This window comes from Littorina saxatilis, linkage group LG10 (assembly GCF_037325665.1).
Source record: "Littorina saxatilis isolate snail1 linkage group LG10, US_GU_Lsax_2.0, whole genome shotgun sequence".
NCBI lineage: Eukaryota > Metazoa > Mollusca > Gastropoda > Littorinimorpha > Littorinidae > Littorina > Littorina saxatilis.
In genome coordinates, this window is record NC_090254.1 from 2,421,066 (window position 1) to 2,538,565 (window position 117,500).

General features: G+C 41.9%; 1 protein-coding gene and 3 long non-coding RNA genes across 4 annotated transcripts; 2 read left to right on the plus strand and 2 right to left on the minus strand.

Annotated features, from left to right (window-relative positions):
- Window positions 1–16,610: 16,610 nt before the first annotated feature.
- On the minus strand, window positions 16,611–19,526 carry LOC138977953 (uncharacterized). Its single transcript, XR_011459533.1, has 3 exons — window positions 19,305–19,526; window positions 18,633–18,725; window positions 16,611–17,981 (listed from the first exon to the last, which is right to left on the minus strand). It is a non-coding gene; the product is annotated as an uncharacterized lncRNA (long non-coding RNA).
- A 41-nt stretch (window positions 19,527–19,567) lies between these two features.
- On the plus strand, window positions 19,568–25,998 carry LOC138977951 (uncharacterized). The gene is made up of 5 exons (XR_011459531.1): window positions 19,568–19,748; window positions 20,035–20,196; window positions 20,563–20,700; window positions 21,262–21,419; window positions 24,824–25,998. It is a non-coding gene; the product is annotated as an uncharacterized lncRNA (long non-coding RNA).
- Window positions 25,999–27,416: 1,418 nt separating this feature from the next.
- LOC138977952 (uncharacterized) lies at window positions 27,417–69,213 on the minus strand. Its single transcript, XR_011459532.1, has 4 exons — window positions 68,973–69,213; window positions 50,313–50,503; window positions 31,938–32,089; window positions 27,417–27,610 (listed from the first exon to the last, which is right to left on the minus strand). It is a non-coding gene; the product is annotated as an uncharacterized lncRNA (long non-coding RNA).
- Window positions 69,214–81,971: 12,758 nt separating this feature from the next.
- On the plus strand, window positions 81,972–117,117 carry LOC138977941 (E3 ubiquitin-protein ligase MIB2-like). Its single transcript, XM_070350548.1, has 17 exons — window positions 81,972–82,193; window positions 93,403–93,618; window positions 93,844–94,015; window positions 95,917–96,218; window positions 97,413–98,056; window positions 98,376–98,480; window positions 99,387–99,488; window positions 99,824–100,034; window positions 100,629–100,804; window positions 100,943–101,091; window positions 101,636–101,798; window positions 103,133–103,287; window positions 107,542–107,665; window positions 111,590–111,683; window positions 114,350–114,432; window positions 114,903–115,063; window positions 115,691–117,117. Exons 1-17 carry the CDS (start codon window positions 82,001–82,003, stop codon window positions 115,734–115,736), a joined length of 3,096 nt encoding a protein of 1,031 aa, XP_070206649.1. The 5' UTR covers window positions 81,972–82,000; the 3' UTR covers window positions 115,737–117,117.
- Window positions 117,118–117,500: the final 383 nt, after the last annotated feature.

Genomic DNA, 117,500 nt, shown 5'->3' on the forward strand with positions numbered 1-117,500 from the left:
ACGGCTGTTATGAATACCGGAATTCACGCCCGGACAATAAGCCTCCCCTAAACCATCACAGATACTGTCAGGCTTTTACACACAGTACAAACACCCTTCCATTTGAACGCTCACCAAACGGGAACATCCTAGGTGCCCCACGTAAAGAGCGAGCAATTTTTTAAAGAATTAATTTTGCAGATTGTCTCGAACACTTTTTGGACCCATCCTGAACTCAGGTCAAACATGAGTTACTTCCCTTCGGGTCTCATTCTATCGATGTAAACTGGCGATAGCCGTGAATCGATGATTATCAAAATGTTTTTGGACCGTGGTGCGTTTTTGCGCTAGACCTAACCTTTAAAATCTAAATAATAAATTGACAGCTTGTTACACAAACATTCTTTAATCATAAAAGAATTCTTTTTTCATCAGACAAGATCAGTACATATCGAAGTTGTGAAAGTTGGAAAAAAGAAAAGCCCGGAAGCAGGGTCACGCAAGGGTCGTAGCAGACGACGCCGATTTATCAGTGCATATCGCCGTTCCTCTCAACAGTCAAAAGCCATGCTAGAGTTCTTGTGAACCACAGCCGTTTGTTTCGTGTATAAAAACGTGCTATTGTAAATAGTCGCATTCAAATAACTAACTGACGACTACATTGTGAAAAAGGGAAACTGGATCACACGGGTTCACGATGGCTCAGGGGTAAGATAAACCACGTGTCACAAGCGGCTTTAATATTAGCATACTTTTATGCTGTGGTGTTAAAGGTATTGTATTGGAGCGCATGTGTTCCTCTATTTCGCCTGTCACAGGTAGACGCTGGTTAACTGCAAGTCAGTGTCTCGTGGAGCTCGTGCTCAGGTATTTCACGTGTATTTTACTTGTATTTTGTAAGGTGAACTCAGAGCTAAATTCGAGCTCGTATACGTAGATACTCCTTTTTATCCCCGAGTACGCAGTACTAGGGTCCTGCAGACTTTAATTGTGTGTCTGTTCGTCTCGACTTAACAGCTTATTGCTGGGAAACTACTGGGCGCAGTTCGTTCAAAAGTTGATACACTAACTTGATAATAGGTCCGATTGATCGTATTAAAACTTCATAATGTTACCTGGGACCTAAATGCCCCAAAAAAACACAAAAGCCACTCTTAACGGCGGGCGCGATTCGCGGTGGGATAGAACAGCCGTTCGGCTGATAAACCGCCCAGCCAGCGACACCACACCAGGCTTTTTGCGTGCTTTGCGTGCGTGTACCACTGCGCGAGGACAAAAGGCATTTGAGTTCACTGGCGATTGTTGGCTTGGAGGAAAACGTTTCCGACTATGGCCAAAGAGATCCGGGTTCTATTCCCGGCATGGGCGGTCTATTTTTTTTTTTTTAATTCTTGTTTACTATTGTTTATTATGAACGTTTTAATGTTTTATTTTACTGTAATAGTTTTTTTTAATTGTGTAAAATAAATAAATAATATATATATATATTTTTTTTTAATGCAAGTGATCCGGGTTCGATTCCCGGCATGGGCGGTCTATTTTTATTTTTTAATTTTTTTTAATTCTTGTTTTACTCTAATAATTTTTTTAATTGTGTAAAATAAATAAATATTTTTTTTTTAATCCACGTGCACAAGACAAAAACGTTCATACTGGGGGAGCGTACTCGGGTCCAGCGCCAGCGTTTTTTATTCATTCGTTCTTTGCCTTTAGCCGAGGAAAGATAGCTTGCGTTCCAAGCGAATCCGTTCTTCGTTGAACGTAGGGTCTGTTTACGTCGAGCAGACGCCGGAAAACTGCTATCAATGGCAGGAAATATTGTTATGGCTACTTCAATGCAACCAGGAACCATTAAATATTATGTTGTGCGTGTTACAGTTAAATTATTCTCAGGTTTAGATTTGTTTATTGACTGATGAAAACCGGTCAGTCCAAGATGGCGGAATGTACAGTGTGCACGTGCGTGTTTGTAACTTTGTACTTGAACGGTATGAATTTGTGAGTTTGTTTTGGAAAATGGTTTGGTATATTATTGGATGAACATGTTTTGGTTGAAAGGAGAGTGGTTGACAGTTTTGTTTATAGAATGAATTTGGTATTATTCGTTGGACTTCATACTTAGCAGAATTGAATGTATAAGTCGGATGGTATGTGTGTGCGAGATGCACTGATGAGAGTGAGAGTAAAGAGCTATGTCCATTTAATCCTGCACTTGGTTGTTAAATTATAAGGACGGGTGGGCGATGTTGCTGTTACTGTGAACTAAGTCTTGCGTTCACCATTCCAGGTTGTTGTGTTTCACCATGCTAGGGAGGCCCACAGAGAAAATCCAAAATGGCGGCCACAGCCGTGAATTTCTTTTACTTTTCTCTGAAGATTTAAAAGGCTAAATAAATATTTCGAAAACGTCAAACACCTTGCAAGGGTTTCTCCAGGTGTTGTTCTTTTGAATGATTGTTGGTATGTGAACGTCCTGTTTTTGTTTCATGAGTAAAACAAGTCCCGAACTTGCCCCAAAACGCTATCTTCCGCTTCGGACTTAGCCGCAGACGCGGTGTACAGGAAAAAAGCTATTTGACGTCGCGGCAAGCGGAACACTCGAAATCGTCACCCAAGTTCCAAGAGCGCGCGAAGGAAAACTATTTAAAGTACAATACTAAAATTTAGTGTGGCATAAGATCAATCCTTTGTTATTATGTATGTGGAAGAGCGACTTATCAACATTTCATTAACGTCTTGAAAAAGGGTGGGTTCTGAACACAGTGTTTTATTTTTTTCACAGATGTTTCTGGAAATCGCTCTTTTCTGTCAATAATTTCAAAAGGCCAATCTACCAGGTAAATGTCTTATCTAATCAATAAGTGCATTACTTTAACCGGGCCAATCAATTGAAGTGAAGCAATGTTTCAACTTTTGCGCCGTCCAAGGCCGAATCGCCTATGTTCTGAGATCTCGCAAGGAAAAAGTATTTGACGCAGTTTAATGACATTTTGCATACCATCAGATCACTCCTTTGTAATTATGTATTCCGCAGAGCGACTCATAATTATTATTAACATGTTGTGAATATAGTTGATTCTGAACACAGTGCTTTTGTTTTGACACAGGTGTTTTTGGAAATCGCTCTTTTCTCTCATTAATCTTAAAAGGCTAATCTACAAGAAGAACATCATTTCTCATCAGTACGGGCTATACTTTGACCGGGCCAATCGATTGAAGTGAAGCAATTATCCAACGGCTGCGCCGCCGAAGGCTGAATCTAGTCATTTACAGAGTGATACAGCTATTAGCATGACGTCGCGGCAAAGCTGAAACACTCCAAATTTATCTCCCCAGTTCCAAAGACTCGCAAAAGAAAGATATGCTAACCAGATTCATGAAATTTTGCGTGCGATACAATCAACTTTCTGTTATTATATGTTCAAAAGAGCAACTTACAAAATATATCATTACGTCGTTGAAAGGGTTTATTCTGAACACAGTGTTTTCTTTTAAACACATGGCGTTTTAGGAAGTCGCTCGAGCTTTCTTCTCAGTGATCTCAGTGGTTCAAATTGGTGGATTGTAATAATAGTAATAAGTTTTCAAATGTATTGTACCGCTTTTTGCATCGCCTCTATGTAAATAACATATATGAAGCACCCTATTTAAAACATGTTGAAACAACTTTAAATGCTCTTGGCCTTAGTGGTTTTTGGCATGACCAGTTTAATTTACGATGTTCTGAAAAATGGTTTAAATTGAAAACGTTGCAATGCCTAAAAGATCAATATATACAATCGTGGTTTTCAGAATTAAATGAAAAAGAAACTTGTTTGAATTATAGATTGTTTAAAGATACATTTATATTTGAAAATTATTTGAACATTTTACCCAATAACCTAGCACTCTCTTTTTTACGTTTTAGAACATTAAATCATAAATTACCAATACAGAAAGGCCGAATGTTAAATATACCACATAACGAAAGAATATGTGTTAAATGCCAGTCTGGAGAACTCGGGGATGAATTTCATTATATATTTCAGTGTCATTTTTTTGAAAATGTGAGGAAAAGGTTTTTACCATTGTATTTTCGTAGAAATTCAAATGCAGTCAAATTTAAACATTTATTTGAATTAACAAAGAAACGAAAGTTATTGAATTTAATATATTTTATTAAGAGTATTTTGAAAGAGTTCTGATTATTTGATCACTTTTTTTTATTAAAACAAAAACAAACAGAGAAACATATACATTCCTGTAAAAAAAATGTATGATTACAATTATTTTGTTATGAATTAAGCTTGATTCATTTTCGGTTAATTAGAAGTGTTGTGTCTCATTAATACATATATCTTTTTTGTCGTGTTTATTGCAATTTTTATTTTATTCATGTAACCCTAGGGGTTTTTGAAATAAATATTGACTTGACTCAAGAGATACATCTACCAGTAAGTTTAGTACATTTTTTCTCATCAGTATGTGCTTTGGCTTGACCTTGACAAGCGATTGAAGTGAGAGAAAAAAACCCAAAGCTGATCAACTCTCGCAGTCATACAAAAGCTGATTCAGTTTGTTACGCAGTAACTACAGTGTTCAGTATGATATCAGAGTATGCACAGTGAAAAACTTGACGTCGCGACAAGCCGAAATTCGAAATTATCGCCTATTTTCCACGAGCTCGCAAAGAAAACTTATTTTAAACAGAAAATATATTGTATAGTGAAAGATCTCTGCAAAAGATCTATCCAGAAGTCTGTTCTCATCCTGATGTAAATTTATTGGACTTCGCCTAGCGATTAAATTAAACGCTTTTCAACTGTTTCACCGCCGAAGGCTGAATCAAGGCATGCTGTGAAATGTCAAAGGAAAATATGTTATAATTTTAGGTTTGTCAACTCCCCACCAAAGTTAGATCAACGAATTAGCAACATCTTTAAAAAGAATAACAGAGCCTTCCAGCTGTGGTAATGATTTTCTTTCTCCGCGACTGCGCGGCCTTGAATAGATCCATCAGTTCATAGATGTGTATTGACAAGGATATATATGATCAGTTATAGTGAACAGATCTAACAAGAACAGCAATTTTGCTTACATGACTCGTCTTCGCCACAAGTATTATTATCAGAAACAGGCTATTCACGACACGCAGGACCCCGTGACCCAGCAAAATTAACAGACCCAAGGAGAGGGTTTGTTGGGGGACAAAATTCCGGTTAAAAACACGTGGACAAAACACGTAGCTATCTCACTGCAACATGGATTGCTTCACAGGACCGATCAGCACACAGAAGGCCTTTTCGCAGTAACCTAGCTGTAGATACTCACTTTGCAAAGTAAATTATCGGTAAAACGTTCTCTCACAAAACACACACACACACACACACACACACACACACACACACACACACACACACACACACACACACACACAAACTCAAACCCATACATTTTGATCCAGAATCACAAAGACAGACAGACACTTACACACATACATACATACTCACACACACACGAACACAAACCTACACACACTTGAATACAGACAGACACACGTGCACATATGTCTGCACTCTCATTTCGTTTGTGTGAATTTGTTAATCGCTGTTGCTTATGTGGTTTCCAAGTCAATCGTGCATCTTGGGTTACTCCAACAAAAGGTAGTGTTTTAACCTGCGAGATACTGAACACTGTAGTTTGTTACTTTGATCGCGATATGTTTGCAGAATTCATTTCTGTGCTACAATTTCGGTCTGTTCTGCTTTATCTTCATGCTTGAGTGTTTATTGATGGTATTGTTATAATGCTGAATTAATTTCCCGACGATTTTTGAAATTTAAATTGTGACTGATGACTTGAAATGACTTTTATAGCGCTGAATTGTTTATTGTTCTTAATTGCTTCTCATAACTAATGATTTGACTTTTTGGCGCTAAATACCGGATGTTATATTTAAATGTTTCTTTGTTCTGTTCTGCAATTGTATTTGTTACATTTCATTGATTGGACAATTTCTGTTTTGCGGCTGTGACCTTTTTTTTGAAAATCTGTTGTTTGTGTCATTATTGCATTGCTGGGGATTTTGTCATGCTGGATACCTAACCTTAATTGCACCGCAACAAGGATAACAGATATTGTGTGTGCGGGGGTGTATGAGAGAGAGAGAGAGAGAGAGAGAGAGAGAGAGAGAGAGAGAGAGAGAGAGAGAGAGAGAGAGAGAGAGAGAGAGAGAGATTCACATACACACATAAGCATACATACATACATACATACATACATGCATACAAGGATATATACACACTTACATACACATAGTGTGCTTTATTCCCCCCTCTGCTTCTTTACCTCTGTAAACTTGTAGGGGTAGTTATTTTTCGATAATGACCCAGCAACCAAACAAATAACGACCCAGCAACAGCCTGAATCCTCGATAGTGCAATGGGTTGAGAAGTTGTTCCGTTTCGGTACTACTTTTTGCGACTGAAAAGTTCCGAACGCTCTAACGTACGAAGTATACATCTCTGGAGCAAACAATACAAACATCCCAGCTAGCAAGCTTTCGTCGGCCGACTGACGATTTCAGTCGGGTGACGTCGTCATATGTCGTGTGTCGTCGTCCGTTGTCGCGCCGATACCGTTTGACTGTGTGTAAAACTCGGCAAATGTACGTAATAAACCCCGACATCGGCCCGACGCAATGTTGCTGTCGATAAAATTATGCAGAGTTACGGGAGATAACAAATTGATGATCATTATTTAACATTTGTTACGTCCCCTGTTCAAGCGTCGGTCCAGCAACGGCGTGACATTATGAGACTGACCATGCAAATGCGAAACTAAATTATTCATATTTGTTGACTTTTTCACATAGGAGTAGGATAATTAATTGTAAGTTTTATTTGCATATTTGCAATCAAATACAGCATGAGCTCAAATCATGAGTTTTACATTTTAAAAATACGCCATCATTTACTTGAAATATTCAAATAGCTTTCCTTACGGTAAACAAGATTGAGTGTGCAAATGGCTGCTGCTTTCCCGCGTGAGCGAATTTTATTTGTTTTCTTAGTTCAAGTTAATATCGAAAGAAGAGACATTCTTGGGAATGTTGGACAGCACATTGATGATATGTTATCCGAGACGAATGTCGCCTCGGGATCTCAATCTGAGTGCTGGTCCCAGTGCCACGTGGTGGCGGTGAGAATAGTTGTGTAGCCAGTGAGTCAGGCTCTTGGCAATGACAATCAGATTCAGACGTCAACTCGAGGACAACCGACGGATGGAGCGAGTAAGTGATTTCGGTTTTTTTTGGCTCTCAATGTTAGTTTTGCTGTTACAGTGAGGGGGGGGGGGGGGGGAGTACATACTGCTGTATCTTATTCTGTATATGTAGATGTAGGTGTGTTTTGTCCTGTTACAGTGGGGGAGGGGGGTGTTGTACATACTGCTGTAAATATAGATGTAGGTGTGTTTTGTCTTGTTACAGTGGGGGGGGGGGGGGGGTGTACATACTGCTGTAGATGTAGGTGTGTATTGTCCTGTTACAGGGGGGGGGGGGGGTAACATACTTCTGTAGCTGTAGGGGGAGGGGGGTACATACTGCTGTAGCTGTTAGTGATTTTTGCACTGTTACACTGGGGGGGGGGGGGGGGGGTGGAGTACATACTGCTGAATCTGTAGCTGTAAGTGTGGTTTGCACTGTTACACTTGGGGGGGGGGGGGGGGGGGTGTACATACTGATGTATCTGTAGCTGTAGGTGTGACGTGTATTGCATTGTAACACTTGGGGGGGGGGGGGGGTGTACATACTGATCTATCTGTAGCTGGTGGTGTGTTTTGCACTGTTACACACTTGGGGGGGGGGGGGGGTGTACATACTAACTGCTGAATCTGTAGCTGTATGTGTGTTCTGCACAGTGACACTGGGGGGGGGGGGGGGGAGGGGGTTGTACATACTGCTGAATCTGTAGCTGTAGGTGTGTTTTGTACTGTTACACTTGGGGGGGGGGGGGGGGGGTGGGGGGTGTGCATACTGATGTATATGCTTGGCGCTGGTGGACAATATTCACTTTTTTGGCCAAAAACACACTTTTTTGGCCAAAACGTACATTATTGGCCAAAAAGTGTGTTTTTGGCCAAAAACATGTTTTGGACAAAACTTTTAAGTGCAAAGTTTTGGCCAAAAAAATATTTGGCCAAATCTAAAACATTTGGCCAAATCTTCACTTTTTTGGCCAAATGTTTTAGATTTGGCCAAATATTTTTTTTGGCCAAAACGTTTGCATTGATAGTTTTGGCCAAAAAATAGTTTTGGCCAAAACTTCATTTTTTGGCCAAACCTTTGAGTACCCCTTGGCGCAGATGGACAATATTCATTTTTTTGGCCAAAAACGCCAGTTTTGGCCAAAAAAGCAAAGTTTTGGTCAAAAAAGTATAGTTTTGGCCAAAAACGCCAGTTTTGGCCAAAACCTCCAGTTTTGGCCAAAAAAGTGCGTTTTTGGCCAACAAAGGGAATATTGTCCACCAGCGCTAAGCAGCTTGGCGCTGGGGGACAATATTCACTATTTTGGCCAAAAACACACTTTTTTGGCCAAAAAAGCAAAGTTTTGGCCAAAAAAGTATAGTTTTGGCCAAAACCGTCAGTTTTGGCCAAAACCGTCAGTTTTGGCCAAAACCACCAGTTTTGGCCAAAAAAGTGTGTTTTTGGCCAAAATAGTGAATATTGTCCCCCAGCGCCAAGCTGCTTAGCGCTGGTAGACAATATTCACTTTTTTGGCCAAAAACACACTTTTTTTGGCCAAAACTGGCGGTTTTGGCCAAAAAAGCAAAGTTTTGGCCAAAAAAGTACAGTTTTGGCCAAAAATGCCAGTTTTGGCCAAAAAGAGATTTGGCCAAAAAAGTGAATATTGTCCATCAGCGCCAGCAAATACAAAAGATTTGGCCAAAAAAAGATTTGGCCAAACAAAAAAGATTTGGCCAAAAAAGTGAAGATTTGGCCAAATCTTTTTTGTTTGACCAAATCTTTTTTTTGTGCCAAATCTTTTTTTGGCCAAATCTTTTTGTGGCAGAAGTTTGGCCAAATCTCCCGTTTTAGCTAACATAAACAGTTTTGGCCAAAACTTTTACATAGAAAGTTTTGGCCAAAAAAAAGTTATAGCCAAATCTATTTTATTTGGCCAAATGTGTGGGTTTTTTTGCCAAATCTTTTAAAAGTGAATATTGTCCACCAGCGCCAAGCATAGAGGTAACTGTAGCTGTAGGTGTGTTATGTACTGTTACAGTAGGGGGGGGGGGGGTTGAACATACTGCTGTTTTTGTAGCTGTAGGTGTGTTTTGCACACAGGGGGGGGGGGGGGGGGGGATTGGGGTTGTATACTGCTGTATCTGTAGCTCTAGGTGTGTTTTGCACTCTACACGAGGGAAGGGGGTGGAGTGTTGTATGTTTTGTACTGTTACAGTGGTGGCAGCGGGGGGAGGGGGATGTACATAATTTTGAATCTGTAGCTGTAAATGAGTTTTGTACTGTTACAGTGGGGGCGGGGGGGGGGGGGGTTGGGGGTTGTACATATTAATGCTGTAGCTGTAGGTGTGTTTTGCACTGTTACACTGGGGGGGGGGGGGGTTGTACACACTGCTGTATCTGTAGCAGTAGGTGCGATTTGTGCTGTTACAGTTGGGGGGGGGGGGGTACATACTGCTGTAGCTGTAGGTGTTTTTTGCACTGTTACACTTGGGTTGGGGGAGGGGGGGGGGGGGGTTGTACATACTGCTGAATCTGTAGCTGTAAGTGTGTGTTGCACTGTTACATTGGGGGGAGGGGGGGGTATACATACTGCTGTAACTGTAACTGTAGGTGTGTTTTGTACTGTTACTAAGGGGGAGAGGGGTGTACATACGGCTGTAGCTGTAAGTAATTTTTGCACTATGCTGAATCTGTTGCTGTAGGTGTGTTTTATACTGTAATACTGAGGGGGGGGGGGGGGTTGTACATACGGCTGTATCTGTAGCTGTAGGTGTGTTTTGTACTGTTACAGTGAGGGCGGGGGGGGGGGGGGGTCTACATACTGCTGTATCTGTAGCTGGTGTTGTGTTTTGCACTGTTACACTGGGGGGGGGGGGGGGGGAGGGGGTTGTACATACTGCTGTATCTGTATCTGTAGGTTTGTTTTCCACTGTAACACTGGGGGGAGGGGGGTTGTACTGCTGTAGCTGTAGCTTTAAGTGAATTTTGCACTGTTACACTTGGGGGGCGGGGGGGGGGGGGGGGGTACATACTGCTGTAGCTGCACCCAGCCAGCAAGACATTAGCGGCCGATTATCGGCCGAACACCCTTCAAAAAGTCGGGCCGGTGATGTCAAAAGATACGACGCGGGTGTTGGCCCGACTAACTTTTGCAAAGAGGCAAAGAGGCGGCCGACAGGCGGCCGAACACCTGTACTATGGCGGCACGCATCCGGTCCGATGTTAATCGGCCCGATGGCTTGTTGGACCTGCGGGCCGACATCGTCCCGATGTCTTCCCGCTGAAATCGATATCTTCCCGATGTCGGCATAAGGTGTCGGGCCGCAGGTCCAACAAGTCATCGGGCCGATTAACATCGGACCGGATGCGTGCCGCCATAGTACAGGTGTTCGGCCGCCTGTCGGCCGCCTCGTTGCCTCTTTGCAAAAGTTAGTCGGGCCAACACCCGCGTCGTATGTTTTGACGTCACCGGCCCGACTTTTTGAAGGGTGTTCGGCCGATTATCGGCCGCTAATGTCTTGCTGGCTGGGATACCGCATTTAAATTAACAACTACAGGCCTGAACACATGAATCTTCATATAAAATCCATGAGTTCGGTTGTTTTCTGAATCTAGATTTGCCGTGCTCAAACGTTCATCACAAGCAATTTCCCGCAAGGCAAGTAACTCATACTTTGTCTAGCGACAAGAGTAGTTCCCCTTCTTTTCACTCAGTTTCTTCGACAACAGACTGCAATCCGACGGTCAGTTTTCAACAATATTTCATTTAATAAACAGATCACACGCAACCAAATGCACACATCTCATCAATTTAAACAACATAAAGCGGTTTCATACACTATTTTCCCCAGAAAACTGAACTTCATACAGTTTTTAACGTTGGAACATGGGTGCAAAAGTTCGTCTGCTAGTCCCATTTGACGAAAGAACATTATCCTAAACGATACCAAAACATATATACAGAACACACAATATCTGCCTTTGCCGCCACAGCAGAATAACAGCATATCTGTGTACTTGATTTTAGTCCAAAATAGGAAAACTGACAAGAAGTGTTAACAGAATGGAATGATTTGCACGGAACTATAGCCTACAACCGCGCATTAATCGATCGCCTGCGCAGGTTGACTGGTTGAGTGAATAGGATCCGATCAAACTTTCGCAAAAAACCTCCTCTTTTCTTTGAATAACTGAAGAAAGGAGGAATAAAGAGGTTACACACCTCGTCTCAGTGATTATAAAAAATAATGGTCTCAGTTCGCGGTCATGAAAAAGCTCGCTAAAGCTCGCATTTTTCATGATCCGCTAACTTCGACCATTATTTTTAATAATCACTGAGACTCGGCGTGTAACCTCCACGTATGGTCCCAATTTTTGGTGAACTTCCATCTCCAACTGTAGCACGTAGCCGGGCACAAAGAATCCTTCTTTATCATGTATTATCGGTTGAAAATACGTTCGTGGGATACCTCCAGCTTCGCTGGGATTAAGCTTGAAAATCAATATTTTGGAAAATAATAAATTTAAATTAAAAACTATAAAATGCATTAATGTTTCACAATGTCAATCTTTAAAAACATTTGTAATCTCACATGTTAGCATATTTCCACACATTGAACGATAATAATGTTACTTCCAGACAAGAAAACACCGACTACAGCACAAGTTTGCAGTTATGCGTTATATTTTAGTCTGCCTGACTGAAAAAGTGTGTGTTTCTTCCTTAACCTGTATTTCCGCGATTATATGTAGAGGTTACACGTCGAGTCGGATTGCAGTCTGTTGTCGAAGAAACTGAGTGAAAAGAAGGGGAACTACTCTTGTCGCTAGACAAAGTATGAGTTACTTGCCTTGCGGGAAATTGCTTGTGATGAACGTTTGAGCACGGCAAATCTAGATTCAGAAAACAACCGAACTCATGGATTTTATATGAAGAGTTATGTGTTCAGGCCTGTAGTTGTTAATTTAAATGCGGTATGTTAGTATTGTTTGCTCCAGAGATGTATACTTCGTACGTTAGAGCGTTCGGAACTTTTCAGTCGCAAAAAGTAGTACCGAAACGGAACAACTTCTCAACCCATTGCACTATCGAGGATTCAGGCTGTTGCTGGGTCGTTATTTGTTTGGTTGCTGGGTCATTATCGAAAAATAACTACCCCTACAAGTTTACAGAGGTAAAGAAGCAGAGAGGGGAATAATAACAAAAATACGGTGGGTGCAATAGTCGCCACCATTGTTTGAGCAAACGCCACCCAAGGCCGCTTTGGACGGGTAGAAATTCTGTACTTTCCAAGTCTCTTTGTGTGTGGTTGTTCAAGATTATGGATAAAGCTCGCGTGAGAAGATTACGTCACGGTCAAAAGTCTTTGACGTCAATTAATGCATCATGACGTCATGCCTCCCTGTAGTCTTTTTCTCTCGCGCGGTGTGTGTGTGTGTGTGTGTGTGTGTGTTCATTTTGTGCACATGTGTTAGTGTTAGTGTGTGTGTGTGTGTGTGTGTGTATGTGTGCGTGTGTGTGTGCGCGTGCATGAGTCTGTACTCGTGTGTGTGTGTGTGCGTGTGTGTGTGTGTGTGTGTGTGTGTGTGTGTGTGTGTGTGTGTGTGTGTGTGTGTGTGTGTGTGTGAGAAAGACTGAGGGAGAAAGAGTGTGTGTGTCACGCTTCACTATATCACTTAAGGTGATTATGAAACGGTTAGTTACTACTAACTAACTAACCACACCACGATCCACTCTCGCAGTCATACAATTAAATAGAGACAACAAAAGTATAAGTTTCAGACGCCTGTTTATGTAAAAACTCGCCACCTCCCTCGAGACTTCACTCAAAATATGTTCTTTTACGTTCACAAAACGTAAAAAACCAATGGTCACTGACAAAATGCCAGTTAGAATATAGAAAATTATAGTAACACACTGATCCCGTGTAAAGATAAGAAAATACGACTGTTCTGCTCCAAAAGTGCTAGTTCATGCAGGTGTCACACACCCCACGTCGTCACTACTCGAAAATAATCACAGATAGCATAAAAGATAACGGTGGTCAACGGGGTGCATAAGACATGGTGCACTTAGCTTTCTTTCGCCACTGGGTGGACGTCCTGTAATTAGTCTTTTAGCCTCCACAACGGCTCCGTCGAATGAAGTGCTGGTTAGCGTGGTGACGAAGCAGGGAACTGTGGAGGCATCAGGCGCCGCACCCAGTCGCTGGTTAGCTGGTTAGCCGGTTCGCTGGTTAGCCGGTTAGCCGGTTTGCTGGTTAAGTCCGGTCCACCACGTCTGCAGCTAGCAGTGTCCCGTAAAAGGCAGCCGTACAGAAGATAGGAAAACGAAGGCTGCAAACAGCCTATGAATGTAGCACTCTCATGGAAGCAAAACCCGCTTCCTCCCTGGAATGGCCTCTGTTCGTCAACAGTGACAACAACATCCAGAAACCCCTTGTCGAATACTTATGCGAAAACCATCGCACGACGAAGGAAAGATTTGACGACTCGTCCTCAGCAAAACATGTGGCAGTGAGAAGGTGATAACTCGCTGAAGTTCCCCTAGAGTGCCGAATATTCTATTCGGTGAAATCCATCATACTCTAGAAACCGTCGTATTCGATCCTTCTTCTTCTGCCGCTGAGTGTCAAGTGCCCCGTCCTTGTGTCTCTCACAGACCACCTAGACAATAACACGTGACTGACCTTGTCACATAACAAGTTCAGCTATCGACAATTCTGCCTCGCCAAGCAAAATTATCCCCGAAAAAACCGTGCAGCACAAACCATCCGTGGTCGCGCTGTCAGCAAAACTCTGCTGCATAGCCCCGACTCACGCACAGGCGCTTTCAGTCGCAATTGACCAAGAGAAGGCACCCTACTGAGTGACACTTTCTTGGTCTATGTCACTAGATCGTGACAGTGTGTGTGTGTGTGTGTGTGTGAATGTGTGTGTGTATGTTTGAGTGTGTATATGTGTTTGTTTGTAAAGGTGTGTGTGTCCGTCTGTCTATGTGCGTGTTTGTTTGTTTGTTTGCTTAACGCCCAGCCGACCACGAAGGGCCATAATTATCAGGGCGGTGCTGCTTTGAGATATAACGTGCGCCACACACAAGGCAGAAGTCACAGCACAGGTTTCATGTCTCACCCAGTCACATTATTCTGACACCGGACCAACCAGTCCTAGCATGCACTAACCCCATAATGCCAGACGCTGGGCGGAGCAGCCACTAGATTGCCAATTTTAAAGTCTTAGGTATGACCCGGCCTGGAATCTAACCCACGACCTCCCGATCACGGGGCGGACGCCTTACCACTAGGCCAACCGTGTGTGTTTTGTGTGTATGAGATTTGTGTGAGTCAATGTGTGTGTGTGTGTGTGTGTGTGTGTGTGTGTGTGTGTGTGTGTGTGTGTGTGTGTGTGCGTGAGTGTCTGTATAAGAGAGAAAGAGAGAGAGAGAGAGAGAGTTGGTGGGTGGGAGTGTGTTTGTACGTGTGCGTAAGTGTATGTGTGTGTGTGTATGTGTGTTTGTTTGTAAAGGTGTGTATGTCCGTCTGTCTATATGTGCGTATGGGGGTGTGTTTTGTGTGTATGAAGTGTGTGTGAGAGAGTGAGTGAGTGCGTGTGAGTGAGTGTGTATTTTTGTACGTGTGTAACTTGAGGTATGTGTGTGTGTGTGTGTGTGTGTGTGTGTGTGTGTGTGTGTGTGTTTGAGAGAGAGAGAGAGAGAGAGAGAGAGAGAGAGAGAGAGAGAGAGAGAGAGAGAGAGAGAGAGAGAGAGAGAGAGAGGTTGTCTTTCGCTGGGGTATGCAGTGCCTTGGCGTTGCACATCTACTTAATTTGTTAAGTTTTGATTATACGGCATCAAAAGTATGACAGCTGAATTGTACACAAAGAGATCTTCAATTTGATATATCGTATGACATCTTTACCTGTAAAACCAGTGAAGATTTGCTTGTTCGCGTTTCTTAAATTTCGTGTGATGACGTCAATATAGCCTAAAATTGCAATCGGCTATAAAACCCTTTTTATTGCATTTATTGGTTTAACTTTGATACATTTGTGTTTGCTACAATCTGTTTTATAAAATAAAACCGAAAAGGTTATTTCTTATGTTTTTTTTTAATTTGTCGCCCTGTACACGAACTTCCCAGTTGTGAAAAAGCGCATATTTGCCTGACTTTACAGTCCAATACCTCCAAATGTATAATTCTAACAGGCTTCAGACTTTGCACAGCGTTTCTATTAGTACGTTTACTTGTACAACCTAAATTATAAGAACATTGCTTAATTTTGAAGCTGTTTACAGCACTCTAAAAATGGCCTTCTGTGGTCTGTTCACGCTTACGACAGTGGGCCTCCCTAACCATGCGGAGGCTTTGACACCCTGATAGCATGCTAACGTTAATTTAACGTTAATTTAACGTTTGCATGGTTAGATTTTGGTTTACGGTTAGCATTAAACGTTAAATTAACGTTAAATTAACGTTAGCAGAAAAACGGTTCTAAAGCAAACGTTAAATTAACGTTAAATTAACGTTAGCAAGCAAACCGTTTTCATGGCAAACCTTTTTTAAACGTTAATTTAACGTTTGCCTGAAAACCAATATAAAACGGTTTGCATTGAAACGTTAAAATAACGTTAAATAAACGTTTACACATAACCGTTCAATATCAAACCATTTTTAAACGTTAATTTAACGTTTGCCTGAAAACCAATATAAAACGGTTTGCATTGAAACGTTAAAATAACGTTAAATAAACGTTTACACATAACCGTTCAATATCAAACCATTTTTAAACGTTAATTTAACGTTTGCCTGAAAACCAATATAAAACGGTTTGCATTGAAACGTTAAAATAACGTTAAATTAACGTTGGCACATAACCGTTCAAAATCAAACCAATTTCAAACGTTAATTTAACGTTTGCCCGAAAACACAAAAAAAACGGTTTGCACTGAAACGTTAAAAAAACGTTAAATAAACGTTGACACATAACCGTTCAAAATCAAAGCAAAAGCAAAAAAAACAACAAAAAAAAAAATGTTGTTATTGTTGTGGTGGTAACATTGACATTAACAATAACAAGCAAAAAAAAAAAAATTTGAAAAAAAAAAATTAAAAAAAATAAAAATTTAAAAAAAATAAAATTGACATATTATATCAAAAAAAAAGTTTCAAAAAAATGTATTTGTAAAAAAAAAAAAAAAAAATTACCATAATGTAACGTTAAATTAACGTTAGTTTTATGTTTTATGGCTAACGTTTATTTCATGTTTTATGGCTAACCTTAAATTAACGTTAGATTTAGGTTAGTTTGCTCATCAAGATAAACGTTAAATTAACGTTAACATTTAACGTTAATTCAACCAAAATAAAACCATAATATAACGTTAAATTAACGTTAAATTAACGTTTACCGCTAATATCAATTTGACCAAAATAAAAGTATAATACAATGGCTGTTTGAACGTATTTTTCACGTTGAGTGCAAACATTAAAAAGAACCCCCCAAAAAACATAATCAAACAAATCATAAGGAAAATAATTTTATTTAATTTTTTATTTTGCTTTTTAAATTTTTTTCTTATTTGAAGATGCATTTCCCATAGTCTTTTCTGTCTGCTGTTGTTGTAGTGTTATATATGTAGCTAAAACCATGTTAAAAAAAGACAAGCAAACACCAACATGTAAAGTCAAATCAAAGTTTGAAAAAGGTTTTTGGTGAGAACAGTTAACTTTGCAGCTAACGCTATATGATCTTGTTGTATTACTTAATCCGGAGAGCATGCAGGCTGTTGATTTTTTTTATTTTTTTATCTCTGTCTCATTGCAAGGATGGTACTGGCCAGGTCTCATATTTTGAGCCAAAGAGTGTACATGCTAACATAAAACAAAACAAGAAAAATAAATAAAACCATTAGAAACATGTTTTGACAATATGTTGTAAACATTTATTCATCATTCCTTGATATTTCCACAATATAAAAAATAAAAAATAAAACCATGATAAAAATGTCAAAAGTTGAATCAGTTCTAAAGTTTCTAGAAGTGAGTTTGGATATATATATATATACCACACTTTTAGGTTCTGTACCTAGAAATTTACCAATTCTATTCCATCTTTTGGGTTTAAAAAGTTCTTTGCAGATATATATATTATACATCCAAAATGATGCCACAAGAGACAAGGAAATATGAGGTTATTTGCAACACCACCAGCAGAGGAAGAAGTCGCTCACTTTGCAGCAGCAGATACAAAGAATTGTTGAATTTGAAGCAGGAGCAGACACAGAAGTTGTTGAATGTGTAGTATCTGCAGCAGACAAAGAAGTTGTTGAATTTACAGCAGACGATATATTTGTTAAATCTGCAGCAGCACACAAAGAACTCATTCACTTTGCAGCAGCTCCAGACAACAAGAATTGTTGAATTTTAAGCAGGAGCAGACACAGAAGTTGTTAAGTTTGCAGCAGGAGCAGCAGCAGACAAAAAAGTTGTTGAATTTGCAGCAGACGATATACTTGTTAAATCTGCAGCAGCAAACAAAGAAGTCATTCACTTTGCAGCAGCACCAGTCAACAAGAATTGTTGAATTTTAAGCAGGAGCAGACACAGAAGTTGTTAAGTTTGCAGCAGCAACAGACAAAGAAGTTGTTGAATTTGCAGCAGACGATATATTTGTTAAATCTGCAGCAGTAGCCATGGAAAAAGTTGTTGATACAACCAGTGCAGACGATGACATGTCTGCAATAGGCGACTTTGAAGATCTGCTCCACATGCTATGACACCTGCAAAGACAAAGAATGCAACAATCTTAAAACATAAAGAATTCAGTGTTATTTGAGAACTTCAGTGTAAACACTATAATTATGTCTTCTTTGTTGGTGTTCTTTGCTGAACATAGAACTGAAGGTAAATAAGGTTTAAATTGTCTTTGCATAATGCCAATATTGTTGAATTTACTTCTGTGAATTTGCTAACTTTGATAGCATCATTCTGTGTTTGAATGAAATGCTCTATGTCAATGCTGCCTGGCACGGACAACAGCCCTACCCACCCATCCACCCCCACCCCACCTACACACACACAGAACACCTTCCCAAAAATGTTCCCCAGACTAAGACAATGGAATGTCAGTTGGACCTTGACTAAAAATATGTATAGGTAAAGATGTCCCAGCTACAACAAATTGTTCTGTCAGAAGACCTCCTACATGTCGAAATGATGTGATGGCCGACCAGCCAAGAATTACATGTATCAATGACCCTATGCTGAGGCCTGACAATAACACTGCCTTCTCTCAAATATGATTTTCTGTTATATAATAATATGACTGCTGGAACATTCATCTTAGCGTTAAACAAGGATTTTACCTGCAAACACACACACACACACACACAGTGACACACACAGTGACACACACAGTGACACACACTTACTTGGCCTCAACAGCCAGAATGTCGGGGTTGTACCTTGTAGTTTACATCCCTGTGAATGCTTTCTGTTCCATCCTCATGGTAATTCCTCCCACCCTGCAATGAAAGCATTGATGTGTGAATTGCATTAATTACAATAGTCTAAACACACTCAAATCTTTACTTGTTAATGAAGACAGAGAGATAGAGAGTGGGAATGGGGGGAAGGGGGGGAGGGAGAGAGCAGTTGTCAATCAAACCTTGTTTTAAGTGTCTTTGAATAGATCATTTTCGAAAATTACTCCCCATGCCTCTCCTGAGATCTCTTATTTACTGTACAGTAATGCATTTGACCTGAAGCTGTAAGATTGAACAGTAAGTGCCCTGGGTGCACATGTGTGGAAAGTATCAGATTGAGAGAGAGAGAGAAATGTTCAGATTGAGAAAGAGAGAGAGAGAGAGAGAGAGAGAGAGAGAGAGAGAGAGAGAGAGAGTAACAGACAGAGTCTAGAGACAGAAAGACACAGAGAGAGACTGAAACAGAGAAAGAAAGAGACAGAAGGCAGGAAAGAAAGAGAGAGAAATCCACCTTTCCAATCGTTATGCATGATATTGCTTTGATATTTGTGACTCGTATGAAAAATAAGTCAACAATCACAATGCCAACGGATCGTGAACTATGAATCACAACATTACCTGAATTTCTTCAGTGCTGAAAGTTCCATTTGCCATTCGCCTCAGCGTCACAAGATCTGTAGTGTGTATTCCTGATATGCTGAAGTGTAGCATGTTATCTTATACATGTATCAGCAGTCACACTGACTTTGAAGTTGCTAGCGTGTTAAAAACTGTTACAGAAACTTTTTTTAATTTCGATTCCAGTTCCACAGTGAAAAGTTTGAGACTGAGAGTAATGTCCCTTGGCGATCAAGGGAGGTCACTCAGAATTTTCGTTTCTAGTTATCAAAGGACGTAACGGCAAGTTGTGCTGTCTGCTGATGAGGAAGATTGGGAACTGGCACTGGCAGAACTTTGCAAGAGCACTATGATACACCAACAGAACCAGACTGGACAGTCCAATACTAAGACCGAAGGCGCAAGACATAACTGGACTGGTTTCAAGATTTTTACAAACTTTGAGTGAGTATTCGTATTGCCTATGCCATGGAACTTGGAAGATAGATTTGCTAATTATTGAGACTAGATCAGATGTATTTTTTATCTCTTGGAATACATGACTGATGAGACTAAAAAGTTTGCTTTGTTTCTTAGGTGTGTGTGTGTGTGTCACTGTGTGTGTGTCACCGTGTGTGTGTTTAGGTGTTTGCTGTTTTTCTTTATTGTTGTTGTTGCCTGAAATGGTGATTTTAACTAAGAATCCTTTTATGATTCTGTTGTGCATAATAAATAGCTTTTATTCTTTCAGATTTATACCACAAAAAAACTGTCTGCATTTGGTGGGGAGGTGCCTTAACTGGTCAAAAGAAAAGTGAGCTGATTGATGGCATGGCCGTTCATCGCATTTGGATGGGAAAAGGCAAAACCAATTTCCATTCTTCAACAAGCTGAAGGTTTGCATTGGAAAACAGTAAGTGGGTTTTTTAAATGAGTTTTCAATGTAACTGACAGAACAATTTGTTGTGTAATTATTATATAATCAGTTGTGTAATGCTTGCAAAACACACACACACACATGTACACATGCATCCCCCATCCCACCCCACCCCTTTCCACATGTATATATACATTACATACACACACAAACTCCAATTTGAACTGTACCTGTTTCAGTGGTGGACCTTTCTGGTGACCTGTAATTAGTCTGTTGGAACATATTAGGGAAAATAATCTATCAATGTGCTTTTGTAAATTTGTTGGTTAAATCAGAATTACTTTCAATTCTGTTTCCAGTCCTTTGTGCAAATTCGTATTAATTGGACATTATTTCTTTCAGATGAAAAAAATCCTGTCTACAATCGGAGAGAGAGAGGTGGCAATGGGAGGGGGCCACAGTCTGAAGGATGGCTGTACCAAAGCATGCAGTTGGAAGGGGACAACCCATCAAGGTTTACAATTATCAGCTTTGAAAACAGTGAGTACAATTTGGTACATGTATAATTATTGCTTGCAACAGACCCACAACCCACCCACCCCCCCACCCACACACACACACTCATATAAATTCATATATCAACCGTTTCTGTTTCAGTGATGGACTGGTATGATGAACTTTTCTGTCTTTAAGTTTAATAACATTTAGGAAAACATGTTGTCATTCTGTGCTTGTTTTTGTTTGTTTGTGATAAGGCCTAAAAAAAAAATAACCCGACCTACCCTATTTTTTGGGGCCGACCCTATAACTTTTTATTACATTTGTCAAAAAACAACCAAAAAACCCCAAATAAACGAGTGCAGAAAACGCAATGAAAGCGAAAGCGCCCGAGTCGCACACTTATTTCCCTGTCAACTAGGTTTAATTTGTACACGTTAGAAAAAAAAGTTTTAAAAAAAAAGTGATTGCCTACCTTCCTACCCTATTTTATTTTGGCTATGTTACCGTAACCACACCTATTTTTTTTTGTGCCTAACTGAGAATCCTTGTTCTCATTCCTGTGCACATGACATGTATTTATATTGACTTTTATTCGCTCAGATAACAAACAAGTCTGCAATTGGTGGGAAGGTGTCTGGACTGGTGGGAAGAATGATGAGTTCATTGATGACAGATGATTGTACCAAAGTCATTCAATCAGAAGGGGGAAAAACATCGAAGTTTCCATTGTCTGTGCTGAAAGTTCACACTGTTGACCAGTAAGTGAATTGTTTAACTCAGTGTCGTCTTTTTTACATTTAGTCAAGTTTTGACTAAATGTTTTAACGTAGAGGGGGGAATCGAGACGAGGGTCGTGGTGTATGTGCGTGTGTGTGTGTCTGTCTGTGTGTGTGTGTGTGTAGAGCGATTCAGACTAAACTACTGGACCGATCTTTATGAAATTTGACATGAGAGTTCCTGGGAATGATATCCCCATACGTTTTTTTCATTTTTTTGATAAATGTCTTTGATGACGTCATATCCGGCTTTTCGTGAAAGTTGAGGCGGCACTGTCACGCCCTCATTTTTCAACCAAATTGGTTGAAATTTTGGTCAAGTAATCTTCGACGAAGCCCGGACTTCGATATTGCATTTCAGCTTGGTGGCTTAAAAATTAATTAATGACTTTGGTCATTAAAAAACTGAAAATTGTAAAAAAAGAAATTTTTTTATAAAACGATCCAAATTTACGTTCATCTTATTCTCCAACATTTGCTGATTCCAAAAACATATAAATATGTTATATTTGGATTAAAAACAAGCTCTGAAAATTAAATATATATAACAATTAATATGAAAATTAAATTTTCGAAATCAATTTAAAAACACTTTCATCTTATTCCGGGTCGGTTCCTGATTCCAAAAACATATAGATATGATATGTTTGGATTAAGGGGAGGTGGGCCAGTGCACTACCTTTTTTTTAATTTTGAATGTTTTATTGTGTCTGAATGTTATTTTATGAAAGAAATGAACAAATGATGACAAAGAATAGTCACTTTTTGTATTTTCGGTTGCTGGTTTTTGTTTTACGCGACAAAAACAGTCAAAATACAGACAAAAATGGAGTACAGGAGATACACGGATTTTCATCAGATGTGATTGTCACACTTCTAATTATTGTTTTATTTTATCCTTCTGGGTATGCTCTAGGGGATTACGAAGCAGATCTTGTTTATTATATTTATATTTGGAGTTAGGAACACTTCTTTGTTACAACTGTCAAACTTTAGGGTAACGCTTGCGAAATTATTTTTTGAAATAATCTGGATATGACTATAATAAAATTTCAGCAAAATCCCTTCGTAATCCCCGAGAATGTTATATTCTGCACAAACTCCAAAAGAAAATATTGCTCTAGCTAAATTACAGCCAGAGAAATCGCGTAACCCAAGACGTAACCGTAGGCAAAATGGCTGAACTGAGAAAAACGACATTGAAGATTGAACACCACAGAAACACTATTGAAACAGACACACAAGGACAAAACTGTGTTATGAATGAACAGCTTAGTTTATTTGAATTGCAAACTACTTAGCCTTTAGCACGCCAGCAGAGAATTTATGCGTCCATCCCTTCTTTCCCTCTGTCAACCAGCATGGGGATACTGCCCCAGCGCTAAACGTGTATCAATGACCCGATTCTCGTTTGTATTTGCATGCGAGAATAACGGTATTTTTAACGGTAACTTACTTGAGCCAGAACGAGACTTATTTCCTTCCGTTATCTCGTCGATTTGTTGGTTTCCTCGAAGTTTTCTGCTTTTGTTTTTACATCGATACAGTACTTTGGTGCTTCGACAAGCAAGATGGAGGATGATGAGTTTGAAACTTTCGTTTGAGTTGTTTTTTGACAACAAATCGTACGTGGAATCTGAACGATTTACTGAGGAAGCTCTTCGCAATGAACTGTGTATCGCGGTGAAGAAAATGACACAGTTCGTCAAGACAGTGACGGAATTTACGAAAGTGCAGATTGATACAAACAGTTGCTGATCCAGTTTCGTTCGGGAAATGGCAGGCCCAGCAAACATTACCGATAATCTGACTGATGTTGGATACTTTCTCCTGTTTTTGTTTTTTTTGCGTAGCAAATGCTCAACTTGCTTGTCGAGGAGATACTGCACAGAAACTGACTCAAATTCAGCGCAAAGCAAGCCAGTGCTGAGACGTAAAAAGTGTGCTGCATGGCGTGTTCGGAAATGGCGACCTGTGGATCTGCGTGGAGATCAAAGCTTTCCTCTGTATCGGAAACACCGACAGAATCCAAACTTTGGCCTAGTACCAGCGGAACTACTTGTTGTTGCTAACCGAACTAATAAAGACATTGTCCTCTTTCTTATTTCGAGCCATTGTTATCGTATCAAAGGTTGTTTCTCAAGGAAAAATTCGCTTTCGGTTGTCACCGATCGTTTGATGTGTAACCAGGATGTTGTAAAACCGAGTGAACTTCGGGTGTTCCCGTCATGGCCGAGTGTCTCTTCGGTAGTTTCCGTATGCAAAATTCGTAAGCTGAGCATGCGCACTCACAAAGTAAACTGGTTCCCGATTTCGGTTTATGAAACGAACCAATGGATGTCGAGTACCTTCCAAATAAGGACATTTCCGTTCGATTACGATTGCTGCCTTTGCAACGGACAAGTGGCTGAGTGAATGGAACATTCATCAAAACACTGATGTCATGTTATAGGTCAAGAGCTGCTGCGCAGTTTTGTATGTCGTGAATGCACTGTTTTGCTGAGGACAAAGCCGTAACTAGCCTTTGAAATGAGACATTTTTTGGCGGGGGAATATCGACTACAGAAGACAATCAATGCCACACATGTTCACATTTTGTCTTTATTGACAGATAAATAGGACACTTTTGACAAAAACACCGACACACATGGATGATAGGTATGTTATGGAAACATAATCTGCTAAAATATCCAAAACAGTGTTTTGAACGATTTGGTCAATTTTGCACTGGCCCACCTGCCCTTAAAAACACGCTCAGAAAGTTAAAACGAAGAGAGGTAAAGAAAAGCGTGCTATCCTCCTCAGTGCAACTACTAAACCGCTCTTCTTGTCAATTTCACTGCCTTTGCCGTGAGCGGTGGACTGACGATGCTACGAGTATACGGTCTTGCTGCGTTGCGTTGCGTTCAGTTTCATTCTGTGAGTTCGACAGCTACTTGACTAAATGTATTTTCGCCTTACGCGACTTGTTTTTTCCTGTGGTGCTTAATTTCAATATCAGTTGTGTAATGCTTGCAACATACACACACACACACACACACTCTCTCTCTCTCTTTCTCTCTTGTTACAAATTGGGCTGAGACTTTTGATTTTGCATATATGTGGACTTGCGCCTGTGTGTGTGTGTGTATGCGCGCCTGTGTGTCTGTGTGTGTCTGTGTGTATGTGTGTATTCATGGGTGTGTTTCTTAGTACATGTATTGTATGTTTTTGTTACTGCTAATGTGTGTGTATGTGTGTTTGTAAGTGTATGTTTTTGTTAGTGTATGTGTCTGTTGTGTGTGTGTGTGTGTGTGTGTGTGTGTGTGTGTGTGTGTGTGTGTGTGTGTGATTTAGTTTGTAATCCCAGCCATTGACTAAGAACCATTTTTCCTTCTCTATCCCAGGTTGGTATCCTGCATAAGATTATGACCACTTCAAAGTCAGGGAGCTGGGCCTGGCCACATAGTTCAAACAGAAGTTGAACTCCCTCACCATTACCATCATCATATTCTGTGAGGTGGACTTCACCTACGACCAGAAGTTTGACCAGCGTCAAAGAGCGAGTGCAGGCAGCTGCTAGTGCTACAGGACATCATTGCGCGCCATCTCACTAACAAGATTCAACACCTTTGCTGACCCACAGCTTCTGAATGCTGTGTTTGCAAAGCAGCCCGGCATCAAGCCTTATTTACATGGGTGCCATCATTCAGGACTAACACCAACAGTTCATAAACAAATATTCACTGTGCACACACATGTTTGGCAAAGTGGTGCAGAAAACATGCAGTCTTGCTGCTTGTTAATTTTTATTCATCGATGATTGTTTTTCATCTAGCTACTCCACAAAATATGTTAATATCTTTTGTGATAGCAAGAATCTTAATGAAATGAAGCAGAGCGCTATTTTAAGATCTGAGAAACAAAGGGACGTAATTGCTCTGCTATATGACATGTGCAACAAGAGTAAGTGAGATTATGTGGAAGCAATTTTCTTGGCACCTGTGAGAATAACACGCTTTGGAATGAACAAGAGACTTTACATCCTTGTCACACGTGTATGCATTAATAGCGCTTACATCCCTTTGTTTCTCATATTTTGTGCTACTGACTTGCTTGTATTACTGATTGTGCAAATACTTTGTATTGTTTTCATCTCTGATTTTGTCATTAACAGTGATCGCTGTCGATAATGAGTTTGCACAGCCCTATGGTATTTACCTTGATGAACCCATACCAACGCATTGTGATTGAAATTCTTAATTGCTGATCCTGTTATCGCCTTCTGATGATTTTTTTTATCAAGTTCAAACTAGTCAATGTAGCGTTGCTTCAATGAGATTAAGTCCACACATAATTTTTGTCTGCCCGATTGATAATACTATGCTGTGGTATTTTACTGAGACTGAAAAATGTGTTGTAATATTTTTTTAGTTCACATTTTCATGTTTTAGCAATTGAAGGAATTTAGTATGCATTGTTCAACATTTTAAAAGTGTTACTGTTATCAAATTAGTATTCACTTATTGAATTGGTAAAGACCTCAACAATTTAAATTTTAAATAAAATTTGTGATCTTGAATTTTCTGTGCATTAATTCAAATTTGTATTTGCAAATGTTATTTTAATGTTTTCAGGAGAACGTAAATTTAATGTTTGCATGTTAACGTTAATTTAACGTTTGCATGTGAACGTTAATTTAACGTTTGCATGTGAACGTTAATTTAACGTTTGCATGAGAACGTTTGATTATGGTTTTGTTTTGGTTAATTTTATGTTTGCATGCAAACGTTAAAAAAACGTTAAATAAACGTTAATAAAACGTTTTATTTTGGTTATTTTTATGTTAGCAAAAAACGTTAAAAAAACGTTAAATAAACGTTAATAAAACGTTTCTTTTTGGTTTTATTTTGGTTATTTTTACGTTAGCAATAAACGTTTAAAAAACGTTAAAATAACGTTAATCTAACCGTTATATTATGGTTTGATTTTGGTTTTATTTTGGTTATTTTTATGTTTGCAAAAACGTTAAATTAACGTTAATTTTAACGTTATATTATGGTTAGATTAACGTTAAATTAACGTTAGATTAACGTTAAATGTTAACGTTAATTTAACGTTTTATCACATGAGCAAATTAACGTTAAATTAACGTTAGCGGTAAACGTTAAATTAACGTTTACCGCTAACGTTAATTTAACGTTAATTTAACGTTAGCATGCTAACTGGGCATGGCCTACTACTGAGGAGATGTCTGCCTGCTCCACTTTCGACGACGGCACTGCTCGCCTGGCAAGGACTTGACGTCACCGATGGCTCCTGACGCTTCGCACTACGGCCTCGTTAACCCAAGTTCATGGACGATTTCGGATACGCAAGCACGGTAACATTAGCCTTAGCCCGTCCTAACAGCTAAAAGTGCAGGAACCATAACGTCATTGTGACCTGAGCGAAAGTGAGAGGTGTGAAGGATGCTTTAAATAGGAAACAATTACTCTTTGTTGTCATTGGCTTTATTACTGTTTGATCTTGTTGTTGTCTTTGTCGTTTGTTAATGAGTGGTATGTGTATTTATGTTATGTATAATTGATTTTTTGTAAGAAACGTCCTTAATCTACTGTTCGTGTCAACTTGTGTTTTGTAGTCGAAAGAGTAAGATTGTTTTGAGTCGTGGATGACAGACTGCGTGCGTGTTTTGTGCATGTGTGCGTGACGCCAGGCAAAAATAAATTCTGTGAAAATTGTTTGCTCTTCACGGAGGGCACCTAGGATGTTCTCAATCGGTGAGTGTTTAAATGAAAGGGTGTTTGTACTGTGTGTAAAAGCCTGACCGCGTATCTGTGATGGTTTACGGGAGGCTTACTGTGCCTTTAACACATTTAGTCAAAACCTTACGAAACGTAAACAAAAGCAACACAAACATCCATAAAAAACATTAGCAAGAAGAACAATACACAGATAACACAACACACAAGGGCAGTCAGCAAGTCAGCTGTCAAATTGTTAGTTGCATTGGTTTTAATGTTGACAAAAAAGAGTGTTCCAGTTTGGCTTGGTTCGTGAAGCAATTACGTCATTTGGCGATCTGTAGTTACGTCACCACAACATTCGTCAAACGTCCTTGCGTTGACAGCAAACCAAGTGTCATCCACGCAGTTTAGAACTACAGTCTGTAGTCACTGCAGTTAACATTCCTGAAAGAGAAAACAAGTCGCGTAAGGCGAAAATACAATATTTAGTCAAGTAGCTGTCGAACTCACAGAATGAAACTGAACGCAATGCCATTTTTCAGCAAGACCGTATACTCGTAGCATCGTCAGTCCACCGCTCATGGCAAAGGCAGTGAAATTGACAAGAAGAGCGGGGTAGTAGTTGCGCTAAGAAGGATAGCACGCTTTTCTGTACCTCTCTTTGTTTTAACTTTCTGAGCGTGTTTTTAATCCAAACATATCATATCTATATGTTTTTGGAATCAGGAACCGACAAGGAATAAGATGAAAGTGTTTTTAAATTGATTTGGACAATTTAATTTTGATAATAATTTTTATATATTTAATTTTCAGAGCTTGTTTTTAATCCAAATATAACATATTTATATGTTTTTGGAATCAGCAAATAATGGAGAATAAGATCAACGTAAATTTGGATCGTTTTATACATTTTTATGTTTTTTTACAATTTTCAGATTTTTAATGACCAAAGTCATTAATTAATTTTTAAGCCACCAAGCTGAAATGCAATACCGAAGTCCGGGCTTTGTCGAAAATTACTTGACCAAAATTTCAACCAATTTGGTTGAAAAATGAGGGCGTGACAGTGCCGCCTCAACTTTCACGAAAAGCCGGATATGACGTCATCAAAGACATTTATCAAAAAAATGAAAAAAACGTATGGGGATTTCATACCCAGAAACTCTCATGTCAAATTTCATAAAGATCGGTCCAGTAGTTTAGTCTGAATCGCTCTACACACACACACAGACACACACACGCACACACACACGCACGCACATACACCACGACCCTCGTTTCGATTCCCCCTCGATGTTAAAATATTTAGTCAAAACTTGACTAAATATAACAAGTCGCGTAAGGCGAAAATACAATATTTAGTCAAGTAGCTGTCGAACTCACAGAATGAAACTGAACGCAACGCAACGCAGCAAGACCGTATACTCGTAGCATCGTCACTCCACCGCCCGTGGCAAAGGCAGTGCCCGTGGAATTGACAAGAAGAGCGGGATATTCGTTGCGCTGAGAAGGATAGCACGCTTTTCTGTACCTCTCTCCGTTTTAACTTTCTGAGCGTGTTTTTAATCCAAACATATCATATCTATATGTTTTTGGAATCAGGAACCGACAAGGAATAAGATAAAAGTGTTTTTAAAACGATTTCGAAAAACAAATTTTGATAATAATTTTTATATATTTAATTTTCAGAGCTTGTTTTTAATCCGAATATAACATATTTATATGTTTTTGGAATTAGGAAATGATGGAGAATAAGATAAACGTAAATTTGGATCGTTTTATAAATTTTTATTTTTTTTTACAATTTTCAGATTTTTGATGACCAAAGTCATTAATTAATTTTTAAGCCACCAAGCTGAAATGCAATACCGAACCCCGGGCTTTGTCGAAGATTACTTGACCAAAATTTCAACCAATTTGGTTGAAAAATGAGGGCGTGACAGTGCCGCCTCAACTTTCACGAAAAGCCGGATATGACGTCATCAAAGACATTTATCAAAAAAATGAAAAAAACGTTCGGGGATTTCATACCCAGGAACTCTCATGTCAAATTTCATAAAGATCGGTCCAGTAGTTTAGTCTGAATCGCTCTACACACACACACACACGCACACACACACGCACACACACACGCACACACGCACACACGCACATACACCACGACCCTCGTTTCGATTCCCCCTCGATGTTAAAATATTTAGTCAAAACTTGACTAAATATAAAACCCAGCCAGTTTCCTTTCAGTCAAGAAGTAAAGACATTTAAGCCTCAATTTTAAATGTTGTTATGTCGGGCGAACGATCTACTCCTGTATTCTGAATTGGTTTATTCCTATTCAGCATGCTACTGTGTCAGCAATTTGTCTAGTATAGGTGCGAACTATTTGGGTTATTCTCAGACAGCTTAGTCTGGAAGCAAAACACCCCGGATGCTTACACCAGCACCGAACTTGTTGCACAATTTTCAAGCTCCAGTTTTCGTCGATTTAACTAGCTATTCACGACTTGTTTGCTTGACCTTTCGGATTTCATGGGGGTTGCCATTTTGTTTTCATCTCCAAGGTGTGTTCTTTTGACATGGTAATTATGGTTGATATGTCATTTGTACTATAGTTAAATTTATTTTTTATTTCTTCTTGTTTGTTACCCCTCAATGGGCGAGGGCCGGATGAAAAAAAAGCATTGCTTATTCTGTCACCCTCGTAAAATAAATTTCAATTCAATTCAATTCAATTCTCTCTCTCTCTCTCTCTCTCTCTCTCTCTCTCTCTCTCTCTCTCTCTCTCTCTCTCTCTCTCTCTCTCTCTCTCTCTCCCCTTCTTACATCCCTTACCTGTTCGCAAACCTTCACCCATATAAATGTATGTTAAATGTATGCTTATTTGTATATACGTGCCACTTTATATTTGTAAACTTGTTATTATATATACTGTTCAAAAAAAGAAACGCATAGCTTGTAATATTTGGTTAATTTATATATGGTTATATGGCTACAAGGATATCCACCAAACTGCAGAAAATGTTTATCTGGTCGTCGACCTTTCGTCCATTGCCACAAGTGAGCTCTGCACGTGACGCATGCGTTATCAGTGGCTACAATGTCAAAATTGCTCATTTGGCATGACCACTCGTCATGCTTCAGTGTAATCTCGTGAAACTCGGGGAATATTGAGCTCTCACCATGTCTTCCAAAACCCATAAAAGCGGATTGTTCGCCACAAAGAAATCAGACGACAATTCAGCGACGAAAGATGGCCCGATTGAGCAGAGAAGACCGCCAAATTGCATTGGGTCGTTTACAAGCAGGCCAAAGTCAAAGTGCAATCGCCAGGCACTTCCACGTGTCCCAGAGCACCATCAGTAGACTGTGGGTCAGGTTTCAAGCCACTGGCTCCGTTGCTGACTTGCCACGAGCGGGAAGACCAAGGGCGACAACTGCTGCTCACGACCGCTTCATACGGCTCCGCCACCTCCGGAATCGTTTCCTGTCGGCCTCATCTTCTGTCCAGGCTCTCCCCGGGCCACACCGATTATCGGACCAGACCGTGCGGAACCACCTGCATGAAGCTGGTTTGAGAGCTCGCAGACCTCACAGAGGAGCTGTCCTCACCCGCCGCCATCGCCAGAACCGAGTGCAGTGGGGCAACCAGCACCTTCGCTGGACCGTCCGGAATCACTGGAGACACGTGTGGTTCAGCGACGAGTCCTACTTCCTACTCCAGCGACATGATGGTCGGAGGAGGGTCTACCGGAGAGTAAACGAACGTTACGCGCCCAACTGTGTGGATGAGGCACCCGTTCATGGTGGTGGAGGCGTCATGGTGTGGGGGGCGATCAATACCGCTGGAAGGAGCACCCTGGTGCACGTCCAAGGGCGCATAACTGCCCAGCGATACGTGGAGGAAATTCTGCGCCCACACGCCCTTCCTCTTCTGGCTGACCAGGATGCCATATTCCAGCAGGACAACGCTCGCCCGCACACAGCACGACTCACCACCCAGTTCCTCACCGACCACCATGCCCAGGTGCTTCCCTGGCCATCCATGTCGCCAGACATGAACCCGATAGAACACCTCTGGGATGAATTGGACAGACGTGTGCGCAGGCGAGAAGAAGCGCTGGCAAATCACCGCGATCTATTGCAGGCACTTCAGGAGGAGTGGGACACCATCCCACAGCAAGATATCCGGCATCTGATCCAGTCCATGCCCAGAAGGTGCCGGGCAGTTGTTGCTGCTCAAGGCAGTCACACCCCCTACTGACTTGACAGCCTCGGCACCCAATCGTATTGATTGACTGATTGATTTGAAGATGCAAATGAACTGTGTGTGCATTCAACTGTGTTCATACCAAATTTCAAACAAATAATCTAAATATTGGATTTTCTGTTAATTTTTTCGAAAAATAAAACAAATTTGGCAAGTAGCAACTATGCGTTTCTTTTTTTGAACAGTATATATATATGTAAAAAAAAAAAAAAAAAAAAAAAAAAGGAAAACGAAAAAGCGTAAAAGTAAAACGACTTGACCTACATACGTGACACTTGAAATCACCACCTAACATCTCAGGCTAATGTACACCATACATAAAATAAATCACTGAAGTAATTTAGTAACATAGTTGTGTACAGGTTTTGACGGTTTATATCCTTGTTTGCGACTAAAAGACTAATCACTCACTTTGGTTCCACGATGCCCTGACCGGAGCAGCATCTTTTAAAGAGAAGTTCCACTGTAGTGCTAACTAGACCAAACGGAAGAATAATCACTCACTTTGGATCGGTTATTTTTCTGGATATGTGGTCGGTGAACCAAACACGTTGAGTGAACCTCAGGCACGTCCTTACGTTGTTGTACCTCAACACCATGCTATCCAGAAGCCATCTGTCGTGATATGGAAGCAATTGTACCGTGATTCCGAGCACCTGTTTCACCAAACAGACAAGAGGGTTTAAGTATGTGTGGAGGACGGGAGGTAACCTCGTCAAAGGCGTATAGGCCAGAAGGTTCCGAGTTGCTTCCCTTCTTAATTTCCCTTTCCATAGTTCCCAGTATTCTTAGCGAAGGCCCTTTTTATATTTAGTCAAGTTTTGACTAAATATTTTAACGTAGAGGGGGGAATCGAGACGAGGGTCGTGGTGTATGTGTGTGTGTGTGTGTGTGTGTGTCTGTCTGTCTGTGTGTGTGTGTAGAGCGATTCAGACTAAACTACTGGACCGATCTTTATTAAATTTGACATGAGAGTTCCTGGGTAGGAAATCCCCATACGTTTTTTTCATTTTTTCAATAAATGTCTTTGATGACGTCATATCCGGCTTTTCGTGAAAGTTGAGGCGGCACTGTCACGCTCTCATTTTTCAACCAAATTGGTTGAAATTTTGGTCAAGTAATCTTCGACGAAGGCCGGGGTTTGGTATTGCATTTCAGCTTGGTGGCTTAAAAACTAATGAGTGAGTTTGGTCATTAAAAATCTGAAAATTGTAAAAAAAAAATTTTTTATAAAACGATCCAAACTTACGTACATCTTATTCTTTATCATTTTCTGATTCCAAAAACATATAAATATGTTATATTTGGATTAAAAACAAGCTCTGAAAATTAAATTAATAAAAATTATTATCAAAATTAAATTGTCGAAATCAATTTAAAAACACCTTCATCGTATTCCTTGTCGGTTCCTGATTCCAAAAACATATAGATATGATATGTTTGGATTAAAAACACGCTCAGAAAGTTAAAACGAAGAGAGGTACAGAAAAGCGTGCTATCCTTCTCAGCGCAAGTACTACCCCGCTCTTCTTGTCAATTTCACTGCCTTTGCCGTGCGCGGTGGACTGACGATGCTACGAGTATACGGTCTTGCTGCGTTGCATTGCGTTCAGTTTCATTCTGTGAGTTCGACAGCTACTTGACTAAATGTTGTATTTTCGCCTCACGCGACTTGTTGTTTTTTAGGAGAAGACCAGCTGCTGATGTAAAAGTTGTTTTTGGGCTTGGAAGTCCAACTCCATGGGCATGTGGTGGGTCGGTTTGGGTCAGTCGTGAAACGTCTTTTGTGAAGTCATTAGTATTGTCAGTGTGTGAGTTGTTTATGTAATCTAGTGTTCTTATTTAGTCTGTGAATCTTTGGAGTCCTTGCATTGGTTATAGTGTTAGTTTTCTTTGAGGAGTGTTAGCAGCAAGAGTTTAATGATAGAATAGTTGTTTCCCTTGAAATAGACCAGAGAAACTATGTGAGACTTGTTGACAGTTGTTGTCAGTTGTTTAGTGTCAATAAACTTTGTAAAGGTTAACGTTTTGGTAGTAAGTTTGTGTAGGTTAGTTTTAATCTTAAAACACTTTCATCTCTTTCTATTCATTTATTTTTCTCTCTTTGACTTTGTCTCAAATACACACTCAACAAGTATACATACACACTAATTCATATACACACAGATTGAGAAGACACGCACATAAATACTCAACAATCAGGGCCGGACCAAGTTCGTTTGAAGGGGGGGGGGGGGGGGGGGGTTCCAACTGAAGGCAGGGGTCCAAAGTCCACATTTTTTTTTTTTGGGGGGGGGGGGGGTTCCGGAACCCCAGGTACCCCCCCCCCCCCCCCAGATCCGGCCCTGACAATAATACATATTCAATAACAATAACACTTTTATTTTATAATAGTGGTAGTGAAGTCCAACCGCTATATATGTTTGCCGAAGAAAAATATAGAAAGATAGATGGGGGGGGGGGGGGCGACAGTGTAGGGGACAGGGAAATAGAGAGAGAGAGAGAGAGAGAGAGAGAGAGAGAGAGAGAGAGACAGAGACAGAGACAGAGACACAGAGACACAGAGACACAGAGAGACAGAGACAGAGAGAAAGAGAGATAGTACGAGAGAGAGAGAGAGAGAGAGTGATAGATAGCGAGAGAGAGAAAGAGAGGGAATACGAATACGAAAGTTTAATTGCTATAGGCCATCGGCCCCTTGCAATGGGGATATTACACATCACGTGCAACGAAGGTACGGTAACAAAAAAAAAACCCGGGTGAAAAACCGAACCCGGCATTAGTTTCTGTTCCTTGGCACTGTGCTGTTCTGCTCTTCGTTGGTCTCTTCTATGCTGGGCTGGTGGCTTGCGTCTCCATGCACTGGTCAGTGCGGGTGTCATGGCGAAACCCCGGTCGTTCTGTTCCGGTCACCTTCCACGATGTCACCGTGTTTTTTGCACAGTAAGGTGGATAAGATGTCTTCTGCAGCAATAGGAAGTCCTACGACTGGCATTTTCGAGTTAGAAACGCTGATAATTCAGGAGCTCAGAGAGAGAGAGAGAGAGAGAGAGAGAGAGAGAGAGAGAGAGAGATGAGAGAGAGAGAGAGAGAGAGAGAGAGAGAGAGAGAGAGAGAGAGAGAGAGAGAGAGAGAGAGAGAGAGAGACGCTTTGAGAGTTTATTGTCCTCAGCTTTAAAAGCCCTTTAGACAAGGGGATATAATTTACAGAAGAAATAAACATAACCATATCTGCAATCTGCAAACACATCCACACACACACTCCTCTCTCTCTCTCTCTCTCTCTCTCTCTCTCTCTCTCTCTCTCTCTCTCTCTCTTTCTCTCTCTCTCTCTATCTCTCTCTCTCCCTCTCTCTCTCTCTCTCTCTCTCTCTGCATAATCATCATACAATACTGTACTGTGTTTATATAGACACTTTTTTATATTTAGTCAAGTTTTGACTAAATATTTTAACATCGAGGGGGAATCGAAACGAGGGTCGTGGTGTATGTGCGTGTGTGTGTGTGTCTGTGTGTGTGTGTGTGTGTAGAGCGATTCAGACTAAACTACTGGACCGATATTTATGAAATTTGACATGAGAGTTCCTGGGTATGAAATCCCCGAACGTTTTTTTCATTTTTTTGATAAATGTCTTTGATGACGTCATATCCGGCTTTTCGTGAAAGTTGAGGCGGCACTGTCACGCCCTCATTTTTCAACCAAATTGGTTGAAATTTTGGTCAAGTAATCTTCGACAAAGCCCGGGGTTCGGTATTGCATTTCAGCTTGGTGGCTTAAAAATTAATTAATGACTTTGGTCATTAAAAATCTGAAAATTGTAAAAAAAAATAAAAATTTATAAAACGATCCAAATTTACGTTTATCGTATTCTCCATCATTTGCTGATTCCAAAAACATATAAATATGTTATATTCGGATTAAAAACAAGCTCTGAAAATTAAATATATAAAAATTATTATCAAATTTTTTTTTTCGAAATCAATTTAAAAACACTTTCATCTTATTCCTTGTCGGTTCCTGATTCCAAAAATATATAGATATGATATGTTTGGATTAAAAACACGCTCAGAAAGTTAAAACGAAGAGAGGTACAGAAAAGCGTGCTATCCTTCTCAGCGCAACGAATACCCCGCTCTTCTTGTCAATTCCACGTGCACTGCCTTCGCCACGGGCGGTGGAGTGACGATGCTACGAGTTTTCGGTCTTGCTGCGTTGCGTTGCGCGTTCAGTTTCATTCTGTGAGTTCGACAGCTACTTGACTAAATATTGTATTTTCGCCTTACGCGACTTGTTTCATTAATGCCATAGGATAATTGTATTGATTGATTCCGTATAAACATTTTTGAATGTGATACCCCCTGACCCATTTATTCATAACATGTTATACAATACTTTTATGCAGATAATTAAACCCCATGTATACTTGGAGGCTAAATTGTGACCACCGTCCCCACCTACCCCACCTACCACCTACCCCCTCCCCTCCCCCAACCTCAGTTACCCCCCCTCCCCCCTACAACTCTACATTAATCCCCTGTCATCAAACAGAAAGTTGTGCCTCACCTAAACCTTGAACTTACACCCGTGAGAGAGAAATTTCCTCATAAAGTGTTTGCCTCGAATTTGGGAAAATGAACAACTCTACAATTGATCCCCTGTTATTAAACAGAAAGTTATGCCTCACCTAAACCTTGAACTTACACCCGTGAGAGAGAAATTTCCTCATAAAGTGTTTGCTTCGAATTAGGGAAAATGAACAACTCTACATTAATCCCCTGCCATCAAACAGAAAGTTGTGCCTCACTTAAACCTTGAACCTACACCCGTGAGAGAGAAATTTCCTCATAAAGTGTTTGCTTCGAATTTAGGGAAAATGAACAACTCTACAATTAATCCCCAGTTATCAAACAGAAAGTTGTGCCTTTCCTAAACCTTAAACTTACACCCGTGAGAGAGAAATTTCCTCATAAAGTGTTTGCTTCGAATTGGGCAAAAAGATACAACTCTGCACCTAATCCCCAGCTATCAAACAGAAAGTTGTGCCTCTCCTAAACCTTGAACTTGTACCTGTGAGAGAAAAATTTCCTCATAAAGGGATCCCTGGGCTGCCTACTGCATTTGCCGGGCTTGGCAGACCTTTGATTTTTACCCACTATTCCCCAAATATCAACCAGAACATGATAGACGGGCTACATCCGTTTCAACTGTGACGCCGCAGCAATAAGGGTATCAAGTCACACACGCGGATACGCTACAGCTAAATCCTACAGCAATAGGTATTTCCGGCACCTGCCATCCCTCAAACCCAATCTAGGGACGAGCCGGGAAAGGAAACGAAAAGACTGAGGCCTGCACATTCCTAAGCTTCCTCCCCAACTGTTATGTCTGCACATTGGCACTAAACCCAACTAAGCAATATCTCGACGGTCTGCTCATCCCCTCACATTCCCGCATCAAAGGGACACGGGATACCACCCCACTATCCGTGGTCAAAGTGCATTTGTCACTATACGGTTCTCTCCCAAATCATGGGCAGACACTCCAAAACAAAACTCCGCATCAAAAGGAGGAAACAAACCAGACTTTCTAATGAGAAAGAAAAGAAAATCAACAACAACTTGACACGAGCCAAACAATTCGTGATCAACCTGTCAAATGTGCCACTCTCGGATGGACAATATCTGGGCCTAGCAAAAGGCCTCAAATTCATACCAACGCCTACAATTGATCCCCTGTCATCAAACAGAAAGTTGTGCCTCACCTAAACCTTGAACTTACACCCGTGAGAGAGAAATTTCCTCATAAAGTGTTTGCTTCGAATTAGGGAAAATGAACAACTCTACATTAATCCCCTGTCATCAAACAGAAACTTGTGCCTCACCTAAACCTTGAACTTACACCCGTGAGAGAGATATTTCCTCATAAAGTGTTTGCTTCGAATTAGGGAAAATGAACAACTCTACAATTGATCCCCTGTTATTAAACAGAAAGTTGTGCCTCACCTAAACCTTGAACTTACACCCGTGAGAGAGAAATTTCCTCATAAAGTGTTTGCTTCGAATTAGGGAAAATGAACAACTCTACATTAATCCCCTGTCATCAAACAGAAACTTGTGCCTCACCTAAACCTTGAACTTACACCCGTGAGAGAGATATTTCCTCATAAAGTGTTTGCTTCGAATTAGGGAAAATGAACAACTCTACAATTAATCCCCTGTCATCAAACAGAAAGTTGTGCCTCACCTAAACCTTGAACTTACACCCGTGAGAGAGAAATTTCCTCATAAAGTGTTTGCTTCGAATTAGGGAAAATGAACAACTCTACATTAATCTTTCTTGACCGCCTACATCCACTGAATCGTTACGACAACGTGGAACTGTACAGAAAATTCCGCTTTCGTCGGCAGGACATTCTTGCAATCACGGATGAACTGTAAGTGCAACTCGAACTGCCGAATCGAAAGGGTGCATTGCCGCCGGTTCTGCGGTTTATCTTGACTTTGTAGTCGTGTTTGGGTCAGTTTTTACGCGTGCGGATCTTTTCAAGATGTGTGTGGCGGACTGATGGCGGTACATAATAATAATGATAATAATAATAATAATACGGGAGTTTATGACATCAAACACAGGATGCAGAACCAGCCAGAGAGTGACTTATACCTTCATGGCGAGGGTACCGGAATGGATATAGTTTCCAAACCACGAAAGCCAAGTTTTATCAGGAGACGGGCTTTCCAAACTGTCTGCGGCAAATGGTGTAAAACTGACCCGCCGCGAAGCATCACAAAGCTTGACGCATGCGCAGAGACACAGGATGACGGGGAATCCCTTCCACTATCTACGTGTTAAAAATAGAGCCGCTCTTGTATTGCAGGCACTATTTGACCTCATGCATGCGGACCGCTGAGTTCTATAGTGCGTTTCATAGCTATGCGCTCCACAGCGCTATGAAATCTTAAAAGTATGGAGGGGCTATGCATTCAGGCCCTGTCTGCTCCAGGCTGGCTCCAGTTAAAAATAACTGGCAAGAACCACTCCCCTCCCGCTTATTTACCCTTTCCTCACCCATTTCCCTCCTACCCCTCCCATCCACAGTGGCGCCTGAAATACGGCCAGACCACTCTTTCTTTGTCTATAGCAGCTAGCCTGGCCCGCTCTGTTAGCTGTGTTGATAAGGATCTGTATGCGGCAAGAAGCGCTCTAGAGAGATAGCAAAGAGGGTAAAAACTGAGAAAGTTTTCTGCACTGTTCAGAGTGCGTGATAAGTGGCCCTCCCTATGACGGCTTACTAGTGCCAAAACCTGGGGTTACCCATTATCACGTGATAATTACTAATTAACGCTGTCAGTTACTGTTTTCACTCGTTAGTTACTCATTTTCACGGGATTGCTAGTGCCAAAACTAAAAATTAGTAATTAACAGGTGAAAGTTAGTAATTTTCCCGGGAAAATTAGTAATTAACACGTGCAAATGGTAATACACACGTGAAAAGGGTAATTATCAAGGGAAAATTACTAATTTTCCCTTGATAATTACAATTATGAGGTTTTGGCACTAGTAAGCCGTCATACCTCCCTGCCTTTCGGAACTGGTGTTTTCAGTGTGTTTTGTCGGGCATCTCTCAATAGTTATGTAGCGGGAGAGCCCTACTAGCTCAGAGTTGCAGGTACTCAGTGACCCCACCTTCCTTCTAGTCACCCCCACCTTTCCTGTAGATACCCCCATCCCCTCCCTTACAGCCAGCCCACAGCGATCACAGAAGATTATGATCTGGTAGCCAAACTCAAAATCATACTGAAACCGTAATAAAATTCCTTTTAAACCCATTTAAGTGTTGTTACAGTTTATAGGCACCAAATAATCACATGAAAGAGTTCTAGAAAAATCTAGTGGGGGAAAGTCTATTTTTAGACCAAATGAAACCATTTGAGGATTATTGCAACTGAGAATATGGCAGTACAATAGCTTGCAGCACAGTGAACATTGTTTCATGCAGTATGGGTTGATTAACTTGTGTCATGTTTTCAACTAAAACAAGAAATTCCTCTGATAGGAAAAACACCCCCGTCAAGGGAAATAACCTTCTCAGTTGGTGGCAGTGAGAATGGTTATTTCCCTTTGACCAACGGGGGTGTCCGTCAATAAGTCGTTGTATAATTTTAATCCACCAATAACTACCTAACCGTGTGTTTGACTGGTCCCAATTTTTGTAAGGACCGTCTCAGGAATGTATAGAACCTGTTCACCAAGTTTGGTGACGATCGGTCCGTTCATTCTTGAGATCTACTTGCGAACACAAACACCGCCACAAACACACAAACACATCGAGTGAAACCTATACACACCCCTATACCGGGGGTGTAAAAATAGCATATGTGGCAATTTCAAAATCTGTTCCAAATAAGAATTTAACCATTTAAGAATCTCAACAACAAAAAAAGGCCCCCGAAGATCATTTGTAAGAAATGACAACTGATATCTGCAAACCATGTCATATACATGGACATGATCTAGCAGCATATTAAAACTTATATTACTCATAAAGTTCAATCCATTTGAGGATTGAACCATTCAGGAGTTTTACCAAAATCTGTCCCAAATAAGAATATAACCATTTGAGAATCTTAACAAACAAACAAGTCGCGTAAGGCGAAAATATAATATTTAGTCAAGTAGCTGTCGAACTCACAGAATGAAACTGAACGCAATGCCATTTTTCAGCAAGACCGTATACTCGTAGCATCGTCAGTCCACCGCTCATGGCAAAGGCAGTGAAATTGACAAGAAGAGCGGGGTAGTAGTTGCGCTAAGAAGGATAGCACGCTTTTCTGTACCTCTCTTTGTTTTAACTTTCTGAGCGTATTTTTAATCCAAACATATCATATCTATATGTTTTTGGAATCATGAACCGACAAGGAATAAGATGAAAGTGTTTTTAAATTGATTTGGACAATTTAATTTTGATAATAATTTTTATATATTTAATTTTCAGAGCTTGTTTTTAATCCAAATATAACATATTTATATGTTTTTGGAATCAGCAAATGATGGAGAATAAGATAAACGTAAATTTGGATCGTTTTATAAATTTTTATTTTTTTTTACAATTTTCAGATTTTTAATGACCAAAGTCATAATTAATTTTTAAGCCACCAAGCTGAAATGCAATACCGAAGTCCGGGCTTCGTCGAAGATTACTTGACCAAAATTTCAACCAATTTGGTTGAAAAATGAGGGCGTGACAGTGCCGCCTCAACTTTTACGAAAAGCCGGATATGACGTCATCAAAGACATTTATCAAAAAAATGAAAAAAACGTTCGGGGATTTCATACTCAGGAACTCTCATGTCAAATTTCATAAAGATCGGTCCAGTAGTTTAGTCTGAATCGCTCTACACACACACAGAGACACACACACACACGCACACACACACGCACATACACCACGACCCTCGTTTCGATTCCCCCTCGATGTTAAAATATTTAGTCAAAACTTGACTAAATATAAAAAGGACTCCAAAGATTTGTAAGAAATGACAACTGATATATGCAAATCATGTAATATACATGGACATGATCTAGCAGCATATTAAAACTTATAATACTCATAAAATTCAATCCATTTGAGGATTGAATCATTCAGGAATTATGCAATTTTGTTCAATATTTTAGGAAAACAGGATTTACCAGTTGGTTGTTGACAGGACCTTTTCTCCTGCTCTTTCTCTCAGATTTGCACAACTGTCAATGTAATTTTTTTTATAGGGGGTAAAAATCAAGGGTCTGCCAAACCCGGCAAATGCAGTAGGCGAAGGTAAAAGCAGCCCATCAGTTTTTTTACTGATCAATAGTGCTGATAACACGAATGAATCGACACGCAACACGATCACTCAGCCGCAACGGAGAGGGAGGGACACAATTTCGCGCCCAACTATCACCCCCCCCCCCCTCACGGCAACTCCGCCCACCACGCCAATAGAGCCCCACTACACGTATCAAAGACGCTACGCCCAGCCACCGGAGCTTTGATTGACACACGCTTATCCCGAATCTACACAAACCAGCCAACCCACGGGCGGAACTTGGCCTCACCAATAAGATCGCAGAACAACTCTGACGAGATTGTCTATTAAAACAGACAGAAGCAACTACTTGACCACATCACGAGTTTCTCCTGATTCCGAGACCTACCACGCTTTCCCACTACGCTCCTAGATCTACACCACCCTCTATCAAAATGGCCACCACCTACTTCAATATGGAGATTGCTGAAACTCAATTCAACTTCTCGTTGGAAGAAGAAGAGGACTCTACCATCAACGCCAGCCAATACCACGCTGCCAGGGAGGAGGGCTCCAAAAGGGGGGGGGGGGGTATCATCACGATCACGGGAAGGGAAATTTTAGCTTTCACGATCACAGTTACCTTGATTTTTGTTTTCACGATCACGAACACCTTGACGAATAGAGGATCATAGAGTGATACAGCTGTGAAAAATGTACGTTGAAAATAAAATGCTTTGCAATAATGCCCATCACGATCACGAAAACAAATGACGATCACGATCACGAGACTTGATTTTTTTGTCATCACGGATCACGGGCAAAGTCCCATCACGATCACAGAAATGGAAATTTCGGCAATCACGGTCACAGAAAGGTCAAAAATCGCCAATCACGATCACGATTTTAAACCCTTTGGGACCCTCAGGGAGATGGAACTCAACTCCCAGATCTCGAAAGAACAGCATCCTCGAAATAAGCCTGTTACCTGCGGACGCAACCGCTCCCGCCCAAGCCATACAGGTTGACCTGAAACCAACCAAAGAAAGGGTGATCCCCATCTTGAACAAACTTATTCTCGCAATCGAGAGGGACCGGTGTGTACCCTTCCTTAAAGGGACCACTGAGTTCAACCCAGCAATGAACGGCTCTACTGCCAGAATACATGAGCTTAGAGACCAGTTTCAGGATACCATAAGGGAAAACAAAATATCCCTCCAACACCAGTTCGCCGAAATCATTGAGGCGGAAATTGAAAAGGAAACGGACACCATCAAATGTCTCCGCGATGAGGCCCTCGCCATCGCGGATAAAGACGAAGAAGCCCTCAACATGTTGAAACTCAGCCTGCAGAATTCCATCAAAGAGGAACAAACTGCAGTACAACGCCACCGTACCTACGAGGAGGACAGGGAAAGGCGCGAGCGCCGTAACCAACAGCAAAAACGGCCACACGACCACTCAGCGAACCGATACAGAATCCCTAAGCTGCCTAAACGACAATAGTCAATCTATTGTCTCGAACCTACAACCCGGTCTGCCCGAGGCTCGGGCGGACCACCCTCATCTTCCAAAAAGGGAGAATTGTCTCGTTGCTATACCAAACAAACAACCACTACACCCTCCCTCCAATGAACCTGTACGCATAGTACACACACGGGGAACTATAACTCGTTAATATACGACCACAGTACATCTAGTACAATACATCCTCGTACACACCGTAGAGGAAATTCCACCATAAATCATACATAAATAATTATTTTTATTGTCTTTTTGTGTGAATAAAAACACAAGAATGAAATGGGCTGAACAAACAAATGCACGAATCACTGAGCCTCATATAAGCCTCAGTCACTGTGAGGACATTTGGGTAATAAACCACTAGTACATGCAAGTACACCCCAACAAGGGAAATGAATAATAGTCATCTATAAATGATTATTCTCAATCGAGAAACAAAATGATGAGGATATCATGGGTTTGAATAGTTGTCCCCTGACAAGGCTACCTTTCAGTTTCCCCAAAATAACCTCTACAAAATCACACTCTCAAAAGAAGTTGTCCTAACAACTTGAAACTGAAAATTTTGCCGAAAAGTACCATCTTTGGGAGAGGTACTTAGGGATCACTGGGACTCCCCCTAACCCGCGGTTGGGACGAGAAAGAATTTACCCGATGCTACCCAGCATGTCGTAAGAGGCGACTAACGGTTCTGTTTCTCCTTTTACCCTTGTTAAGTGTTTCTTGTATAGAATATAGTCAATGTTTGTAAAGATTTTAGTCAAGCAGTATGTAAGAAATGTTAAGTCCTTTGTACTGGAAACTTGCATTCTCCCAGTAAGGTCATATATTGTACTACGTTGCAAGCCCCTGGAGCAATTTTTTGATTAGTGCTTTTGTGAACAAGAAACAATTAACAAGTGGCTCTATCCCATCTCCCCCCTTTCCTCTATCTCATCTCCCCCCTTTCCCCGTCGCGATATAACCTTGAATGGTTGAAAACGACGTTAAACACCAAATAAAGAAAAGGGACCACTGGGCTGCCTACTGCATTTGCCGGGTTTGGCAGACCCTTGATTTTTACCCCCTTTCTTTGTAACAGTGCAGTTTGATAAGAAGGGGAGGGGGGGGGGGAAGGGGCATAAGTAAAACAAACAAAGAAAAAAAAAGAGAAACAAATAATATCCCGCCCCCCCCCCCCCCAAAAAAAAAAAAGTATGAATTCGGTAGCAGATGTTCTCAAAACACTATTTAAAGAACAATGTTTGACTCACTTCGCCTACCATTGGAGTGAGTCAACACCGGAAACGTGCCGGAAACGTGATTCTCTGAGGCAGGAAAGCGGAAATTCCGTATCGCCGGCGCAGTGGGTCAAAAATAGGGAGGTCTGTATGGACGATTTTGATTAATGAGTTTAATTTCGTTTTCCCCCACATATATTTTCTAGAACTCGGCAAGAATGTTCAACATATCATGGCCTATTCCTGCATACTGCTAATAATTTAAAAGTAATTAATTTACACTGTTTGGTACTGTTACCAGTAAATAGTACCGAGTCTTTGAGAGACTATAAAAGAGGCCAGCGCATAACCACTTCATGTCCCAAATAGAAACTTATTCTGGGGACACAAATAGAAACTTACATACGAGTCTCGTCACTTTATGTCCCAAATAGAAACTTATTCTGGGGACACAAATAGAAACTTTACTACAGAGTCTCGTCAGTCAGCGCTGAATAAGTGCTTGCTCTCTTTCCCTCGTCTTTTTCTCTCTCTTTCTTACACGCTGCACAAGTGTGTACTCTGTCTCTGTTTCGTAGTTCGTTTTGTTTCTCAGCGTTGAACAAATTAATGCTGTGTGTTTTGCTTGCTCGTTGTCTCTCAGCGTTGAACAAATGCTGTGTGTTTCGCTTGATCGTTGTCTCTCAGCGTTGAACAAATGCTGTGTGTTTCGCTTGATCGTTGTCTCTCAGCGTTGAACAAGTGCTGTGTGTTTTGCTTGATCGTTGTCTCTCAGCGTTGAACAAATGCTGTGTGTTTTGCTTGATCGTTGTCTCTCAGCGTTGAACAAATGCTGTGTGTTTGGCTTGATCGTTGTCTCTCAGCGTTGAACAAATGCTGTGTGTTTTGCTTGCTCGTTGTTTCTCAGCGTTGAACAAATGCTGTGTGTTTTGCTTGATCGTTGTCTCTCAGCGTTGAACAAATGCTGTGTGTTTTGCTTGATCGTTGTCTCTCAGCGTTGAACAAATGCTGTGTGTTTTGCTTGTTTGTTGTCTCTCAGCGTTGAACAAATGCTGTGTGTTTCGCTTGTTTGTTGTCTCTCAGCGTTGAACAAATGCTGTGTGTTTTGCTTGATCGTTGTCTCTCAGCGTTGAATTTAAATGCTGTGTGTTCTGCTTGATCGTTGTCTTTCAGCGTTGCATTTAAATGCTGAACGTTTGCATGTTCGTTCTGTCTTTCAGTGTTGAGTCTACGTGTTGTTGCCGTATCTGTCTTGTGTGTGAAATAGAGCAGGAATGAGATAAGCATACGTAAGAAAGGAGCCGTAGGTGCTAGTTACTACTGAATCGGAGTTGGGGGTAAACGCTAGGTAAGACTGATTGAAGGATTGTTTGGTGCTTTGTTTGATGGGTTTGTTACTTGCTTTTCATGTATTATTGATAGTGTAAATAAAACCTGGTAACTGTTCTCTATGAGTTATGGTGAACACCACTGTACGTACGAGAGGTGAGCGTGAGCGTGCGTGTGTCGGCGAAAGAACGTGAGTGTGTGAGCTTGCTTTTGTGTCGTGTATTGTAACTTCTGCCTCTCATTGACTGTAGTCCTGTAAACATGTGTTGTTAAAACTGTACGTGGCAAACTCTAACATCCAAAACACATATCACAATATTTATGTAACACACAGTCTAGATTACTAAGAAACACACAGGGTTTCCTCTGAATACCGAGGTCGGCTAGTATTGTAGGCACATGTATTGAACACAACGCGAGGCATAGATTAGACTGATTGTGCAGCTACATTACATAGGGCTAGAGTAAAGGTAAGATAAATATAGTTGCTCTCCTCGGCAATCTTCAGCCTCCCCCTGAGACTGAACAAATAATGAGGATACGGACCCTCAGCTAGGGCTCCGGTTACAATTATATATATTGCAATGCATGCCAAAATTTACAAGACAGAACAAAGGATAAATGAGAAAATTAGAAAAAAGTGTGTGCTCCCCCCTAAATATATAATGATGCTACTCTTTGCACTCTGAAAAACATGTGCATGCTGCATTTAAAGAAACAGGAAAGCCAACATCTCTGAAAGCACGGCACAATGTATAAGACGAAAGAAGACAAGACAGTAAACAAAACATCCTAAATGTGCCACAATAAAAGAACACTAATTAATGAAAGAAAAAGACCAAGTTAATCCCCAAGTACATACACACACACACACACACACACACACACACACACACACACACACACACACACACACACACACACACACACACACACACACACACACACACACACACTATGTACATTTTGTACATATATATATACTAGAATGAATACCCGCTTCGCCGGGTAGCCGGCTTCGCCGGGAAGAAGTACTTAGAGCCGTACGCCGGCTTCGCCGGGTCCGAACAATGGACCCGCCAAGCTTAGGTCCCTCCCAGATTCGTGGAATGGGAACAGCACGAAAATGATTCAGTGGCCATAATGCCATTCCTGACCATATCGAGTCCCATCCTTGTCGACGAATGTAACCGTGTTAATCACCTTTGGAGGCGAACTCCACTCAAACAGGACTGAGCAAGTTATGGCTTCTCAAAGGAAGGCCAGTACATAAAATTACACAAAAGCCGCCAGACCACATCACAAACAGAACTGAACAATGCACAGGTGTTGCTCACATAGAGACACACACACACACACACACACACACACACACACACACACACACACACACACACACACACACACACACACACACAAAAACACAGAGAAGCCGTATCTATAGAGAGATAGATGACAGTGTATTTTTCGCGTGGCTATAAATTGATTCGACCTTTGCACTTTTACAGTGAGGATAATTTACGGGTCCAATTTACGTTCTGTACACTGCGTTGACCTTCTAAAAATAGTAACAGTAACAGAACGCCGGGAATATCCGAAGACGCTCAGCGCAGTGGACAGCGCAGTGACATTCTAAAAATAGTAGTAACTTACAACTGAACGGGAAAGCCACACGAAGGAAGGGAGATAAACGCCAAACACTGGAGAAGATAAGGAAGAGTTACTTATAATGGTGAAATGAACACAAAAACCAAAATCAGTTCAGCGCTGCGCGCTGAGAGCACGTGTTGAAATATCTCATCGATGATATTGTGTCCGGGGTGTAGCTGAATACGGTGTCCAAATTTGAAAAAGATCCACCGAGAACTTTGGCGTTGTGATGTGGTATAGCGGCTATGGTGTGTCGGTATGGGGGCCCGGGTAGCTGAGGTGGAACCAAAATAGCTGAGGTGGAATCAAAATCGGTTCAGCGCTGCGCGCTGAGAGCACGTGTTGAAATATCTCATCGATGAGGTTGTGTCCGGGGTCTCTCTGAATAAGGCCTAAAAAAAAAATAGGTGTGGTTACGGTAACCCGACCTACCCTATTTTAAGGGGCCGATCCTATAACTTTTTATTACATTTGTCAAAAAAAAAAAAAAAAAAAAGAGTGCAAAAAACGCAATGAAAGCGAAAGCGCCCGTGTCGCACACTTATTTCCCTGTCAAGTAAAAATCAAAGAGACCGCTTGAGTACCAGTCAAACAACTTGTGATAATGCATGTTTCAGCTACTAGGTACTGCCCTGCCTTTGATCTGGCCGCACACACAGATTTCCACTCTGTTAAACTCGGTCACTGACCCCGATGCAGGAAGTGTTTCCTCTCTCAGATATGACAGGGGAACCACCTCTCATGGCAAAAACTGGGTCATTGACCCCTGGGAAGAAGGTCGTGTCTTTTAACAAGGCCACCCAGCTATCACAATGCCTTTGGTCACTGACCGGTCACTGACCCCGATGCAGGAAGTGTTTCCTCTCTCAGATATGACAGGGGAACCACCTCTCATGGCAAAAACTGGGTCATTTTGGTGCGCCCTATTGGCCCCCTGCGTCCAATGGGTGACTGGATTACAATTTTTTTTTTTAAAAGAAGGGGGTGCGTCTTAGATAACAAAGCGCCTTGTCACCCGGAAAGTACGGTAGGTTTAATTTGTACACATTAGAAAAAAAGTTTAAAAAAAAAAAGTGATTGCCTACCTACCTACCCTATTTTTTTGGCTATGTTACCGTAACCACACCTATTTTTTTTTTGGCCTAAGCCCACCAAATTTGAAGCAGATCCATCGAGAACTTTGGCCGTGCATGGCGAATACACAAATACACAGATACACAGACACACACACAGACACACACACAGACACAAGTCGTATATATATATATATATATAGATATACATATATATATATATATATATATATATATATATATATATATATAACAAAATCAAGGAAAAGAAAAGCCAAACAAAGAATGTCAAGTGGCAGCCCAAATTTTCGACCTGTTGCCAGGCCTTCCTCAGGGGCGTGTAATTCTGCGAGACGCCAATTCATGCATCAATTACTAAGCAACACAATACCATGGTTATTTCAGTTACGAATCACAAAGCAAATATTTCAAAGATAAAATTTACATTCAACCTTAGATCTACTTTCGTTTTGATTGTAATCAAAACAAATGTACACGTGCGAATTCCAAAGTTATTACGTCAAAGGTATACGTATCTTGTAGTGACGTATTCGTCGCTGGTGACGTAATTTCAAAGTTCGAACAAAATGGATACTTATTCGTGCCGTGAACAGGCAAAAATATCATTCTAATGTCTCTTCACTTAAATGCGTAAGTACTTTAACCAAGGAGCTCTCTAACAGTACTCCTTGACTTTAACACAATTTTGTTTATGCCAAAGGTTTGCATAAAGATTCAACACTTAACCCTTCGGACAGAATACATAAACATATCGCAACTATAAATGAATTCGAAGATCAATAGAGAAGATACACTAAGATTTAGACATCTTCATACTCATGAACTTTTGATAAACATTCCGACAACCTTCTTCGACGACAAATTCTTACTCTCTCTCTCTCTCTCTCTCTCTCTCTCTCTCTCTCTCTCTCTCTCTCTCTCTCTCTCGTCTAATTCACACACACACACACACACACACACACACACACACACACACACACACACACACACACACACACACACACACATACACACACACTTACTGCATGGTCTAAACGAAAGCTGTAATAGAGTGTTTACGGATCAGAATTGAGTCCACTCGGCACCAAAGTTTTTAATTTTGCAATCCAGAAAGACTCTCTTTTCCACCTCTCATATACCGAAGTCCGGCCTTTGTCGAAGATTGCTTGGCCAAAATTTCAATCAATTTGATTGAAAAATGAGGGTGTGACAGTGCCGCCTCAACTTTTACAAAAAGCCGGATATGACGTCATCAAAGATATTTATCGAAAAAGGAAAACAATGTCCGGGGATATCATACCCAGGAACTCTCATGTCAAATTTCATAAAGATCGGCCCAGTAGTTTAGTCTGAATCGCTCTACACACACACACACACGCACACACACACACACACACACACACACACACATACACCACACCCTCGTCTCGATTCCCCCCCTACGTTAAAACATTTAGTCAAAACTTGACTAAATGTAAAAAGAAGGGGGGAAACGCAAAACAAGCAATACAAAAAGCAGAAACAATGAAATGCACTAGAGTCGAACTGCATAAAACAAGTGTCTTGTTTCGAGTGCCTGTTCCGAGAACCGTGCAGCGCGTGGATTAACAAAAATTACGGCACAAAACTGCTGGACAGAAATGAAACACTAACACCGGACTCAAAACTTATTCTCACTCTACAGTTTAGACTAAGTGCTTACTGACGGCAACATAAGAAACACAGTCGGTGGCTGCTATCAATATTGAGCGTGGTTAGACAATGGTACACAACGCGCAAATTCTGTTTCTTTTAAGAGGAACAAAGAAGCACGTGTCAGTATGAGTGATATCAGTATTACCACAAAATCAAACAAAACGAGTCGGACACTAACCTCTAGTTTGCACAAACACAAAGCCTGGATATCAGAGTAACCAAATAGACAAGATGAAAGTAATCCACGGGTCAAGTCACGAAAACGATCCCATTTTCACACCAAGAAACACGAATTTTTACAGACCGGCATTTTCACTTAGACACATTCCAAATCTTATATATTGCGTCATTGCAAATTAATGAGGAATATTATGTATGTTTTGTTTGTTTTGTCTTGTTGTAATACCAGAAAGGTATGATGTCAAGAACTGAAGAGCAGTGTCACGGATTCCAAAAAAATGTTCAAGGCGTTGAAGAAGAATGCTGTGGTCGATCAATACGGCCACTTTCTTTTGGTCAAGGGACAGTAGGAGATCATTTAACCGATCTTACATGTGCATTCCGAATCAAGTCATATATCTTACCGTTCCAACATTCTGAGTGTTGTAGCTGAAACAATCGTAGTCTCCTTGCTCGAAGTCATCTGCAGGGGACTCTAGTTCCTGGCTAGAGGTCCTGCACGACGCTCCTGACAGTGACACGTGCACGCCTGAGTCAGTACCGCGGTCGTGAAGCCAATTACCGTCCGCGGTTTGCACGCAAATCCTGACAGGAACTGTGAAACAAAAGTTTAAAAGAACATTCCATTGTGTGTCGAGTACACCACATTAAATTTTCTCTTGACTTTCAGTTGATATGAGAGCACACATTTCTCTAGACTTTCAGCACACATCTCTCTGGACTTTTAGTTGATATGTGTCACGATTAGGTGACAGGGATCAGGAAAAGGTCACTCGGTGGGGTGCCCTCTCTTGATCCAGTGCAACAAAAAGCGTCTGTTTTTCCATCACCGGATATGAATTCTGCTGACAGCGCCAAACAAGCACGAGATTTCTGTTTTGCACGCTTTTCACGGGGATAATTTTGCTTGGCGAGGCAGAATTGTCGATGGCTGAACTTGTTATGTGACAAGGTCAGTCACGTGTTATTCTCAAGGTTGTCTGTCTGAGACACAAGAACGGGGCACTTGACACCCAGCGGCCGTAGAAGAAGGATCGATACAGGGGTCTATTAGAGAGTATGATGGTTTTCACCGAATAGAGTATTCGGCACTCTAGAGGATCTTCAACGAGTTATCACCTTCTCACCGCCATATGTTTTGCTGAGGACGAGTCGTCAAATCTTTCCTTCGTCGTGCGATGGTTTTTCGCATAAGTATTCGACAAGGGGTTTCTGGATGTTGTTGTCACTGTTGACGAACAGAGGCCATTCCAGGGAGGAAGCGGGTTTTGCTTCCATGAGAGTGCTACACTCATAGGCTGTTTGAGGTAATAAATCATTATTTAACGCTGTTGACAAGTCTGTGTTTGTGGAATGAAATACTCTCTGTTGTTCTCTCCAGGTTAGCGCATAATTTGCTCTCTGTGACGCTAAAATACTAATCTGTATATGGTTTTTGCAGATAGGGAGAGAAAGACGAAAAGACGGCTGTTTTGTTGTTGTGAAAAGTCCATTAATTTTGTGCAGGCCCACGTGCTCGATGAGATATGTAAAGATGACATGTTTAAAGGTGGAGGGTGAGGGGTAGCTGACATGTTTAGTGCACCGATGCTTTTCTGTTTGCAGCCTTCGTTTTCCTAACTACTGTTCGGCTGCCTTCTGCGGGGACACGCTAACCAGCACACCGGCTAACCAGCGAACCGGCTAACCAGCTAACCAGCGAACCGGCTAACCCGTTAACCAGCGACTGGGTGCGGCGCCTGATGCCTCCACTGTTCCCTGCTTCGTCACTACGCTAACCAGCACTTCATTCGACGGAGCAGTTGTGGAGGCTAAAAGACTAATTACAGGACGTCCACCCAGTGGCGAAAGAAAGCTAAGTGCACCATGTCTTATGCACCCCGTTGACCACCGTTGTCTTTATGTTATCTGTGATTATACTCAAGTAGGGACGACGTGGGGTGTGTGACACCTGCATGAACTTTTAGAAGCAAAACAGTCGTATTTTCTTATCTTTACACGGGATCAGCGTGTTACTATAATTTTTCTATTCTAAGTGGCATTTTGTCAGTGACCATTAGTTTTTTACGTCTTGTGAACGTAAAAAGAACATATTTTGAGTGAAGTCTCGAGGGAGGTGGCGAGTGTTTACATAAACAGGCGTCTGAAACTTATACTTTTGTTGTCTCTATCTATTTGTATGACTGCGAGTGTGGATCGTGGTGTGGTTAGTTAGTTAGAAGTAACTAACCGTTTCATTATCACCTTATGTGATATGTTGAAACGTGACACATGGGGGCCAAGCCGGGATTTACTCAGTTAATTTCCAACTGATAAAGACCCACCAATTAAGGATAACTAAGAGCAGATAATCTCGTCAGTGCTCGACTTATTTTCTGCTTGGTGCTACCCTTTTTTGTATAGTTTTGATCATATACCACACCTTAAGCGATTCACATCTTGCAGGAAATGTAAATTGTAATTTGTGAGCTATTGTATGCGCTAACTGTGATTACTTCCCTTTCCTTTGTTTGTGAATCTTTGTTGTTGCACGTTCAGAGTTTTCCGTTGCAGAGAGCTGAGCGGGGTTAGCGGATTTGTTATTCGTTTTACTCAGTGTTCTCTACTGTGTTGTTTGCATTCTGTAACAGGTTACATTTCTACCGTCTTGTTTTACTTGGATTTTTCTCCATATTTTTGACTTTGTTGGAATTTGGGGGGGAAGGGTCCGAGGACTTCTGTCCTAACCAAGGCTGTGGGAAACACTCTGTTTCACCGCAAAAAGCAGCCGATAAAGTAGGCCACGGCTGTGGGAAACACTCTGTTTCACCGCAAAAAGCAGCCATAAATTAGGCTACGCGTTTTGTTCTACACCGTTTGGATTTTTCTTCTGCGTTTTCCTGTTGCTGGATTTTTGTATCCATTTCATCTTCGCGGGTTCTAGCGATAGCTGCGTTAGACTGACCTTTGTAATAAAGCTTTCCAAACTAACCATGGCTGCAGAGGGATCTCCTACGAGGAGAATAACTTTCGAAACTCCTGGTAGTGAGGAACAGACAGAGCGAGATGCACGCGCTAGAGCGCGTAGTTTGGTTAAACGCAAGGAGCTGGAACGTAGGGAAGATTTGGAGCGACAGACAAGGAAAGAAGAGCTTGACAGACAAGAACGACAGGCCGAACGTGACAGACAGGACAAGAAAGAGAAAGACGAACTTGACAGACAAGAAAGGGAACGACAGGCAGAACGAGACAGACAGGACAAGAAGGACGAACTTGACAGACAAGAAAGGGAACGACAGGCCGAACGTGACAGACAGGACAAACAGGCCGAACGCGAGCACCAGCTAGAGTTAGCGAAGCTACAGGCAGAGAAGGGTACACCTACTCAGGCTAGCGCGCCGACGTTTGTTGCTGACCGGACGAGACTTCCGACGTTCAACGATGACAAAGACGAGCTCGACGACTTTCTACGCAGATTTGAGCGTATTGCCTCTGACCAGCAATGGGAAGAGGGTACGTGGGCCAGTCGGCTTAGCACATGCTTAAAAGGACGCGCTTTGCAACTGTACAACGCTTTGGATGACGACGAGGCGCGGAACTATCAAGCTCTGAAGAAGGCGTTACTGCAACGGTTCAACTTGACAGCCGAAGCGTACCGAAGACGACTACGGAACTGCAAAAGACTGAGCGGCGAGCTGAGTCATCAATTTGTGGCACGTCTAAATCTTTACCTGCGGCGCTGGGTGGAGATGGCCGAGAAGAACTGGACCGTCGACGACCTTGCCGACCTCATTGTTATGGAACAGCTGATGTCCAGCCTGCGACCTGAGGTGGTGACCTTCGTGCAGGAGCACCAGCCAAAGACTGCACAGGAGGCAGCCGACTGGATCAGAGTACACGAGGACGCCCAGGCGATCTCCGGCAAATCTTCAGGCTCACGGCCGGGAAAATCGGGAAATTCAGGTTCTTCAGGACCCAAGGACGGGAAGGACGATCAGGGACACAAGGGATCAAGTTCCAGAACTGACATCCAGTGTTTCTACTGTAACAAGCGGGGCCACGTGAAGAAAGACTGCCATAAGAGACAGGCTGACCAGAAGGGCGTACATGTTGTGGGCAGTGAGGAGCTCAGGGACGTCACGAGCTCATGCACAATTCCACAACTCTGTGTTCCTTGCTCCAGGAAACATTTCCAGCCCCACTGCAACGTTTATGTCAACGGAGTGAAGGGCGAAGGTCTGCGGGACACCGGGGCAGACATGATAGTGGTCCGGGCGAGTCTAGTTCCAGCTATGGCCTACACAGGAGACAGCATCAGAGTGAGAATGGCCGAGGCATCTCACGCTTACGACCTGAACACGGCGGTGATCAAGGTCGTAACACCGTTGTTCACGGGGACCATTGTGGCCGTCGTCATGGACGATCCTCCATGCGACCTGCTCATTGGGAACCGTGTCCAGTTTGTGGACGGCGTCACCAGGGAGGTTCCCGTTTATCGGTCTCCCGACGTCATTTCAGTTCTCACGCGAGCACAGGCGGAGCGAGAGGGCAAACCTCTCAAACCCCTGCCTGCCGCACGAGCTGCCCTGGGGAACGTGACCCCCGCGCTTCTCGCGAAGGCTCAGGCATCTGATCCGACATTAGCGACTCCTCGGGAGCACGCGAAGTCGGGGAAGGTGAAGCTGAGCGGGAAGCATGGGAGGTCAAAGTTCCTCAGGGAGAAGAAGTTGCTCTACCGTGAGTTCAGCAACAAAGAAGGAACTTTCAAACAGGTTGTCGTACCTCGCGAGTTTCGCGAGGGAGTCATGGCAACGGCACACGACTCGATTCTGGGAGGTCATCTCGGCACCAAGAAGACCACGGACCGTGTGTGGCGCCACTTCTATTGGCCAGGCATCTGCACGGATGTCCGACGTTTCTGTGCGTCATGTGATAAGTGCCAGAAGGTGGTTGCCAAAGGAAGGGTGAGGAAGGTCCCCTTAGAGAAGATGCCGCTCATCGACGAACCCTTTCGTCGGGTGGCAGTTGACATCATCGGGCCCATCTTGCCTGCGTCTGAGGACGGAAACAGGTTCATCTTGACCATGGGGGACTACGCCACTCGATACCCAGAGGCGATCCCTCTGAAATCGATTGAGGCTACGCGAGTAGCTGAAGCACTGGTTACCATGTGGTCCCGGCTGGGAATTCCATCAGAGGTTCTCACCGACAGAGGCACTCAGTTCACGGGAGGAGTGATGGCGGAGGCAGCACGACTGCTATCACTGGAGCAGCACTTCACCACTCCTTACCATGCTCAGTGCAACGGACTGGTGGAAAGGTTCAATGGTACCTTGAAAACCATGCTGAGGAAGCTAGCTCAGGAGAAACCACGCACGTGGGACAGGTACATCCCAGCATTGCTTTTTGCATACCGCGAGGTTCCTCAGGAGAGCTTGGGTTTTTCCCCATTCGAGCTGTTGTACGGCAGACAGGTACGCGGTCCCATGGCTATCCTGCGTCAGGCTTGGACGGACGAAGAAGCTGACGAGGAGGTGCAGACGACAGCGACCTACATCGTAGAACTCAGGAACAGGATTGAAGAGACCTGCAAACTGGCTCAAGAGAACCTGGGAAGAGCAGCACAGCGTTACGCGCGAGGATTCGACCGCAAGGCACGGCCGCGCAGCTTCAAGATCGGAGAACGGGTGTTGCTACTTCTACCTGTCAAACACAACAAGCTACAACTGCAGTGGCAAGGACCTTTTGAGGTGACAGCGAAGGTGGGCCAGAACGACTACAGGATCGTCATGAACGGGAAAGCACGCCTGTATCACGCCAACCTGCTGCGCGCCTACGTGGAAAGGACTGCCTATGGGGAGAAGAACAAAGACGAGAAGGACAAAGACAAAGAGACAGAGAAGGTAGCTGTCGTGATGGACGAGACAACGGAGGAACAGGGAGGAGGTCGTGTACCAGTTTGTCCGCTGGAGGCTAGTGAGACTTACACGGACGTGCACATCTCAGCTGAACTTGGGGACGACCAGAAAGCGGACCTGCAAGAGATCCTGAAGGATGCAGCACGGGTCCTTACAGACATACCACTTCAGACGCATCTAGAGGAGTTTACCTTCGACTTGCTGGAGAAACAGCCAGTGAGGACGAAGCAGTATCCCATGCCTCATGCCCAGAAGGAGGTGGTCAGGAAGGAAATCGCCGACATGACGAAGTTGGGCGTCATCGAGCCAGCGAACTCTCCCTACAGTTCACCGATTGTACTTGTGAAGAAGAAGGATGGACGCGTCAGGTTCTGCGTCGACTACCGGAAGCTGAACAAGATTACGGCGTTTGACGCGGAACCCATGCCTGATGTGGACTACCTCTTCAGTCACTTGGCCAAGGCCAAGTACTTTTCCAAACTGGACCTCACCAAGGGATACTGGCAAATTCCGGTTGCCGAAGAAGATCGCCCAAAGACTGCATTCACCACTCCATTCGGCCAGTTCCAGTGGACAGTCATGCCTTTTGGACTACAGAATGCAGGTGCCGTCTTCACTCGCATGATGAGGAAACTTTTGGAACCGTTGAAGCGCGAGGACATCAGCAGTTTCATCGACGATGTGCTGATCGCGACTGAGACATGGACTGAACATCTCGACGCCCTGCGCGACGTGTTCGGAAGGTTGAAGGACGGAAATCTGGGAGCTAAACCGTCCAAGTGCTACTTGGGATTTCGGGAATTGTCTTTCCGGGGTCATGTTGTCGGCGAGGGACTGCTCGTTCCAGAGGACGACAAAATCCAGAAGATTCGGGAGGCGGAGCCACCGCGCACTAAGAAAGAAGTCAGGTCTTTCCTGGGCCTTGCCAGCTTCTACAGACGCTTCATCCCGCACTTCGCCGAAATCGCACTACCACTGACCAACCTTACCAAGAAACTACAACCGACCGTTGTAGTGTGGACTGAGGAATGCAGCTCCGCATTCAACACCTTGAAGAGGCGACTCACCAGTCAGCCTATACTCCGGCTACCAGACCTGAACAAGGACTTCGTGCTGAGGACAGACGCTTCAGGGAAAGGACTTGGGGCAGTGTTGCTTCAGGAGACAGAGGGGTTTTTGCACCCTGTTTGCTTCGCCAGCCGTAAGCTGACCTCGGCCGAGGCAGCATATGCAACGGTTGAACGCGAGTGTCTCGCCATTGTCTGGGGCATCCAGAAGTTCGAGGCGTACCTGTACGGACGACCTTTCTGTCTGGAGACGGACCATCAACCTCTGCAATACCTTCAGGTTGCAAGGTTGGCAAACGCCAGACTTATGCGCTGGGCGTTGATTCTCCAACCGTACCAATTCACGGTACGCGTCATTCCAGGCACCAGCAATGTTGGAGCCGATTTTCTCTCTCGGGCTGTAGAGGAGAACATGACTGGGAGCGATTAGGTGACAGGGATCAGGAAAAGGTCACTCGGTGGGGTGCCCTCTCTTGATCCAGTGCAACAAAAAGCGTCTGTTTTTCCATCACCGGATATGAATTCTGCTGACAGCGCCAAACAAGCACGAGATTTCTGTTTTGCACGCTTTTCACGGGGATAATTTTGCTTGGCGAGGCAGAATTGTCGATGGCTGAACTTGTTATGTGACAAGGTCAGTCACGTGTTATTCTCAAGGTTGTCTGTCTGAGACACAAGAACGGGGCACTTGACACCCAGCGGCCGTAGAAGAAGGATCGATACAGGGGTCTATAGAGTATGATGGTTTTCACCGAATAGAGTATTCGGCACTCTAGAGGATCTTCAACGAGTTATCACCTTCTCACCGCCATATGTTTTGCTGAGGACGAGTCGTCAAATCTTTCCTTCGTCGTGCGATGGTTTTTCGCATAAGTATTCGACAAGGGGTTTCTGGATGTTGTTGTCACTGTTGACGAACAGAGGCCATTCCAGGGAGGAAGCGGGTTTTGCTTCCATGAGAGTGCTACACTCATAGGCTGTTTGAGGTAATAAATCATTATTTAACGCTGTTGACGAGTCTGTGTTTGTGGAATGAAATACTCTCTGTTGTTCTCTCCAGGTTAGCGCATAATTTGCTCTCTGTGACGCTAAAATACTAATCTGTATATGGTTTTTGCAGATAGGGAGAGAAAGACGAAAAGACGGCTGTTTTGTTGTTGTGAAAAGTCCATTAATTTTGTGCAGGCCCACGTGCTCGATGAGATATGTAAAGATGACATGTTTAAAGGTGGAGGGTGAGGGGTAGCTGACATGTTTAGTGCACCGATGCTTTTCTGTTTGCAGCCTTCGTTTTCCTAACTACTGTTCGGCTGCCTTCTGCGGGGACACGCTAACCAGCACACCGGCTAACCAGCGAACCGGCTAACCAGCTAACCAGCGAACCGGCTAACCCGTTAACCAGCGACTGGGTGCGGCCCCTGATGCCTCCACTGTTCCCTGCTTCGTCACTACGCTAACCAGCACTTCATTCGACGGAGCAGTTGTGGAGGCTAAAAGACTAATTACAGGACGTCCACCCAGTGGCGAAAGAAAGCTAAGTGCACCATGTCTTATGCACCCCGTTGACCACCGTTGTCTTTATGCTATCTGTGAATATACTCAAGTAGGGACGACGTGGGGTGTGTGACACCTGCATGAACTGTTAGAAGCAAAACAGTCGTATTTTCTTATCTTTACACGGGATCAGCGTGTTACTATAATTTTTCTATTCTAACTGGCATTTTGTCAGTGACCATTAGTTTTTTACGTCTTGTGAACGTAAAAAGAACATATTTTGAGTGAAGTCTCGAGGGAGGTGGCGAGTTTTTACATAAACAGGCGTCTGAAACTTATACTTTTGTTGTCTCTATCTATTTGTATGACTGCGAGTGTGGATCGTGGTGTGGTTAGTTAGTTAGAAGTAACTAACCGTTTCATTATTACCTTATGTGATATGTTGAAACGTGACAATATGAGAGCACACATTTTGCTAGACTTTCAGCACACATCTCTCTAGACTTTTTGTTGATATGAGAGCACACATTTTGCTAGACGTTCAGCACACATCTCTCTAGATTTTTAGTTGATATGAGAGCACACATTTCGCTACTTTCAACACACATTTCTCTAGACTTTCAGTTGATTTGAGAGCTCACATTTCTCTAGACTTTTACATGATATGAGAGCAAATAAATCTCTGCGACTTACCGAAAAATAATGTATTATTGTCATGTCCACCATCATGAAGATTTGTGTAATGGTACATTGGTTTGGCCACGTAAAATAAGCTTTTGCCCCAGCTCGTGTCCTAGTTACACATTTTCGAATTGTTCTTTGTCATGTTTTTTTTAATAACATTTGTTTGAACCAAATGATATTTTTTTAAGTACAAAACAATTATATCTTCCCATCTACCTATGATTTGTACCTGTGCATGCCGATGTGGCATGCATTCACCTATTTTTTTGTTGTAAATACGTTTGCTTCAGCTCTTTTACCGTGTAAAGCAAGTAAACCGTGTTTTTATCTTGGCACCTTGTTGTGACCTGTTTTTGTGGAGCGTTATTTAACTATTTTCTACGTGTGAGACTCACGTGCTCCTTGTTGTGACCTGGTTTTGGTCGGAGCGTTGCAAAACTGCGTCGTTAGTTTTAGAATACGCGTGAGATTCACGTGTTCTTGTCCATGTCCTGGTTTTGGAGTGAGCCCTGCGAAACTGCGTTGTCAGCTTTAGAATACGTGTGACTCACGTGTTTTTAGTTTTTAATGTCAGCTAGTTCCTTGATCTTCTTTCTGTAAAATATACCGTTTTAAGTTTTGAGCATGCACGAAGTGCGTGATCGGTTACTGATTGGTTGTAAATAGTAGTCTCACCCAATCCTGTTTTAGGAATGTTGTTGGTCGGTCAATATGGTGTCCTTTTACCTTTAAAATGAACTATTCCATGTTAGGTTTTTGTTTTCTATAAATATTACTGTTTGACTTCCTCTCTTCAGTCGATCTGAGGGTTTTTATGGAAGAGCTTGGATGTTTTATGTAACGTATCAAAGTTAGCAAGTGAGCTTATGGAGTACTTCTTGTAATGTTTTAATGTCAACGTGAGCAGTTTGAATATTGTCAACGTGAACGTGTGTTTGGATACAGTTTTATTGAAAGCTGTGAATTGTTTTGTGCCCTTCGTTGAGAGGCTACAGTTTTGGTACTCTGGTCAACCCACACAGCGCATAAGATACTTTTGTTGTTACTTGTTTGTGTTGTATTTTGGTCGCCATTTTGTAATGACTTTGTGAGTTGTTTATGTATAACGTGAGTTGGAAGTTTGACATGTTGTAGTGTTTCTTTATTGTGTGTTGAACTATTCTAGTTTTGTGAAACGTACAGCAATGATTTGTAGACGCTAGAAAGTCACTAATTTTTATAATGATAACTTGTGTTTTCTGTGGTTAACGAAGTTCCAAGTGAAACGTTTTCTCGGATTTATCCTAGCCTTACGTTAAATGAATTTAGGTAAAAGAGCTTGCGGTCTGTGGTGATCGTTTGTAAACGGGCTTATTTCTAATAACGCTATTTAGTAAACTATATCAATTTACTTATTATTGTGGCAAAAATGTGTGTGGGAAAATTCAAATACGGGAAACCAATAGAAATTGTGTGCATGTTTAATTCAGAGTTAGATTTGCGACACATATAGACTGAGAATAATGGTAATTGTAAAATATTTTAATAAAATTGTCCATTGTTGGTATTTGTCCATGATAGAGGTGAAAAGATTAGGGCAAAAGAAGTAAATTTAAATGTGTGGTTTTTTTTTTTTACCCTATCTTTAAGCTGCTGATTTAAAAATGTAAGAAAAAAGAAAAAAGAAAGAGGGAGAAGGAAAAAAAAAAAGAAAAAAAAGGAAACTGAGCTGAACATTAGGAATACATTTATGTTACGATTATTTTTATTTATTTATTTATTTAAACATATTAGTTTACTGATAAAGTTTGTTGATTTAAAAATGTACACATTTGACAGAGAAAAGAAAAGACCTATGAAGAAGGTTTGCTCCAAGCCACACACCCAAAAAAAAAACAAGTCGAGTAAGGCGAAAATACAATATTTAGTCAAGTAGCTGCCATTTTTCAGCAAGACCGTATACTCGTAGCATCGTCAGTCCACCGCTCATGGCAAAGGCAGTGAAATTGACAAGGTCAAGAAGAGCGGGGTAGCAGTTGCGCTAAGAAGGATAGCACGCTTTTCTGTACCTCTCTTTGTTTTAACTTTCTGAGCGTGTTTTTAATCCAAACATATCATATCTATATGTTTTTGGAATCAGGAACCGACAAGGAATAAGATGAAAGTGTTTTTAAATTGATTTGGACAATTTAATTTTGATAATAATTTTTATATATTTAATTTTCAGAGCTTGTTTTTAATCCGAATATAACATATTTATATGTTTTTGGAATCAGCAAATGATGGAGAATAAGATAAACGTAAATTTGGATCGTTTTATAAATGTTTATTTTTTTTTACAATTTTCAGATTTTTAATGACCAAAGTCATTAATTAATTTTTAAGCCACCAAGCTGAAATGCAATACCGAACCCCGGGCTTCGTCGAAGATTACTTGACCAAAATTTCAACCAATTTGGTTGAAAAATGAGGGCGTGACAGTGCCGCCTCAACTTTCACGAAAAGCCGGATATGACGTCATCAAAGACATTTATCAAAAAAATGAAAAAAACGTATGGGGATTTCATACCCAGGAACTCTCATGTCAAATTTCATAAAGATCGGTCCAGTAGTTTAGTCTGAATCGCTCTACACACACACACAGACACACACACACACACACACACACACACACACACACACACACATACACCACGACCCTCGTCTGGATTCCCCCCTCTACGTTAAATTATTTAGTCAAAACTTGACTAAATATAAAAAGGCAAAAAATAATTGTAGTACTTAGCAAACCTGCATGCAACTGAGGTTTAAAAAAAAAAATAGAAAAAGAAAAAAAAAAGAAGAAAAAAAAAATAACGCTATTGGGGAAAATTTGGATGAGGAAATATCTTGTTTGTGACTTTGATTAACGCAGAAACGTTGTTGTTTAGAGACTTTTAGTATGACAGTTTGCTATTGTATTCCTGGCCTGATGAGTCAACGTTTTGTATTTTCCTTAAAGTAACCATTTTGGATTTAAAGTTTTTATCCTAAGTTTCTTGAGTATTCTTAGTGTTTATTATATTGAACATAAGGAACGTAATCCTTTGTTACTGTTAAAGTCCCGCAGTGGGGCACTGCGGTTATGAAATTAAAGGCCCCTACTGTTTTTGGAACCGCAGGAGCTTTCTAGTTTGCTGTTAGGTAGATTTTTGGTTCCTCTTTCATGTCATGCTCTCTTTTTCTTCATGAATTCTTTTCTTTTTTCTGCCTTCTTGCTCATTCACCTGTATTTTTTCCAAAAATCTCTTCTCTTGTCGCTTGTCTCGCGATTCATGTATAGTTTAATCTGTTAGTGTTCTGATGTAAGTCCAGCAGTAGATAGGTTAAGCCTATTTTAACATACTGGAAACTGGTAATCTTCCAGTAGGTATTAATTTAGTTTTACTAAAGCCTGCTGGGACACAAATAATGGGTTAGTGCACTTGTAAACAGGAATCGCTTGACAAGTGGCCCCCTTCATCCCCCCCTTCCTCGTCCTGATATGGCTCTACGTAGTCGGCTGGACGTTAAGCAACAAATAAACAAACAAACAAACAAAATTACTGTTAAAGGATTAACCAACGAGTGTTTGGTATTGTAACTTTCTTGTCTGTTTGTTTTCGCCTGTCTTGTGATTGTTTATTTTTCCCTTTTTACATTTAGTCAAGTTATGACTAAATGTTTTAACATCGAGGGAGGAATCGAGACGAGGGTCGTGGTGTATGTGTGTGTGTCTGTGCGCGTGTGTGTGTGTGTGTGTGTGTGTGTGTGTGTGTGTGTGTGTGTGTGTGTGTAGAGCGATTCAGACTAAACTGCTGAACCGATCTTTATGAAATTTGACATGAGAGTTCCTGGATATAAAATCACCATACGTTTTTTTCATTTTTTTGATAAATGTCTTTGATGACGTCATATCCGGCTTTTCGTGAAAGTTGAGGCGGCACTGTCACGCCCTCATTTTTCAACCAAATTGGTTGAAATGTTGGTCAAGTAATCTTCGACAAAGCCCGGACTTTGGTATTGCATTTAAGCTTGGTGGCTAAAAAATTAATTAATGACTTTGGTCATTAAAAATCTGAAAATTGTAAAAAAAAATAAAAATTTATAAAACGATCCAAATTTACGTTCATCTTATTTTCCATCATTTTCTGATTCCAAAAACATATAAATATGTTATATTTGGATTAAAAACAAGCTCTGAAAATTAAATATATAAAAATTATTATCAAAATTAAATTGTCGAAATCAATTTAAAAACCCCTTTATCTTATTCCTTGTCGGTTTCTGATTCCAAAAATATATAGATATGATATGTTTGGATTAAAAACACGCTCAGAAAGTTAAAAGAAAGAGAGGTACAGAAAAGCGTGCTATCATTCTTAGCGCAACTACTACCCCGCTCTTCTTGTCAATGTCACTGCCTTTGCCGTGCTCGGTGGACTGACGATGCTACGAGTATATAATATACGGTCTTGCTGCGTTAACGTTGCATTGCGTTCAGTTTCATTCTGTGAGTTCGACAGCTACTTGACTAAATGTTGTATTTTCGCCTTACGCGACTTGTTGTTTCTTGCGTTTTGTTTATGCATTTTTGATATCTTTGCCATGCCTAATACTTTGTTTTCTGTTCTCTTTTTATATTTAGTCAAGTTTTGACTAAATATTTTAACATCGAGGGGGAATCGAAACGAGGGTCGTGGTGTATGTGCGTGTGTGCGTGTGTGTGTGTGTGTGTAGAGCGATTCAGACCAAACTACTGGGCCGATCTTTCTGAAATTTGACATGAGAGTTCCTGGGTATGAAATCCCCGAACGTTGTTTTCATTTTTTTTTATACATGTCTTTGATGACGTCATATCCGGCTTTTCGTGAAAGTTGAGGCGGCACTGTCACGCCCTCATTTTTCAACCAAATTGGTTGAAATTTTAGTCAAGTAATCTTCGACGAAGCCCGGACTTCGGTATTGCATTTCAGCTTGGTGGCTTAAAAATTAATTAATGACTTTGGTCATTAAAAATCTGACAATTGTGAAAAAAAATAAAAATTTATAAAACGATCTAAATTTACGTTTATCTTATTCTCCATCATTTGCTGATTCCAAAAACATATAAATATGTTATATTCGGATTAAAAACAAGCTCTGAAAATTAAATATATAAAAATTATTATCAAAATTAAATTGTCCAAATCAATTTAAAAACACTTTCATCTTATTCCTTGTCGGTTCCTGATTCCAAAAACATATAGATATGATATGTTTGGATTAAAAACACGCTCAGAAAGTTAAGACAAAGAGAGGTACAGAAAAGCGTGCTATCCTTCTTAGCGCAACTACTACCCCGCTCTTCTTGTCAATTTCACTGCCTTTGCCATGAGCGGTGGACTGACGATGCTACGAGTATACGGTCTTGCTGAAAAAGGGCAGCTACTTGACTAAATATTGTATTTTCGCCTTACGCGACTTGTTATATTTAGTCAAGTTTTGACTAAATATTTTAACATCGAGGGGGAATCGAAACGAGGGTCGTGGTGTATGTGCGTGCGTGTGTGTGTGTGTGTGTGTGTGCGTGTGTGTGTGTGTCTGTGTGTCTGTGTAGAGCGATTCAGACTAAACTACTGGACCGATCTTTATGAAATTTGACATGAAAGTTCCTGGGTATGAAATCCCCATACGTTGTTTTCATTTTTTTTTTATAAATGTCTTTGATGACGTCATATCCAGCTTTTCGTGAAAGTTGAGGCGGCACTGTCACGCCCTCATTTTTCAACCAAATTGGTTGAAATTTTGGTCAAGTAATCTTCGACAAAGCCCGGACTTCGGTATTGCATTTCAGCTTGGTGGCTTAAAAATTAATTAATGACTTTGGTCATTAAAAATCTGAAAATTGTAAAAAAAAATACAAATGTATAAAACGATCCAAATTTACGTTCATCTTATTCTCCATCATTTTCTGATTCCAAAAACATATAAATATGTTATATTTGGATTAAAAACAAGCTCTGAAAATTAAATATATAAAAAATATTATCAAAATTAAATTGTCCAAATCAATTTAAAAACACTTTCATCTTATTCCTTGTCGGTTCCTGATTCCAAAAACATATAGATATGATATGTTTGGATTAAAAACACGCTCAGAAAGTTAAAACAAAGAGAGGTACAGAAAAGCGTGCTCCTTCTTAGCGCAACTACTACCCCGCTCTTCTTGTCAATTTCACTGCCTTTGCCATGAGCGGTGGACTGACGATGCCACGAGTATACGGTCTTGCTGAAAAATGGCATTGCGTTCAGTTTCATTCTGTGAGTTCGACAGCTACTTGACTAAATATTGTATTTTCGCCTTACGCGACTTGTTATTTCTTTCTGTTTAGTTTTTTACCGCAATACGCAATATGCAATACTGAATTACGCAATACATAGTACTGTAATTAATATACAATACTGATCAGATGTAAAGTAACAAGAAGAGCAAACGCTCGATCGAGTCACTTTCGCAGTTCTGAATATTATATGAGGCATCAGATGGACAGGAAGAAATTGCTATTCACAACACAATGCATACCTGAAGAATGCAATTTTTTTCCTTCAAGACATACCTGTGACCTTGAAAAAGGTCAAAGGTCACCAAAGCAGACGTCAAAGTGTAGAGGTCACTGGGAGTCACGTTCACATAAAATTTGAGCCCGGTCACTTTTATAGTTTCCGAGAAAAGCCCAACGTTAAGTTGTGTGTTGCCGAACAGAAAAGGCTAGTTATCTCCCTTGTTTTTCTGATAACGTTCGTAAAAGGCTACAGATGTAAATACTTTGATGTAAAGAATAATCCTACAAAGTTTCAATCACATCCGATGAACTTTGTCAAAGATATAAAATGTCTAATTTTTCCTTTGACGCTGACCTGTGACCTTGAAAAAGGTCAAAGGTCAACGAAACCATCGTTAACGTGTAGAGGTCATTGGAGGTCACGACTAAACAAAATATGAGCCCGATCGCTTTGATAGTTTCCGAGAAAAGTCCAACGTTAAGGTGGTGTCTACGGACGGCCGGACGGCCGGCCGGCCGGACGGCCGGACAGACTAACACTGACCGATTACATAGAGTCACTTTTTCTCAAGTGACTCAATAAACCAGTATTTTTGCGCGTTATCGCTTGTAACCTGTGTTTGTCATTTCGTATGAACAATTGTAGTACCAGCCTCGCACACGAAGGCGCGCACAGTACCCATCAAGCAAAATCTGCTCATGAACAAGAAGTTGCATGGCGGGGCCTGTTTAGAATAAAATAAAACATTCAAAAGTCTTTATCTTTTTCTGGCAGAAGAATGTTTCCCCCGAACTAAATATTTATCAACAAAGTCTCAGAAAACGTCAGTTCCTACAAATAAATGACTAGGCCCCCCCCCAAAAAAAGGTGTGGTTAAGGTAACATAGCCACAAAAAAATAGGGTAGGAAGGTAGGCAATCACTTTTTTTTAAAGCTTTTTTTTAATGTGTAAAAATTTAACCTACTTAACAGGGAAATAAGTGTGCGACTCGAGCGCTTTCGCTTTCATTGCGTTTTCTGCACTCGGGTTTTTACATTTAGTCAAGTTTTGACTAAATGTTTTAACGAAGAGGGGGGAATCGAGACGAGGGTCGTGGTGTATGTGCGTGTGTGTGTGTGTGTGTGTGTGTGTGTCTGTGTGTGTGTCTGTGTGTGTGTGTAGAGCGATTCAGACTAAACTACTGGACCGATCTTTATGAAATTTGACATGAGAGTTCCTGGGTATGAAATCCCCGAAAGTTTTTTCATTTTTTTGATAAATGTCTTTGATGACGTCATATCCGGCTTTTCGTGAAAGTTGAGGCGGCACTGTCACGCCCTCATTTTTCAACCAAATTGGTTGAAATTTTGGTCAAGTAATCTTCGACAAAGCCCGGACTTCGGTATTGCATTTCAGCTTGGTGGTTTAAAAATTAATTAATGACTTTGGTCATTAAAAATCTGAAAATTGTAAAAAAAAATAAAAATTTATAAAACGATCCAAATTTACGTTCATCTTATTTTTCATCATTTTCTGATTCCAAAAACATATATAAATATGTTATATTTGGATTAAAAACAAGCTCTGAAAATTAAATATATAAAAATTATGATCAAAATTAAATTGTCGAAATCAATTTAAAAACACTTTCATCTTATTCCTTGTCGGTTCCTGATTCCAAAAACATATAGATATGATATGTTTGGATTAAAAACACGCTCAGAAAGTCAAAACAAAGAGAGGTACAGAAAAGCGTGCTATCCTTCTTAGCGCAACTACTACCCCGCTCTTCTTGTCAATTTCACTGCCTTTGCCATGAGCGGTGGACTGACGATGCTACGAGTATGATACGGTCTTGCTGAAAAATGGCATTGCGTTCAGTTTCATTCTGTGAGTTCAACAGCTACTTGACTAAATGTTGTATTTTCGCCTTACGCGACTTGTTGTTGTTGTTGTTGTTGTTGTTGTTGTTGTTGTTGTTGTTGTTGTTGTTGTTGTTGTTGTTGACAGATGTAATAAAAAGTTATCGGGTCGGCCCCTAAAAATAGGGTAGGTCGGGTTACCGTAACCACATCTATTTTTTTGTAGGCCTTAAAGTATTGTTTTGTTTTTTTGCTGTCTTCTTCCTTCTTTTTACATTTAGTCAAGTTATGACTAAATGTTTTAACATAGAGGGGGGAATCGAGACGAGGGTCGTGGTGTATGTGTGTGTGTGTGTGTGTGTGTGTGTGTGTGTGTGTGTGTGTGTGTGTGTGTGTAGAGCGATTGGGAGTAAACTACTGGACCGATCTTTAGGAATTTTATATGAGACTTCCTGGGTATGATATCCCCAGATGCTTTTTTCGTTTTTTTAATAAATGTCTTTGGTGACGTCATATCCGGTTTTTCGTGAAAGTTGAGGCGGCACTGTCACGCCCTCATTTTTCAACCAAATTGGTTGAAATTTTCGTCAAGCAATCTTCGGCAAAGGCCGGACTTTGGTATTGCATTTCAGCTTGGTGGCTTAAAAATGAATTAATGACTTTGGTCATTAAAAATTGTAATTACAATTTTTTTTTCAAAACGATCAAAAAATCTTATTCTTCATAATTTTCTGATTCCAAAAACATATAAATATGGTATATTTGGATTTAAAACAAGCTCTGAAAATTAAAAATATAAAAATTATGATAAAAATAAAATGTCCGAAATCGATTTAAAAACAATTTCAGCTTATTCCTTGTCGGTCCCTGATTCCAGAAACATATAGATATGATATGTTTGGATTAAAAACAAACTCAGTAAGCTAAAAAGAATAGATACAGAAAAGCGTGTTTTCCTCATCAGCGCGACCACTACCGCACTATTCTGGCTTGTCGATTTCACTGCCTTTGCCACGAGCGGTGGACTGACGAAAGTACGAGTATGCGGTCTTGGTGAAATAAGCAGTGCGTTCAGTTTCATTCTGTGAGTTCGACAGTTTGACTAAATGGTGTTATTTCGCCCTACGCCACTTGTTGTTGTTGACATCAGTCAACTAGAGCGAATCATGAGAATTTCTGCAAAGGATATCCCTGGACACTAAAAAAATACAATTCTTTGATGACGTCTTATTCGTTTTCTTGTGAAAGTTGAGGCGGCACAGTCACACCCTCACGCGACTTGTTACTTTCTATCTACTTTCTGTCTTTATTTCATCATTTCTTTCTTTCTTATTTGCAGTTTTGTTGTTGTTGAAATCTTTCTTTGTTACTTTTGGGTGTGCTATTTTTTGCAATCTTTCTTTGTTTTGTCCTTCCTTCCTTCCTTGCTCTCTCTCTGTCTTTCTTTTTCATTTTGTTTTTAATAAAATTTCTGTCTTTATTCCACTTGTTCGTTTTTTCTTTCTTTCTCTCTGTCTTTCTTTTTCTGTCTACGTACCTGTTTTCCCTCCAGAGCACATTATCCGTTTTTGACGATGGCGAAGAGAACGCCCTTCACTTGCATTCGTCGTCGTCATAAAAATCATCATCATCGTCACTGCCACCATCATTACTGCCGCTTTTGCTTTCACCGTCATCGTGAAGTATCACCAACAGATTGTACACGTTTTTCTCAATTATTTTCTTTTTCTTCTCCTCTTATAAGGGTTAGATCTTTTCCACAAAGAAATCATCCGTTGAAACTAACGTGGCAAACGAAGCGCCTGGTTATTATGGGGGCCAGGAGGCCCCCATTCATACGGATAGTTTCGAGGTTAACCATGGGCAGCGCCATTTTGTTGTGAAATACGTCATCAGTTTGTGTACACAGGAAGTTGTGACATCCATCACCCTATGGGAGGGGTGAAGGCAACATTGTTCATCAGTAGAAAGTTGTGAAATCCGTCACCCTATGGGAGAGGTGAAGGCAAAATTGGTCATCACTGAGTTTGTGTAACATAGGAAGTTGTGAAATACGTCACCCTATGGGAGGGGTGACGGCAAAATTGTTCAACAAAAACATCATAGGCCGAACTGTGCAGGGTTAACCGCAACAAACTCAAACCATTCATACTAGTCTGCATTTGAGTGACTTATATACCAACATTTTTATGTCTTATTTTCAGCACAGGTGTAGGAAAAATCATGAACCAAAATGTTATTTATTTTCTAATTTAACATTTGTTTTACAAATGTGACCATGGTCTTTTAAACATACAATGACATTAAACATTGTTATGTTAAAAAAAAGAAAAAAGAAAAAAAGCTTTTGTGCACAAATCAGAAAATACATTGTACATTTTACCTACAGGCCAAACCGTGAGTGTCTGTGGCAAAGCCCGACCCAGGAAATTGCACTGATTTTATATTTAGATCAGAGGGAAATTGTCAAGAACAGGCGCTTGCATTTGGATGTGTCCAATGATAGTAGGTTTGGTTGTGATCAATCAGAAATGTAGGAATAAAAATGTATGACAGTTTGGTATGATGACATGTAATTCACATATGCTGAAATATAATATTATACATCATGTAATATTATTATGGCTGTTGCCATGACCATGAAGCCCAACAAAGGTTTAATGTAATGTAATTCAAAATACCAAAACCAAGCACCTATTAATCTCGTCTATGCGCGTGAAGATTGAGGCCGTCTGCCAGTAGCGGTTAGGTCATACAGTGGAACCCCTCTCTAGCGACCTTGAAAATGTTGACAAAAATCGGTCCTTATGGAGGGGGGTCCTTACAGAGGGAGGGGGGCGGAGTCAGGGGGCCACAAAGAAAGTCAGATTTTCTTAAAAAAAGAAAACAGAGAAGTTTGAGTTGCTGACGTCCGTTCCCTCAAGCAAACTGCTTCGATTTCATGTTTGTCCATGGTGTCCACCAGTTCTGGTGCATGTACTACCCTGGCCAAGTTTCCTCTCAAGACATCAAAGAGACCGCCCCGTAGCTCCCCATAGGTTAAACTCGGTCACTGACCCGGGTGCAGGAAGTATTTCCTCTCTCAGATATGAAAGGGGAACCACCTCTCATAGCTAAAACTGGGTCAATGACCCCTGGGAAGAAGGTCAATGTCTATAAAATTTTAATCCTAGGCCTGCGGCCAGGGGGGGGGGGGGGGGGGGTGGGTGGGATACCGGTACCATTTGAAAATCAGACCAAATGAGAATTGAACCATTTGAGAACATTCTTTTTTTTCAATCACTACATCGAAGGCCTGCGGCCCGGGGTTCACATGGGTTGGTTTGTTTGTTTGTTTTAAACCCACACCCATATACACACATTTCACATTTAAACCATTTGTCGGCCCCCTGTCGATATTTATCGACTAAGTTCCTTGTATACACATAGGTGTTGGTTTTTCGCGTGCACACACCAGTTGCGTAGGAAGACACGGAGAGGAGGTCCGGCACATTTTTGAAAAAATATGAGTCTGTGTTTGTGATTTGTAATCGAGTATGTGTGTGCGTGCGTGTATGTGTAATTAAGGCTCCGCGGTTAAGACACAAGGTGTGATTGTCTTTGCAAAAATCATGACAAAATGCGTTACGGGGTAAGGCTGATTAACAAACAGTCAATAAAGGCATGACATTGACTAAGGGGAGACGTGTTTCCGGAAAACTCCTCTCTGATTTGTAAGCGGTGTGACACAGCAAGCGCCCTTGACATGGGGTCAAGCTTTTCAAAGCGAGGCGAAGCAATAGCACGTGGTGGACCGGCTTTTACCTGCCATCGCGACCAACAACTTTAACTCGGATGAGTATGTTATGCAGTGTGCGCTTAATATATCACCCTTTTCTTTGGACACTGTACTGATCGAAATTCACGATTCGTTGCAGCAATGATGGATGTCCCGTAGTGATCGCTGACTATGCACTTTGACCGTCTTGACGTTGCCTTGCTTAGCTATCACTGCTAGTGATGGGCGGCGAATCGTGGGTCGGGTGTGGATATTTTCGAAAGAAAAGTGTGTCATAGCAATATATAACCAATCTACAGTATAAAGGACTGGGTGGCCGAGTGGTAACGCACTTGCGCTCGGAAGCGAGAGGTTGCGAGTTCGACCCTGGGTCAGGGCGTTAGCAATTTTCTCCCCCCTTTCCTAACCTAGGTGGTGGATTCAAGTGCTAGTCTTTCGGATGAGACGAAAAACCGAGGTCCCTTCGTGTTCACTACATTGGGGTGTGCAGGTTAAAAATCCCACGATTGACAAAAGGGTCTTTCCTGGCAAATTTGTACAGGCATAGATAAACTATGTCCACCGAAATACCCGTGTGACTTGGAATAATAGGCCGTGAAAAGTAGGATATGCGCCAAAATGGCTGCGATATGCTGGTCGATGTAAATGCGTGATGTATTGTGTAAAAAATTCCATCTCACACGGCATAAATAGATCCCTGCGCCTTGAGTCCGAGTCTGGAGATACGCGCGCGATATAAGACTTCATATAAATAAGTATATTCCAGTTCTGTTTGCGGGGAATCTCCGTTTCAATGTTTTTACATTTAGTCAAGTTTTGACTAAATGTTTTAACATAGAGGGGGAATCGAGACGAGGGTCGTGGTGTATGTGTGTGTGTGTGTGTGTGTGTGTGTGTGTGTGTGTGTGTCTGTGTGTGTCTGTGTCTGTGTGTCTCTGTGTGTGTGTGTGTGTGTCTGTGTGTCTCTGTGTGTGTAGAGCGATTCAGAGTAAACTACGGGACCGATCTTTATGACATTGTACATGAGAGTTCCTGGGTATGATATCCCCAGATATTGTTTACTTTTTTTGGATTAATGTATTTTATGACGTCATATCCGGCTTTTTGTAAAAGTTGAGGCGGCACTGTCACACCCTCATTTTTCAATGAAATTGATTGAAATTTTGGTCAAGCAATTTTCGACGAAGGCCGGACTTTGGCATTGCATTTCAGCTTGGAGGCTTAAAAATTAATTGATGACTTTGGTCATTAAAAATCTGAAAATTGTAATTAAAATATTTTTTTTATAAAACGATCCACAATTACGTTCATCTATTTTTCATCATTTTCTGATTCCAAAAACATATAAATATGCTATATTTGAATTAAAAACAAGCTCTAAAAAAAATAAGAATATAAAAATTATGATTAAAATAAAAGTTCCGAAATCGATTTAAAAACAAATTCATCTTATTCCTTGTCGGTTCCTGATTCCAAAAACATATAGATGTGATATGTTTTGATTAAAAACACGCCCAGAAAGTTAAAACGAAGAGAGTTACAGAAAAGCCTACTATGCAGCACAGCGCAACCACTACCGTGCTAAACAGGCTCGTCAATTTCACTGCCTTTTGCACGAGCGGCGGACTACGGTCATTGTGAAAAAATGCAGTGCGTTCAGTTTCATTCTGTGAGTTCCACAGCTTGACTAAATGTAATAATTTCGCCTTACGCGACTTGTTTTCTTCTTCTGTGATATGTGTTTGCAACAGAAGTTAAAGAGCGCAAGAAATGTGATAAACAATGAGGGCATTTACCATGCACCATTTTGTGGTATAACAATATTTTATTTCTTCTCCGTCTTCTTTTAAGTTACAAAATCCGCTTGCTTTATCAAGTTTGCTGAAGCTGGTTCCACGCACGCCACTGATTACAGTCAAGGTGTATGTTTTCCAGTGCAGCTGACACAATAGGATGGCTGCATTATCAACATGTGGAAACATAAAGGATTTTAACATAGTTTCCTAACGTGTACGTCCTAATCTGTATTAATAATATCTTAAACAATCAATGAATAAAGTAACCATTGTTACGATAATTCTTACTGAGAAGTCCATCTTCATTCTGCAAAATTACACAAACAAGTTTATGCTGATTCACATTCTTTAACAGAGTATAATTGAAAGTGGGTGGTTCGTTTCGAATATCATCACGTTTTATATCCAAACAGTTTCGTTTCTGTTTCGTGAAATTAAACCTTCCACAGTTTTTCACTGTTACAACCACTAATTTTATTCGGGTCTGCGTTTGAAGTTCGTGCTCGTCTAATACATAATCTAAGGACATGGACGTATCGCATGCAAGCAACTTAATTTCGGATTCAATATCGTTCACGATGACGTTATATATATATATATGTATATAAGAAAGAACCTTGTAAAACGCCTACCTGTAAGCCCTGTAATGCAGACTCAGCACCCTTACTAACAACAGTCTTATAACAAGTTCCTAAATAATCACGAAACCATTTTAACAATCGTCCTCTAATACCTACTGATTTTAATTTAAATGATAACCCATTGTGCCAGATTTTGTCAGATGCATTTTACACATGAAAATAAACCTCAGCTTGTGTGGTAATTCCCATATTAAAACTCTTTGTATTTGGAAACCAGGGCCGAGGTGCACGAGAAAGGTACCAACCGGGTGGGAGCCATTCGCTGTGTTGGATTGGTTGAAATTGAGAGTTGTTGTGATTTCAACCAATCAGACCACTTGGTTTGTTCTCTCCCGTTTGGGTGGCACCCACTTTCGGTTCGTGCACCTCAGCTCCGTTGACAAATGGAGTCACCAGAAAGAAATCCCGACTGTGCAGGTGTTATGCAAACATGGCTGTGGTCACACCGCTCCATGACCTTCCCGACACAGCTTAACAAGGATATTGTTGGATAAGTATTCCAACATTTAGCTGGTAAGGCTTTGTTAACAGGTGTTACATGAGTCGTTCACAAGCTGGGATAAATACACCGAGTGTACCTGCCCTGAGGCTTCCGTTAAACAGCTGCTTCAGATATTCTACTAATACTATAACGACAAACACAGCTATCAAAAATCTATTGTGGATAAAACCAGAATCAGTTGCTTTACGTTTATCAAGGCCTTTAATGACTTTGTTCACCTAATCAACTAAAAGAGAAATTGAGTCAAATCAACAAGAAACGTTGGCTTTTTATGATTGGACTTTTGAATCTTGCCTTTAAAAAGATTCCGTGGAATTTCATCAACACGCAGGCCTTTCTTGTCCACACGTGACTTTACCAATTGCCATCACTTCTTGATACCACGTGACTTCACCAATCGCCACCACTTCTTGATACCACGTGACTTCACCAATCGCCACCACTTCTTGATACCACGTGACTTCACCAATCGCCACCACTTCTTGATACCACGTGACTTCACCAATCGCCACCACTTCTTGATACCACGTGACTTTACCAATCGCCACCACTTCTTAATACCACGTGACTTCACCAATCGCCACCACTTCTTAATACCTAAGGAACACTGGTCGGAAATGTGTTTATCTGACTTAGAATCATATTTCTGAACTCTGTCTCTCCTATCTGCTGCAACACTATTGCGCATCTGACGAAAACTCGACCAATCGTCTGGTAAATTACAAGCTGTTGCTCTAAAATGAATTTGATTGCGCTTGTCAATTAACTTTAAAATGTCTAGGGTGATTGAGAATGCGCCCTTTGGGAATACAGTGACTTCTTTCACAGGCATATACTCCGTCACGGCGGAGGGCTGACCGTGCACCCAAAAGCGGACTCTACCAAATGGGTATTTTTTGAAAGCTTGGGACCTGCCAAACATAAAAATCGATGTTAACAAGAAATATTCAAGGGCGCACTTTCTCTTTTCAGTCAAAATTCAACTATACCCTGAAGAGTGATGCACGAGCATTTCAGACGCTTGCCTCTGAAAAAAGAAGTTCTCAGCCAAATTACGAACTCAAACTGGTACGTTTTACATATAAATGTGTTACTTGGTATCTTTTGATTATCAAAAAACAATTTGCGACTGCTTTGGCCGAGGTTGCTGGTGACAGTATCATTATTATAAACCCTACCCTAAATCCAGAAAAGACGTCGTCCAAAATGTAGGTAAGTTTTGATTAAAAATAAATTCACACAAGACTAGTATTGTTGTTTGGCTTCAATGGATATATTTTCGTCAAGTATGATGTCTTTACATAATATCTGTAAAATATGAATGGATTTGAACCATATACTATGTCATTATGACCTTCCAATCTTCCTAACCCCCAGCCCAGTAAAGCGTGCGAGAGGTTTCCTGAACAAATGTCGCTTTGTGGTGCGAGTTCAGTGTGACATGATTAGTTTCCAGAACCCCATTTCTGACTTTCAAAGTTTATCTACATACATTTAGCAATGCACGAGCAAAATGTGACAACTTAATGGTGCCTTTTGGTTTAATGCTATGGTAAAATTGCTAGTGATAGTGTTTACAGCTTGAAACAAAACATAACAGATGGGAATAGTCTTCCTCAATCTGGTTCAGAGCATAATGTATTTCTATTTTCAGAGGTAGCATTATTTCTGATAAGAGCTAGAGCCAATATAATGATGCTGAATATTTGAAAAATGAACTTTGTGACTCATCTGAGTAGCAAGAGAGCCTTCGTGATCGTCAGCGTAAGGCTGGCTGTCTTCAAGGCAATTTCTAGATGAACAACTTAACACTGCGTTCGATTATTCGCCCGTTTCTTAAGCTAGAGCTTTGAAACTTTACACGCGTCTAGGGCTACATGTACGCTTTACAATACGTAAAATATAGTTGACTCTCGCGTTATTTAAAGGTCACAACAAGGTCATTACCAGGCAAAAACGAGGGAAAACCGAGGGAAAGTACCATTTTCTGCAACTGTTTGCAAAAAAAAGATTTCAAATTCAATTGTTTCCTGGGATTAACGCATCTCTAGACATGACAATCATCCGATTATCAGACATCAATTGTGGAGGTCACGACAAGGTCATTACTGGGTAAAAACGAGGGAAACCCGAGGGAAAATACCATTTTCTGCAACTTGTGTGTAAGTAAAAGCTTTCAAACTCCATCTTCTTCTGGTATTGGCGCATCTCTAGGCATGACAATCATCTGATTAACAGTCCTCAATTTTCAAGGTCACAACAAGGTCATTACCAGATAGAACCGAGAGAAAACCGAGGGAAAATACCATTTTCTATAACTTTTGTGTAAGTAAGAGCTCATAAACTCCATCTTCTTCTGGGATTAGCGCTGATTTCAATGACCCTGAAGTCCGAGGAAAGTTTTCTTGACCCATGCCTACTTTGAAGGTCATGACAAGGTCAAATTTACACGTTTTCTATTTGGGAATATCTTTTACGGTCAAATAAAATACTTTCTGGACGTCAGCTATTTTCGAAGCTAAAGCTTAATTACAACTTTACACACGTCTTGGGATTTATGAGACATAACGCAAATATTGTTGACTCTCGTAATATTTAAAGGTCACACAACAAGGTCATCACCAGGTAAAACCGAAGAAAAACCGAGGGAAAGTACCATTTTCTGCAACTGTTTGTAAGAATGAACTTTCAAATTCAATTGTTTCCTGGGATTAGCGCATCTCTAGACATGACAATCATCCGATTAACAGTCATGAATTGTGGAGGTCACGACAAGGTCATTACCGGGGAAAACCGAGGGAAAATACCATTTTCTGCAACTTGTGTGTAAGTAAATGCTTTCAAACTCCATCTTCTTCTGGTATTGGCGCATCTCTAGACATGACAATCATCTGATTAACAGTCCTCAATTTTCAAGGTCACAACAAGGTCATTACCAGATAAAACCGATGGAAAACCGAGGGAAAATACCATTTTCTGCAACTTTTTTGTAAGTAAGAGCTTATAAACTCCATCTTCTTCTAGGATTAGCGCTGATTTCAATGACCCTGAAGTCTTTGGAAAGTTTTCTTGACCCATGCAATGTTTGAAGGTCATGACAAGGATGGGATTTTACACACGTCTAGGGCATTATAAGACATGAAACAAATATTGTTGACTCTCGTAATATTTAAAGGTCACACAACAAGGTCATTACTGGGTAAAACGACGGAAAATATATCAACTTTATGACTCGTCTGAGTGCCAGGACAGCCGGTGTGATCCTCAGAGTCAGGCTTGCAGACCGCAAGGCTATTGGTAGATGAACACCTTAACATTGACTTTTTCTTCTCTCTCCCCTTCTCTTCTACCCCTATTTAAATCCAGCCCCGCCTACCCCCCTAGAGCCCCTGTGGGCGAAGGAAGATGTCATGAATCTGCCTCAACAGCTTTAGCTTAGAAAATAGCCGAACACAAATAGAAAACGTGTAAACTTGACCTTGTCATGACCTTCAAACTAGACATGGGCCAAGAAAACTTTCCTCGGACTTCAGGGTCATAGAAATCAGCGCTAATACTCGAAGAAGATGGAGTTTATAAGCTCTTACTTACAAAAAAGTTATAGAAAATGGTATTTTTTCTCGGTTTTCTCTCGGTTCTATCTGGTAATGACCTGGTTGTGACCTTGAAAATTGAGGACTGTTAATCAGATGATTGTCATGCCTAGAGATGCGCCAATACCAGAAGAAGATGGAGTTTGAAAGCTTTTACTTACACACAAGTTGCAGAAAATGGTATTTTCCCTCGGTTTTCCCTCGTTATTGCCTGGTAATGACCTTGTCGTGACCTCCACAATTGATGTCTGATAATCGGATGATTGTCATGTCTAGAGATGCGTTAATCCCCCAAAAATAATTGAATTTGAAAGCTTTTTCTAACAAACAGTTGCAGAAAATGGTACTTTCCGTCGGTTTTCCCTCGTTTTTGCCTTGTTGTGACCTTTAAATAACGCGAGAGTCAACTATATGTTACGTATTGTAAAGCGTTCATGTAGCCCTAGACGCGTGTAAAGTTTCAAAGCTCTAGCTTAAGAAACGGGCGAATAATCGAACGCAGTGTTAAGTTGTTCATCTAGGAATTGCCTTGAAGACAGCCAGCCTTACGCTGACGATCACGAAGGCTCTTCTGCTACTCAGATGAGTCACAAAGTTCATTTTTCAAATATTCAGCATCATTATATTGGCTCTAGCTCTTATCAGAAATAATGCTACCTCTGAAAATAGAAATACATTATGCTCTGAACCAGATTGAGGAAGACTACTCCCCTCTGTTATGTTTTGTTTCAAGCTGTAAACACTATCACTAGGATTTTTACCATAGCATTAAACCAAAAGGCACCATTAAGTTGTCACATTTTGCTCGTGCATTGCTAAATGTATGTAGATAAACTTCGAAAGTCAGAAATGGGGTTCTGGAAACTAATCATGTCACACTGAACTCGCACCACAAAGCGACATTTGTTCAGGAAACCTCTCGCACGCTTTACTGGGCTGGGGGTTAGGAAGATTGGAAGGTCATAGTGACATAGTATATGGTTCAAATCCATTCATATTTTACAGATATTATGTAAAGACATCATACTTGACGAAAATATATCCATTGAAGCCAAACAACAATACTAGGCTTGTGTGAATTTATTTTTAATCAAAACTTACCTACATTTTGGACGACGTCTTTCCTGGATTTAGGGTAGGGTTTATAATAATGATACTGTCACCAGCATCCTCGGCCAAAGCAGTCGCAAATTGTTTTGTGATAATCAAAAGATACCAACTAACACATTTATATGTAAAACGTACCAGTTTGAGTTCGTAATTTGGCTGAGAACTTCTTTTTTCAGAGGCAAGCGTCTGAAATGCTCGTGCATCACTCTTCAGGGTATAGTTGAATTTTGACTGAAAAGAGAAAGTGCGCCCTTGAATATTTCTTGTTAACATCGATTTTTATGTTCGGCAGGCCCCAAGCTTTCAAAAAATACCCATTTGGTTGAGTCCGCTTTTGGGTGCACGGTCAGCCCTCCGCCGTGACGGAGTAATACACTTTAACTAAAATCATCATACTATCATTAGACATTTCATTTGTTACCATTCCTGTCCAAACAACCTGAGACAGTGCATTACAAAACCCGTCAATGCCTGGCTATTTACTGTTCTTAAGCCTGTCTATTTACTGTTCTTAAGCCTGTCTATTTACTGTTCTTAAGCCTGTCTATTTACTGTTCTTAAGCCTGTCTATTTACTGTTCTTAAGCCTGTCTATTTACTGTTCTTAAGCCTGTCTATTTACTGTTCTTAAGCCTGTCTATTTACTGTTCTTAAGCCTGTCTATTTACTGTTCTTAAGCCTGTCTATTTACTGTTCTTAAGCCTGTCTATTTACTGTTCTTAAGCCTGTCTATTTACTGTTCTTAAGCCTGTCTATTTACGGTTCTTAAGCCTGTCTATTTACTGTTCTTAAGCCTGTCTATTTACTGTTCTTAAGCCTGTCTATTTACTGTTCTTAAGCCTGTCTATTTACTGTTCTTAAGCCTGTCTATTTACTGTTCTTAAGCCTGTCTATTTACTGTTCTTAAGCCTGTCTATTTACTGTTCTTAAGCCTGTCCTTCATTGGGCGAAGTTGACTTCACGAAGCTCGCTGCACGAAGAGTCGTCCCTGAATTGTACTAGCTACACGAAGAGTCGTCCCTGAATTGTACTCGCTGCACGAAGAGTCGTCCCTGAATTGTACTAGCTACACGAAGAGTCGTCCCTGAATTGTACTCGCTGCACGAAGAGTCGTCCCTGAATTGTACTCGCTGCACGAAGAGTCGTCCCTGAATTGTACTCGCTGCACGAAGAGTCGTCCCTGAATTGTACTAGCTACACGAAGAGTCGTCCCTGAATTGTACTAGCTACACGAAGAGTCGTCCCTGAATTGTACTAGCTACACGAAGAGTCGTCCCTGAATTGTACTCGCTGCACGAAGAGTCGTCCCTGAATTGTACTAGCTACACGAAGAGTCGTCCCTGAATTGTACTCGCTACACGAAGAGTCGTCCCTGAATTGTACTCGCTGCACGAAGAGTCGTCCCTGTATTGTACTCGCTGCACGAAGAGTCGTCCCTGAATTGTACTCGCTACACGAAGAGTCGTCCCTGAATTGTACTCGCTGCACGAAGAGTCGTCCCTGAATTGTACTCGCTGCACGAAGAGTCGTCCCTGAATTGTACTCGCTGCACGAAGAGTCGTCCCTGAATTGTACTCGCTGCACGAAGAGTCGTCCCTGTATTGTACTCGCTACACGAAGAGTCGTCCCTGAATTGTACTCGCTGCACGAAGAGTCGTCCCTGAATTGTACTCGCTGCACGAAGAGTCGTCCCTGAATTGTACTCGCTGCGGGTTTTTCGAAGCGAAGTTGAGGACAAAGTGCTTCGCCGTAGCTGCGGGTTTTCGTTATGAAGACTTCAAGCAGCTTCGCGAAGTCGACTTTGGTCTCAAGGAGGGGCTTAAAACGTGTATCAACTGATTCCCATCATTGAGCATGTGCGTTCAGTGGACGGTAAAAGGAAAATACTTTCTTCATTCAAATGTATCTCAACACACGTACATGGCTTCTAAGCAAGCGACTTAAAACTCAGGGCGGGGTTTAAAACACAAATGATTTTTCACATAAATTGCTACTCCTCCGCAAAGGCTGGTCTAAACTGGGCGATTTGGGTCACTCCTTCCCACGGTCGCGGTGCAATAAGCCTTCTCGGTCTTTTACCCTACTGGGTAAGAGGTTATAGATAGATTGGGGAAACTGACTTGATTGGCCTTGGTCATGAAGTCTACCGTGGAGCCATCGGGATTCTATGGGAAAACTTGACTATAATTATGTGAAAAGGGAAGGACGGTGACCAAAAATAAATGATGATAGCAATATTTGTAAATGTGGATAAGCACTGAGGCGAAAAACAAACGTGGTATTTACCAAAGCTTACAAAAGTCTGGTATTTTATCGTTATGACTGATCATCTTTGTAAATGGACTCTGTGTAAATGTGTGTTAGTGTGTGAGTAGGTGTTCGTTAGTGCGTGCGTGTGTGAATGTGGATATGTGTTAGTGGTGGTGGTGGTGGTGGTGGTGGTGGAGGTGGTGGTGGTGTGTGTGTGTGTATGTGTGTGTGTGTGTGTGTGTGTATGTGTGTGTGTGTGTGTGAATGTGTGTGTAAATGTGTGTGTGAATGTGTGTGTGAATGCGTGTGTGTGTGTGTGTGTGTGTGTGTGTGTGTGTGGGGGGGGTAATGGGATTTTATTAATCATTAAGTTGTAATAAATGTATGAACAGTCGTAAAAGTTGTTCGTCTCGCGTTCGTGTTCCCTTTGATTCAGGCGTACTTATATTTGTTTTGTCTCACTCTGCTACACTGCACCAGCACTTTCATTATCGACTGACTCGATTCTTAAATTTTATTCATCACGTGAGAACGGACACACACACACACATACACACACACACCGTCACACACACACATACACACACACACATACACACACACACACACACACACACACACACACACACACACACACACACACATTTAAACACAGACACTCAATCACACACTCGCACATATACACACCCATCCCACCCACCCACACACACACACACGCACTCGGCATCACACGTACAACACCATTCAACATATTACCATAGATTGAGCCACAACCTTCCTAATTTTCCAAATTTTTCCTTGTACGAACACAAAACCTTAGTAACTTGAGAAGATAGCTCACACGTCTTAAAAACAACAATACCCGGATATCATCCCTCGCAGTGAAGTCGAGTCATATGAACACAAAGAATAGCAGAACAAAGATTAAAGTGATCCCTGTACCCGAAATGGCTCCTTGTGACGTCACACTTCGGGAATTCCCACAGGCAGGATCGGTCGTCATGCGAAATCAGGGAAGGAAGTCAGCAATAGAAACACACAATCTGGGCGGCAACAGTCATAGTGGAGACGAGGTCGAGACTGCAGAAGGTAAGAAAACATCTGTGTCGTACTTTGTCAATGATCATTATGTTGATTGCTAAAAAAGTGTTGAGTTTTGTCAAAAAGCAACGATGGTATTGTGAGAAAAATGGTTAGAATATAAACAGCTACTGATTGTGTTTTCAGTGTAGCAATAGAGTTCAGTATTTTGACTAGACAAGTATAATGCCCACGAGTCGCATTATACTTGTTTGAGTCAAAATATCGGACCCTATTGCTACGTTCAAAACACCATAGCATTTATATTGTTATAGTGACGTGATAGTCCGTGTTGCAAACATGATTGTGCCAGTGACAGCCACCCACATGGTACATGCTCGCTTCCGTGCGCATACCCTTTGCGCATGTACCGACGGAATTCACCGAACATAGACAAACTCGCAAAAAAACTATGCACGGAGAATGCCGAAATAACCGGATGGTTCTCATTACGTCAATTTGCCCGATTTTATTTGACGTCATATAGCATGCTTTCATTTACAGCTACATGTATTGTGTTTTGAGCATAGTGTGACAGGGGAGGCTACTGCTCCTTTTACAGCAGACTCTGCACCCGAGTTGTTGGCCTTTAAGTCAACACCGGTTGATTGTGGGGGGTCTGGTGGTTTCCGATTGTCTGTATGTTCATGGAAACCTTTGGGTTTGCATAACAGTTTTTATAGGGCTAAGAAATTAGCCCTAACATTTTCAATCCTGTTTGATTGCACTTCGCCTCCCGAGGTGATCGTAGTGTTACGGCACTCGGTTACAATAGCAATACGGTATGATATTCTGACGAGACAAGTATAATGCTGAAGAGTCGAAGACGAGTCGCATTTTACGTGTTGGAGTCTAAATATCGGAGACTATTGCTACGTTGAAAACACAGTAGCATTAATCATATTGCTATTCTGAAATGGAGTTATATGGTGACAACATGTTTTTGTCAGCCACAACTACCCTCATGGTCTATGCTGGCTGTTACAGACGACGTTCAATGCGCATGCCTGCGGCGCATGTGCCGACGGAAATCACCGAACATTGAAACTCTTGCAAAAACCAATACAGGGAGTTGTTTTTGCAAATTGTCTGTCGACGAGTCACATGAGAAATCCTGGCTTAGGTATGCGTGTACTTCATCCACGGCGATGAAACCGGAACCGCGTGTACCTTTTGTTGTTGTAAATATAGAGGATATTGAACGACTTCCGTACACATTTGGACCGATGATCGAAATAGGGCTGTGTGAGACTATCCAATCACCGCCCCCGAATTCCTCACGTGTCTATCAGAATAACAATATATACTTTACATTTTCTGTTCGAAAGTCTGACTTCACGCTGCAGATAGCGTTTTCGTTTTAAGTGACTGCGTTGAATCTGTAGATGCTGAGAGAACACTTATTGTTTTAGAAGAGAGTCAGCGATTGAATATTTCAGATTGGTATCATCATACACAATTCACTGTAAAGGAAAAGGAGAGTTTGCTGATTCGGTGCCCAACAGTTTAAAGACCGTCTGCTAGACTGTAGCAACTGGAGTTTTGTAAGTAAAAGTTCGATTTTATCCGGAATGTATTTCAGGTACAGTAAAAACAAAACTAAAGGTTACAAATTGTATTGTCGGTCGACCATGCAGCTACCTGACCAGCTATGCGTGAATGACTTCCGTGGAAATATGGACCGATCGCCAACATGTGGCTGTGTGAGACTGTCCAATCAAACCCCCCGAATTCCCCCATGTGTCATTTCGAATAGCAATATTAAGTGCTAAGTCGTCTCTGTCGCAGCAGATCTTCCAGGGATTAACACCCAAACAAGAGGATGTAAAGACAAGCAGCATCATTGAGAGAAGGACATGTATTTAGGGCTATAGCAGCAGATCTTCCAGGGATTAACACCCAAACAAGAGTATGTAAAGACAAACAGCATCATTGAGAGAAGGACATGTATTTAAAGCTACAACAGAAATCATCACATACCAAGATATTGACTTATATGAAATTACTTAGGTCTACAGAAGTTAGCTAAATACGTGTTTTTTTTACATTTAGTCAAGTTTTGACTAAATGTTTTAACGTAGAGGGGGGAATCGAGACGAGGGTTATGGTGTGTGTGTGTGTGTGTGTGTGTGTGTGTGTGTGTGTGTGTGTGTGTGTGTGTATGTGTGTGTCTGTCTGTGTGTGTGTGTCTGTGTCTGTGTGTGTCTGTGTGTGTGTGTGTAGAGCGATTCAGACCAAACTACTGGACCGATCTTTATGAAATTTGACATGAGAGTTTCTGGGAATGATATCCCCGGACTTTTTTTCTTTTTTTCGATAAATACCTTTGATGACGTCATATCCGGCTTTTTGTAAAAGTTGAGGCGGCACTGTCACACCCTCATTTTTCAATCAAATTGATTGAAATTTTGGCCCAGCAATCTTCGACGAAGGCCGGACTTCGGTATTGCATTTCAGCTTGGTGGCTTAAAAATTAATCAATGACTTTGGTCATTAAAAATCTGAAAATTGTAAAAAAAAATTAAAAAAAATTCTATACTGTTCAAAAAAAGAAACGCATAGTTGCTACTTGCCAAATTTGTTTTATTTTTCGAAAAAACAGAAAATCCAATATTTAGATTATTTGTTTGAAATTTGGTATGGACACAGTTGAATGCACACACAGTTCATTTGCATCTTCAAATCAATCAGTCAATCAATACGATTGGGTGCCGAGGCTGTCAAGTCAGTAGGGGGTGTGACTGCCTTGAGCAGCAACAACTGCCCGGCACCTTCTGGGCATGGACTGGATCAGATGCCGGATATCTTGCTGTGGGATTGTGTCCCACTCCTCCTGAAGTGCCTGCAATAGATCGCGGTGATTTGCCGGCGCTTCTTCTCGCCTGCGCACACGTCTGTCCAATTTCCTCCACGTATCGCTGGGCAGTTATGCGCCCTTGGACGTGCACCAGGGTGCTCCTTCCAGCGGTATTGATCGCCCCCCACACCATGACGCCTCCACCACCATGAACGGGTGCCTCATCCACACAGTTGGGCGCGTAACGTTCGTTTACTCTCCGGTAGACCCTCCTCCGACCATCATGTCGCTGGAGCAGGAAGTAGGACTCGTCGCTGAACCACACGTGTCTCCAGTGATTCCGGACGGTCCAGCGAAGGTGCTGGTTGCCCCACTGCACTCGGTTCTGGCGATGGCGGCGGGTGAGGACAGCTCCTCTGTGAGGTCTGCGAGCTCTCAAACCAGCTTCATGCAGGCGGTTCCGCACGGTCTGGTCCGATAATCGGTGTGGCCCGGGGAGAGCCTGGACAGAAGATGAGGCCGACAGGAAACGATTCCGGAGGTGGCGGAGCCGTATGAAGCGGTCGTGAGCAGCAGTTGTCGCCCTTGGTCTTCCCGCTCGTGGCAAGTCAGCAACGGAGCCAGTGGCTTGAAACCTGACCCACAGTCTACTGATGGTGCTCTGGGACACGTGGAAGTGCCTGGCGATTGCACTTTGACTTTGGCCTGCTTGTAAACGACCCAATGCAATTTGGCGGTCTTCTCTGCTCAATCGGGCCATCTTTCGTCGCTGAATTGTCGTCTGATTTCTTTGTGGCGAACAATCCGCTTTTATGGGTTTTTGAAGACATGGTGAGAGCTCAATATTCCCCGAGTTTCACGAGATTACACTGAAGCATGACGAGTGGTCATGCCAAATGAGCAATTTTGACATTGTAGCCACTGATAACGCATGCGTCACGTGCAGAGCTCACTTGTGGCAATGGACGAAAGGTCGACGACCAGATAAACATTTTCTGCAGTTTGGTGGATATCCTTGTAGCCATATAACTAAATTAACCAAATATTACAAGCTATGCGTTTCTTTTTTTGAACAGTATAAAACGATCCAAGTTTACGTTTATCTTATTTTTCATTATTTTTTGATTCCAAAAACATATAAATATGTTATATTCGGATTAAAAACAAGCTCTGAAAATTAAAAATATAAAAATTATTATTAAAATAAAATTTCCGAAATCGATTTAAAAACAATTTCATCTTATTCCTTGTGGGTTCCTAATTCCAAAAACATAAAGATCTGATATGTTTGGATTAAAAACACGCTCAGAAAGTTAAAAAGAATAGAGATAAAGAAAAGCGTGCTATCCTTCTCAGCGCAACTACTACCCCGCTCTTCTTGTCAATTTCACTGCCTGTGCATCGAGCGGTGGACTGACGATGCTACTAACGAGTATACGCTCTTGCGGTAAAAATGCAGTGAGTTCAGTTTCATTCTGTTAGTTCGACAGCTTGACTAAATGTTGTAATTTCGCCTTACGCGACTTGTTTAACCTTGTGCGTATGTTTAGCAGGGGATAATACATTTCTAGTTACGGACCTTCTGAAAACTGTTTGTAAAGATATGTTCGATTATGCTTTATGATCGTGTGTTTGTGCTATTAGATGATGCTGTATGATCGTGTGTTTGTGTTATTAGATGATGCTGTATGATCGTGTGTTTGTGTTATTAGATGATGCTGTATGATCGTGTGTTTGTGTTATTAGATGATGCTGTATGATCGTGTGTTTGTGTTATTAGATGATGCTGTATGATCGTGTGTTTGTGTTATTAGATGATGCTGTATGATCGTGTGTTTGTGCTATTATATGATGCTGTATGATCGTGTGTTTGTGGTATTAGATGATGCTGTGTGATCGTGTGTTTGTGTTATTAGATGATGCTGTATGATCGTGTGTTTGTGCTATTAGATGATGCTGTATGATCGTGTGCTTGTGTTATTAAGATGATGCTGTGTGATCGTGTGTTTGTGCTATTAGAATTGTGATGTGGTGCCAAAAGAATAATGTCCATGTTTATGTAAAATGAAAATGAACATTAACGTTTTCTTATAGTATCTAATCTTATCTCTATACTAAACAGTTGGGTTAAGCCAGATCACAGAATGCACACCATTATACAACGTGTCTAATCTTATCTCTGTACTGAACAGTTGGGTCAAGTTAAGCCAGATCACAGAATGCACACCATTATACAACGTGTCTAATCTTATCTCTATACTGAACAGTTGGGTTAAGCCAGATCACAGAATGCACACCATTATACAACGTGTCTAATCTTATCTCTATACTGAACAGTAGGGTTAAGCCAGATCACAGAATGCACACCATTATACAACGTGTCTAATCTTATCTCTATACTGAACAGTTGGGTCAAGTTAAGCCAGATCACAGAATGCACACCATTATACAACGTGTCTAATCTTATCTCTATACTGAACAGTAGGGTTAAGCCAGATCACAGAATGCACACCATTATACAACGTGTCTAATCTTATCTCTATACTGAACAGTTGGGTCAAGTTAAGCCAGATCACAGAATGCACACCATTATACAACGTGTCTAATCTTATCTCTATACTGAACAGTTGGGTTAAGTTAAGCCAGATCACAGAATGCACACCATTATACAACGTGTCTAATCTTATCTCTATACTGAACAGTTGGGTTAAGCCAGATCACAGAATGCCAGTGTTGTTGCCAGCCTGAGAAGACAATAGGTCATTTGGACCTCCCTACAAAAAACCAATAGGTCCAAATGTCCTGGCTTAAAAAAAACCAATAGGTCCAAATTACCATGCCGTTGTATTATATTGATGAACTTTCCGCTGTTTGCGCCGTTTTCGGTAAATAGGTACACCGGCTGGATCGGGTATTTCCGTAAACGCAGCCTCGAGTGTCAATGACGACAAACACGGACTCGGCACCGAGTACATTTTCACTCGTAGCCAACATGAGCATTTCGATCGGGGTTTGTTTTCCGACTTTGCAACTCCCATCCCATTCATTGCAGACCTTGTCCGCCTTGTACGAATATGTATCGGTCAGTTAACCACCAAAACGTAAAAACTATCGGTCCATCGACCGGACAAGGCTAGGTCCAATGCGTCAAATCAGAAAGGAATGCGTCAGAGACCGAAGACCGAGGCCTGGCAACAACACTGGAATGCACACCATTATAGGGGAAGGGCTCCTAATATGGACCGGCTCCTAATAGGGACCACCACCAACTAACGGCGCTAGAGCGCTCAAAAAAGTTTTATTCGCTGTATTCACCCTCTTTGGATAACTTGCACGCCTCATCATCCAGGGAGCTGTTCTCCATCATGTCCTCTCTCCTGGGCTCCTCCCCCGCTGCCCCCTTACCCACTGCTCACCCACCACAGGATATCCCGGAGTTATTCTCGGAGTTCTTCAAGGACAAGATTGACAAGCTTCGGAAAACACTCGATCAGCAGCCCTTCGTCCCGTCCCCACCCTCCCCTTCCTTCTCCGGCTCCCCCCTCACGTGCTTTCAGCCTGTCACTCAAAACCACGTCAAGCGACTCATCACCAAGACGGCCATCAAGACCTGCGAGCTAGATCCCCTGCCAGGCTTCCTCTTCACCAAGTGTCTGGACAAGCTCCTGCCGTCTATCACAGATATCATCAACATATCCCTGGCCACAGGCGTCGTTCCTGACTGCTTCAAGTCTGCCGTTGTCCGCCCACTCATCAAGAAGCCCGGCCTTGACGTCAACGAGTTGAAGAACTACCGTCCTGTGTCCAACCTGCCCTTCCTCTCCAAGCTTCTGGAGCGTATCATCCTGGAGCAGTTGAGCGCCCACCTGTCTCGGAACTCGCTGATGCCAGTGTACCAGTCAGCGTACCGCCCTCACCACAGCACCGAGACGGCGCTCCTGCGAATCACCACGGACCTCCTGAACGCAACAGATAGCGGTCTCGTCTCTGCCCTTGTGCTGCTGGACCTTTCCGCGGCCTTCGACACGATCGACCACCAGCTACTCGTCGATCGCCTCAGTTCCACGTTCGGCATTCACGACACCGCCCTCTCTTGGTTTAGGAACTACCTCCAGAACCGCTCTCAGACTGTCACCACTGATTCGTTCTCTTCTCAGCCTGTCCCTGTCCGCTTCGGCGTCCCACAAGGATCTGTCCTCGGCCCTGTCCTTTTCACCCTGTACACCCAACCCCTCTCCCTGGTCATCGAACGCCACGGCCTGAACTACAACTCCTTTGCCGATGACACGCAGCTCCAGAACAGCGCCAAGCCGGAGGACGTTGACGATCTCCTTGGATCCATCTCCAGTTGTTTCACTGACATCAAGAACTGGATGACTGAGAACAAGCTGAAGCTGAACAGTGAGAAGACGGAGGCCCTTCTCGTTGTAACACGACAGAAGATTGCTTCCCTCACTGTGACCGACCTCCAGCTGGATGACGCGACTGTTCCATTCTCCCCTGCTGTCAAGAGCCTTGGCGTCTTTCTCGACTCCACTCTCTCCATGCAGACACACATCTCCTTCATCATCAAGACCTGCTTTTTCCACCTACGTCGCATCGCCTCCATCCGTCGCTACCTCACCCACGACGCCTGTGTCAAGCTGGTTGTCTCCCTCATCTTCAGTCGTCTGGACTACTGCAACTCCCTTCTGGCTGGCCTCCCCGCCTCATCCATTCATGGCCTACAACGAGTCCAGAACGCCGCTGCCAGGCTGACGTTGAGGAAGACGAAGCGAGACCACATCACCCCCCCTACTTCGCTCCTTGCACTGGCTCCCTGTCAACACCCGAATCTCCTACAAACTGTCCACTCTGGTCTACAAGTGTCTCAACGACTCTGCTCCCGAGTACCTTCATTCCTCCCTGGACCTGTACACCCAGCCCTCCGACCGTCCCCTTCGTTCTGCTGCTGACCCTCTCCGCCTCCACATCCCTCGCTCGAAACTCGCATCTGCTGGTCAGCGTGCATTTCCCTCCGCGAGCCCCTCCGTCTGGAACTCCCTGCCGCTTGAGCTTCGCCAGAGCCCCTCTCTTGACGCGTTCAAGAGTAGGTTGAAGACTCAGTTCTTCCCGTAGCTGGCTGCGACTTTCATGCTCGACGTGATGTGTTGTGCCCCAAAAGACATTCTTGTGCTGTGCTCTGTGAGAGGTGTTTTCTTTGTGCTTAATATTATTTTGTTTGGACCTAGCTATTGATGTGTACATTGTTGTTAAACAGTTGTTTGTTTACCAGGGTTTGCTAGTGTGTGATAGGGTTCGTGTCCGTCTGAAAATGTTAGTTTCTTTGTTAGTCCTGTGTTGACAACTCTTCGACAAGCGCTTAGAACTGTACCCACGGAATACGCGCTATATAAGCTTCATATTGATTGATTGATTGATTGATGTCAGAACAGTTGCAGAAACACAAATCTCAAAACCGTTAGACTTTTTCTCTTTTTTCACTTTTGGCAACGTTCACTCTAAATTTGCCGCCTAAAACGGACTCGTTTCTGTCTACAGCCAAAGCTTTTATCAAACAGAAATGGCTATATATGACAGCTAAAACCGTATTTGTTACATTTTAGCAGTGTTGACCCCGAGTTTCTACTGCAAACAAAAAATAATAGCAAAATCTCAAAGTATGTGCGAGTCCCCTAATATGGACCACCTTCAACAAATCGAAGAAAATAAAAGCTAAAGGCTATTTTCATTAATTCATTACGAAGCTTGCTGGTAATAACCTATAACTAGCCCTCGAGATTTAACAAAAATGCAACGAAAAGTCTTCTTTTCGTGGAAGTTGATAATTTCACTTATTTTCACTCTGTTTTTGATAAGCTTCTTTAGTTTCCTGGTGTGCTTCAAATAATGCTCTCATCAACCCGAAACTGATAAATCTAGAGCATATTTTAATTAGGCTGACTTGTACACTAAGTTGTATCATGTTATTTTGAAATATAGGGGGCTTTTTACAGTGATTCGTGAAGGCCGCTTCACTGGTCCATATTATGCGCCCAGGCTCCTAATATGGACCCTTTGTGATTTTTTCTGTATTCAATTTTTGCTGAATGTGTATCAAAGCTATTTTACTCTAATTAGGCCTAACGGTTAACCTAAGAAAGAAGGACTACCAAGCACAAAATGAAACTTATTTGCACGAAAACAAGCTAGTTATCAGCAATAAACAAAAAGTGGTCCATATTAGGGGCCCTTCCCCTACAACGTTTCTAATCTTATCTCTATACTGAACAATTGAGTTAAGCCAGATCACAGAATGCACATCATTATACAACGTGTCTAATCTTATCTCTATACTGAACAGTTGGGTCAAGTTAAGCCAGATCACAGAATGCACACCATTATACAACGTGTCTTATCTTATCTCTGTACTGAACAATAGGGTTAAGCCAGATCACAGAATACACACCATTATACAACGTGTCTTATCTTATCTCTGTACTGAACAATAGGGTTAAGCCAGATCACAGAATACACACCATTATACAACGTGTCTAATCTTATCTCTATACTAAACGGTTGGGTTAAGCCAGATCACAGAATGCACACCATTATACAACGTGTCTAATCTTATCTCTATACTAAACGGTTGGGTTAAGCCAGATCACAGAATGCACACCATTATACAACGTGTCTAATCTTATCTCTATACTAAACGGTTGGGTTAAGCCAGATCACAGAATGCACACCATTATACAACGTGTCTAATCTTATCTCTATACTAAACGGTTGGGTTAAGCCAGATCACAGAATGCACACCATTATACAACGTGTCTAATCTTATCTCTATACTAAACGGTTGGGTTAAGCCAGATCACAGAATGCACACCATTATACAACGTGTCTAATCTTATCTCTATACTAAACGGTTGGGTTAAGCCAGATCACAGAATGCACACCATTATACAACGTGTCTAATCTTATCTCTATACTGAACAGTTGGGTTAAGCCAGATCACAGAATGCACACCATTATACAACGTGTCTAATCTTATCTCTATACTGAACAGTTGGGTTAAGCCAGATCACAGAATGCACACCATTATACAACGTGTCTAATCTTATCTCTATACTGAACAGTTGGGTTAAGCCAGATCACAGAATGCACACCATTATACAACGTGTCTAATCTTATCTCTATACTGAACAGTTGGGTTAAGCCAGATCACAGAATGCACACCATTATACAACGTGTCTAATCTTATCTCTATACTGAACAGTTGGGTCAAGTTAAGCCAGATCACAGAATGCACACCATTATACAACGTGTCTAATCTTATCTCTATACTGAACAGTTGGGTCAAGTTAAGCCAGATCACAGAATGCACACCATTATACAACGTGTCTAATCTTATCTCTATACTGAACAGTTGGGTTAAGCCAGATCACAGAATGCACACCATTATACAACGTGTCTAATCTTATCTCTATACTGAACAGTTGGGTTAAGTTAAGCCAGATCACAGAATGCACACCATTATACAACGTGTCTAATCTTATCTCTATACTGAACAGTTGAGTTAAGCCAGATCACAGAATGCACACCATTATACAACGTGTCTAATCTTATCTCTATACTGAACAGTTGAGTTAAGCCAGATCACAGAATGCACACCATTATACAACGTGTCTAATCTTATCTCTATACTGAACAGTTGGGTTAAGCCAGATCACAGAATACACACCATTATACAACGTGTCTAATCTTATCTCTATACTGAACAGTTGGGTCAAGTTAAGCCAGATCACAGAATGCACACCATTATACAACGTGTCTAATCTTATCTCTATACTGAACAGTTGGGTCAAGTTAAGCCAGATCACAGAATGCACACCATTATACAACGTGTCTAATCTTATCTCTGTACTGAACAGTTGGGTTAAGCCAGATCACAGAATGCACACCATTATACAACGTGTCTAATCTTATCTCTATACTGAACAGTAGGGTTAAGCCAGATCACAGAATGCACACCATTATACAACGTGTCTAATCTTATCTCTATACTGAACAGTTGAGTTAAGCCAGATCACAGAATGCACACCATTATACAACGTGTCTAATCTTATCTCTATACTGAACAGTTGAGTTAAGCCAGATCACAGAATGCACACCATTATACAACGTGTCTAATCTTATCTCTATACTGAACAGTTGAGTTAAGCCAGATCACAGAATGCACACCATTATACAACGTGTCTAATCTTATCTCTATACTGAACAGTTGAGTTAAGCCAGATCACAGAATGCACACCATTATACAACGTGTCTAATCTTATCTCTATACTGAACAGTTGAGTTAAGCCAGATCACAGAATGCACACCATTATACAACGTGTCTAACCCTCCTTGTGGTTTTAATCGCTGCTATTTCCCCCACAGGACGGCGCACAATGTCGGTGTCAGGACTACGTGTGTTACGGGGACCAGACTGGAGGGGCGGGGACACAGACGGAGGAGAAGGTCACGTGGGCACTGTCACCGAGTTGCTAGGCGACCATACGATGCGCGTGCTGTGGGACATGGGACAGGAACGCACGTGCAGCGCAGGGCATGATGGGAAATGTGAACTCAGGGTCTTGGACACGGCACAGATCGGTGAGTATAATAACACCATTGTTCCAAACCCCATAATGTGAACGAATCAAGAACTAAAATAAAATTTCTTGGAGATTACCAATGGTGGTTTTGGCATGACTTCTGGTTTGCTTTTTTCAATGCTTCGTAGGTGGACACTAAGGCCCGAGGGTGAATGCAACGTAACGTATAGTCAGCAAAGTTTCAGTCGGCCTTATCCATTAAACAAGACAAAACATGTTTCAGGTGTGCGCCATCCAAACACGCGCTGCAGTGAGTGCGGAGAGAGCGACATCTGGGGGATGTTGTGGCGTTGCCGAGACTGCACCGCATGTGACCTCTGCCCTCTCTGCTACAGTGACGACAAACACGACCTACGTCATCAGTTTCTGCGTATCGATGCACATGGAACAGCAGGGTGGGTACGTGCGCCTGCTACATAGTGGCGTCATATTAGTGTTTTTATTTTTTTATCAATTGCATGCTTTTGGCAAGTGTGTCGTTTTAATCAAGAGTTAGTAACAGAGAGGGGGGAGAGAGAAAGAGAGAGGGGAGGAGAGAGAGAGAGGGGGGAGAGAGAGAGTGATAAGGGAAGAGAGAGAGAGAGAGAGAAGAGAGAGAGAGGGGGGAGAGAGAGAGAGACAGATAGAGACAGAGAGAGAGACAGAGAGAGAGAGAGAGAGTAATTGTATTATCCCTGTTTGGAGAATAAGTATTGAATAGGTCCATACAAAAAATTATAAAAACACCCTTTGTGTTCCGCTTATTATTTTCTGAAACGGTTAGAGCAAAGAGTTAAGTTTATGTTAGATACACATTCTGTTCACACCTTTCGTGTCTTGATGTTCACATGCTGTTCACACCTTTCGTGTCTTGATGTACACATGCTGTTCACACCTTTCGTGTCTTGATGTACACATGCTGTTCACACCTTTCGTGTCTTGATGTACACATGCTGTTCACACCTTTCGTGTCTTGATGTTCACATGCTGTTCACACCTTTCGTGTCTTGATGTACACATGCTGTTCACACCTTTCGTGTCTTGATGTACACATGCTGTTCACACCTTTCGTGTCTTGATGTACACATGCTGTTCACACCTTTCGTGTCTTGATGTTCACATGCTGTTCACACCTTTCGTGTCTTGATGTACACATGCTGTTCACACCTTTCGTGTCTTGATGTACACATGCTGTTCACACCTTTCGTGTCTTGATGTACACATGCTGTTCACACCTTTCGTGTCTTGATGTTCACATGCTGTTCACACCTTTCGTGTCTTGATGTACACATGCTGTTCACACCTTTCGTGTCTTGATGTACACATGCTGTTCACACCTTTCGTGTCTTGATGTACACATGCTGTTCACACCTTTCGTGTCTTGATGTTCACATGCTGTTCACACCTTTCGTGTCTTGATGTTCACATGCTGTTCACACCTTTCGTGTCTTGATGTTCACATTCTGTTCACACCTTTCGTGTCTTGATGTTCACATGCTGTTCACACCTTTCGTGTCTTGATGTTTACATGCTGTTCACACCTTTCGTGTCTTGATGTACACATGCTGTTCACACCTTTCGTGTCTTGATGTTCACATGCTGTTCACACCTTTCGTGTCTTGATGTTCACATTCTGTTCACACCTTTCGTGTCTTGATGTACACATGCTGTTCACACCTTTCGTGTCTTGATGTACACATGCTGTTCACACATTTCGTGTCTTGATGTACACATTCTGTTCACACATTTCGTGTATTGATGTACACATGCTGTTCACACCTTTCGTGTCTTGATGTTCACATGCTGTTCACACCTTTCGTGTCTTGATGTACACATGCTGTTCACACCTTTCGTGTCTTGATGTTCACATGCTGTTCACACATTTCGTGTCTTGATGTACACATTCTGTTCAATCAATCAATCAATCAATATGAAGCTTATATAGCGCGTATTCCGTGGGTACAGTTCTAAGCGCTTGTGGGTACAGTTCTAAGCGCTTGTTCACACCTTTCGTGTCTTGATGTTCACATGCTGTTCACACCTTTCGTGTCTTGATGTACACATGCTGTTCACACCTTTCGTGTCTTGATGTTCACATGCTGTTCACACATTTCGTGTCTTGATGTACACATTCTGTTCACACATTTCGTGTATTGATGTACACATGCTGTTCACACCTTTCGTGTCTTGATGTTCACATGCTGTTCACACCTTTCGTGTATTGATGTACACATGCTGTTCACACCTTTCGTGTCTTGATGTTCACATGCTGTTCACACCTTTCGTGTCTTGATGTACACAATCTTTTGTGCCTCAGACATCCCGTCCCCAAGAGAAAGACAAGCGTCAAGCATCGCTCCCTGGGACTGTTTCCGGGGTCAAAGGTCACCAGGGGCAGGGACTGGCAGTGGGGTGACCAAGACGGAAGTCAAGGGTCAGAGGGCGAGGTCAAAGGTTACGAAAACGTATTGCCAGACTCTTCCAGGAATTTGCTGCACGTGGAATGGCCCAGTGGTGACGTCAATTCCTACCGTGTGGGTTTCCATGGCAACGTGGATCTCAGATGTGTGGAGGAGGAGGAGGGACCTTGGTACTACCGGGATCATCTGCCTGGTCTGGGTGAGTTGGATGTGGGTGTGGTGTATGGGTGGTTGATGAAAACTGGATTCGCAGAAATAACCATCTGCTGTTCTGGGTGAGTTGGATGAGGGTGTGGTGTATGGGTGGTTGATGAAAACTGGATTAACAGAAAGAACCATCTGTTGTTCTGGGTGAGTTGGATGAGGGTGTGGCGTATGGGTGGTTGAGGAAAACTGGAGTAACAGAAAGAACCATCTGTTGTTCTTGGTGAGTTGGATGAGGGTCTGGCGTATGGGTGGTTGAGGAAAACTGGAGTAACAGAAAGAACCATCTGTTGTTCTTGGTGAGTTGGATGAGGGTGTGGCGTATGGGTGGTTGAGGAAAACTGGAGTAACAGAAAGAACCATCTGTTGTTCTGGGTGAGTTGGATGTGGGTGTGGCGTATGGGTGGTTGAGGAAAACTGGAGTAACAGAAATAACCATCTGTTGTTCTGGGTGAGTTGGATGAGGGTGTGGCGTATGGGTGGTTAAGGAAAACTGGATTAACAGAAAGAACCATCTGTTGTTCTTGGTGAGTTGGATGGGGGTGTGGTGATTGGGTTCTTGAATGATTGAGGGAAATATTCCAGGAGGTTAACTGGATTAACCGAAATAATTATCTGTTGTTTTTGGTGAGACAATGTGATGGTGTATGGAAGCTTGGTGTGTGGGATTGGAGGTGAGAAATGTAATAGCTGCGTGGCCTACAGGTTTGTTATAGGCAGGTTACAAATGCAAAGCAGTGCACTTGGGATGGTCTAATTATTTGGCTACACAGACCATTTGTTTATGACTGTAGAGATTTAAGGATGATGATTGCTTCTGGGTCTCTTTGACTCATCAAATATCATAAAATCTCAATGTTGCATTCGGTAAATGGGTTTCAACGAGCATCCTTGGAAAATGTAAGTGCATATGAGAGGGATTGCCGATGATGTGCATCTCTGCTGCAATGCAGAAGATCCTTATATTTTAGTGTCAGAGAGCTGATGAAAAACATTTCTCTCCATATATTTTTTATATCAACATCGGTTAGGTCTGTTTCTTGAAATATGTTAATTACCTGCCTTAAAATGGATCAACTTTGTGTCCATAAGTATCATTTGCTTGCTCAAGGTGGCCTTGGTAAGTTCACTTTGCTGAATGGTTTGGAAGATGAAAATATTAACAATTTGGCAATGTTACTTATTTCAGACTCAGATCAAATCACAAAGCTTGCTACAGCAATAAACAATACATTAGTAAAAGAGGAGCTGCCAGAATCACCAGGTGGAAAGAGTGGCGACTATCATACCCCATCACGAATGGATAATGCGCCGCTTTCAGCTCACGGCCACAATCCACCAGAGAGCAAGGCTCCGTCAGTCAGAGCGTCAGATACAAGCGCGGGCGACCTTCAAGGTTCCACGATGCTCACTGAATGCAGTGCATCCCCCAGAGGCAGTGAGAGCAAGGCTCCAACAGTCAGTGATTCAGACACCAGCGCGGACAACCTTCAGGGTTCCAAGATGCTCACTGAATGCAGTGCATCCTCCAGAGGCAGTGAGAGCAAGGCTCCAACAGTCAGTGATTCAGACACCAGCGCAGACAACCTTCAGGGTTCCAAGATGCTCACTGAATGCAGTGCATCCTCCAGAGGCAGTGATGGTGATCCTGCAGTTAGTGCTGAAGAGATAGAAGAAGTTTCTATGAGCGAAGGAAACAAAGCAAGGCAGGACATCACCTCAGCAGACGGAGACGCCTTGACGCCCGGAGCACGAGTTGCGGTTCGTGTCGGGGTGGAGAAGCTTCTACAGCTGCAGCAGCAATGCGGGGCAGACACGGAGGACTTGAAAAGGGTGAGTGATTTTTACGTAGAGTCAGCAAAGGCGTTTTCTTGAGAAAAAGAAAAAACGTTCCTTCACGCACACCGAAAGCATTAAGACAACTGTATAATATATATATGACATTTACAATGTTTGGTTTAGACAGGTTTTTTTTCTCGAAATAATTACAAATAACAAAACCACTTTATTACTTTGATATATTGACTATGTATCGCTTCATCTGGTTGTAGAGGCCTTAATTTATATGCTGTTAATGGATCCCGTCCTGTGAAAGATGCTGTTCACAAGGCTGAGGATGCTACACTAACTGCTTTCTCTCTCTGGACAACAGGTATTGGGTAAGGCAGGTCACGTGACAGGCAGCACAGACAAAGGACGTGTCACCGTCAAGTTCCTCACGGATGACGTCATCATGAATGCGAAAGCTCTTGTAACGGTCAGTGTTGTGGACCATGGTCTGTCTGTAACGGATGTAATTGGTAAATACCCAGAGCTTGCCTCGTTTGTGTTTTTTACTTTAAAGAAATCTGGAGAAAAAAACAAAAAACACCAAAGGTAGTTACACCTTTCTTGAGTCTATAATAAACGTCCAAAAAATTACTAACTTTTATTGGGTTTTTTGTTTTATATTCGTAACACGTTAATGCATTTATTTTCTGTGATGTACACTCTTTTCCGTGTAACCAGTTCGGTACAGCGTCTGACATGTGGCCATGCTTTGACATGCGCAGAGTGGGAATTATTTGAAGATTCAATTTTGTGAAAGCCACGACTGGCGTTTGAAGAAATTAATGAATAAAACATGCCACCTCGCCACAGCAAGCAGTCAGGATGTTGATCGTGGGTATGTGACCAAATGAAAGGATGGTGAATCTCACATACAAGCCAGGCCAGATCTGAGATGGTGAGTCCAACGAGACGGAGTGTGCCTTGATCTGTCTCTGTGTGTTGTGCACAGGACTGAGATGGTGAGTCCAACGAGACGGAGTGTGCCTGTATCTGTCTCTGTGTTCTGTGCACAGGACTGAGATGGTGAGTCCAACGAGACGGAGTGTGCCTTGATCTGTCTCTGTGTTTTGTGCACAGGACTGAGATGGTGAGTCCAACGAGACGGAGTGTGCCTTTATCTGTCTCTGTGTTTTGTGCACAGGACTGAGATGGTGAGTCCAACGAGACGGAGTGTGCCTTTATCTGTCTCTGTGTTTTGTGCACAGGACTGAGATGGTGAGTCCAACGAGACGGAGTGTGCCTTTATCTGTCTCTGTGTTTTGTGCACAGGACTGAGATGGTGAGTCCAACGAGACGGAGTGTGCCTTGATCTGTCTCTGTGTTTTGTGCACAGGTGCGAGAGTGTCATCCGGGAGACAGAGTACGACTGAGGGACAACGTGGATGACGTCAAAGTTCTCAACTGTCGCGTGGGATGGAAGGACGGCATGGACAAAGTGAGATCCGTGTCAGAATACTGTTACATTTAAATAACTGATTATTTCTTTCTCGGCAAACCCATCATGTTATTTCGCCACCACTTCACTACCAAGTCTTTCACGTGAAATCAGGCATCTTTCCGTACAATATAAGATGTTTTGTGGCTTGATCAGACCTGCATTTTTTTGTCCGAGGGGAGCAGGTCGTCTTCTGTTTCATTTGTATCGAATGAGGCCGTAATGCCGAGGTTGATAAGGTTGTAACAGATGTCGATATGCTCATGATGGTTGACTTCCCACGACAGTACCGTGATAACGTGATGCACACACTGCTGGTCACTCTCTCTGTCTAGACAGCGGGCAAGGTGGGTCAGGTGCTGACCGTGGACAGTGAGGGAGATCTACTGGTCAGCTTTGGACGTCATCACTTTCTGTTCGCACCTGCCTGCTGTACACACGTCACTTCCGACACACCTGTCGATTCCCTGAAGCTGGACGGTGCCCGGATGAAGAAACCAGGACCAAACAGGAGTGGTGATAGGATAGACATTAACGACAATGCCGGTAAGACAAGCAACATGGATGACGTATTGCACGGACTGTGAATCACCTTTCAAGTATAGGTTAATTTGTGTTGGTAGTTCAGATGAAAACATCTAGGGAAAGTATCCAAGACATCCAAATCAAATACTCACATAACTCCGTGAATATAAACTGTTGTAACTTGTAACGTGAATATAAACTGTTGTAACTTGTAACGTGAATATAAACTGTTGTAACTTGTAACGTGAATATAAACTGTTGTAACTTGTAACGTGAATATAAACTGTTGTAACTTGTCACGTGAATATAAACTGTTGTAACTTGTCACGTGCTTCATTATTGTACCTACTTTGAATTTGATAAAATGAGGTTCAGTTTGGTAGAGTTTCTATTGAGTGTCACGCATCCCTGTACACAGGCCAATTCAAAAGTGTGATGATTGCCAAAACATATCGCCTATCTGGGTGTGTACAGTCTGGAAATGACTTCTCGCGCATGAATAGTTGACTTGAGAAACAAACAGTGGTTCCTTTTTTTATTTGCAAAATATATTTGAACAAAGGCTGAGGCAGGGGAAAAAATACTAACAGCCTGTTTCGTGCCCTTTGTCTCCAGGAGAAAGCAAAGCGTTGTTCAAAGATCTGCGAGACACGGTGATGAGTGACAGCTCGGGACGTCCATCACGCGTCTTGACCTTTACCTCTGACCTTCACCCTGGCCGTCTGTTTAACGCTGCCCAGCGAGGTGACCATCACACCGTGAGCGAGATGTGCACCGCTAACAGAGGCCTGGTATGTCTGTGTCCGAGTCTGTTTCTGTGTTCTGCTGTAACTTGTACATTGCTTTGCCAGTCAGTGTGAATATCTGCTTACCTTTAAAAGCAATACGTTGCCATGTATCCATGATTATAAGGTTTACCCTGTCGACAGATGGAGTACGAATTGCAAGGCACGACTCTGCTGATCCTGGCTTGTAACCGAGGTCACCGCCAGGTGGCGCGCGTGTTGCTGGAGTTGGGTGCTGACGTCAACCACGGCGTGTCACCAAGCAGATATCCCCTCATGTCCACCCTCTTAAGGTAGCGAGCATTGCAGAGAGAGAGAGAGAGAGAGAGAGAGAGAGAGAGAGAGAGAGAGAGAGAGAGAGAGAGAGAGAGAGAGAGAGAGATAATAATGGTTTAAAGGTAGGCCTCATCTTACAAAACTAAATTGTCATTAATGTTAAACAAACGAGAACAAACAAACAACAATGTAGATCTTGGTTTAAATGCACAAGCAAGCTTTTGTGACATGTGTGTGTGTGTGTGTGTGTGTACGTGTGCCTCTGTGTGTATGTGTGTGTGTGTGTGTGTGTGTGTGTACGTCTGTGTGTGCGTGTTTGTGCGGTTGTGTGTGTGTGTGTGTGTGTGTGTGTGTGTGTGTGTGTGTGTGTGTGTGTGTGTGTGTGTGTGTGTGTGTGTGTGTGTGTGTGTGTGTGTGTGTGTGTGTGTGTGTGTGTGTGTGTGTGTGTGTGTGTGTGTGTGTGTGTGTGTGTGTGTGTGTGTGTGTGTGTGTGTGTGTGTGTGTGTGTGTGTGTGTGTGTGTGTGTGTGTGTGTGTGTGTGTGTGTGTGTGTGTGTTACAGTCCCAATAAAGATGAAGACATTGCCATGATGTTGCTGGAGAGAGGTGCCGACCCTTTCGGCCTTGACGAGAATCGTCACACACACATGCACTCAGCAGCCATGCGGAACCTTCCACGTGTCGTCAAGGCATTGGCTGATCGAGGAATCGACGTCAATGCTGTGGTCAGTGACTGTTTGTTCTCCCAGTGTGTATATTTGTGTGAAAACCTCTCCCTTCCAGCTTTAAATAATAGATTGAGCAGACATTTTGAGAATACTGTGGTACCAGACCGTGGAACTATTGGCCGCAGTTGGTTTTTGAGTCACTTGAGAAAAAGTGACTCTATGTAATCGGTCAGTGTTAGTCTGTCCGTAGACACCACCTTAACGTTGGACTTTTCTCGGAAACTATCAAAGCGATCGGGCTCATATTTTGTTTAGTCGTGACCTCCAATGACCTCTACACTTTAACGATGGTTTCGTTGACCTTTGACCTTTTTCAAGGTCACAGGTCAGCGTCAAAGGAAAAATTAGACATTTTATATCTTTGACAAAGTTCATCGGATGTGATTGAAACTTTGTAGGATTATTCTTTACATCAAAGTATTTACATCTGTAGCCTTTTACGAACGTTATCAGAAAAACAAGGGAGATAACTAGCCTTTTCTGTTCGGCAACACACAACTTAACGTTGGGCTTTTCTCGGAAACTATAAAAGTGACCGGGCTCAAATTTTATGTGAACGTTACTCCCAGTGACCTCTACACTTTGACGTCTGCTTTGGTGACCTTTGACCTTTTTCAAGGTCACAGGTATGTCTTGAAGGAAAAAATTGAAATATCATATCTCTGAAACTATTCATCGGATTTGATTCAAACTTTATAGGATTATTCTTTACATCAAATTATTTACATCTGTAGCTTTTTACAAACGTTATCGGAAACACAGGGGAGATAACTAGCCTTTCCTGTTCGTCAACACACAACTTAACGTTGGGCTTTTCTCGTAAACTATAAAAGTGACACAGCTCTAAGAGTAACAAATGTTAGTGTGTCTACTGTTAATATGATTGCTTCGAAAAAAAATTAATGATGCTAGTTTATGTGAATTAAGTTATTGATGGGGTTTGTTTATGTGAGATTAATGGGAGTATTTTTAATGCCAAGGTAAATATTTTGTTGCTCGATCCATGCAATCTCATTCTTCAGGTATGCATTGTGTTGTGAATAGCAATTTCTTCCTGTCCATCTGATGCCTCATATAATATTCAGAACTGCGAAAGTGACTCGATCGAGCGTTTGCTCTTCTTGTTTCATTATGAGAAAGCATTGGTTCATGTGAAATAAACGTATTCTTCACGGTAAGCGTTTATAACTGCAAAGCGACCGGCTATTTGTTGTCAGTTATATAATACAATGCATCTAAAATCGTATGCGAAAGTTTGCAACAGCTACAGCTACAGCTTCCTGGACGAATGGCATGGTCAGAAAAGAGTCAAAGATCTATGCCAATTGCAGGACGACTTCTGTGACACAGCGCTACACCTTGCCATCAGCAGACACTGCTACGACGTCATCGAGGTCTTGATGGCTGTCCCTGGCCTTGACCTTTCTATCAGAAACATCAACGAGTACCCCATGCTGCATCATGCCTGTTGTAGAGGAAATGCTCGGTAAATGCACGCTTTGTCCAACACTTATTTCATACTATGCTGTATTATGCCAAAGCTTAGACATTATTGTCGATTCTTCTCCCTCGTTTTTATATTTAGTCAAGTTTTGACTAAATATTTTAACATCGAGGGGGAATCGAAACGAGGGTCGTGGTGTATGTGCGTGTGTGTGTCTGTATGTGTGTGTGTGTGTGTGTGTGTGTGTGTGTGTGTGTGTGTGTGTGTGTGTGTGTGTGTGTAGAGCGATTCAGACTAAACTACTGGACCGATCTTTATGACATTTGACATGAGAGTTCCTGGGTATGAAATCCCTGAACGTTTTTTTCATTTTTTTGATAAAATGTCTTTGACGACGTCATATCCGGCTTTTCGTGAAAGTTGAGGCGGCACTGTCACGCCCTCATTTTTCAACCAAATTGGTTGAAATTTTGGTCAAGTAATCTTCGACGAAGCCCGGACTTCGGTATTGCATTTCAGCTTGGTGGCTTAAAAATTAATTGATGACTTTGGTCATTAAAAATCTGAAAATTGTAAAAAAAAATAAAAATTTATAAAACGATCCAAATTTACGTTTATCTTATTCTCCATCATCTGCTGATTCCAAAAACATATAAATATGTTATATTTGGATTAAAAACAAGCTCTGAAAATTAAATATATAAAAATTATTATCAAATTTTTTTTTCGAAATCAATTTAAAAACACTTTCATCTTATTCCTTGTTGGTTCCTGATTCCAAAAACATTATACGTTAATTGGATCTGTGATCCAAACATGGCTTTTGGTCAATCGAGATGGAAGTTTATTCCACAAGCCCGTAGGGCGAGTGGAATAAACTGCCATCGAGATTGACCAAAAGCCATGTTTGGATCACAGATCCAATTAACATATATATCTCGACATTCACTGGTCTTAGGGGTTTTGTTTTCAAAGAAGAAAGAAACTTGCTTGAACACGGACCACTTCTCCGAGCAAAATCAACAAACCTAATCACTCGCATTCCACCTCAAGGTCTCGGCCAACCAAGACTCAATATGGCATACTCGTAGCAAAGCCGCCGAATGGTACCGTAAACCAAGAATAGTGACGTAAGAGAATAGCATGTCGTCTTTTGATTTGGAACGTGACGTGTTTCAGAACTTCTTCTGGACAACTCGGATGGTCTTCTGCGAAGTGGTTGGCACGAGATTCTTTTTCTTCTTCGACAGTTCATCCTCCGATACTGTAGCAAAACCTTTAATCTTTTTTTCACTTTCGAGTATGCGGACGACTGAACTTGACCGCGAAAAAGTAGTCCTTTCGGAATCATTACGCCGAGTCTGAACATGAGGTCTGAACATTGTTTTTAGGCAGGACCTAGGTGAAAGCGAGGCTGTTCTTATCTCTGTGTACAGTCGAGAGAGAGAGAAATACATGTTGAGACATATAGATATGATATGTTTGGATTAAAAACACGCTCAGAAAGTTAAAACGAACAGAGGTACAGAAAAGCGTGCTATCCTTCTCAGCGCAACGAATACCCCGCTCTTCTTGTCAATTCCACGGGCACTGCCTTTGCCACGGGCGGTGGAGTGACGATGCTACGAGTATACGGTCTTGCTGCGTTGCGTTGCGTTCAGTTTCATTCTGTGAGTTCGACAGCTACTTGACTAAATATTGTATTTTCGCCTTACGCGACTTGTTACATTTAGTCAAGTTTTGACTAAATGTTTTAACATAGAGGGGGGAATCGAGACGAGGGTCGTGGTGTATGTGTGTGTGTGTGTGTGTGTAGAGCGATTCAGAGTAAACTACTGAACCGATCTGTATGAACTTTTTCATGAGAGTTCCTGGGTATGATATCCCCAGAATTTTTTTTTCGTTTTTTCGATAAATGTCTTTGATGACGTCATATCCGGCATTTTGTAAAAGTTGAGGCGGCACTGTCACACCCTCATTTTTTAATCAAATTGATTGAAATTTTGGCAATGCATTTTTCTACAAAGGCCGGACTTTGGTATCGCATTTCAGCTTGGAGGCTTAAAATTTGATTAATGACTTTGGTCATTAAAAATCTGAAAATTGTAATTAAAATTATTTTTTTATGAAACGATCCAAAATTACGTTTATCGTATTCATCATCATTTTCTGATTCAAAAAACATATAATTATGTTATATTCGGATTAAAAACAAGCTCTGAAAATTAAAAATATAAAAATTATGATTAAAACTAAATTTCCGAAATCGATTTAAAAACAATTTGATCTTATTCCTTGTCCGTTCCTGATTCCAAAAACATATAGATATGATATGTTTGGATTAAAAACACGTTCAGAGAGTTAAAAAGAATAGAGATATAGAAAAGCATGCTATCCTCCTCAACGAAACCGCTACCGCGCTTTTCTGTATTGTTAATTTCACTGCCTTTGCCACGAGCGGTGGACAGACGATGCTACAAGTGTACGGTCTTGCGGAAAAAATGCTTTGCGTTTCATTCTGTGAGTTCGACTGAGCTTGACTAAATGTTGTATTTTCGCCATACGCGACTTGTTACATTTAGTTCAGTTTTGACTAAAAACAAGCTCAGAAACTGAAAAAAGAATCAAGAAAAGTGCGCTTTTGTGCAAAACCCTTTACTCTACTGCGCTATACTGGCTTGTCACTTCAAGCGATGAGCAGGCCGCTACGTTTTTCACGTGAACCAGAGTGTGAGCGCTTTCAGACTCTGTCGTGGGGTATCAGCAAAGCATTGTCTTCTTAAAATGCAGTGCGTTCAGTATCATTCTGTGAGTTTGACACATTGACTAAATGTACTGAAAATCTACCCGAGGGAAAATAAAAATGCAAGCTATCCAAGACGAGGTGTGTAAGCTTTTAATCCCTTGACCACTAGCCACAACGTTTTATACCCAACCGCCTCCTGACTGCATCAGACGGCTTTTTTGTTTTGTTTGTTTGTTTGTTTGCTTAACGCCCAGTCCACTACGAAGGGTGGTGCTGCATTGACATTTAACGTGCGCCACACACAAGACAGAAGTCGCAGCACAGGCTTCATGTCACACCCAGTCACATTATTTTGACACCGGACCAACCAGTCCTAGCACTAACCCCATAATGCCAGACGCCAGGCGGAGCAGCCACTAGATTGCCAATTTTAAAGTCTTAGGTATGACCCGGCCTAGGTTCGAACCCACGACCTCCCGCTCACTGGGCGGACGCCTTACCACTAGGCCACCGTGTTGCGGTATCAGATGGCTTGTGCTGGCATCTGCTTAAATAGACATACATTAGTTTGTTCGAAAGTCACTCGCCTTGAACTCTACACGGTGAACTTTTACCCGATGGTGCTTGTTGGAGACGCTTTCACAAAGAATATTAACACGGCCGCTACGTGTAATCGTAGTGCTTCAGCGGCACATGTTGAATAGTTAACAAATGCCGAGATTTGTCAGCAGCACAGTACTCAAGATAACCAGATTGTCTTAGAACGACTTGCAATGAGCTGATTACGTGACTGTAAACATAACGACAGGGGCTTTGACAACCAGAGTTTTCCCCCTTGATTTGTTTTTCATTTTCCCAACATATTTTCTGTTTATGAGTTTGATTTTGTAATTGTTCGGTAAAACATGATAATTATGACAGTGTTGTTCTAGTTTAGCAAGTGTACATTTATTGTTTGAATGGCATTTCGTCACTTATATTAAACAAATCATGACGATGATTCTAATCAATACGTTTTTAGAAAGGCGACGAATTGTGTATGCAGATGAATTTATATTATTTTTGCAACCAAACTCTAAAAACTACAAAAATGTGCACCAGTAACCATGATATACGCTCTGGTAACCATGGAATACCCAGCGTATCCACCTCCTCTGCCAGCAGAGACAAAGAGGCAGGTCATGGGATACGATACGATACGATAAGATAAGATAAGATAAGATAAGATAAGTTAAGATAAGATAAGATACGATAAGATAAGATAAAATAAGATAAGGTAAGATAAGGTAAGATAAGGTAAGATAAGATAAGATAAGATAAGATAAGATAAGATAAGATAAGATGAGATGAGATAAGATAAGATAAGATAAGATAAGATAAGATGAGGTAAGATAAGATAAGATGAGATGAGATAAGATAAGATAAGATAAGATAAGATAAGATAAGATAAGATAAGATAAGATAAGATAAGATACGATAAGATAAGATATGATAAGATAAGATAAGATAAGATTAGATTACCATAATTAAATCTAATCCTTACGGTTCAGGGCCGTGGAGCTGATCCTTGACAAAGACAAGAGTCAGGCAAACGTGATTGCACGCAGATACACCCCTCTTCACGCCGCGGCTCACGACGATCACGACGACTGTGTGCGACTGATGGTCTTAAAGGTGAGTACACAACACCCTGACATGGGCACTTTCGGTCAGACTGTGTGCGACTCATCGTCTTAAAGGTACAGGTGAGTACAGACACACTGATGTGGACATTTTCGTTTAGACTGTGTCCGATTACTGGTCTTAAAGGTGAGTACTGCATGGCTTAACAGTAGGTAAAACAAGGCCTTATTAATAACTAATGTCTCACGCTTTCCTTCTTTGCCGCTACTAAAGCAAATGTGGGCAAGATTGTGTGTTACACGTTTCTGAGTATGACAAGAACGGAATCAAACTCGCAATCGTCCCTCCATAAGCCCAAAAATGCACACACGACTTTCATTTCTCCTGCTGTTATCGTTTCTTCTCTTTACAAATTCTCCAACGCTGAGAATACTGAAAACGGCATCCCAGACGACTGTACTGTTTCCATACACGAATTTAGCTGTCCTTGGAAAGTGGATCGCTCACGATGCCTGTTGGTTTAAATCTAGAAGGACAGAGTTGGGTACAGATAAGACAAAGATCCCGAAAAGAACAAACATTTTGCGCATGCAGACATAGAAAGACGTCATAAAGATGCGATGCTTCAAAAGATACAGACTGTGACAATGACTGTGGTGTCATTCACATATACCGAGACGTCATTCATTGTTGTTCGGTCACTTCCGTCAAAAAGTAGATCTCTCCACAATGGCTGCTCCTGTGTTTAGGTTTGTCAAGCGTGAGTACGCAAAACGTGTTTGTTCTCTCCTCTGTTGAAGCTGTGAGACATAAATGCTATTCCGACTTGGTCGTGTGACAGTTTTCTTCCACACTCGATCAGCTGATGTCTAACTCAGCCTGACGGTTTCGTTAGACAGTCAACGTAATCTCGTGTGCAAGAACACGTCTGTCACACGACTAAGTCGGAATAGCAGGTACTATCTGCTCTAAGTACAGCATGGTCTATACAGTAGGTAAACATGGCCTTATTATTAACTACTATCTGCTCAAAGTACAGCATAGTCTTAACAGTAGGTAAAACATGACCTTATTATTAACTACTATCTGCTCTACGTACAGTATGGTCTATGAATTGATTTTGTAAAAGCAACTGGTGGATTTTAAAGAAATTAATTCATCAAACATTTCTAACTGACCACAACAAGCAGTTTGGGTGTTGACTGTTGGTATGTGACCAAGTGGTGGGATGGACTTAACCCATGTCAAATCCGGGTCAAATCTGAGATGTTTTTTGGAGCAATGTTCAAGTTAGACAGTTTTCAGTACCTATACATCCCCTTTGATCCTACATATTCCTGATCTGAGCTGCCCCAGAGAAAACAGGTAGATAGATGACACAATAAACTGCGGATCAATCACATTCATGCGTGAATACTACGAGCTTTTGTGTCGGTCCGAGGGGAGCATATCATCTTCTGTTTTATCTGTATCGACCAAGGCCAAAAGGCCGAGGTTGATAAAGATATAACAGAAGTGCATATGCTTCTCGACGACAGACAAAAAAATACTGGTATGACAACAAACCACTGCAAACATTGTTTTTGTCATCATTTTGGGAGAGCAAACCCAGGTCCAAGTTCTTGAGCTGGGCGGAGTAGGTATGGCAGGAAGAGGGGAAGGGGGTAGCGGTGGGGGCAAGGTTTTGAGGGATATATTTGCGTGGTTATACATGTACTCTGAATAAAGACTAAAGGCTTCTTTTTATCGAAACGATTTGCTATCTCAGATTTATGTTTGTTGTGTGTTATCGTTTGTAGTTGTTGATGTTTTCTTTGTATTCTTTTCTTGTTTCGTTTCATGTTCGCTTTTTTTCTGAGGGCAATGGATGGGGGTGGTGTTGGCGCGAGTATTGGGTCGTGTTATCATCCCTGTGGTATTGTTATGTGTGTGTGACAGGGCGGAGCGAGTATTGGTCGTGTTATCATCCCTGTGGTATTGTTATGTGTGTGTGACAGGGCGGAGCGAGTATTGGTCATGTTATCATGCCTGTGGTATTGTTTTGTGTGTGTGATAGGGCGGAGCGAGTGTTGGTCATGTTATCATGCCTGTGGTATTGTTTTGTGTGTGTGACAGGGCGGAGCGAGTATTGGTCGTGTTATCATGCCTGTGGTATGATAGGGCGGAGCGAGTGTTGGTCGTGTTAACATGCCTGTGGTATTGTTTTGTGTGTGTGACAGGACGGAGCTAGTGTTGGTCGTGTTATCGTGCCTGGGGTATTGTTTTGTGTGTGTGACAGGGCGGAGCGAGTATTGATCGTGTTATCATGCCTGTGGTATTGTTTGTGTGTGAGTGACAGGGCGGAGCGAGAATTGGGTCGTGTTATCATCCCTGTGGTATTGTTATGTGTGTGTGATAGGGCGGAGCGAGTGTTGGTTGTTATCATGCCTGTGGTATTGTTCTGTGTGTGTGTGTGTGACAGGGCGGAGCGAATGTTGGTCGTGTTATCATGCCTGTGGTATTGTTTTGTGTGTGTGACAGGGCGGAGCTAGTATTTTTTTTTTTTTCTTTTTTCGTCTTTACACCTGTTCCTTGTCCCGTTGTGCTCTCACACCGCTCCGTCCCTGCACTCGCTGCTCCAACCACCTCTGAATTTCGTTCCGCTGCCAGACTTGTCGATTTTACAGACGCTCCAGGGGGGGATGTCGGGTCGCTGCGGTAGGCTACCCTCGGAAGATGACACTGCACTTCTGCTGAGTCACTTCGACGGTGTTCAGTAGTGGGTCTGTCCCGAGCTAACGGACGCAGCCCACTACCTACTATGCCCCCTACTAACGACATTGACTTTTAAGTCGCGGAGCCAGACAGAGTGGGGCGGAGCGAGTGTTGGTCGTGTTATCATGCCTGTGGCATTGTTTTGTGTGTGTGACAGGGCGGAGCGAGTATTGGTCGTGTTATCATCCTTGTGGTATTGTTTTGTGTGTGTGATAGGGCGGAGCGAGTGTTGGTCATGTTATCATGCCTGTGGTATTGTTTTGTGTGTGTGATAGGGCGGAGCGAGTGTTGGTCATGTTATCATGCCTGTGGTATTGTTTTGTGTGTGTGATAGGGCGGAGCGAGTATTGGTCGTGTTATCATCCCTGTGGTATTGTTTTGTGTGTGTGACAGGGCGGAGCGAGTGTTGGTCGTGTTATCATGCCTGTGGTATTGTTTTGTGTGTGTGACAGGGCGGAGCGAGTATTGGTCGTGTTATCATGCCTGTGGCATTGTTTTGTGTGTGTGACAGGGCGGAGCGAGTATTGGTCGTGTTATCATGCCTGTGATATTGTATTGTGTGTGTGACAGAGCGGAGCGAGTGTTGGTCGTGTTATCATGCCTGTGGCATTGTTGTGTGTGTGTGACAGGGCGGAGCGAGTGTTGGTCATGATACCATGCCTGTGGTATTGTATTATGTGTGTGACAGGGCGGAGCGAGTGTTTGTCGTGTTATCATCCCTGTGGTATTGTTTTGTGTGTGTGACAGGGCGGAGCGAGTGTTTGTCGTGTTATCATGTCTGTGGTATTGTTTTGTGTGTGTGACAGGGCGGAGCGAGTATTGGTCGTGTTATCATGCCTGTGGTATTGTTATGGGTGTGTGTAACAGGGCGGAGCGAGTGTTGGTCGTGTTATCATGCCTGTGGCATTGTTTTGTGTGTGTGACAGGGCGGAGCGAGTGTTGGTCATGATACCATGCCTGTGGTATTGTATTATGTGTGTGACAGGGCGGAGCGAGTGTTTGTCGTGCTATCATCCCTGTGGTATTGTTTTGTGTGTGTGACAGGGCGGAGCGAGTATTGGTCGTGTTATCATGCCTGTGATATTGTGTTCTGTGTGTGACAGGGCGGAGCGAGTGTTGGTCATGTTATCATGCCTGTTGTATTGTATTGTGTGTGTGACAGGGCGGAGCGAGTATTGGTCGTGTTATCATGCCGGTGACATTGTTTTCTGTGTGTGACAGGGCGGAGCGGATGTCAACCGAGGGAGGCACCCCCCGCTGATGCTGGCCTGTCTCCGCGGAATGTACCGCGCTGCTGAGGCCCTCATGGAGCTAGGTCTGATCGCAACTCTGTCTGTCAGTCTGTAATAATAATAATAATAAACATTCTTTTATAGCGCTGTTCACCGCCGAATGGCAGTCTCAAGGCGCTTTACATTAGACATTAAAATTTAACATTTTACATAAAAAGTTTTCTCGTAAGAAATAACATACAAAAACAATTCATAGACAACGACCACTTATAGTTATATAAAATAATCTAGAACATTTTTTTTTAAAAAGATGAAAAAACCCAAAACAAAACACGTAAGATAAGTAATAGCTAGACACATAGTTACACATAAAAAGTCTGACAATAAAACAGAACTCACATAAAAGCGTACAGATCTAAAACAGAACGAAGATGTAACATAGACTGTGGGGCAACAAATTAAACAACTAACAACTAGTCAACAAGCAAACTTATCATTCAGCACATTCACTCACAAGTCACATGCACGCATTACACCACAGCTTCAATGTCCTAATTACTTTGTTCATTTTAGTAAAAGGCAGATTTGTACAGGTGAGTCTTCAGTTTAATCTTAAATGATGGAAGTGAAGGAGACTGGCGGACCGCTAAGGGAAGTGAGTTCCAGAGTGTAGGGACTTGATATCTGAATGATCTTTGTCCAGCTGATTTTAGTTTAGCTCTAGGGACTGTGAGGAGCAGCTGGGATGAGGACCTCAGGGACCTAGTTGGAGAGTACTTTGTCAGTTTTGATGACAAGTAAGGCGGAGGGAGGGTGCCATGAAAGTAGTTGAAAGCGAGAGTGCCCAGCTTGTACTGTATTCTCTGTTGCACTGGAAGCCAGTGGAGATGATTCAGCAGTGGCGTAGCATGATCCCTGCGCTTCTTTCTGAGGATTACCTTAGCTGCACTGTTCTGAACTCATTGAATGCGAGATAGCTGATCAGATGAAATGCCAGCCAAGAGAGAATTGCAGTAGTCAATGCGAGGTGTAACACGTGCACAGACGAGCTTTGTGGCAGCCTTCTTGGTCAAAAAACGCCTGATCTTGGCTACTCTGCGAATCTCCAGGTAGGATGTACTGCAAATGTGACTCACTTGTCTGCTCACGGTAAGTTGTGAATCAAGATATACCCCAAGATTTTTAACGTAAGGCTTAAAGACTATTTCATGATACCCTTCCCTCAGACAAGCCCCAGGAGCTCCACTACACTGGGAGCGGGTACCACCTTCCAGGGCCTCAGTCTTATCGTCGTTCAGTTTCAGTTTGTTGCACAGCATCCAATCTTTTACTTTCTCTACACACTGCTCAAGCTTGTCTGTGAGAATACTGTCTTTTTTTGGTATTTCAGAACCTCTGAGCTGCGTATCGTCAGCAAACTTGTGGTAATCACAGCTTTGTTCTTTCATGATGCTTGACATTGGTTGAGTGTATAGACTAAATAAAACAGGCCCCTGTCTGTCTGTCTCTCCTTGTGGAACACAGTACTGAAGGAGCGCAGGCTTCGATTTCCTGCTGTCAATGACAACTGACTGGAATCTATCTTCCATGTACGAATCGAACCATTTCAATGCAGTTGCAGTGATTCCAAAAGTATCCTCTAATCTTTTCAGCAGAATCTTGTGGTCAATTGTATCGAAAGCAGCTGAAAAATCCAGTAAGGAAAGGACTGACACTTTACCGTTGTCTGCATCATCAAGCAAATCTGTCTGTCTGTCTGTCTGTCTGTCTGCCTGTCTGTCTGTCTACATGGCATGTACCGCTCTGCCGATGCCCTCATGGAGCTAGGTCTTGTGCTGTCTGGTCACAATCTCTTCAATGAATCTGCCTGTCTGTCTGTCTGTCTGTCTGCCTGCCTGTCTGTCTGTCTGTCTGTCTGTCTGTCTGTCTGTCTGTCTGTCTGTCTGCCTGTCTGTCTGCCTGTCTGTCTGTCTGTCTGTCTGTCTGCCTGTCTGTCTGTCTCTGTATGATCCCTTGCAATGCAGCCTCTCCCTCCGTGTTTTAATAGAGGAACCCTCAGAGAGTGGTGATCGTTTTGTGAGTGATGGATATAGCTGTGTGTTTCCAACTCCCTGGACTGTCGATGGGAACTTGGGATCTTTAACGTTTGCGACGGGTTGGAACCACCTTGTCCGCTTTGTGAACCGAGATCAGTTTCTGGTTCTCGCTCTGTGTCCTCGCTTAAGCTCCAATGTCTTTTTAGTTCTAGGATTTACGACGAACTCGCGATTGCCCGGACCTCTCTGACCGTGTCTGTCTGTCTGGCCACCTGTCTGTTCGGCTGTCCCTCCATGCGGCTTCTCTCAACTTTCATCCAACAGACCGCACAACAATTACTTTCATTTGTGACCCTCCACCACGGAATGAGTCGCATGTCACCTTTGCATGATTTACATATTTTTACATTTTTCTATAGAGGTTTTTATGCTCTATCCAATGGTGAAAACCGTTTTAGAAAAGAGCGAAAACTTGAGTTATAAGCCTGTGACTATGGTGACCCTCACACTCCCCGTTAAGCCCAGCGCAGAACCGCGCGAGGTGACATGCGACTCATTCCGTGGTGGAGGGTCACATTTATGAACTATGTTTGTAATGAATGACGTACATTGGTGTTTGTAATAACGTCATTATTGATATTGGTAACGCATGTCAGTATTAGTGTTTTGAGTGAATGTCAGCGGTGCTGTCTGTGTCCTTCCTGGTCCAACAGGAGCAGATATCCAGGCTCGGGACGACCACGGCCAAACACCTTTACATGAAGCTATGGGCGGGCGCAGAATTGAAGACCGCTTTGTAAGTTTATACACAGTGAGACATTTGGTTCATACATAAACACACACACAAACACACAGACACGTACACAAACACACGCACACACGTACACAAACACACACACACACACACTCACACACACACACAAACACTAACACACACACACACACACACGCACACACACACACACACACACACACACACACATACGTACACATACGCACGCGCGCACGCACACACGCACGCACACACGTTAACGAGAAGTCAACGTTTACATTAAGTATGAATAATACTGTGTCTGGCAACGTTCAAAATGTGTTGACCTATCTTACAGTAATGACTTTGCTGTGCGGGCGTAAAACTTAAATCTCACAAAGAGTTTTATGGCTGACATGTTTCGTCATCTTTCGTCATCAGTAAGCAACCTGAGCTCTTTGTGCATGGCACATATCATCAAGCGTTAAACAGACTGACAACCTCGTGTGTAACAGGGCCCCCAGAGTGACCAGGAGATACAGGTGCGTGTGGCTCTGGCCTGTCTGCTGGTCAGTAACGGGGCCTACGTGGACGTTGAAGACTCGGAGGGTCGAACCCCTCTGACCTACGGTGACCCCGTCCTTAGAGAGGGCGTGGAGTCTTTTATCAGGAAAAAGTAAGTTTGGAGCTCTCCGGTCTGTTTATGTCTGTCAGTTACCTTGGTGCATAACATTAAGCAGGTCAGCTGCAATCAGTCCTGGTTGGTCACATTAGTCACATGATGCACGACAATGGCAAAATGTGAGGCGGATCTGTGGTGACAACATTCTCAATCTGGATCTGGATCTGGATTTGATGAATTGCAGGGGCGAATTTTGGCCATCGTCGCAACTGTCAAATTAGTCCAACATTATTTGATTCAGTCCAGTTGCATTATGACTTAACAACTTCAAACTAGTTTTATGCAAATAGAGATCCATGCGTACATGCTAGCAAGACAGCGTTGTTTCGGGTTGGCCAGGACGCAGTCTTGGTAAAGATGTGTTTGTTCTGTGCTTATGTTTAAGCCAACAGATTGTCTGCATGTTTCTGAATGTTTCTGTATGTTTCTGAATGTTTCTGTATGTTTCTGAATGTTTCTGAATGTTTCTGTATGTTTCTGAATGTTTCTGTATGTTTCTGAATGTTTCTGAATGATTTTGTATCGCGTTACGCGATCTGGTTTTCTTCTTGCTGTTGGAAGGAGCTATTGGTTGCATTCTAACCCCACGTGTGACATTCGTATCATGTTCACCTTCCTCAGTCCCGAGCTCGTCAGACGCCAAAGTGGAGGAACGCTAGGATTTTAGGTGACACTGTGGGTGATTTGAGCGAGCCTTCACCAGGACTGACAACCATATCTACATTCACGTCTATATGCTATGGCCAGCTGAAAGACGACCTGAAGGGGGTGGGGCTTCCCTGTGGAGTGTGCGCTGCCCCCAAGTCTGACGTCACGCTGCTGCCATGTCAACATTCGTGTGTGTGCAGCACGTGCAGTGCCAAGGTCACCCGGTGTCCTCTGGGACGGAAAGGTCAAGGACAGGATTTCCAGCCACTCTCGGCTCAGACTACTACACAATCAACACCACTATAATTGTTACAGGAGTAAATGACTATAAGTAAAACCTCAAGGGATATCACTGTCACTTGAATTGGTTTCCAAATTACATTCTTCAGAAGAACGTGTGCGATCTTTACATGCTGTCAAATCGACCTTTACTTGTTCGTTCCTGGACCTTTGTTTCTATACTCAAGGTTTCATAGCTATACGAATTGTCCGTGTACCTCTGTTCTCTGCTCAAATTTTCACACAACATGTTATACACATTTGTCCATGTACATCTGTTATGCGCTCAAGTTTTCTCACAACATGTTATACAAATGTGTTCATGTGCATCTGTTATGTGCTCAAGTTTTCACACAACATGTCATACACATTTGTCTGTGTACCTCTGTTCTCTGCTCAAGTTTTCACAGTACATAACTTAACACCTATTGTGTATACAATTACTGAGGTATGATGTCTAATACACAATAGGTATATACTACCTACATTCAACCGTAGCTCTTTCTATTTTTTTTATTCATAAATCGCATACGACCACGCGCGTACATACTCTCTCTCTCTCTCTCTCTCTCTCTCTCTCTCTCTCTCTCTCTCTCTCTGCCTTGTTCTATTTACCGAAGGAACATTCTTTCAACGCTGACGTCATTCCCTTTTTACGTCATTCATTTTGTCATATAATCATTCATTGGCTTGGGATTTCCCCCAACAAGCGGCCGAAACATTCGATCAAGCAGAGTTCTTGTTACTAATTGTTTGTATGTGCACTTTAATGACCGTTGGGTCGATATATTTGTGACTGTAACGTATTGTTTTGTCAATAATAAACGTTCCAACAATCTACCTTTCTTGTTTTTTGATTCAGTTTTCACGGTATAAATGTACGTATTTGCATACAGTTGGTAGATATTTTGTTTCACAAAAGGATTGTTTACTAAGTCCTATTTATGTCATGTAAAGTAATCAATAACTGAAGTTGATTAGCCAATTAGATTTTTTATTTATACAGTTTTGAGTTGTTTCAAGGGCTTAGCACAGCGTAACGCAGAGTTATAATGTTAATTATTAAACCCTGACACGCTTGTGTGATCATGTTCACTGTGACAGTGATAATTAAACAGAAACCAAATGATTACTCTGTGTGTGTGTGTGTGTGTGTGTGTGTGTGTGTGTGTGTGTGTGTGTTTGTGTATGTGTTAATATGTGTGTGTGTGTGTGTGTGTGTGTTGGTATATAAGTGTGTGTTTTGTGTGTGTGTGTTTTCTTTGTGAGTGTGTGTGTGCGCTACATGCGTGGGTATGTGTGGGTATGTGTGTGTGTGCGTGTGTGGGTGTGTGTGTGGGTGCTAGTGTTTGTGTATGTGTTAATATGTGTGTGTGGGTGTGTGTGTGTGTGTGTGTGTGTTGGTATATAAGTGTGTGTTTTGTTTGTGTGTGTGTTTGTGTGTGTGCGCGTGCATGTGTGTGTATGTAAAGCTTTCCCCAACATAATAATAATGAATGGCATT

What these genes read in the sequence shown, in the direction of transcription:
- LOC138977941 (XM_070350548.1), top strand. Translation starts at nt 82,001, where the DNA reads ATGAACACAAAGAATAGCAGAACAAAGATTAAAGTGATCCCTGTACCC. An exon ending in GAATCGACGTCAATGCTGTG is followed by an intron (nt 101,799 to 103,132) that starts GTCAGTGACTGT and finishes TGCCAATTGCAG; the next exon opens with GACGACTTCTGTGACACAGC. An exon ending in GCAGAATTGAAGACCGCTTT is followed by an intron (nt 114,433 to 114,902) that starts GTAAGTTTATAC and finishes CGTGTGTAACAG; the next exon opens with GGCCCCCAGAGTGACCAGGA.